The following is a 144,179-nucleotide window of genomic DNA, read 5'->3' on the forward strand; positions in this document are numbered from 1 at the left end:
TTCATTCTCTTGGTACCTTTATTTGAAATGTAAGTTTAGAAGCCGGACCATTTTTGGTGAACAACCTGGGTTGTTCTTGCTATTTGGTGGATAAATTCATCCACCAATGAACAAGTGCTTTCCAGGGTCCTGAACCTAACTAATAGCTTAGATGTTTTTTTTCAAATAAAGATAGCAAAAGATCAAAGATTAGAGCATGCAATTTTAAGCAACTTTCTATCTGAACCATAAAAAGAAAAAATTTGGATTCAGTGTCCCATTTTAAGGGTGTTTTTTTTACACACACACACACCTCATTTTACAACGGTTCAATTTACACAGTTTCAGAATAACAACCTTTTTTTCCAGTCATGTGACTATTGAGAAGCAGTGCCTTTATTAAAATAGCCAATAGGTGGAGATGTCCGCTAGTGTTGCAGCAAAGCCAAGCAAGCTGAAATTAATCGGTTTAACCAGACCTGAGCTATCGAGCAGATCTCAAAGGAACAAGATCTTCCTTTCTATAAATCAGTCCAAATTGGAATGCATACAAATAACTTTTTGCAGAAAATGCAAGTGAAGTCTGTATTGTGTGATTATTTTATTAGGTTTATAATGCTGTTTAGCATTTAAAGTCTTCATTTCAAAGCTTTAAAAATAATGTATTAGGTGTTACTTATGACAATTTTGAGAGGGGCCTGGAACCTATCTCCCTCACTTCCCATTGACTTACATTATAAACTGGGTTTCAATTTACAACCATTCCTTCTGGAACCTAACCCTGGCGTAAACTGAGGGCTACATCCATCCATCCCTCCCTCCTTAAGACAATCAAAGGCAGATTCTGTAACGGGAATAATAGACATTGATAAAAAGATTTGTTTTTAAAATCTTAATTTTTGCTGAAAGGGATAAGCAATTTAAGGGCCATGTATTCAGCTATTTAAAATATTTTGAAAGAATTCTGCATAGTTAAAGGGACAGTCTAGTCCAAAATAAACTTTCATGATTCAGATAGCTTAAAATGACATTCCCTATTTTCCAATTTGTTTATCACCAATTTTGCTTTGTTCTCTTGGTATTCTTAGTTGAAAGCTAAACCTATGAGGTTCATATGTTCATTTCTAAGCCCTTGAATGCCGCCTTTTAGCTCAGGGCATTTTGACAGTTTTTCACCACTAGAGGGTGTTAGTTCATGTGTGTCATATAGATAATACTGTGCTCATGCATGTGGGGTTCCTATGAGCCAGCACTGAATGGCTAAAATGCATGTCTGTTAAAAGAACTGAAATAAAGGGGCAGTTTGCAGAGGCTTAGATACCAGGTAATCAGAGGTAAAAATTGTATTTATATAACCCAACTGTTGGTTATGCAAAACTAGGGAATGGATAATAAAGGGATTATCTATCTTTTAAAAAAAATAAAGTCTGGTGTAGACTTTTTTTTTTTTTGTGTGTGGTTATACCACTCCCTACGATCTCTGCCTAACTTGACCCCTAGATATTTGATGTATTCTACCTCTTTAAACTGATGGAGAGAGTAATTATCTGGCGTTCTATATATTCATAACATTTCCGTGGTGTGTGGTTTTTAAGGTTGAATTAATTCTGTAGCCAGAGAACAAGCTAAATTTAATTAATCAGCTGTAACTATAGAGGAAAATATACGGACATATTGCTTAAATATAAGATCTGCACACAGAGAGAACCAAGTTTTCATTTCCTTGATTTCCAGAGGCTCCAGAGATGTTAAAAAGCAATGGAGATAAGGGGCATCCCTGTCCAGTTCCCTTGTGTAAAGTAATATTATATTGAGACAATTCCCCATTAATCAGTTGTTGGGAATCTAGGTTTGTTGTAGATCAATTGGAGCATTTTAACCAAGTTACCAGAGAATCCAAAGTTTCTAAGAGCTGCCAACAAATGATCCCAGACAATTGCGTCAAAAGCTTTTTCAGCATCAAATGTCACTAGGCCCATATCCTTCTTATACTTACTATTCTGTTCTATATTATTATTATTATAGTAATCTAAAGTTAAGAGTACCTTTCATGTTACAGACTGAATTTCTTCCTGACATAAATCTAGTCTGGATGTATCAATGTAACCATTCCTCCTCCCCCCCCCCCCTTTTTTTTATTTTTTTTATTTTATAAATCTTTCTGCCACTATTGACCTTAACATTTAGTAATTATTATTGAGAGAGAGATTGGTCTATAAGCACCCATCTCTCGTAGATCTTGCCCTTTTTTGTGTATTAACGATATTCTAGAATCTGTCAAGTAGGGGGAGTTTATTTTATTATCATGATAATATAGGTTGAATAACTTGACTAAGGTAATGAACTTCCGTTTACAAAATTCTGCTGTTAAGTTATCAGGCCCAGGTGCCTTTTTTCATCCTTTTTTATGGCCATTTCAATCTCTGCAATAGAAATTAGATTAATAGATTGTAGAACCTCGCTATGGATTATAGGGAGAGTGATTTTCTGCAAAAAAAATTATTTTCTAAGCTATTTATTCTTTTCTGCTGAATATATTTTCTGGTAATAATCCAAAAAGGCCTTTCTAATCTCTATAGGTGATGTTAGTCGTGTTGCCCTCCTTTTATTACTGATATCGAATTATTTTTTTCTGATCTTAATAATTCTTGCCAGATGCTTGGCCAAGATCCCCTGGGGGAAAAAAGACTCTGTTAAAATCTTTTAAAGACAACTTTTCTTTCATAAATGGGTTTTTCTTTCTCTCAGCTTGAAGATACTTATTCCAATTTAACAAATTTGGGTAGCTCAGATACTTATATTTATTTTGAATCTGATTTGCAACTTTTAAATCTTAATCAATCATATATAATTAAATTTTTCCCTCTTAGAACAGCTTTTTCGGCTTCCCAGAATATTTCTATTTTGTGCAGTTAATTGGCGTTATTTCTGTAATACTCACGCCATGTTTCCGTTAACCAATTTGCAAATTGAGCATTTTTACTGACCGTAAATCTGGGGAAATTAAAAAAAAAAAAAAAAAGTGTTTACATTATCTCCCTGTTGTGGAAAATTAAATTTTAAATTTAAGACTAATTATAGCATGATCAGATATTTTTGAACTCCTTAGTGAAATCCTAAGGAAAGCACTTTTTGTTCTATTAGGAAGAGATCTATCCTAGAGAAATTTTTGTGTTTAAAATTCACAGGAAACATTACGTAAATCGGTGTGGTGTATGCACCAAATATCTTAACCTCAGTGTTTTTTGCAAAAATCCAGAAACAAACAAACAAAACTTGGCTTCTCTGAGTTTAAAGAATGTTAGTTTTAAAAACGAATCAATCTCATGGTGTAGTGTTATGTTGAAGTGACCCGCCATTATCAAGTTTTTGACTTGGATAGGTAGCTGATTTTTTTTTTTTTTTTTTTTTTTTAACTGGTAAGGCTATCCTTATGGTACATAAAAGTAACTAATGGAGAAAATGTGCAGAATTAATATATCATTTTTTTTTTCCCCCATCTATTTTCTCCAGGTATGCCATTTAAGTACTAAAACTGGCAAAGTTTAAGCTGTCAACATGAATCTTAGCTCTGATCAGCTTGTGAGTATACAGTGTGTCCAAACTGTAGCTTTGTGCTTTTTGTGTTTATATAAATTTATTATTATTATTATTATTATTATTATTTTCTTTCCCCCCCCATGTTCAAAGCTGCCTGAGGATTATTATCTGGCGGAAGAGGGTTCATTACTGGAGGAAATGGCAGAAGAAGATGAAGAGATTGATCTCTACAATGAGGAGACATTTGGTTTAGGTAGGAGACCTTGTGAGATGCCTTTAATATTTTGATTGACTTGGCTGGATTTGTTGCTTTTCTGAGCTCTTGATAAAAAGCTAGCATTAGATTGCCAGGTCTTAAAGCAAATGAAAGTTAGACCACACTGAAAAGGTATGAAGAGAACAGCAGACTATAGGGCTAGATGAACTGCATCTTAAAGGCGCATGAAACACAAATTTTGATTTTCATGTTTTGGATAGAACATGCAATTTTTAAATTACTATCAAATTCAATTATTTTAATTTACTTTTTTCTTGAAATTCTTTGTTGAAAAGCATACCTAGGTAGGCTCAGGAGAAGCAATTTAGTACTGGGAACTAGCGGCTGATTGGTGGCTGCACATGTTTGCCTCTTGTAATTGTCTCCCTGTGTTCAGCTAGCTCCCAGTAGTGCATTGTTGCTCCTTCAACAAAGGATACCAAGAGAATGAAGCACACCTGATTAAAAATTTGTATTTCATGTACCTTTTTAATGGTTTAGACCCTTGTGACAAGCAGATCAATTTTAGCATGTTTCTTGAAGTGTTTCCAGAGCCAACCACTTTAAAGGGATATAGAGCTCATGCATTATTTTGGGATTCAAACAGAGTATACTATTTATAAAAACAAAAATCAGGGGGAGTGAGCTTGTTTGGGGGTGTTAAATGTAAAAGAAAAACCCTTTAACAACTCAATCTTTCCTCTTCTCTATATAATCCTTATTTACCATGTCGCTCACAAATTTAATATCTTCTCAAAAGGGCAGCACAAGCCGCTATACCCTCAACTTTTCCTTGTTGGGCATCCTGGGTCTTGTTGACCTTTGCACATAGTGGTTTAACTGCGGATAGAAAGAGCCTCTAAGTGCAACCTCTAGGCTCTTACGCAAAACCACTAGTTCTGTCCCCTATTTTATTTATATACACATGCACACTTTATGGCCAAAAGTAAGTTTACATCCTTATTGAGTTAGTGTTTCAGTGACCCCCATTGCTAACAGGTGCATAAATCTCTATAGACCAGATATTATAAAGTGGAAGCTTCTAGGATCAGTAACAGCCCAGCTGTGGGATGCTGATGTGCATATATAGAGTAAAAATCTATCTGTTGTATCACTCACTACAGTTGAGTTCCTCTGGTGCCTCTGGAAGCAAAATTGTCTCAACTGTCAGGAGCTTCATGAAATGGGTTTACATAGCCGAGCAGCTGTAAACAAACCTCACATCAGCATCTGCAGTGTGAAGAGTCAGCTGGAATGGTTTAAAACATGGAGCCAGGAGGAGTGGACATGTGTTCTCTGGGATGTTGCTTCATTTTCTGATAGTATGATCAAGAATTTCAGATTCATAGATGCAAGTAGAACACCTACCTGCCAGAAAGCGTAGTATCTACTGTACAGTTTGGGAAAGGGGGGGATAATTCAAGTGGCCTGCACAGAACCCTGACCTCAACCCCCCCCACCTCTGAAAATTGTGGGTTATGTTAGTCATGCGATGAGGAAAACATATACATATCTTGTAGCTTTTATTTTAGGGGACTTGGGATTTCTGGTATTATTGTTATTGTTATTAATAATAATAATAATATTATTTTCCCCTTTCTAACAACCACTTCCTGTCAAAAAACCTAGTCCAGATGTAAGAATGCTTTCAAAAATAGTGAGACACACACTCTTCTCTCCTTCTTATTTTCCCATCCTCTTAAGATAACTTTTTTTTTTTCTTTTCAATTTCTAGTCTAGCCATTTTATTAAACATAAAACATTATTTTTCATAATTGCCATTTATTCTACAGACAATGCCCAATTTTAACCAATTTAATCTGATTCTTAAAGGAATAATTATATATTTTTTTTTATTTCTTTCATGATTCAGAGCATGCAACTTTCTATTGTACTCCTATTATTTTTTCTTAGTTCTCTTGCTATCACCTTTTTTTTTTTTTTTTTTTTTTTTTAAAGCTAAGGAGCCAGACAATTTTTGGTTTAGAATTTGTTTAATGGTAGGTGCATTTATCCACCAATCCAGCAAGCACAACCCAGGTTGTGATAAAAAAATGGGCCAGCTTTTAAACTTTCATTCTTGCTTTTCAAATAAAGATAGTAAGAGAGAAGAAAAATTGTTAATAGGAGTAAATTAGAGCATGCAATTTTAAGCAACTTTCTATCTGAATCATGAAAGGAACAATTTGGGTTCAGTGTCCCTTTATTTAACTTAGTTTTAAATATTTTTTGCAAAGCTTAATACACTGTGGTTGTAAAAGAGAGGATGGATATGTGGCTCAGCCTTAGTTTGGCTTATAAATATATTCTATATTCTCTCATATTTTTATTTATTTTTTATTTATTTTTTTAAAGATCAAGACTCTGTAGAGGAAAAGAAAAGCATACATGAAGAGGAAAATGAAAATACTGTGTTGAAGTCTGAACGGTTTCAAGAAAATGAGTTGACAGACCCACCACCACCTATAATAATGGAAAGTACTACTGAAAAGTCATCTATAAATGAGGTTAAAATTGTGGTAGAACCTCTTAAATCTGAAACTAAATGTTCTACAACCGCAGAGAGTCATCCTGAAAATGGGGATATGGATGAAGCTGAACTAGGAGACCCAGCAGTAATGCGGGCATTTCACGGAAAGCCTACTCTGGAGGTAAAAAATGCAGGAAAGCCCACATATTTAATTTCTAATGCTGTGAAGCAGGGAATCATAAATTTACAGAGGAGCCTTTTTGCTAAATTTGGATAGGTGGTAGGGGAGAAGGAAAGGCAATTTAAAAGATGGTAAACATCTTGAAATATTATATATAAAAAAAAAAGACATGGACAACTTCATACCCCTCTAATTGTCCTGATTTTAGGGATCTGTCCCGCATTGCCCCATTTAATTCTATTGGGCACATACTCGGAAGCAGCTGGCTTTTCTCTCCCAGAGTCATATACCTGTTAGATTCCTTGTGGAAAAGTAATGGTGTGTGGGAGTAGGAAGGCTGTATACCCTCTGACCTAAGGTAATGATGACCTCTAACACCTGGTAGTGAGGACATCTACCCCTGGTGATAATACTAGTATGCCTTCAGTTTTATACAATGAGCAGTGCTAACACCAAGGTAACGAACAGTGGCAGCCTCAGACTGCCAGCTGATGTGCTTGCCAACTTCAGGACCCCATACAATGAGTTATAGATACCTGCGTGTGTATCTGCCTGTATAAGTTTATATGTAGTGTGTGTATCTGCATATGTAAATGTATGCTATGTAGTGTTACTGTGCATTTTTGTTAACTTTAAAGGCCAGAATATAGAATATTCATGAGGAAAGCATAGAGCAGTTTTAAAGAATCTATTCTTAAATGTCTAAGATAAAAATATTTAGCACTGTCTATGCAAAGGTTAATTAAATACAGAGCTCACATAACTATACCAGTGGTTTGAGCTTGTTTGATTTGCTGCCTAAGAGTATTAAAAGATATGACTTTATTTAGAATTTTATTTATATTACTTTGGTCTTATGATTTTTTTTTTTTATTGTTTTTTTTTTTTTTTAAGCCCTGCTGCTCCGCTCCTGCCCACCAGATTTCAAATTTTTGCTGCAGGGGGGTCCCTATTTTGAAATGTTGGGCGGTATCTTGTTTGCTTTTCAGTTGGCATTCAAAAATCACTCTATCAATTACTTGTTCGATTTGGAGCAACCAATGCATAATTGTTCAAAGAGAAGTTAACTGCGTCTGCTTGCACAATGTGGTGTATTGCAGATTTTACAATCGCTGCTGTAGCCAATTAGAGACAGATGTGGCAGGGGCAGGCTTGTGAGAAATCCACATGGCATGTTTAAGATCCGAAAGATTTTAAAATTAAAGGGACAGTAAAAAAAAAAAGTATCACAGATTTGTTAAATCATGACCTGCTTGATGGTGCTGTTCACTTTTGCTCTACAGCAGTTGAGCAGGTTTTGATTTGCAACAATCCTGTGACCACTTGTATATATTATGTATATAATTAATATATATATATATATATATATATATATATATATATATATATATATATATATATATATATATATATATATATATATATATATATATATATATATATATGCAAAGGTGGAAGAATTGTGGACAAATGTAGTGAATGCTTTCACTTTGAAAGGTGATTATTCATTTTTAATTTTTTTTCTTCATTCTCTTGGTATCTATTTTAAAAAGCAGGAATGTAAACTTAGAAGCCGGCCCAATTTGGTTCAGCACCTGGGTAGCGCTTGTTGATTGGATGGCTACATACACTCACTCACTCTCTCTATGCAGTCAAATGATGCCATATCATCCTGATTGAGAAGTATAAGCCATTTAATCAACTCTATTTTATAGAATATTGGCCTTGTTTGTTTTTATTTATACTTTAGTATACCCTCTACTTCTGGCATTTTTCTAAATTTGGTTAAATGTTATAATTGGTTCCTGAAAAATCCAAGAGGTGTAATCCCTACCCTTAACTTGAGCAAATGTATAAAGTCTGATCATTGTGAGGCAGCAAAACAGCCCTAACTCTCTGCTCCAATGCAAATGAGGGGCATGTGGCCTCTTCATTGAAAGGAGGGAACAAAGTTCAGAGAAATTTAGATTTAAGAAAACTGCTCTACCCTCTGTACAAAAATAAACTTCTGAGACCTTGAATTATAAAGAACACACTACTTTTCCATTAAATAGTCTCCAGAATTGTTGCTTTTATTGTTATATTTTGTAATCTTTATTTTTTATTTTTGAGAAATAACTAAATTGTAAATCTATATTTCCCTAATATTATTTATGGGTGTACACTTTTTTTTTTTTTTTTAAGAGTTTGGACAGCGCTGTAGTTGACAGTGGAATTTGCTCTTCATGGGGTGATTTTGACTCTGAATATGAACTGGTGAGTCTTTTTTTTTTTTTTTTTTTTAATCTAATAATCACCTACCACTTCATGTAAAAAAACATATGTATGCATACATTTTTTGAATTTTTTATATTCCCCTCCTCCTCGGTCCAGACTAGAATGGATTCAGGACTATGGGAATCCTCTCAAAATGCTCAGTCAGCAGCAGGCCAAATACTGGAGGTAAGTGCCAAAACATTGTGTATTTCTCATGTTTGTCTTTTTCTCCACAAAAAGAAACTCTTATGTAAGTGCTTTTATAACTTAAAGGACCAGTCAACACAGTAGATTTACATAAGCAACAAATGCAAAATATAAAGACCATGCAATAGCACTTAGTCTGACCTTCAAAAAATTAGTAGATTTTTTTTTTATTTTTTTTTTCTGACAATTTTAAAAGTTTTATTTTTCCACTCCCCCTGTACAATTTGAAAGCCATCAGCCAATCACAAATGCATACACGTACCATGTGGACAGCCATCAGCCATTTACAAATGCATTATTCTTGCACATGCTCAGTAGGAGCTGGTGACTGAAAAAGTTTAAATATAAAAAGACTGCACATTTAGTTAATGGAAGTAAATTGGAAAGTTGTTTAAAATGGCGTGGTCTATCTGAATAATCAAGAGTGTCCCTTTAGCTTTTAAGCTGAGCATAAATGCTCTTCCTCCATACATAATACATTTTGACTTTGATGTGCTGGATTGTATGCACCTGTTAGCAATGGGTGTGCATGAACTCCCTAATTAGGAGTGAGCGGAACTCTATATGCAGGAATAATGTCTTATTAAAGTCTTGCAAAAGCCTTTTGGTTTCCTGCTCTAGAGAAACAAACTATGAAATATCTCGTCTTACCCTTGATTTTGACCAGGGTCTATGAACAGGACAAAGGTCAGGGTCCAAAGAGAAAGGTAGGAGCATTGTCCAGCAGGTATGTGGCACAGGATTCTAGATAAATGCAGTAGTAAAAACAGGATTCAGGTAAGCTGGTACATCAGGCACAGGATACCCAGTGGGTACTATTGGTGAGGCTACCACAGGATTCCAGGTAAGTGCAGTGGGTACAGTAGAGCTCAGGTAAGATGCTACTGCATAATACAGGAGATTCAGCAGGTTGTCACTGGATTCCAGGTGAGTATAGCAGGTGACTTAACAGGCTTTCATGGGATACCAGGTAGGTGCAGTGGGATTTAGGTAAGTAGCCACTGGTACAGTAGGATACAGGAGACTCAGTAGGCTGTTACAGGTTACCAGACTACATGTCGGCAAAAACAAGGAACAGGAGGACCAGTCACTACGAGGTAGCCACTAGGGTTTGTTCCTGGAATTGGGCATGGTCCCTCTAAATCAGTGTGGCACACAACTGCGTGCACCTAGGGAGAGCAGCAGCCACTGCAGTAGATGGATACCATTGCAGAATCACTCAGGTAAGCTTCTTCGGGTGTAAGATTATTTTATCCTTGGTGCTTGGGTAACCATGTTTAGAGTACTTCTGGGGATAAGCAAATGCAGTTTCTTGCCTAGATGTGCTAATTTTTCTGTTAAATAATTATATATCCTCTCTCTCCTTTCTGTTTGTTTATTTAGTCTCCACCATAACTCAAATGAGTAACAGCTTCATAGCTGAATTTGAAGGGATGGGGACAAATTTGTTCAGGGATCCTAAGATTAGGATGTTTTGAAGATACCTAGAATATCTTTTGTTCATCTGGAATGGCACAGAATCAGAGCTTAAAGGGATACTAAACCCAAATTTCTGATTTCATGATTCAGAAAGAACATGCAACTTAATTTACTCCAATTTAATAAAACAAAATTCTTCGTTCTCTTGCTATCTTTACTTGAAAAAGCACGAATCTAAGCTATGGAGCCAGCCCATTCAGCACCCTGGATAGAGCTTGCTGATTGGTGCATTTAATGCAGTCTGGTTATTTAATAGCTATATTTAGCCGCCAATCAACAAGTGCTGAACCAAATATGGGCCAGCTCCTAAGCTTACGTTCTTGCTTTTCAACTATCAATAGCAAGTGAACAAAAACATTAATAGGAGTAAATTAGAAAGTTGCTTAAAATTGCCTGCTCTAAAGAAAAAAATGGGTTTAGTATCCCTTTAACAAATATTTTGAAGACCTAAACAAAGCTTATCAAAACCTGAAATTTTAAGATCCATTAGAGGGATCTCTTAACCCTTTGAGTGCTAATGACGGCTCTGAGCCGTCAGAGTTTCTCACTCCGGTGCTAATGACTGCTCAGCCGTCATGAGCACTCTCCCACCTTTAGGGAGATCTGGGGGCTCCTAACAGCTCCTACCCCGGCGATTGTTGCCTTCAGAGTGACAGGCATCGCCGGGGCTTCACGTAATGCACGATGACGTCGCACGCAATAACGTGATGACATCACCATACAACTTTATTTATACTTAACAATGTTAAGTATAGGAGGAGGGGGCATGCTGCTTAAAAGCCTGTATCTCTGGCATCTAAGCAGCTACAGAACCCCAAGACCCACTGCTAGAAAGGGTCTGTAAAAACAATAAAAAAAAAGTAAAAAAAATGTTTTTTCAAAAATTAAATATATTTAAAAAAAAAAAACTTAGAAAATATTAGCACCCAGGTGGGAAAGTGCTTAGCACTCAAAGGGTTAAAGGGATACTAAAGCCAAATTTTTTTTTTTTTTTTTTTTTTTTTTTTTTTTTTCCCCCACGATTCGGATAGAGCATGCAATTTTAAGCAGGTTTCTAATTTACTTATATTATCAATTTTTCTTCGTTCTCTTGCTATCTTTAAATGAAAAAGCAGGAATATAAGCTCTGGAACCGGCCCATTTTAGGTTGAGAACCTGGGTTGCGCTTTCTGATTGGATGGCTAAATGCAGGCACCAATCGGCACGCCCTATCCAGGGTACTGAACAAAAAATAGGCAGTCTACAAAGCTTTTATTCCTGCCTTTTCAAATAAGGATAGCAAGTGAATGAAGAAAACTTAATAGGAATAAATTAGAAAGTTGCTTAAAATTGAATGCTCTCTAAATCATGGAAGAAAAAATTTGGGTACAGTGTCCCTTTTAACTCTGTTTTTCAAGTCCACTGATAGAAATTTCTTATTGGAAGCTACAAGCTGCCACCCACCCTCCGTGGTGTGTGGTGTGTGTGTGTGTTTTTTTTTTTTTGTTTTTTTTTTTTAAAAGGGCTCTCTAAATCATTTCTGAGGGTTCTCAGAAATAATACTGACGCTGAAACTACAGATGGAAGAAATGAAGCTATGACAAACTGTTCCTAGGGTAGACCATTAAAGATATTAAACTTTTACTACCACTTGTAGAGCTTTTCATGTTGGTGACACACTTTTTTAGACTTGCATCATTTTGCGACACAGTAATTCAGTTGTACTAGCAAACAGGAGGTTAAATTAACTTGTTTTAAGAGATATACACATACATAAATTATATAATAATAAAATGTATTTACAAGTAACCGTATGTAAGTATGTGCAAGAAGAAGAAAAAAGTTTAACATAACTACCATTTTAATGGGATGAACAGTTTCTGAATATTAGATAAAGACACTCGCATTTTGAAGCTTCTACTTCCTATCCATATATCAGGAGCAGTAATGCACTACTAGGAACTAGCTGCTGACTGGTAACTGCACATGCATGCCTTTTGCCATTGGCTCACCCAGTATGTTCAGCTAGCTCCCAGTAGTGCATTACTGCCTTCAACAAAGGATACCAAAGAGAATGAAGCAAAATTAATAACATAAGTAAATTGGTAAGTTGCTTTAAAATTATATATTTATGAAAGAAAGCTATTGTGGTTCCTTTTCTTTTACAAGATATGATGAATCCATGGATTTCATCCTTGTGGGATTAAACCTCCTGCTAGCAGGAAGTGGCAAAGAGCACCACAGCAGAGCTGTGTATATATATAGCTCCTCCCTTCCCCTCCCCCTCCAGTCATTCTCTTTGCCTGTGTTAGTGATAGGAAGAGGTAAAGTGAGGTGTTAGTTTTAGATTCTTCAATCAAGAAGTTTTTTTTTATTTTAAAATGGTGCCAGTGAGTACTATTTTCCTCAGGGAGAAATCGTCAGTCTATAACTTCCCAAGAAGAGTGGAGACATTTTTTATTTTTCTGCCCTGATGTTGATGATCTTAGCAAATGTTATCTAAGATCCATGCTGGTTCCCACAGAGCAGTTGAAGCTAGTGTAAAGAAACATCGTCAGTGTGGAGAACCGTGTCATGCTACAAGCAGCATTGAGGTATGTTCAGTCATTTGTTTCTGGGGAGACTTGTTGCATCAGAACAGGCTGACATTATTCCCTATCTGGGGAGGGTAAATTAATATGCACTACATGTATAGTAATGGTGTACCTGGAATTCCCTTTATATTAACTGCTAAATGTGGTTAATATTATTTATGATTGTTTAGTATGGGCTGAACGCTGGGAGATGCGGTTGCTGGCTAAAAACATCATGCATTTTTTTAATCTAAGGGTGTATAGTTTTAAGACAGTGAGGCTTGATATTGGTGCGACATAATTATGTAAGGGGGGCACATGGCTTCATGTTTAATATCGACATGTTTGCAACCCATGCGGGTGTCTGTAACGGCTAGTGTTACGCCCACAGGGGCGGGCCTATTTTTGCGCGCTCAGGCGCGCAGTTTCACCCGGATTGCATAGTCGGCAAAGTCCTGGGCTCCGGGGGGGCCTAACTTGTTTTGCCATTCGAAGGGCCTTCAAAGCTTCTCAAGTAGCAGCAGTGTATTCCGTGGGCAGGTAGGCCTAAATAAATAAAGTTTTTGTCATAACTGTTGAATTTCGTTTTACACACCTAAGCAAGCCGGTGCAATTCTATTAGAACATTTTGGGCACATTAAAACAATTTTTATTGCCACAAATGCTGTTTTAAAGATAACAGAACAATTGTTGCGTTTGTATTATTTAAAGGCGCAATCATTTTTTTTTTTTTTTTTTTTTTTTTTTTTTGTGCTAACGTTTTTGGATATAATTGAAGTTAGAGCTCAATATTTTAAGTAAAGAACTACTGTTATTGCTATTGCTAGTCTGTTTAACATGTCTGAACTTGAGGAAACGACTTGTTCTGTGTGTTTAGATGCTATTGTGGAACCCCCTCTTACTTTTTGTCCCTCATGTACTGAAAGGGCCTTACAATGTAAGAAGCAGATTTTGGGTACAGAGAGTATGTCTAAGGATGATTCTCAGTCTGAGGAGAATCAAAGGTTGTGACGCTTGGGGAGAATTTAGCGGCATACCCTAACGCCCACTCAAGCGACGCCGGGTTCTTCAAACGCATCTAATTTACGCTGCAGTTATGTCAACTACCCTTACAGAGGTATTTAAGTTACGAGTGTTATAGGGCAAACGCAGCAGGACAGAAGTCAATACGAATACGGAGTCCTCTGATGCTTTGTTAGCTATTTCCGATGTACTCTCACAGGGATCTGATTTGGGGGTCGGAACTTTCTGATTCGTGAAGTGTTACCTCAGACAGACTTGGACACCATGTCCTTTAGATTTAAGCTTGAACACCTCTGCCTGTTACTTCGGGAGGTTTTAGCAACTCTGGATGACTGACTCTATTGTGGTACCACCAGAGAAATTGTGTAAGATGGACAAATACTTAAAGGTACCTGCTTACACTGATGTCTTTCCGGTTCCTAAGAGAATTTTGGAGATTATTAAGAGGGAATGGGACAGACCGGGTATCCCGTTCTCACCCTCTCCTAATTTTAAGAAAATGTATCCCATATCTGACACCGTTCGGGACTCTTGGCAAACAGTCCCTAAGGTGGAGGGAGCTATTTCTACCCTGGCTAAGCGTACAACTATTCCTATTGAGGACAGTTGTGCTTTCAAAGACCCTATGGATAAGAAATTGGAGGGTCTTCTAAAGAAACTGTTTATTCATCAGGGTTTCCTGTTACAACCGACGGCCTGCATTGTACCAGTTACCACTGCGGCGGCCTTCCGGTTTGATGCATTAGAAGAGTCTCTTAAAACTGAGACTCCTTTAGAGGATATTTTAGATAGACTTAAAGGATTACTTTCTGTTATAATTTTTAAGCTAAACAACCAACATATTAAAGTTAATAAACATTAATTAAAACCTACTGACCTATATTTTCTCCAAAACAAAGTTTCATAACGTTCTAAAAGTTATATCTTTTATTCGCCGATGATGTCACGTTATCCTGCCCACTATTTTCAGCACTGCATGTTCAAAATACTTAAACCAATAACTTTGTGTTTAAAGCGCCATTTTTGAAACCTAGGTATTGTAAACGGATTGGTACAGAGCAAAGGATACCCACGGACTGGGTTTGGAAAACAATTACATTTGCAGGCAAGATTTCTGATATACGGTAGAGAGATGTTAATGAAATGCTATTGATAAAAAGCTTATTTGGGGTGGTTAGTTAGTAACGGGCATAGAAAATATTTACTTACAGTGGCCCTTTAAGGCTCTTAAGCTGGCTAATTCTTTTATTACAGATGCCGCCTTTCAGATTGCCGGATTTGCCATTCTAGCGCGCAGAGCGTTATGGTTAAAATCTTGGTCTGCTGATGTGTCATCTAAGTCAAAGCTTTTGGCTATTCCTTTCAAAGGAAAAACCCTATTCGGGCCTGACTTGAAAGAAATCATTTCTGACATTACTGGAGGTAAGGGTCATCTCCTACCTCAGAATAGAACTGCTAAGCTGAGGGGTAAACAATTATTTTCGTTCCTTTCGGAACTTTAAAGGACTCCCCTCTTCTTCCACCAAACAGGAAGGGAATTTTGCTCACTCCAAGTCCGTCTGGAGACCCAACCATGCTTGGAACAAGGGTAAACAACCCAAAAAGTCTGCTGCTGCTACCAAGACAGCATGAAGGGGCGGCGCCCGATCCGGGACCGGATCTAGTAGGGGGCAGACTTTCTCTTTGCCCAGACTTGGGTAAGCGATGTTCAGGATCCTTGCACACTGGAAATCGTGTCCCAAGGGTATCGGCTGGAATTCAAAAATTCTCTCCCAAGGGGGAGGTTTTTTCTTTCAAGATTGTCTGTATACCAGATAAAGACGTTTACGTTGTGTAAAAGACTTCTCTACCATGGGAGTAATTCGTCCCATTCAAATACTGGGGCAGGGGTTTTACTCAAATCTCTTTGTGGTCCCCAAGAAAGAGGGCACGTTTCGTCCTATTTTAGATCTAAAAAGTCTAAACAAGTTTCTCAGAGTCCCATCCTTCAAGATGGAGACTATTCGAACAATTCTACCATTGATCCAGGAGGGTCATTATGACTACCGTGGACTTGAAGGATGCCTATCTTGATATTCCTATCCACAAGGATCATCACCAGTTCCTAAGGTTTGCCTTCCTGGACAAACCTTTTCAGTTCGTGGCTCTTCCTTTCGGGTTGGCCACAGCACCCAGGATCTTCACGAAGGTTCTAGGGTCCCTTCTGGCGGTTCTCAGGCCGCAGGGCATTGCAGTGGCGCCTTATCTGGATGATATTCTGATCCAGGCTTCTTACCATCTGACAATCTCATACAGACCTGGTGTTGTCCTTTCTGAGGACTCACGGATGGAAGGTGAATCTAGAAAAGAGTTCACTAATTCCACAGACAAAGGTTCCCTTTTTGGGAACTCTGAGACTCTATCCATGAAACATTTCCTGACAGAGTAAAAGATTCTGAATACATGCCGAGCCCTTCAGTCCAATCCTCAGCCATCAGTGGCTCGGTGCATGGAGGTAATTTGGATTGATGGTGGCAGCAATGGACATCATTCCGTTTACTCGCTTTCATCTCAGACCACTGCAACTGTGCATGCTCGGATAGTGGAATGGGTATTATGCAAATTTATCTCCTCTGATAAATCTGGATCAGGAGACCAGAGACTCTCTCTCTTCTTTGGTGGTTGTCGTCAGATCATCTGTCCCAAGGGACGTGTTTCCGCAGACCCTCTTGGGTGATAGTGACAATGGACGCCAATCTACTAGGCTGGGGTGCAGTCTGGAATTCCCTGAAGGCTCAGGGTGTATGGACTCAGAGTCTCTACTTGTGTGTGGACTCAGATGGAGTCTCTACTTCCAATCAATAGTCTGGAATTGAGAGCAATATTCAATGCGCTTCAGGCATGGCCTCAGTTGGCTTCGGCCAAATTTCAGTTTCCAGTCGGACAACATCACGACTGTGGCTTACATCAATCCTCAGGGAGGAACGAGGAGTTCCTTTAGCGATGACAGAAGTATCCAAGATAATTCGATGGGTGGAGGCTCACTCTTATCTGTCGGCAATATACATCCCAGAAGTGGACAACTGGTAAGTGGACTTTTTAAGCTGACAGACATTTCATCCGGGGGAGTCTGAACTCCATCCGGAGGTCTTTGCCACTCTGATTCTCAGATGGGGCAGACCGGAGTTGGATCTGATGGCGTCTCGTCAGAATGCCAATCTTCCAAGGAACGGATCCAGGTCAAGGGATCCTCAGGCCCAACTGATGGATGCCTTGCTCGTTCAACCTAGCTTATGTGTTTCCACCGTTTGCTCTCCTTCCCCGGGTGATTGCTCGGATCAAACAGGAGAGGGCTTCATTAATTCTAATTGCACCTGCGTGGCCTCGCAGGACTTGGTATGCCGATCTAGTGGACATGTCTTCTCTGCACCCGTGGAAACTTCCATTGAGGCAGGACCTTCTCATTCAGGGTCCCTGCTTGGAGATTGAACGCTTGATCTTATCTAAGCGGGGGTTCTCTGATTTGGTCATTGATACTTTGATTCAGGCACGTAAGCCTGTTACTAGAAAGATTTACCATAAGAGATGGCGTAAATATCTTTATTGGTGCGAATCCAAGAACTACTCATGGAGTAGTTAGGATTCCCAGGATTCTGTCTTTTCTCCAAGAAGGATTGGAGAAAGGGTTATCAGCAAGTTCCTTAAAGGGACAAATCTCTGCTTTGGAACATCTGCCAAACGTTTGAAGTAAAATTTTTCAGGCTCTGACCAGAATCAAGCCTGTGTTTAGACCATTTGCTCCACCCTGGAGTTTAAATTTAGTTCTTAATGTTCTTTGAACCCATGCATTCCATAGATATTAAGTTGTTGGCAAACAAAACTTTCCAAGATATCTCTTCTGCTCGTAGAGTTTCTGAGCTTTCAGTTTTTACAATGTGACTCGCCTTATCTTCCATTCTGATAAGGTGGTTTTACGTACCAAACCTGGTTTCCTTCCTAAGGTTGTTTCTAATAAGAATATTATTCAGGAAATTGTTGTTCCTTCATTATGTCCTAATCCTTCTAAGAAGGAGCGTATGTTGCATAACTTGGACGTGGTCTGTGCCCTGAAGTTTTACTTGCAGGCGACTAAAGAATTTCGGCAATCATCTTCATTATTTGTTTTTTTCTGGAAAGCGTAGGGGCCAGAAAGCTACGGCTACCTCTTTCTTTTTGGCTGAAGAGTATCATCTGTCTGGCATATGAGACTGCGGGACAGCAGCCTACTGAAATAATTACGGCTCATTCTACTAGGGCTGTGGCTTCCTCAAAAATGATGCTTCTGTTGAACAGATTTGCAAGGCTGCAACTTGGTAGTCTCTTCACACTTTTTCCAAATTTTCCAAATTTGATACCTTTGCTTCTTTTGAAGCTGTGTTTGGGAGAAAGGTTCTTCAAGCAGTGGTGCCTTCCGTTTAGGTTCCTGTCTTGTCCCTCCCTTTTCATCCGTGTCCTGTAGCTTTGGTATTGTATCCCACAAGTAAGGATGAAATCCATGGAGTCGTCACATCTTGTAAAAGGAAATTTATTCTTACCTGATAAATTTATTTCTTTTACGATAAGACGAGTCCACGGCCCACCCTGTTATTTCTTAGACAGGTATTTATTTTTGAACCAAAGTGTAATGGGTTGAGAGCCCATCCTAGAATACACTATTAGCACTTATGGTAGGCATATGGTAATTTAGTTGAAAGTGAACAATAAACTGTTAGAGAGATCTCACTGGGATTCATAAAACATAGCTTATTATATACACATAAAATCGGAGATAAAATTAAGGGATGTGCAAATTAAAAACAAAAAACTCATAGTAGGGTAATGAGGTACACAAATTATACCACAAATGTGGAAGTAGCAATATGCGAAAATATACTTTTTGTGACTCTGGGATACCTCAGTATTCAATACTCCAGGTTCTAAATGGATATTTGACACCCAATCAGTGTGGCAATTATTTGCTTCTCCAATGCTAGAACCTGAGTAATAACCCTTGGATAAAAGTAGTAATTTGCTAGTATTAGGTTAAAGTATTATTATTATATCTGATAACATGTGAGTTTAGATGAAATGAATCAGCATAATGTGTTCCATTTTAATTAGGTGCTGAGTTTATTAATATAACCCAGTAACAATCTTAAATATATTTGGATGTTTACTTTATGCTCCAGAAGTGGTAAGATATCACTTAAAAGTATAGATGCGTTCACACCTTCTAAATCCAAAAGGGATTGTAAAATATGGTAACAGATTTGAAAGTCAGTGTGTTTGGTGCGTACTCGGGTATCTTATAATCTACCTGTTTGATATTTGCTTGAGATATCCGGTAGTGTTAAATCACATATGATTATTACCAATTTGGAACTTGTATCAACTTCATCAAATAAATTTGTTTATAGTTTCCAAATTTTGATCAATACGTTGTGATTACAATAAACTTTCCCCTGATCAAACACAATGTTTTAACGAGCCTGCTGTTAGCTATTCATGTTAAGAACTACTTCTTGATATGTCATTGGTTGAGCCACCAGAGGGAAGCAAGATCTTATTGTATGTATGTATGTATGTATGTATGTATGCCAGATAAGGTGTATCTGTAGTTGTGCTGCCTCAGTGTGTCTGGTTCGATGCACACTAATTACCAGCAGCTGAATCTTGGTTTCATTTCAACCAAGTGACCAACTAGGTATCTAACATGTGATATGCATAGCAGGGAGGCGGAAAGTTGGCAACTAAAAAAAAAAAGTTTGTGCTGAAGCAGCGGTACACCTACACACTGCCACCGACACACCAATATGTTGCAGCACACAGTCTGGACACTGACTTGCTGTGCAAACAAAAGGAATCTGTCGGAAGTTTTAGCCAAAAATTGGAGCTTGGTTAACTCCAATGCATCATTGCCATCTAAAAACATGTTGCCATCACAGATTGGATATTGCCAGATCTCTGAAATGATTTGCTGCAGATCAGACCTAATATATTGCTATATTCCTAGAGCAAGGTTGGGGGGATCTGAAACCCGCCTGTTACCGGTGTAGTGTTTGTACCACTTGCAATGGTTTACAGATGGGACAATATTGTTCACATCAACGTCTTAAAAACAAGTACAGGATACAACACAGGGTTACTTGTACGACCAGTTTTATACTTAATATTTCTGTTGTAAAGGTGTATCCAGTCCATGGGTTCATCCATTACTTGTGGGATATTTTCATTCCCAACAGGAAGCTGCAAGAGGACACCCACAGCAGAGCTGTCTATATAGCTCCTCCCCTAACTGCCACCCCCAATCATTCTCTTGCAGCTCTCGACAAGAAAGGAAGTATCAAGAGATATGTGGTGACTTAGTGCAGTTTTATCTTCAATCAAGAGTTTATTTTTAAACGGTACCGGCGTTGTACTGATTTACTCTCAGGCAGAAATTGGAAGAAGAATCTGCCTGGAGATTGATGATCTTAGCAGTTTGTAACTAAGGTCCATTCCTGTTCTCTCACATAACTGAAGAGTATGGAAAGAAAACTTCAGTTGGGGGGGCGGTTTGCAGATCACCTGCTTTGAGGTATGTTCAGTATATTTTTTTTCTAGGGAGATAAGGTCTAGAAAATGCTGACAGTGCCTGATATATTTGAGGTAAGCCTGATACAGTGATTTAACAGCGACTGGGATCATGCTTACAAGATAAGGGTAATTTTTATGTTAACTCTCATAGTACTTAGTGTTAAAACGTTTGCATGACTTAACAGAAAAAAATGTTTTTTTTTTCTCTGAGGGTGATAAATCTTTATTTGGGGCCTAGTTTTCCACATGGCTGTTATTTTACTCCTAGGAGTAGTTTTTAAGGCCCTCTGACTTTGAGTGCATGGTGGGGGGCCTATTTTTGCGCACTTTATGTGCAGTTGTTATACAGACTGAGACATCCAGCTTCCCTAAAGGAGTCCTCTGGCATCTAGGACCAATATAGAGGGGTTCTTTCCTGCAAAAATCGTGTTTAAGGGCAGGTAGGAGCCACAGTAAAGCTGTGGCAGTGGGTTTTTGAGCCTAAGGGGTTAATCATCCATTTGCAAGTGGGTGCAATGCTGCTTTAGTCTCTTGTACACACTGTAAAAATTTTGTAGAGTTTACTACTTTTTAACACTGTTTTGCAGTTTATGTGGTAGTTTTTTTTTTTTCTCTTAAAGGCACAGTACCGTTTTTTTGTTTAATTGCTTTTTCACATTTATTAAAGTGTTTTTTCCAAGCTTGTTGGTCTCATTACTAGTTTGTTAAACATGTCTGATATAGAGGAAACTCCTTGTTAATTATGTTTAGAAGCCATGGTTGAACCCCCTCTTAGAATGTGTACTAAATGCTCTGACCTTTCTATAAGTTATAAAGACCATATTATGGCTTTTAAAGATTTATCACCAGAGGTTTCTCAGACTGACAAAAGGGAGATTATGCCATCTAACTCTCCTCATGTGTCAGAACCTATAACTCCCGCTCAAGTGACGCCAAGTACATCTGGCGCGTCCAATGCGTTTACTTTACAGGACATGGCGGCAGTTATGAATCATATTCTCAGAGGTATTGTCCAAACTGCCAGGGCTACAAGGAAAGCGAGACAGCTCTGGGGCTAGAATAAATGCAGAGCTTTCTGACGTTTTAGTATCTGTGTCTGATATACCCTCACAATGTACAGAAGCCGAAGCAGGAGAGCTTCTATCTGTGGGTGACATTTCTGATTCAGGGAAGGCATTACTTCAGTCTAAATTTAAATGCTGTCATTTCAGAGTCAAACTTGAACACCTCCGCGTGTTGCTCAGGGAGGTTTTAGCGACTCTGGATGACTGTGACCCCATTGTAGTCCCAGAGAAATTGTGTAAAATGGACAAATACTTTGCAGTGCCTGTTTACACTGATGTTTTTCCAGTCCCTAAGAGGTTTTCAGAAATTATTACGAAGGAATGGGATAGACCAGGTGTACTGTTCTCTCCCCCTCCTGCTTTTAAAAAGATGTTTCCTATAGATGCCGCTACACGGGACTCGTGGCAGACGGTCCCTAAGGTGGAGGGAGCAGTCTCTACCCTAGCTAAGCGTACAACTATCCCCGTCGAGGACAGTTGTGCTTTCCTAGATCCAATGGATAAAAAACTAGAGGGTTTCCTTAAAAACTTTATACAACAAGGTTTTATTCTTCAGCCTCTTGCATGCATTGCCCCAGTCACTGCTGCAGCGGCTTTCTGGTTCGAGTCTCTTGAAGAGGCTCTTCAGCTGGAGACCCCGTTGGATGATATCCTAGACAGGCTTAGAGCTTTTAAGTTAGCCAATTCATTTATTTCTGATGCCGTTTTTCATTTAACTAAGCTAATGGCTAAGAATTCAGGTTTTGCCATTCAGGCGCTTTGGGCACTATGGCTTAAATCCTGGTCAGCTGACTTTACTTCAAAGTCTAAGCTTCTTAACATCCCCTTCAAAAGGCAGACACTATTCGGGCCTGGATTGAAGGAGATCATTTCTGATATTACTGGAGGAAAAGGCCACGCCCGTCCCCAGGATAGGTCCAACAAATCAAGGAACAAACAGACCAATTTTCATTCCTTTCGAAACTTCAAGAGTGGCGCAACTTCCTCTGCTGCAAAACAAGAAGGAAATTTTGCCCAGTCCAAGCCAGTCTGGAGACCTAATCAGGCTTGGAACAAGGTAAAGCAGGCCAAAAAACCTGCTGCTGCATCTAAGACAGCATGAAGGAGTAGCCCCCTATCCGGGACCGGATCTAGTTGGGGGCAGACTTTCTCTCTTTGCCCAGGCTTGGGCAAGAGACATCCAGGATCCCTGGGCTCTGGAGATTGTTTCCCAGGGTTATCTTCTGGACTTCAAAGCTTCATCTCCAAAGGGGAGATTTCATCTCTCACAATTATCTGCAAACCAGATAAACAGAGGCATTCTTACGTTGTATTCAAGACCTTCTGGTCATGGGAGTGATCCAACCAGTTCCAAGGGAGGAACAGGGGCAGGGATTCTATTCAAATCTGTTCCTAGTTCCCAAAAAAGAGGGAACTTTCAGACGAATCTTGGATCTCAAGATCCTAAACAAATTTCTCAGGGTCCCATCCTTCAAGATGGAGACTATTCGAACCATCCTCCCTATGATCCAGGAGGGTCAATATATGACTACCGTGGATCTAAAGGATGCTTATCTCCACATTCCAATACACAGATCATCATCGGTTTCTCAGGTTTGCCTTCCTAGACAGGCATTACCAGTTTGTGGCTCTTCCCTTCGGGTTAGCCACGGCACCAAAATTCTTTACGAAGGTTCTAGGGTCCTTACTGGCGGTTCTAAGGCCACGAGGCATAGCGGTGGCTCCTTACCTAGACAACATTCTGATACAGGTGTCGACTTTTCAAATCGCCAAGTCCCATACGGACATTTTTCTGGCATTCCTGAGGTCTCACGGGTGGAAGGTGAACGAAGGAAAGAGTTCTCTCTCCCCTCTCACAAGAGTTTCCTTCCTAGGAACGCTGATAGATTCAGTAGAAATGAAAGATTTATCTGACAGAGGTCAGGTTGTCAAAACTTCTAACTTCCTGCCGTGCTCTTTATTCCACTTCTCAGCCGTCAGTGGCTCAGTGTATGGAAGTAATCAGCTTAATGGTAGCGGCAATGGACATAGTTACGTTTGCCCGCCTATATCTCAGACCGCTGCAACTTTGCATGCTCAGTCAGTAGAATGGGGATTGCACAGATTTGTCACCACTGCTACATCTGGATCAGGATACCAGGGATTCTCCTCTCTGGTGGCTATCTCGGGTCCATCTGTCCAGGGGAAGGAGCTTCCGCAGTCCAGAATGGCCTATAGTGACGACAGATGCCAGCCTTCTGGGCTGGGGTGCAGTCTGGAACTCCCTGAAGGCTCAGGGTTCGTGGACTCAGGAGGAAGCCCTCCTTCCGATAAACATTCTGGAACTAAGATATTCAATGCTCTTTAGGCTTGGCCTCAGCTAGCTGCGGTCAGGTTCATCAGATTTCAGTCGGACAATATCACGACTGTAGCCTATATCAACCATCAGGGGGGAACAAGAAGCCCCCTGGCAATGTTGGAGGTTTCAAAGATAATTCTATGGGCAGAGGTTCACTCTTGCCATCTTTCAGCTATCCATCTCCCAGGAGTAGAGAACTGGGAGGCGGATTTTTTAAGTCAGAAGACTTTTCATCCGGGTGAGTGGGAGCTCCATCCGGAGGTATTTGCCCAGTTGATTCAACTATGGCGCAAACCAGAACTGGATCTCATGGCGTCTCGTCAGAACGCCAAGCTTCCTTGTTACGGGTCCAGGTATCCCAAGGCAGCGCCGATAGATACTCTAGCAGCGCCCTGGTCCTTCAGCCTGGCTTATGTGTTTCCACCGTTTCCTCTGCTCCCTCGGCTGATTGCCAAGATCAAGCAGGAGAGAGCTTCGGTGATTTTGATAGCTCCTGCGTGGCCACGCAGGACTTGGTATACAGATCTGGTGGACATGTCATCCTTTCCACCATGGACTCTGCCGCTACGGCAGGACCTTCTACTTCAAGGTCCTTTCAAACATCCAAATCTAAATTCTCTGCGGCTGACTGCTTGGAGATTGAACGCTTGATTCTATCGAAGCGTGGTTTTTCCGAGTCGGTCATCGATACCCTAATTCAGGCTCGAAAGCCTGTCACCAGGAAAATCTATCATAAAATATGGTGTAAATATCTTCATTGGTGTGAATCCAAGGGTTACTCATGGAGTAAAGTCAGGATTCCTAGATTATTATCCTTTCTCAAAGAGGGATTGGAGACAGGATTATCTGCTATTTCCTTTAAAGGGACAGATTTCTGCTCTGCCTATTCTTTTGCACAAACGTCTGGCTGAGGTTCCAGGCGTTTTGTCAGGCTTTAGTTAGAATCAAGCCTGTGTTTAAACCTGTTGCTCCGCCATGGAGTTTAAATTGAGTACTTAAAGTTCTTCAAGGGGTTCCGTTTGAACCTCTGCATTCCATAGATATTAAACTTTAATCTTGCAAAGTTCTGTTTTTAGTAGCTATCCCTCGGCTCTATTCCCCTTAAGATTCCCCTTATCTGATTTTCCATGCAGATAAGGTAGTTTTGCGTACCAAACCTGGGTTTCTTCCTAAGGTAGTATCTAATAAGAATATCAATCAGGAGATTGTTGTTCCTTCATTATGTCCTAATCCTTCCTCAAAGAAGGAACTTCTGTTACACAATCTTGATGTGGTTCGTGCTTTAAAGTTTTATTTACACGCTACAAAGGATTTTCGTCAAACATCTGCTTTGTTTGTTGTCTACTCTGGACAGAGGAGAGGCCAAAAGGCTTCGGCAACTTCTTTCTTTTTGGCTGAGAAGTATAATCCGCTTAGCTTATGAGACTGCTGGCCAGCAGCCTCCTGAAAGAATTACAGCTCATTCCACTAGAGCGGTGGCATCCACATGGGCTTTTAAAAATGAGGCCTCTGTAGAACAGATTTGTAAGGTGGTGACTTGGTCTTCGCTTCATACTTTTTCTAAATTCTACAAATTGTATACTTTTGCTTCTTCGGAGGCTATTTTTGGGAGAAAGGTCTTACAGGCAGTGGTGCCTTCCGTTTAAGCGCCTGCCTTGTCCCTCCCTTCATCCGTGTCCTAAAGCTTTGGTATTGGTATCCCACAAGTAATGCATGAACCTGTGGACTGGATACACCTTTACAAGAGAAAACAAAATTTATGCTTACCTGATAAATTTATTTCTCTTGTGGTGTATCCAGTCCACGGCCTGCCCTGTCATTTTAAGGCAGGTGTTTTTTATTTTTAAACTACAGTCACCACTGCAACCTATAGTTTCTCCTTTTTCTTGCTTGTCTTCGGTCGAATGACTGGGGGTGGCAGTTGGGTGAGGAGCTATATAGACAGCTCTGCTGTGGGTGTCCTCTTGCAGCTTCCTGTTGGGGAGGAGAATATCCCACAAGTAATGGATGAACCCGTGGACTGGATACACCACAAGAGAAATAAATTTATCAGGTAAGCATAAATTTTGTTTTTATACTGTCCTTGTACTTTTGTTCTATGTTGAGAAAATGAATGATAACATTAGAACACAAATGGCGAATCAAAGGATTGCCATCTGTTTAGCAAAGCAAAAAGGTCAGTTGCAACAAGTAGGACACAATGTATCTGATTTACTTTCCTGATTTTAGATCATGTCCCAATCCTACCTAGAGGAAAGGATTCGGACAAGCAACTCCTGTAAAAAGAGACAAAATGGATGTTCACTCTAGAAATCCTGATTCCTAAGGGTATAGTGGCATAGCTCTTTGTAAAATTCCTACAGTATAGTGTATGGTTTTTAGAAGCTTGGTTCTATAGTCATTAGCCTTGGGATTCCATACGAGATAATGGATAACGGAGTCCATACTACAGCTTTATATTTTGTAGTTAAAACATCCAGAAATATCTGAATCCTTATTAGGTTGTATGTACATAATCCATTGTATATAGGCGACTATACATATGAGATGCTGTATACCTACTATTACTATGTCCTATCACTATTTATGTATTGTTAAGAAGGTAGATGGAAGATTAATGTATTCCCTTAGGATATGACTGATTTTTGCAGTGCCAATTAAATGTATTTTGTTTTTATAGAGCGCTTGTGACGCTCCCAGCAGTTTCCATAGCACAATAACGTCATTGGGAGCGCCAAACAACACGACACAGGGGTTATAAGGAGTAGAAGTAAAAGCTTTATGGTTGTCGTGGATGTGGGGTTTTTGGAAGTTTTTTATTTTTTGTCTGTTTGAAGACGGCAACACCCCCAAACATTACACAGATGTGGTGATTTAAACGGAATAAAAATTTTAAAAAGCCCTGGTGAGGGCCTTTTTTTTTCTTTTTGATATACATTGCTTAAAGGAATAGTCTAGACAAAATTAAACTTTCATGATTCAGATATGAGTATGCAATTTTAAGCAAATTTCTAATATATATATATATATATATATATATATATATATATATATATATATATATATATATATATATATATATAATACAAGCGGAATGTCGAAAGAAGTTCAGCGCTACAAACACGTGGAATACAAATACAATGTTACTATGTCTAATTTACTGAATGTCTTTCAGATATGATAGACAATTGTTCTATCTATCCCACTGGTTCTATATGAACCGATTTAAGACAAAGTCCGATGAATATAAAAGTTTAACAATAGTAGTGCAATGATTAGAATTGATAATACTAGGTGGAACTCAAATTACAACAATTGCAACAATGGTGCTGGGGGATAAGTGGTATACCCTTACCAGAGGGTACCTCAATCTTATGAGGTAATGTCAGCGCGTCTGTTTGGATTCTCTCCAGTCAGTCTTGGATTTTCCTCCTGTGTGTGAAAAGATCCAGGTCTTTACATTCGTGCCGACTTGTGTATGGTGCTTTCAAACTAGGAACTTCCTTGTTCTTTATATCACTGGCTTGGTATCTCCTCGTAGTATGGTGGTTCCGTCTGGACCTTGGCTCTCACTTTCGATCGCGTCCTCCGCCCCCTTGCTGTCTTCTGTGTTTATTACTCTTGAACGTGTAAGAGTAATAAACACAGAAGACAGCAAGGGGGCGGAGGACGCGATCGAAAGTGAGAGAGGTTTATTGGATTTGCAACTTTCTACAGGCATTTTAATAGACCTTTTTCTGAAGTCTGTGCCACAAGTGGGCTTTGATAAACTTAGTGTGGCTTTACTTCTGAACCTATTCTTCCGCCAGATGTGTAGAAACTTTTTTGTTTTAAAGTAGATGTTTCTAATGTGGTTATTGCAGATGTTTTGTCTCAGCAAGAGAAGGCTAAATGTTTGCTGCGTCTAGCCATTTGACTATTGCTGAGGGGAATTCTGTTTTGTTTTTGTTTTTTTGGAGACTGTGAATTGCGGTTTTCCTCCTCCTGTTTAAACTGTTCATTTTAACTTTTATGGATTGCATGTTTTATGCTACTAAAGAGGTTGTGATTTTATTTTGGCCCTTACTCCAGTACATTTGGAAGATCTTCAGCCTTATGATTTACCTGCTGCTGGCCATGGAGGTAATGAGAAGACTCAAGCTGATTTGTAGAAGTTTCTGGTGGCCTAACTTATGTGAAGATGTGCATACATTTCCATTGTCCTATTGTACCTGTGCCAGGATGAAGCATTCTTCTTTTGGGACCTCTGCATCCTTTGCCAAATCCATGATAGTCATTAGGCCTGTGTCTTGATGGATTTTATGGCTCATCTTCCCCTGTCTTGATTTTATACTATCTCTTATACTATCTCATAACATTTCTTCTACCTTCTGCCAGTATGACGGCTGCCTTGTTAAGGAAGTATTTAGACTTCATGGTTTGTCCCAGAAAGTTTTTTTTTTTTTTTTTGTCTGACCAGTGTTCCTAGTTAACCTGGAAATAATTTTGCTCTAGTTTATGTATTTCAAGATCTGTCTTCTGGTTATTGCCCCCACCCCGACTAATGGTCAAAGCGAACTAATCAGACTGGGCCTGTTAGCTTCCTACAGCATAATTTTCATACAACTATTATGTTCATCAGTCAAGGATGTAACTTTTTTTTTTCCTTTTTCTTTCCCCTGTTCCTGGTTTGAATCGGTGATTGTCTTTCTTAGCAGGGAATTCTCTGTTGGTTTAAGATGCCTTGCTCTGACCTGTTTTTTGCAGACAGACTTTGATTTTCTCTTCCTGCTTTTGCTTGAGTAGTGTGTGGTTATTTACACTCCATTTCAAGCTTTCTTGTCCCTCTAGAAACTTGCTGCCTTGCTTTTGTGGGTTCTTTCTTCAATATCTGATAAAGCGGAGGGGTTATAGTTTGGAAGATAGCTGTCTGGAACCTATGGCTAATGTGCCTGCTCCTCAATTTCTGTGGCAGTTTCATCTTCAGCATTCTTTTCGTCCTTGTCTTGTTTGGTCTGTACTGCCCCTCAAAGCATGACCTCAGGGTGCAAACTACAATTACATGAGGTGGGTACTGAAGTGCATTAGGAGGCAAACGACTCCTGAGAAGTCTGCTGCTGTGAGGACTCTGGTTGTGCTAAGACTTCAGCTTAGCGCAGCCAGCGGTGCTGTGCAGTCTACTCTGCTTTCTCTTGAACATGTCTTTTATCTGTGCTAGAGATTGTATAAATAGTGCTATCCTTGACAGATGTGACCTTTTTTGTTGTTGTACCTTTTTTGGTGCCACATGTGAATGGAAGGTTTTTGTGTGTTAAAAGGTTATCTGTTTGACCCCCCTTATCCAGTGCTTGGTTATTTTTTTTTATCTTTTTTTAAACAAGAGACTAGCAATATTGATCCTGGCATGAGATTACATGCAAAATGTACTGCTCATATCGAGAGACCTAAAGCTTGGCCCATTTTGGTTCCTGCACCACTTCCCTCTGCCTTTGGTTCCAATCAACAACTGTTATTCATTATAAACACTTTTTTTTTTTTTTTTTTTTCCCCCCCTCTGGCCTAAACATGCTCTTTGTGCCATTAGAGGGAGAGAGTTCGCTCTACTTCTATGTTGTGGTGGGCCACACAAATTGAATAATGGAAGCATCTGAAGCTCTTATAAAACCTTTAATACATGTGTATTATGTAATTTTAACCCCCCCCCCCCCCAAAAAAAAAACAACTAAATTCCCATGAACACAATTTCGTTTTGAAAGCCCTTTTTAAAAGGGTCAAAGATACTAGGCTCTCCAATTTGTTTTTATGTTTTTTAAAGGACTTGAAAAGGGGGCCTTCTGTAATTGCTGCACACCACTGATCTAAAGTTTATAGTCTTTAGCAGCACTGGGAAGAAGAGTGACTCATCTATAGTGTTTAATTTTTTATGCACTGCAGAATGAGACCTTGGGAATAAATGGGAATGCTATAATTAGAGACAGGAACAATCTTAGTCAGTGCTGTTGCATACCAGAAATACAATTTTTACTTTACATAAAACTGCATGGTTGTGATACACTGTGCATCTGTTTGTATTGTGCTGTAATAGATTTCATACATGCACAATACTCTTCTTTCTCCCCCCCCACTAAACAAAAATCTATTTGTAAACAGCATGTCTACTGTTAGTTTGGGTGTGTCCCCCCCCCCCAAATGCATGCAGATATGTCATGCAGTACCATATCAAGCCAGGCAACAGGGAGCTCTGGGCAAGAGATTTACATTCTGCCGTGTAATCTAGAGTGGAAAATACCATCCAGCTCAGAATTATACGCCATGAAAAAGTGGATTGAGTAATACTTATATTGTACAACTTCAGAGTCTCCCAGGCTGGACCACTGAGATTTTTGGCGTCTCCCTTGAGAAAAATCTACCCCCCCCCCCCGGGGTAAGCGGAGATGGCTTTTTGGATCTAATTCCCATTCTTATATTGCTAAAATGGAGGACATATTGTCATATTTACAAGCCTGCCAAATTGAAGTTGAAAGGGCAATATCGCACAGATCTGATAACCTGCTGTGAATTATACAGCCTTCGGAGGTACAAGATGTCGCCTATAAGGTTACTAGACAACACTACTAAGGTTCCATGCATGATAGGCAACACACTAGAGCCTGAAGAGAGGAACATGGAAATGCAGGGGTTTACCTTGGCGGGTCAGGTCTATGGAGATATCTCCACTTCAGCTGGATCCTGCTCAGCTGTTTGAAAGTGAGCCTTACAGGAGGATGCCCATAGTCGGGATCAGGGATGGTGCAGACGGCCTCCCTGTCCAGGGCTGGGGCCTGAAAAGTGATCAGCGAGCGGGAGCTCAAGCTGCAAAGACGATATGCACTATAAGAGGACACTCTTCATTCAAGCTAACTCACACAGTGGCATGTTCTTTCTGATTCTGTTGGCCACCTTTTTGTAAGAGCATAGGGTACAAACAGTTCCCAAGGGATGTTCAAAGATTTTGGCCATATTTTGTTCTGGGACATACCTTACAGAATGTCTGAGTGGGAGTTGGGTAAAAGATTACTTCAACAGCGATGGCATGGGACTTCTGTTTTTGGTGAGGTGCCCATACTGTAGTTCGGACCGCTGTGTTTTTATTTAGAGAACATTCTGTATAGAGACCATCACACCACCTACTAATGATACCCACAGGTTGAACTCTACCACTGAGTTGGCACAAGTGGACTGATCACCATATAACGAGGAACTAGCCCACATAGTTGTGAGGCCTGAAATGTACTCATGTTGAGACTTCTGTCATATAATTATTTAGTCACACACTATATGATCACGTACCCAGTTATATTATCTGTTAGCTTATCTTGTATTATATAGGCTTTAAGCTATTTATAAAATATTTTACCAGGAAGGAGATTTCTCTCGTTTTCAAGTATGTCCTGGGTATTGATAGGTGTGTTAAATTAGATATTGCATGTTTACAAATATAAGTTTACACTGCTATTGAACTAACCCCTCTGCATTTCCTAGAGAGTTGTGATGTTTGACACAGGGTAATAACTGTGGCTTTAAAAATGACAGAGTTAGTGAGATTTGTATTCAAATGCATTATTTATTAGGGTATTTATGTACTGCTATGTAAGATACCATATATAACTACAGCACTGTTGATTTGTTAGTCGCTAACTTTGTAAGTCACTTCATACTACCAAATTACTCTTGGCTTATACCTCCTATATACCCTCATACTTGTTTCCAGCTATTAATTGCCTAGGGGAGTGACCCTCTTCGATTTATCTCCCTAAAGTCCTTCACTAAATCTTTATGGTATAGTCCAGAATTTTTTTTTTAGTTTGCCTATATTGCTAATGGACAAGTTAATTTTGCCAATTACTTATTGACATGTCTGTAGTATATTATACAGAGGTTATGAGACACTGTGACACTTTTAAAAATATTCATCAGATAATGTATATAAATTACAGCCTTGAAAAATACTGGTCTTATTATACTACTTGTCAGATATACTTATCATAATCTAGTCTGAGAGAAGTGTCCATTTATTTTCACTTTAATAACCACTATCCTACCAGTTACTAACTTCAAAACGTACCCTTTACACTCATTGACATAGTTTTATGTGTTTTTAGTTATTTACTCTAGAAAGGGTCCAAAATTGGCCCTATAGATGTATTCCCCAATTCTCAACCCCTTCTATACAGTCCTAGCCAGTGGTCCATGAGTGGCCACCATTTCTGATTGGGGTATCTTTCACTCCTAATTTATTGCATAGTTTTGGGGACTCATGGATACCTACTATAAATTTGTGTTACATATATAAAAATGAGGTCACTAGATTTTTATATATATATATATATATATATATATATTTATTTATTTATTTTTTTTCATTCCCCCCCCCAACTTTTTCTCTTTTTAGTTCGCTACTAATGCAATTTATTGATGATGGACAGGTTACATAAGATGTCTTCATGCTGTCTATTTTATTCAGCTTGTAAAGCCTTTTGCTTAAAGGGACAGACAACACCAGAATCTCTTTAAAAAGAAAGATAATCCCTTTTATTACCCATTCCCCAGTTTTGCATAACTAACACTGTTATAAAAATAAACTTTTTACCTCTGATTACCTTGTATCTAAGCCTCTGAAAACTGCCCCCTTGTTTCAGTTCTTTTGACAGACTTGCATTTCAGCCAATCAATGCTCACTCCAGGGCAACCTCACGTGCATGAGCTCAATGTTATCTGTATGAAACGCATGCACTAATGGTCAAAATGCATTCAGATTAGAGGCAGTCTTCAAGGTCTAAGAAATTAGCATATGAACCTCCTAGGTTTAGCTTTCAACTAAGAATACCAAGAGAACAAAGCAAAATTGGTGAAAAAAGTAAATTGGGAACATAACATTATCAATGACGAGATCCCATATTTCTATCATATATAAACTGCTTAGAGGATCATATCCAACCAAACAACCCTCTTGCATAACTAAATGGGGAAAAAGAACTTAACTTAGATATACCCGAAGCCCAATGGAGCCACATTTTTATGGAAACTAAAGTCATCCCCCTCACTGGTGTTCGCAGAAATGAACTACGTTTTTATCCAGATGGTATCTTACCCCACACAGACTACATAGTATTTATCCTCTTCTTTATGCTGGAGACATTGTGGTGGAACAGGAACCTTCTCCCATATCTGGTGGTTATGCCCCTCCCTACAAACATACTGGAAGGATATCCCCAAATATATCAACGGCATATTAGGGCTCAGTATCACACTCACTCCTAATATCATGTATTAATTGAAACCAGCTATTTCGTTGTATGCTTAAAGGGACACTGTACCCCAAAAAAATTATTTTGTGATTCAGATTGAGCATGAAATTTTAAGCAACTTTCTAATTTGCTCCTATTATCAAATTTTCTTCATTCTCTTGGTATCTTTATTTGAAATGCAAGAATGTAAGTTTAGATGCCGGCCCATTTTTGGTGAACAACCTGGGTTGTCCTTAATGATTGTTGGATAAATTCATCCACCAATAAAAAAGTGCTGCCCGGAGTTCTGAACCCAAAAAGCTTAGATGCCTTTTTCAAATAAGGTTAGCAAGAGAACGAAGAAAAATTGATAATAGGAATAAATTAGAAAGTTGATTAAAATTGCACACTCTATCTGTCCCTTTAACTGCGCCAAGTGCCTTATACCTGGGTTCTGGTGGACCACGCAGGTCCCCACTCTCTCTATATGCATGAAAGTAGACCACATCTTATCCCTAGAAAAAATAGACTACACCTTCTTGGGTAAACAAGACTTTATTGCTGACATCTCATATCTCTGGGAACAAAGGAAACTAATAAAGGTTGTGTTTTTTGTTTGTTTTTTTGGAAAGGGGAAAAGAGGGAAAAATGTGTATTATTGTGCTGATCTTTAATGTTATGGAACAAAATCACTTACACTGTCTCGCTGTATCTCTATTGTTGGGGTTAAAATTGACCCTGTTCTGACGTGCTTAGCATGCTTATTTTGATTTTTTTTTTTTAGTTTAAAAAAAAAAAAAAAAAAAAAAGCTTTATTATAAGAAAACTATTTGCATGTTACAGATTATCTTTGGACAGCAGACTGAAATTTTGGTATAAAAATATCATACAGCCAATGAACATATTAGTGTTATACAAAGTCATCAGTGAAGACCATTGAAATAAGGCCCGCTGGTTTCCCATGTGGTTGGACCATGAAGTCTTAGTAGCCGATAGTAACATACATGCTAATGCATAAAACATCAAATAAACATGGAATCGAATTGACTCAACATTTTGCATAACATTATGAAATAAACATGTAGTAACATTCTGTTACAGTGCCTTCATTGGATATCTAGGGGTGTTAGAAAAAACATATATTCATCCCAGATGAAACGTATTGCCTGGTAGTCAAAGAATTTCTTAAGTTTGGTATAATGATATTGTTCTAACTATAAGGCCAGAGTGACTCTGTCTCTCCAGAACTGTACTGTCGGTAATGTAAGTTTCATCCAGTGAGATGGAATATAGCGTTTGGCTGTATTTACCATGATCGTCGGAAGCTGAAGCCGGAGCGAGCATCTTAAAGGAGGCAAGTGGTTCAACAGAAACGTCAACGGTGTTAGAGGGATGTGGTTATTTAATATCAATTCTATCTCTGTGAATGTCTAACCAGTAACACTGTGCAATTGGGCACGTCCACCATATATGAGAAGCCGTACCCCTCTGCTCACATCCTCCAGCACCTGGTATCATAACTCAGTATCATTTTTCCTAGCTTGTCAGGGGTGTAGTGATACCTACATAGGAGTTTACTGTTCATTTCTGCAGTATGTATAGATGAGGTTGAAGAGCTCGGCTGTTTATAAATTTTATCGCATACCTTGTCTAGTCGTTGGTCATTGAGTTCTGCTTCCCATCTTGTAACATATATGTTGGTGGGTGTCTGGCTTGATGAGAAAGAAGTAACTTATAAGAAAGGGAGAGTTCCCTTATTAGGTAGAGGCATATAACACAATGATTCAAATGGCGTCCGTGTTCTGGAGATATTGTGTTTGTTTGGGTGTGTTTGAAAGTAGTGAGAAAGTCGGTGATGTAGAAGCCAGTCGTTGTGTGTCAAACCTAGGATGTCTATAATGTCTTGGTTTATTTTTAAGTTTGCCATTTTGCAGTACTGCATACCAGGGTTTGGATTGGTGTAATGTACGGGCGCTCTGAGTGATCTGTTGTAGCTGAAGGGGGGGGATTTAGGATGATTGAGAGAGGGTGTCAGGGGGGACTGTGGAGTTGAGATAGATTTGTGTGACTTTAGAATTTTGTCCCATATTTTAAATGTTTCCTGAACTATAAAGGGTCTTTGGAATTTCGTGTGTTCATGTGTATCTCTCAACCAACACTGTACACCCAAATGTTTGTTTCCCCAAAGTGCAAATTCTAATGTTACCCATTCCTTTTGGCCTGCATGTTTGCACCAGTCCATTATTCTAGAAATAAAAGTTTCGTATCTATAGAGCTGGAGGTTTGGAGCCCCCAGTCTGCCTTGGTGTTTATTACAGTATAGGGTTTGAGTGGCTATTCAGGGCCGTCTATAGTTCCAGATGAAGGAATTTATTATCTTTTCGAGTTGGAAGAGTAGATTGTCTGAAATAGGGATTGGTTATGTCTAGAAGAGGTAAAGGATTTTTGGGAGAATCATCATTTTAATAGAGTTAATGCTACCTATCCAGGAGAGGAGTTTATGCCTCCAGGATAGTAAGTTGGAAGTTATGTGCTTTAAGGGGATTAAAATTTAGAGGGACTATCTTGTTCAGATGTGGGGAGATATACACACCCAGATATTTAAGTGATACAGGTTGATGTTTGAAGTGATTCTCTTTAAGGGCTAACAATTCCCTGTGTGGCGTTTTTTCTTAATAAATTCCGATTTTGAATAATTAAAAAATGTGGCAGTTCGCCATACTCCTCTAGTATGGACATAAGGGACAGGACAGAGGTCTCTCTAGATCGGTTATTGTAAGGACAACATCGTCGGCATATAAGGAAGTTTTGTGTTATATTTGATCTATCACTATTCCTTTGACATTTGGTGAGCATCTAAAGTTTGTTCATCCTGGCAATGGAAGTCCTAGAGACAAAGTAGGAGACAAAGGGCATCCCTGCCAGGTGCCATTATTATGCTTAGCATGTTTATAGGTTGTCTTTCTTTAATAATTTGTGCCACCAATGCTGTTCTGTTTTGCCTCAAAGAAGATTGCAAATGTAATTGTATTTTCTGTACATCTGTTTATTTTGAAAACTGAATAAAAACAGTTGACTTTAAAAAAAGTAAATTGGAAAATATGTTTAAAATTACTTTTCCTATTTAAAGGGACAGTCTACCTTAGAATTGTTATTGTTTTAAAAGATAATCACTTTATTACCCGTTCCCCAGTTTTGCATAAACAGTTATATTAATATACTTTTTACCTCTGTGATTACTTTGTATCTAGGAACATTCTTCCAGCCCCCTGAAACCTTCTTCCAGCCCCCTGATCACATAACTGTGACTGTTTATTATCTATTGTCTTAAAGTTAGCATTGTGTTGTGCTAGATCTTAAATACCCCCTGTGCCTGAACACAGTGTTATCTATATGGCCCACGTGTACTTTCTGTCTTTGTGTTGAAAAGAAATTTAAAAAGCCTGTGATAAGAGGCAGCCCTCAAAGACTTAGAAATTAGCATATGAGCCTACCTATGTTTAGTTTAAACTAAGAATACCAAGAGAAAAATGCAAATTTGATGATAAAAGTAAATTGGAAAGTTGATTAAAATTAAAAGTCCTATCTGAATAATGAAGGTTTAATTAATACTAGACTGTCCCTTTAAATCATTATTTATTTGTTTTTGGACTTGACTGTCTCTTAAGAGTCATCCAACATAGTGGGATTTAAACAATTTTTTGCTTCTAGAAATACTGCAGAACTTGTGACTTTCCTGTCTTAATGTATGGATATTGATACTGTGCAGACTGTATCTTTCATACCATTGTCTATTAATGCTTTGTGCTCTGTCTACCCTTTTCCATGTTGACCTCAATAAAAACTCTAAAAAAATAAAAATAAATTAAAAGCCATAAATTGCAGACTGTCTGCCAGTACCTAAGATGGTGGCAGGAGGGGTCAGGTAGGAGGGTAACAAACCCTTCAATACTGGTCATTTCAGAAGTGTGATGTGCAGCTGCAATTGGTGGCATGCATGTCATTTTCCTAAACAAAAGCGATATTTGTGTTATGGTGGCACGAAGTATGTATGTTCTCTGTATTTTGGTGGAATTTTTTTTCTCTGAAATTCCCAGTAGCTAAGTGGTGGTGTATGTGTATGTATATATTAGAGCTGCAACAACTAATCGTCATAATCGATTATGGAACTAGTTGTCAACGAATCTCATAATCGATTAGTTGGTCTGTGCACAACACCAGCTGATTCACTCCAATGAACTCCTGCATATGGTATTGTGTTTTATGGTTATGTCCTCAGCCTAAAGGACGTCTACAGACGTCTAATTTTCCCTTTTTCAGGACAGTATACGTTTACAACTACCCCTGGCTTATGTGCAACCCAGATATAATAGTCGTCATTTGGATTGTTTATTTTAAATCTGGTGATTTGGAACTATGCTTTTCATGATATAGTGCCAAGCTTGTTGTTTACACCTTGCCCCTAGATTGATGGAAGTTATTTAAATTGATGTGCACTATTATCTGTTTGCAGAATTATTAGCGTATTGCTGATTATATGTACTGTATAAATAAATGTGTAAGGCTTTGTCCTGTTATTGATATACAGTCCTTAGCGCTTTTGGTTTTATTTTTTATATTTTTTTATATATTTTTACCAGAGTCAACCTTTATAAGTATATATTATTTTTAGAGCGGACTAGATATTTCCCCTAACCATATAGCTGGTTATTTACCATTGCATATAGATATTCAAGATATTTTTATGTTAGAATGAAGTCAAGGGTTACTTCATTGAGAGGCCCCTTTGCCAAGGTAGAAAACACTTAGCTTTGGTGAAGAGCTAACAAAGATAAATATCCCACTTTGGTGAAATTGGCAAAACCCTACTTAAACACCTCAACAGCCTTTTCTCTGCTGCAGGAATTGGAAATATAGCTGCAAACAGAGAACCAGACTTAGCCAGAAGCATGTGGACATGTTGAGATTTTTGCATTTCAATGCAAAGTTTCTGAAAGAGTGAATAACAGAATGTTATTAACAGTGACAGTCTTAACTCTTTCTAGTTCTACCTCATTTCAAACAATTTGTGGTTTTGTTTAATTATAAAACTGTGCTCTGCAGCTTAAAAATTGAAGAAACAGTTGTGTTAATGTAAAGTTTTAGTGTGAAGTTTAGAAAACTATTATTGATTCTCTTTTTATCCGATTAATCGAAAAAATAATCGGCCGATTAATAGATTATGAAAATAATCGTTAGTTGCAGCCCATATATATATATCATTTTTTTTTTAACCCCTTTCCATGGGGATTGCGTTAATAGTGTGGTCTCACCACCAGCGACAAGACGGAGCTATTTCTGGTGACCAGAGGGAGGGTATAATAGCGTTGGTCTTGGCGCGTGCTGTTGTAAACCAGAAAAACCTTAACGACTGACTAGTTACGTCATCAAGTACTTTGCGATCTTCAATTTTTATTTTTTACAGTGGTAGTCACGAAGGGTGCCCACAATCCAAAGTTACAAGCACTTGATCACGCAAGTATTTTACCAAGTTTATTCTATATATATTTTTTGTTTTTTTACAGGACCAAGCCATTCTGCGAGTAATGGAAAAAGCACCTTACATACCACCAGCCAATTTAGAATTCCTAGGATCTCCTATGCAAAGGGGATTTATGTGCTCACCAAGACTCAAAGGCCAGGAAATGGGTTGTCTTTCACCCAAGTCATTCCGGCAACGCTTCACAAAGCCAGTAATTGTTAAAATTGCTTGTATTTTTTTTTGTATGTTTGTATCTTTTTAAGATGTGAGTGTGTGTTTAACAAAATGGTGTTAATGTTTTGTCCTGCTGTTATATATTTTTTTTTTTTTTCTTTTACAAGATATGACGAGTCCACGGATTTCATCCTTACTTGTGGGATATTAACCTCCTGCTAGCAGGAAGTGGCAAAGAGCACCACAGCAGAGCTGTATATATAGCTCCTCCCTTCCCTCCACCCCCAGTCATTCTCTTTGTCTGTGTTAGTAATGGGAAGAGGTAAAGTGAGGTGCTAGTTTATATTCTTCAATCAAGAATTTTTTTTCAATGGTACCTATGTGTGCTATTTTTATTCTGGGCAGCTTCTGGAGACCAATTGTGTGGGAACTAGTGGGGTTTTTACCCTCACTGCGCCTCCCTTTTGGTGCTGCCTGGAGATGGTCTTAGTGAACTTGCCTAAGTCCTTTATTATACACAGGACCTCTGGAGGGGACAGCGGACCTCTGCACACTGTGTAGTTTCATGCTGTTACTCAGCATGGAGGTAGGTGCGGTTTTATTTCTGGAGCTTGCAGCAGATACTCAGAACTAACTGTACACTATAAGGTATTGCTGAGAAGGTCTTATTAAAATGTTTGCCATTCACAGTATGTATACCTTTCTTACACAAAATTGACATACATTATGCTTCCCAGACATGCTAGAACATTTTAGGCAGGCACTGGGACATTGAGTTTCTATTTAATAGACGCTTCTCAGACAGGCTTAACTTTGGGCCAGAAGCACTGGGACATTTTTTATTCCTGTCTTTTTAAATAAAAATGATAATGGGAGTAAGAGTGGGCTTTGCCTTTATTACATAATATGGCTGACGCTGGGGAGGTAGGACTTGTGCGGTACTATATTAACTGTGGTTAACTGTGGTTTTAGACTATTCTTCCCGGGTTCCAGTTAGTTAACGCCCACGATGGCCGGGGCTTCACTTGCATGCTTTTTTTAAGCGCTATTACATTTTTAGTCAGGTCCGGTGATTGTTTCCTGTGCTAGCTGCTCCTGAGTGCACTCTTTACAAGCGCTACAGGCAGTTGAGAGAGAGAGAGGAACGTCTGCAGAAAGGAGGTTTTTTTAGCCCAGGCAACTGTTGTATGGGGACAGGTAGGATCCGCAGCGGAGCTGTGGCAGGGTGACAAAGTTTATTTTTTCTCTCTAAGGTTTAATAAAGTTTGGCTAAATTAAAATGGAATCATTATTGAAAGATATATATTTTTTTTATTTAAGCACAGTACACAGATTTTGTTATTTAAAGGAACAGTATCCTTTCTTATTTTACACTACTAGAGGAGACCTGAGTATTGTTGGTAACTTGCATCTGTTACTATGGAAGACATGGAGCAAAGTACATGTCACATGTGTTTGGATGCCATTGTGGAACCACCTGTCACACTATGAAGATTGTGTTTAGAGAGCTGTGCAATGTGAAGATAAATTGTTTTGCAATAAGGATATGTCTAAAGAGGATTCTCTAGACAATGAGATTCAGGGTTTACCGCAATCTTCTCCCCAAGCGTCACAGCCTTTAATGCCCGCTCAAGCTGCGCCACCTGCAATGGCGTCTACTTCTTTCACCTTGCAGGATATGGCTACAGTAATGTCATCTACCCTCACTGAGGATTTGTCTAAATTGCCGGTGTTGCAAGGCAAACGTAGCAGGGCAGAAACACAGGGGGTCCCTGTAGCTTCTGATGCCTTAATGGCTATTTCAGATTTACCCTCCCAATCCTCTGAATTGGAGGGTAAGGAGATTCTGTCTGAGGGAGAACTGTCTGATTCAGGTAGTGCATTGCCCCAAACAGATTCGGACATTATGTCTTTTAGATTTAAGCTGGAGCACCTCTGACTGTTGCTTCGGGAGGTTTTAGTGACTCTGGACGATTGTGACTCAATTGTGGTCCCGCCAGAAAAATTGTGTAAGATGGACAGATACCTGGAAGTCCCTACTTACTCAGATACCTTTCCGGTTCCTAAGAGAATTTCGGAGATTGTCTCCAAGGAATGGGAGAGGCTGGGTATCCTGTTCTCCCCTTCCTCTATGTTCAAGAAAATGTACCCTATACCTAACACCGTGAAGGACTTTTGGCAAACAGTTCCTTAGGTGGAGGGAGCTATTTCTACACTAAGCGTACAACTATTCCTATTGAAGACAGTTGTGCTTTAAAGGACCCTATGGATAAAAAGTTAGAGGGTCTGCTGAAGAAGCTAATTGTTCATCAAGGTTTTCTCTTACAACCGACGACTGGTATTGTACCAGTTACAACTGCGGCTGCCTTTTGGTTTGATGCCTTGGAAGAATCTCTGAAGATGGAGACTACTTTAGAGGAAATAATGGATAGGATTAAGGCCCTAAAATTGGCCAATTCCTTAGTCACTGACGCCGCTTTTCAGATTGCTAAATTAGCGGCTAAGAAAGCAGGTTTTGCCATTCTAGCGCGCAGAGCCTTGTGGTTAAAGTCTTGGTCTGCGGACGTGTCCTCTAAAACCAAGCTTTTATCTATTACTTTCAAGGGGAAGACTCTCTTCGGTCCTGACTTGAAGGAAATTATTTCTGACATTGCAGGAGGTAAGGGCCATCTTACCTCAAGATAAAGCATCTAAGCAGAGGGGTAGACAGAGTAATTTTCATTCCTTTCGAAACCCCTCCTCCTCTTCCACTAAAAAGGAAGGGAACTTTGCTCAAACAAAGTCCGTCTGGAGAACCAACCAGGCTTGGAACAAGGGTAAACAACCCAAGAAGCCTGCTGCTGCTACCAAAACAGCATGAAGGGGCAGCCCCCGATCTGGGACTGATCTAGTAAGGGGCAGACTTTCTCTCTTTGCCCAGGCTTGGGTAAGATGTTCAGGATCCTTGGACACTGGAGATCGTGTCCCAAGGGTATCAGCTGGAATTCAAGAGTTCTCTTCCCAAGGGGGAGGTTTCTTCTGTCACGATTGTCTGCAGACCAGACAAAAAGAGAGGCGTTCTTATGTTGTGTAAAAGACCTCTCTACTATGGGAGTAATTCATCCAGTTCCAAGACTGGAACTGGGACAGGGGTTTTACTCAAATCTTTTTGTGGTCCCCAAAAAATGAGGACATTTTTTGACCCATTTTAGATCTAAAAAGTCTAGACAAGTTTCTCAGAGTCCCATCCTTCAAAATGGAGACTATTCAAACAATTCTGCCATTGATCCAGGAGGGTCAATATAGGACTACCGTGGACTTGAAGGATCCATACCTACATATTCCTATCCACAAGGATTATCATCAGTTCCTAAGGTTTGCCTTCCTGGACAAACATTTTCAGTTTGTGGCTCTTCCCTTCAGGTTGGCCACAGCACCCAGGATCTTCATGAAGGTTTTAGGGTCCCTTCTGGCGGTTCTCAGGCCGCGGGGTATTGCAGTGGTGCCTTATCTGGATGATATTCTGATCCAGGTGTCTAACATCTGACAAAGTCATACAGACATGGTTCTGTCCTTTCTGAGGACTCACGGGTGGAAGGTGAATCTAGAAGAGTTAATTCCCTTCCTGGGAACTATAATAGATTCCATATCCATGAAAATTTTCTTGACAGAGGTCAGAAACTTAAAGATTCTGAATATATGCCGAGCCCTTCAGTCCAATCCTCGGGCCATCAGTGGCCCAGTGCATGGAGGTAATTGGATTGATGGTGGCAGCAATGGACATCATTCCGTTTGCTCGTTTTCATCTCAGACCACTGCAGCTGAGCATGCTCAGACAGTGGAATGGAGATTATGCAAATTTGGCTCCCCAGATCTGGATAAGGAGACAAGAGACTCTCTTCTTTGGTGGCTGTCTCAGGATCATCTGTCCCAAGGGACGTGCTTCAGCAGACCCTCATGGGTGATAGTGATGACGGACGCCAGCCTTCTAGGTTGGGGTGCGGTCGAATTCCCTGAAGGCTCAGGGTGTGTGGACTCAGTCGGAGTCACTACTTCCAATCAATATTCTGGAATTGAGAGCAATATTCAATGTGTTTCAGGCGTGGCCTCAGTTGGCTTCGGCCAAATTCATTTGCTTTCAGTCGGACAACATCACGACTGTGGCTTACATCAATCAGGGAGGGACAAGGAGTTCCTTAGCGATAACAGAAGTATCCAAGATAATTTGATGGGCGGAGGCCCACTCTTATCTGTCGGCAATCTACATCCCAGGAGTGGACAACTGGGAAGCGGACTTTTTAAGCAGACTGACTTTTTAAGCAGACAGACTTTTCATCTGGGGGAGTGGGAGCTCCATCCGGAGGTATTTGCCACTCTGATCCTCAGATGGGCAGACCGGAGTTGGATCTGATGGCATCTCGTCAGAATGCCAAGCTTCTAAGATACGGATCCAGGTCAAGGGATCCTCAGGCCGAACTGATAGATGCCTTGGCAGTGCCTTGGTTGTTCAACCTAGCTTATGTGTTTCCACCGTTTGCTCTCCTGCCCGGGTGATTGCTCAGATCAAACAGGAGAGGGCTTCAGTAATTCTAATCGCGCCTGCATGGCCTCGCAGGACTTTGTATGCCTATCTAGTGGACATGTCCTCTCTGCTGCTGTGGAAGCTTCCATTGAGGCAGGAACTTCTCATTCAGGGACCCTTCCAACACCCAAATCTAGTTTCTCTGCAACTGAATGCTTGGAGATTGAAAGCTTGATTTTATCTAAGCGGGGGTTCTCTGATTCGGTCATTGATACTTTGATTCAGGCACGTAAGCCTGTCACTAGAAAGATTTATCATAAGCTATGGCGTAAATTTTTTTTGTTTTTGTTTTTTTTTTGGTGTGAATCCGATAGCTACTCATGGAGTAGAGTTAGGATTCCCAGGATTCTGTCTTTTCTCCAAGAAGGATTGGAGAAAGGGTTATCAGCAAGTTCCTTTAAAGGGACAAATCTCTACTTTGTCAATTTTATTACACAAACGTTTGGCAGATGTTCCAGACGTTCAGTCTTTTTGTCAGGCTCTAACCAGAATTAAGCCTGTTTAGACCAATTGCTCCACCCTGGAGTTTGAATTTAATTCTTAATGTTCTTCAAGGGGTTCCGTTTGAACCCATGCATTCCATAGATATTAAGTGGTTATCTTGGAAAGTTTTTTATTTTTTTTTATTTTTGGTTGCTATTTCTTCTGCTCATAGAGTTTCGGAGCTTTCAGTGTTACAATGTGATTCGCCTTATCTTCCATTCTGATAAGGTGGTTTTACGTACCAAACCTGGTTTCCTTCCTAAAGTTGTTTCAAATAAGAATATTAATCAGGAAATTGTTGTTCCTTCATTATGTCCTAACCCTTCTTCTAAGAAGGAGCGTATGTTGCATAACTTGGACGTGGTCCGTGCCCTGAAGTTTTACTTGCAGGTGACTAAAAAATTTCGTCAATTTGCTTCTTCTGAGGCTGGTTTTGGGAGAGAGGTTCTTCAAGCAGTGGTGCATTCCGTTTAGGTCTGTCTTGTCCCTCCCTTTCATCCGTGTCCTGTAGCTTTGGTATTGTATCCCACAAGTAAGGATGAAATCCGTGGACTCGTCATATGTTGTAGAAGAAAAGTAAACTTATGCTTACCTGATAAATGTATTTCTTCTACGATATGACGAGTCCACGGCCCACCCTGTCATTTTTAAGACGGGTGTATATATATTCTATTTTAGTTAAACTTCAGTCACCTCTGCACCTTTTGGCTTTTCCTTTCTCTTCCTAACTTCGGTCGAATGACTGTAGGTGGAGGGAAGGGAGGAGATATAAATCCGTGGACTCGTCATATCGTAGAAGAAATACATTTATCAGGTAAGCATAAATTTCTTTTTTTTTTTTTTTTATAACTTCAAAAGAAAAATGAAAGCAACTATCTCTTTCAGCAATCGCCTGTAACTCCTCGCTCCATAAGGCCATCCTTTCCATTTACACCTCCCAGAAGGACTCCCTCAATCTTTTCACCAAACCAGGTAATGTGATTCAAAATACATATTAAGAAGAAAACAAATATGCAGGTAGTGAGCATTGCTTTTATTTATATGCGCAGTAACCTCATGCAAGAGTTTCTACAGAGTGTTCTGTGGGAAAGCTTCCCACAATATTACATGTTCATATCCGGATTTTAAGCGCACATGTTTTCAGGGCTGGAAATCTTTGTTTAGAAATTGGAGTAGGTGGATTTGCAAAAATATAAAGGAGACATTTGCTAACAAAATCCGGATATGAACATTTAATGGTGTTGGAAGCTTCCCCACAGAAGACTTGTATGGGGGTTACTGCTAACAAATTGCCCATTGGAGGGACCCCCTTGATGCTTCATTGGATTTTACAGGATTGAGTCCTTCTTTTTTTTTTTTTTTTTTTTTTTTTTTTTGTGATCTGATCATTTAATGCTTTAAAGGGACAGTTTAAAAAGTTAGATAATCCCTTTATTACCCATTCCCCAATTTTGCAAAACCAACAGTTATAATATACTTTTTACCTCTGATTACCTTGTATCTATGCCTCTGAAAACTGCCCCCTTATTTCAGTTCTTTTGACAGACTTGCATTTTTAGTCAATCAGTGCTGACTCCTAGGAGCCTCACGTGCCTGAGCTCAATGTTATCTATATGAAACACATGAACTAACGCCCTCTAGTGGTGAAAAACTGTCAAAATAATTTCAGATTAGAGGCAATCTTCAAGGTCTAAGAAATTAGCACATGAACCTCCTAGATTTAGCTTTCAATTAAGAATACAAAGAGAACAAAGCAAATTGGTAATAAAAGTAAATTGGAAAGTTGTTTTAAAATTGCATGCCCTATTGAAATCATGAGTTTTTTTTTTTTGTTTTTTTTTTTTTTTTAACTTTACTGTCCCTTTAAACTTAAAGACTTCAATTGTGCAGGTTTTTGGATTGTTTAACCTGCACAATCTACAAGTAAACTTTCTTAAAGTATTAAAATGTTTCTTGGGGGGGGGGGGGAGAAGCTAGGATTGTATTTTTGTTACAGCCAGATATGCAATTTCAGCATGATGCAAAAAATTGAGAGATTTATTATTCATTTTTTTTTTTTTTTTTTTTTTTAAATCACTTGTCTATTTTCTTACAAAGTCTCCAGGTTTTATGTCTCAGACTCCTTTTCGGCCAATGTCTCCTAATGTCAGCACTCCAGTTCGGCCTATGACACCAAAAATGGTCAGGATGCACTTTGGTCCAATGTCTCCTAGTCCAAGCGTATCCCCATTCTTCAGTCCAATGGGAAGCACAATGCAGAGATTTAGGTAATTTTGACTCTAAAATTGGTTAATTCATACAAAATTATTACTTTTGTGCAATAACTTCTAGGTGAAAAAACATGTTTTTGGAAGGGTGTGGTAGTTTTTTAATACATTTTTGTCTATCAATGGGTACGTACACATATATATATATATATATATATATATATATATATATATATATATATATATATATATATATATATATATATATATATATATATATATATACACACACTTTTTTTTTTTTTTAAATGTAAACTGCTGCAATATAAATATGCAATATAAATATTTGTCAGACCAGTAAATAAGTCAAGTAATTTTACAAAAACGATTAACACATACATTTTTCTTTGACCTTAAAGGAGATTTCTACAATTTAATTGACACAGTTCATGCATGCATTTATTTATTTTTTCACAATCCCTAGGTTTCCAGGGCATGTGACTCAGTTACATCCTCAACATCGGAGGATCCTTAGCCAACGGCAGCGAACACAGAGGTGTGTGTGATCTTATAATTCACACAGATAAGAACACTACAAGACCTAGTTTTATTTAATTATTTTTGAATTTTTCCCTCTCCCTAAGCTCAAATCGGAAAAAGTGGGATTCTAGACCTGATCCGTATGCTAGTTTAATGTCTCAGAAAGAAAAAGAATGGGTAATTAAAGTACAGATGATCCAATTACAAAGTGAGAATCCACATTTGGATGACTATTATTACCAGGTGAGTTGCATCATGTTACCACTTATACTTTGTGCATTCGGATCGTCCGTGAAGGTGGTAGCCACTTGCAGCATTTGGCTCCTTACTGAGATTGATTCCTTTTATATTAAAGTGCTACACACTAAGATCTGTGCACATCTTAGGGTCTGATATTCAAAACTAAGATATTCTAAGAACTTGTGGTTTAAAAAAAAAAAAAATTAAACTAATTTTATCTTGAGAAATGTTTATGTATTTTATTCCAATGTTCTTCACATAGCAGAATATGTTCTATGTATTCATAAATACAAATTTCTACATATATCTGGTATTTTGTGCAATATGTATCTTTACCCTCTAGTCTCTAAGCTACACCTGAGACCTCATAATTTTATTTTATTTTTTTATTATTATTTTAATAGATTGCTTCATATTTGTGCATGCAATACGTTTGAGGTGGGCTGTGGTTTTGTTCCCCTCACACTGTGCCTATTGTATGTTATCTAGGAATACTATGAGAAGCTAGAACGAAAACTTGCTGAGGAAGAACTTTTGGGAGAACGCAAAAAACGTGAGCCCACTAAACTAGTTACTCCTTACATACAAAAGGCAGAGACTTATGAATCAGGTACAGTATGAAACTTTTGAACTATTTTGCTATTGACAACAATATTCTCATACATGTTCAGAGTGCATTAAAAGATTTTAGTTACAGTAAATTTTAATTTTTTAATTTTCTAAATGTCTCCCAATTGCCCCCAAAATAGTGTATTAATCTTTATTAAAAATATTATCATTTTATATTTTTTAATAAGGTAACTGCATAAGGCAGTTATAAGGGGCTAAAGTTGGTGGGTGTCGGGTGTTTGCAATGTAAACTTTTCAGTGCTTATGGTTCTATGCCGCTTATGGCGGGAATCAGAACGAGGCTCCCATTGAGAGCAATGTTAATGCAAGGTCATGTTTGCATTGCACCGGACTAGTAATGCCAGCGCACATTTGCATGCGCTGGTATTACAAAGTGGAGCTCAAATATCGCTTTAGTGAAATGTATTTTACACTTATGAGGAGAGAAAAAAGGTTCCATTACTCTTCTGAAAACAATGGTAGTTTCTTTTCCCCTTTCTGTAATGCAGCAAGGAGAATGATACTGTGCCTGAGAATAGATATCAATACCAGATTATGTTCAGAAGCATTTCTTTACAAAACGTATGATTTTATTTTTTAGAACAGATTTCCTCTGCTTTCATTTTATTTAGATAATTTAAGGCTTACTGTTATGAATTCTAGGGTTACAAAAAGGACATAATATTCCTATGTGAGTGATTGTCAAAGTAGTGACTTTTTGGCTTTATCTGTTGTGAGGGTTTTTTTTTTAGGTTTGCCCTTCTGGTCTAAAAGTTTGCAGGTTCCTCAGACTGGTGGTGGTTGTTGGTTTTGAATGTTTTTTTCAGTTAGCTTGCTTCCTCATGATGAAGGCTCTTCAGGTTTGTATGCTTTGACAGTGATGCAGGGGTCTTTCTATGCTATATCAAGGATTCATCTAGATTTCAGATCAAGCCAGTCTCTGTCTTGGTAGCTGAATCAGCAAGTATTTCAGGAGAGGGGGCCGTCTGGAGATTAGTTCTTCAGTTGGCCTTTGTTGGAAAGGTAGTCTTATCTCCGCTTTCAATTAAACTATGTTTCAGCAGTAGCATTTGCCAATCAAGGGGGAACTCTCACTTCCATAGCCATGAGGGACATATCGGGAATTTTTTCCTAGGCAGCTTTCAGTTGCTTAATTTTTGTTTTATATTTCTGGAGTGAACTGGGAAACAGTTTTTCTTAGTGGTTAGTCATTGCATCAAGGAGAGTGGTCTCTTCATCTGGATATTTTCTATCAAATAGTGGATCTTTGGGGTCTCCTAGAGAGAGATCTGATGGCCTCTTAATTTGTTCTCTCTTTCCAAGTGGATGCTCCAAGTATTTTCTTGGTCTTTTTGTCTGACGTGTGGTTTTTGGGGTGTGTGTGTGTGGTGGTTTTTTATTTTATTTTTTTGTACCTCCTGGTTTTTCATCTAGAGTGGTTGACTAATCAGACTAGAGGGAATGTCTGATCGTTACTCTGGCTTTGTCTCACAGATCTAGTTAAGATATCCAGTTGCCCTCTTGCTCTTAATGTCTGTTAGTTTTTTTTTCCATACAGGTCTCAACTATTAACTTTGAGATGGAACAAAAATAGTGCCTAAGCAGAGAGGGATGTCTGATTCAGTTATTGAGACTGTTACACGTTAGTGAGCTTGTATCCAGGAAGTTTAGGTTTGGAGGACCTTTATTTCTTCGTGTAAGGGTACATGTTTGTTTTTTTTCCCCTTGCATTCTTTTAAGAATTCCTAAGGGTTTTTGCATGATTTTTTGGGTAAGGGTTTATCCGCCAGTTCTTTTGAAGGGTCGGATTTCTTTTTTTTTTTTTGTGTTTGTTCTTTTCCCTCTGGAAGATTGAATAAAGCTATGAATATATGAAAGATTAGCAGGCATTGGCTTGATTAAAGTCTAATGCTAAACCAATTCTTTTGGCCCTCCCTGGTAATGATTACAAGTGAGAACCCTTCCCCTGAGGGGCGTGGACAGAACTGCCCACTCCACTGGTTACTTGTATAAAGGTACCTCCTTTAAACCCTGTCCCCTCCTAGTTCTGTCCAGCCATCATGTGGACAGGACTGGGAGACCCTCTCCACATGTATGCACTTACCTGGGTTTATCTGGGTGATTGAAGTCAGCTGCTGTTTGTTCCCCTAGGTTCCTCCCAAAACTCAATTATTTCTTTGTGCACTTTACTGATTTTTTTTTTTTTTTTTTTTTTTTTAAGTCTTTAGTTTTTTTTGTTTGGTTTTTATCCCTAACATTTGTAGTTTGTTTTTATATATAATAATAATTTCATACTTGTAGTTTGCAAAAAAAAGCCAGGGTCATATTTTAAATTCTGTCCTGGCGGTGTCTTTACTGTTAAGCAACCTCTTGCATTTACTGTGTGCGTGTGGTGTGTTTGTTTTTGGTTTTTTTCCTTCCCCTTTGTAGATCTTCAGGTAAAAAAAAAAAAAAAAAAAAAAAAAAAAAAAAAATCAGCTATGTACTAGTTCTTACTTTATATCATTCCATGGTTACTACAAATCTGGTAAGAGTCTTAAGGCTCAGGTTTTTTTTTTTTTTTAGGTTTTTTTTTTTTACCCTGATCATGTCTCAAAAGTTAACTTATTTTTCATTTTGCAACTTATTTGGTTTAAAATAAGGAATGTTTTTTGTTAAAATACAAGACCTTTCCTAATAAATGTTAAGTACTTATGATATGAACAAAATATAACATCCTGTTCTTTTAGAATTCAAGATATATTAATTCTGCCTTTCTTTTCAGGGAGAGACAACATTTGGGTATTCTATAATAGATAACAGCCTGGTTATGTATTATGTTTCAGTCATTTTTCTGTATAGACTTATTGTCCTGTCATACAAGCCGAATGTGTGTGGGGTGTTATTATTATTTTATTATTTTTGTTATGGCAAGCAAGGGTGTCACTTAAAGTGAAAGTAAAGTTACTATTATCACGATCCAGGATATAATTAATCTACCAAATTAAATAGGACTTACCTTCTACGTCCTCCTGCACCCCCGCCCACTACCAACCTCACTGCTCAGATTATTGCTGATCACTTCAAAAATAAAATTGACACAATTAGGAAAGAGATATGCACCTCACACCCAGCAATCCTACCCACCCCTTCTATTAACAAAACTTTGCTACTTCCCCCCCCTGTAACAGAGGAAGAAGTCTCTGTACTCCTATCCTTGGCTCATCTCACAACCTGCCCACTTGACCCTATTCCTTCACAACTTCCTCTCTCTTTCTCTCTTTCTATCTTTTTCTCTCTTTCTATCTTTTTCTCTCTTTTTCTCCCTTTCTCTCTTTTTCTCCCTTTCTCTCTCTTTTTCTCTCTTTTTCTCTCTTTCTCTTTTTCTCTTTCTCTTTTTCTCTTTTTCTCTCTTTTTCCTTCACTAACCCCTACCCTAACTCATCTCTTTAACCCATCTCTCACCGCTGGCACATTTCCGCATGCATCAATCCTAGAAAAGCCCTCGCTTGACCCCTCAACTCCCTTCTATCGACCGGTCTCCTTCCCTTTGCTTCAAAATTATTGGAACGACTGGTCTACAATCGGCTAACTCAATTTCTCACAACTAACTCTTTACTTAATCCACTGCAATCTGGATTCCACCCTAACTCAACAGAAACTGCTCTTGCTAAAGTAACAAATGACCTGTTATCAGCTAAAGCAAAATGCCACTACTCCTTACTATTTCTTCTTGACCCATCTGCTGCTTTTGACACAGTTGACCATCCTCTCCTCCTAAAAATACTACATTCATTTGGCTTCCGAGACACAGCCCTCTCCTGGCTTGCCTCATATCTCTCAAACTGCTCGTTTTCAGGTTCCTTTGACAACATATCCTATGCCTCTTTCAGTTGGACTACCACAAGGCTCTGTCTTGGGTCCCTTGCTTTTCTCTCTATACATCCTTACTTTGGTACTGGAATCCAAAAGGAGGCTATAAGTTTCCCCTTATATGCTGATACCCAAATCTATCTTTCCTCTCCTGATATCTCTCCCTCTTTACTTAACCAGATTTCCAACTGCCTCTCTGCAATTTTACTCTTGGATGTCTTCACACTACCTCCAACTCAATCTGTCCAAAACTGAGCTGCTTTTTATTCCCCCCCCCCCCCCCTCTTTGAGACATCCAACACCTGACATTTCTCTGACAGTTAAACTCTATCCTCAAACCTCACCCCAGGTTCGCTGTCTTGGGGTCACACTAGACTCAAAGCTCACATTCAACCCACATATTTTTATCCTGCCATTCACACCTACGCAACATTTCCAGAATTCATCCCTTCCTTACTCAAAAAAAATGACAAATACTTATTCATTCCCTCATTTTGTTACGCATTGATTACTGAAACCTACTCCTAAATGGCCTTCCAAAACACCGTCTCTCCTCCCTCCAATCTATTATGAATGCTTCAGCTAGACTCATCCACCTAAGTCGCCGATCTACATCAGCGACTCCGCTCTGCCAGTCTCTGCACTGGCTCCCCATACACTCCAGAATACAGTTTAATGTATTAACCTTAACTTACAAAGCACTAAACAGTCCAACTCCCAACTATATTTCCTCTTATCGTGAAATATTCCCCATCCCGTCCTCTTCAATCAACCTCTGACCTACGTCTCTTCACTCCTGTTATCTCTACGTCCCACTCCCGCCTCAAAGACTTTGCATGTGGTGCTCCTGTCCTCTGGAACTCTCTACCTCGCTCCATAAGACTGTCTCCAACCTTGTATAGCATCAGACGCTTCTTGAAAACCCCCCTATTCAGAGAGGCTTACCATATCTCCTCCATCCCTCATCCGAACCAAACTAATACATGAACTGCTTGACTCACTACTGCAACTACAACTGATGTAACAAGCTACCCCAACCTTATGTCTCTGCACCCTAAACCTGTAGACACTAAGCTCTCCGGAGCAGGGCCCTCTTCCCCCTGTACCAGATTTGTTTAGTTTTATGTTTTGTATTTTTACCAAAATGTCATTGTATACCCCTATCATTGTACCCAGTGCTACGGAATTTGGTGGCGCTATACATTGTTGATGATAGGCGGCCATCGGTACACATCACCTGCCTACTTTAGCCTTTGCGCATGTGCAAATTGTTCTCTCGCTCATCTCTGCATCCACGTGCACTCACGATTAGCGCATGAATATTGGCAAGATCCAGGAATCCCCATAAGACACAGAATCGTGCTTGCGCAGAAGACATTGAGATTGGCGATTGACGCGTGTGCTGTTTCACGAAGCCTCGTGAACGCTCTCTGATCTGATGTAGAAAGCGGGTGGGTCCGCTCTATACGTCAAGCACAAGAAAAGAAGGAAGTAATATCTGGGAGGAGTCAGACATCGCAACGGTAGGGAGATATCAATATAGACATTTAAAAAAAAAAGAAAAAAAAAGTTCAGGATTACGTTAGGGTAAGCTTAACTAAAGTCTTGCAAAGTAATAAAACTTAACTTTCACTTTGTTTGAATTTCCTTTTAATGAACCACTGATATGGTAGAATTGCATAATTAACCTGCACAATTCAAAGACTGCAAAGACTGCAACAGCACTTAATCTGAATTTTAAATAAGCAGTAAGACTGTGCAAAATTTGATAATGGAAGTTATATTTGAAAGGTGTCTTAAATCTGCATACTTTTATCTGAATCGTGAAAGTTTAATTTGACTTAAGGGTAATTTTAAGTAGGTTTTTCTTTTGATTATTCTTAATTCAGACTAAGGGTAAGAGGAGATTTTTTTTTTTTATGTTTAGTAAACTATTTTATTTTGCTTGGAGCAAACTTTCATTCAGATTAGGACATCTGGAAAAAAAATGTTTTTGCTTTGGTACATTGCCACTTCCTGCAAAATATTTGAAATTGGATGTTCTATTTCAGTTCTTAGAAGGTTTTTGGGCAAATTGGCGGTTGTGTCCCCCCCCCCCCCCCACAATTTTTTTTTAAGATACTTGGCTTTTATCTCTTTGCTTTGTTCAATTAGACTAACAAGGTCTTGTCTTATGTTCTGAATTTGAACCTGTTCACTCTTGTTTGAGTCAGATTGGATCCTTCTATAGAAGAGGAACAAGAGGTCAGTCCTGAAGAAGAGCTCTCCATTATTTATGTGGGCTCAATGCAATCTTCTGTTAGAAACGGGTATTTCCAATGGGATGTTAATTCCACAATTTGCTTTTCCAGGAGATTGTGGATGTGGACATTCTGGAAATAAATCTATAGTCTCAATCAAGTTCCACAATATTTCTATCCCTTCCCAGATATTCATGCCCTGGGAGTGATGCTATGTGTTTTCACGATTCCCCCTCATTCCTCACTTTCTGGAAAAAGGAAAGTAACATTTTCAATGATCCTGTTTATTCATTTTTATTTTTTTCCCCCAGTCATTGGTTCCTTTTTTAGTTCAAGCTGCAAATTAAACAACTTTTGTTTTACACTGCCAGTGTCTCAAGATATATTTATTTTTTTTCCCCCTAAGGACCTTTTTGTTGCATACTGTTTGTCAGTTTACAGCAGATGAAAATTTTCATCTCCAGTAACTCAGACATTTCTGAAAGCTAGAAAGAAAACCACATTTTTTTTTTTTTCCTTGGATGAATCAACTATGCCTCCACTATAAATATTCCTGTTATTTAATTTCTTAGATGTTAGTTTTTCTGATAGGTATTAGCGCTCCAACTCTGAAAATTTTTAGTCTTTTCAAATTCAAACCATATCTGGGAAAATCGGCACAATATCTGATATCTTTCACACTTTGGCCCATATTCATCCAGGCAAGAAAACTACAGTTCCATATTGAGTTCTTATTTTAGTTTTGGAAGCCTTTATAGATATTCATTGTGAGTTTCTAGTGTTAAAGGAGGTGTGTTTTTTTTTTTTTTTGTCCAGGGGGAGCGGGTTCTCACTTGTAAGCATTACCCAGGGATATGGGCCAAGATATAGAAATTTGATTATTTTTTGGGGTGTTCTAGTTTTTCTCCATATTGAATTCTTATCTTGGTTTTGCAGGCTTCTCCTTTCTGAGCCTATGCATCAGGTTTTATTTCTTTTGCCTCTTTACTCTGGTAGAAAGAACCTGTGTTGCGCTTTTTTTTTTCTTCCTATCTCTTGCTTGGCTATACGTTAGACCACTAGTTTTAAAACCTGTCCTCCAGAGCACAGGTGAAATTTGCTGATTAGTAAACATTGTAATTTTACCTGCACTCACCCAAGGTAAACCTGAAAATCTGTCCTGTTAGGTCAGGGGAGGGGTTTATAGAGCTCTTGGGGTTTAGTAATTATTGCTGCTTTCTAGTGGCAGGGAAGAGTAGTCTTCAGGAGTAATGGATCATGGACTCTTGCCATCATGAAAGAAATGTATTTATCAGGTAAGTATAAATTATGTTTTTTTCTCAAATCGCGTCAACAATTGGCTCTCTGAGGGCTGCATTTTTCTAAGCTTTAGCGCTTTTGCAATATAACCTACCCCAGGAGGAAAATCCATATCAATTAGTTGTCAAGGTAGAAAAACGTGGAGAGATGAGGAAATTCCATCAAAATGTTCTCCCATACAGAATACCATTTCCTTAACGACCAAGGACGTGTCAGTCATTAGCTGACACTTTTTGTAGGATGTGCCTAAGGACATGCCTGACGTCGTCTGGGGTTTCAAGTGCTTCAAGGTGCTTTCAGGGTATTGCAGGCATCACACTGCAATACACTTTTTTTTTTTTTTTTTTTTTTTTTATTTATTTATTTTGTTACTTTTTTTCTTACCCCCTCTTTGCCGATTGTTGGTGTGTTGATTGTTAGCCAGAGCAGGAAGGCGGGTGGGCAGCCAATCGATGGTTATGCTCCGTATCCTGTTAGTCCAGAGTGCGTGCAGTGGGGCGGGAGCGCTAAATTAAATTGTGGGAAGGGGGAATCAATTTTGGGTAAGGGAGAGGGGGAGAGTATTGAGGGGGGCAGCTACACTACAGAAAATTGGGGGATTTGTGTGTGTGTGTGTGTGTGTGTGTGTGTGTGTATATGTGTATCTAATCTATCTGTACCCAGTTTATTTAAAAAAAAAAAAAAAAAAAAAGCCTTTTAGATGGCGGCAACTAGGTAGAAGGGGGAGTGTTAGAGCTGGGTGGGGATCAGGGAGGTTGGGGGCTAAGGGAGATCCAACACTGCAGAATAACTAAAACAAAAAAGCCTTTTTATAGTACTGGCAGACGTTCTGCCAGTAATTAAGATGGTGGTGACAATTGTGAGGTGGGGAGGGAAGAGAGCTGTTTGAGCGGGGTCAGGGAGTGGGATTTGTCTAGTGGGAGGCTGAGCTCTACACTAAAGCTAAAATTAACCCTACAAGCTACCTAATTAACCCCTTCACTGCTGGGCATAATACACGTGTGGTGCACAGCGGCATTTAGCAGCCTTCTAATTGCCAAAAAGCAATGCCAAAGCCATATGTCTGCTATTTCTGAACAAAGGGGATCCCAGAGAAGCATTTACAACCTTTTGTGCCATAATTGCACAAGCTGTTTGTAAATAATTTCAGTAAGAAACCTAAAGTTAGTGAAAAAGTTAACTTTTTTTTTTTTTTTGTATTTGATCGCATTTGGCGGTGAAATGGTGGCATGAAATATATCAAAATGGGTCTAGATCAATACTTTGGGTTGACAAAATGTAGAAACTATTTAGCATGGGTGTTTTTTGGTGGTTGTAGATGTGTAACAGATTTTGAGGGTCAAAGTTAGAAAAAGTGTGTTTTTTTTTTTTTTTCCCATTTTTATTCCTCATATTTTATACTTTTTTTTTTTTTTTTTTTTTTTTTTTATAGTAAATTATAATATGATGAAAATAACAGTATCTTTAGAAAGTCCATTTAATGGCATGAAAACGGTATATGTGTGGGTACAGTAAATGAGTAAGAGGAAAATTACAGCTAAACACATTCTCGTGGTACCCTTATAAAGAATATGCACATATCCTACAGCAGTGGGAGCTAGTTGCCGATGGTGCCTGCACAGATTTGGCCAACTAGATGTGTTGTATTGACTGCCAGTAGTGCAAATATGCTGTTCCTTCAGCAAAGAATGAAGCAATTTAGTTAAAAGAAGTAACTTGAAAACGTGTTTAAACTGTATGTTCTATTCAAATCATGATAGAACTTTTGGGGTTTCCTGTCCCTTTTCTCTTGTCAAGTGTATTCAGTCCACGGATCATCCATTACTTATGGGATATATTCCCTTCCCAACAGGAAGTTGCAAGAGGATCACCCAAAGCAGAGCTGCTATATAGCTCCTCCCCTCACATGTCATATCCAGTCATTCTCTTGCAACTCTCAACATAGTAGGAAGGTGTGAGAGGAGTGTGGAGTTTTTATACTTAATTATTTCTTCAATCACAATCAAAAGTTTGTTATTTTAAATGGCACCGGAGTGTGCTGTTTTTCTCTCAGGCAGTATTTAGAAGAAGAATCTGCCTGCATTTTCTATGATCTTAGCAGAAGTAACTAAGATCCACTAGCTGTTCTCGCACATTCTGAGGAGTGGGGTAACTTCAGAAAGGGAATAGCATGCGGGGTCCCCTGCAGATGAGGTATGTGCAGTAAAATATTTTTCTAAGGAATGGAATTGACTAAGAAAATACTGCTGATACCGATGTAATGTAAGTACAGCCTTAAATGCAGTAGTAGCGACTGGTATCAGGCTGATGAATGTATGTGCAGTAAGTAATTTTCTAAGGAATGGAATTTGACTAAGAAAATACTGTTAATACTGAAGTAATGTATGAGCCTTAACTGCAGTAGAAGCGACTGGTAGCAGGCTTGTTAATAACACTACATAACTTTTAAAATGTATGTTTAAAACGTTTACTGGCATGTTATTCGTTTTTGTGAGGTACTTTGGTGATAAATCTTTTGGGGCATGATTTTTTCCACATGGCTGACGTATATTTCTGCATAGAAACGGCTAACTGAGGTTTCCCACTGTTGTAATATGAGTGGGAGGGGCCTATTTTAGCGCTTTTTTGTGAAGTAAAAATTCAGTCAGTCTTCCTGCTTCTTCCTCCTTGATCCAGGACGTCTCTAGAGAGCTCAGGGGTCTTCAAAATTCATTTTGAGGGAGGTAATCAGTCACAGCAGACCTGTGACAGTGTGTTTGACTGTGATAAAAACGTTTATAATTATTATTAAATTGTTATCCGTTTTGGGTATTAAGGGGTTAGTCATCCATTTGCTAGTGGGTGCAATACTTTGCTAACTTAATACATTTACTGTGAAAATTTGGTTGCTATAACTGATTTGGTTCATTGTTATTTCAACTGTGACAGTTTTTTTTTTTTTGTGCTTCTTAAAGGCGCAGTAGCGTTTTTTATATTGCTTGTAAACTTATTTGAAAGTATTTTCCAAGCTTGCTAGTCTCATTGCTAGTCTGTTTAAACATGTCTGACACAGATGAATCTGTTTGTTCATTATGTTTGAAGGCCAGTGTGGAGCCCCATAGAAATATGTGTACTAAGTGTATTGATGAATGGGTATCTTGAAAAAGCCCGGAACGCTGGTGAAACGCGTAGAAAACTGTGATAGAAAGTTGTATTGCAAGGAATCCCTTTGCCAACCCAGACTGTGGAACCCATTCCAAAAGGTACATTATCATACTGGTCGGAGCTAAAGAAACCAGTCACCTGTCTGTAACCTGCGTACAAGGAGTACTAAGTGCAGGAAGACTAACGGACCTCACACAGATCTACACCTGCGTACACCTGAGTACTAAGAGCAGGTAAAGAAGCCATCGGTTTATAGGAGAGCTTGCGCAAGTTGAAGAAAGCCGAATCGCTGCACCGCTACGTTTACCCAAACTTAAAAGACCGGTAAGCCTAGAGACTTCAACCACATTCAAAAAGAGGTAAGACCACCTATGAAGCGGGGTTAACACATGAAGAAGGAGGTAAGACCACTTATATAGCGGGTCAGATATACCTCATAAAGTGCCATTTAAATTTACTGCAAATAACACACAAGCAAGATTGTCGCCCTGCTAAACATACTGGATTTTTTACATCTATTTGGGAACTTTGCCACTCTATTCATTTGAACTTTGGTATTTTATCAATTGAACTTGGATATTATATGAACTGTTTGAAACAATTGTGTTACTAAGAGAATCTTTCCAACAATTTAACAAATCCTTTTGTTTCAATATACAGACCACACTTCTAAGTAATATTTGTGGACATCGTTACTTTACTAGGAAAGACTCAAAATTATCTGGGCTCTCTCATTAATATTTTATTATATTAATATCTGTTTTTACTTTGTGAGTCATTAGCGAAATATTTTATTTATATAGATATACAGCTGTGTATTTTATATTTTTTAGTTTTTTCTCATCATATGATTGTAATATAATAAACTTTTGAATGTACTAAAATGCATTTGAAATTTATGTGAATAGAACACATGTATTCTTCCTAAATACAAATTCCAGTAACGGTTATTTTAAAAATAAATGTATACTTATTTCTATGGATATTTAATTTTCTATTTGATTTAGGTAAAGTATATACATATAAAACATATTCAATAGGTAATACATATATTTCCTCTCATAGTTTTTAATACTATTTAGCTTTTAGTAGCGCCACTCTCAACTACAAATTACTAAGTGTATTGATGTCACTTTGAATAAAAGTCAGTCTTTATCTGTAAAGAAATTATCACCAGACAACGAGGGGGAAGTTATGCCGACTAACTCTCCTCACGTGTCAGTACCTTCGCCTCCCGCTCAGGAGGCGCGTGATATTGTGGCGCCAAGTACATCAGAGAGGCCCATACAAATCACTTTGCAAGACATGGCTACTGTTATGACAGAGGTATTATCTAAATTGCCAGAATTAAGAGGCAAGCGCGATAGCTCTGGGTTAAGGACAGAGCGCGCTGATGATGTGAGAGCCATGTCCGATACTGCGTCACAATTTGCAGAACATGAGGACGGAGAGCTTCATTCTGTGGGTGACGGATCTGATCCAGGGAGACCGGATTCAGAGATTTCTAATTTTAAATTTAAGCTTGAGAACCTCCGTTTATTGCTAGGGTTTCTACTTTAGCTAAACGTACCACTATCCCGGTGGAGGATAGTTGTGCTTTTTCGGATTCAATGGATAAAAAATTAGAAGGTTACCTTAAGAAAATGTTTGTTCAACAAGGTTTTATCTTACAGCCCCTTGCATGCATTGCGCCTGTCACTGCTGCTGCGGCATTCTGGTTTGAGTCTCTGGAAGAGGCCATTCGCACAGCTCCATTGGATGAGATTATGGACAAGCTTAAAGCACTTAAGCTAGCTAATGCATTTGTTTCTGATGCCGTTGTACATTTAACCAAACTAACGGCTAAGAACTCCGGATTCGCCATCCAGGCGCGCAGAGCGCTATGGCTTAAATCCTGGTCAGCTGACGTGACATCTAAATTGCTTAATATTCCTTTCAAAGGGCAGACCTTATTCGGGCCCGGCTTGAAAGAAATTATTGCTGACATTACTGGAGGTAAGGGTCATACTCTTCCTCAGGACAGGGCCAAATCAAAGGCCAAACAGTCTAATTTTCGTGCCTTTCGTAACTTCAAGGCAGGAGCAGCATCAACTTCCTCCGCTCCAAAACAGGAAGGAACTGTTGCTCGTTACAGACAGGGCTGGAAAGCTAACCAGTCCTGGAACAAGGGCAAGCAGGCCAGAAAACCTACTTCTTCCCCTAAGACAGCATGAAGAGAGGGCCCCCTATCCGGAAACGGATCTAGTGGGGGGCAGACTTTCTCTCTTCGCCCAGGCTTGGGCAAGAGATGTCCAGGATCCCTGGGCGTTGGAGATCATATCTCAGGGTTATCTTCTGGACTTCAAAGCTTCTCCTCCACAAGGGAGATTTCATCTTTAAAGATTATCAGCAAACCAAATAAAGAAAGAGGCATTTCTACGCTGTGTACAAGACCTCCTAGTAATGGGGGTGATCCACCCAGTTCCGCGGACGGAACAAGGGCAAGGTTTTTACTCAAATCTGTTTGTGGTTCCCAAGAAAGAGGGAACCTTCAGACCAATCTTGGACTTAAAAATCCTAAACAAATTCCTAAGAGTTCCATCATTCAAAATGGAAACTATTCGAACCATCCTACCCATGATCCAAGAGGGTCAATACATGACCACAGTAGACTTAAAGGATGCCTACCTTCATATACCGATTCACAAAGATCATTATCGGTACCTAAGATTTGCCTTTCTAGACAGGCATTACCAGTTTGTAGCTCTTCCCTTCGGGTTAGCTATGGCCCCGAGAATTTTTACAAAGGTTCTGGGCTCACTTCTGGCGGTGCTAAGACCGCGAGGCATAGCGGTGGCTCCGTACCTAGATGACATTCTGATACAAGCATCAAGTTTTCAAATTGCCAAGTCTCATACAGATTAAAACAAAAGATTTTTTGCGCTCTTATGCCGACAGCAAAAAGTATCAAATTCTGATAGAGAGTATATACAATCCAAGTAACATGAATCTGTTATCAAAAAAGGACTAGACCACAGTACCTTGTAAAGGAGAAATTAGTTTGAGGATAAATTCTTGCAGCTGGTATCTTGCAGATTCTTTCTTTAATTGTAGAATGCTATCCAAAGCGGTTCCTCTGGAAAAGAGTTAAAATCCAATCTTTGTGCCTTTGTAGTGCAGCCTTGTTCCAGCCAGCAATTCACCGGTCTTGGCTCAGAGGTAGAAACATAAAACAAAGAAGAAAAAACAGGCGCACAAGGCACGATTCAAGTGTAAACGTTTAATAACAAAGTGACACATGCACAATAATGATTGCACTTACTAGATAAAAATAAATGATATGCATTAAAACACTCCTTGGGTCTGCAGCTCCTGTAACAGTGGCATAGATGGTCCTTCGCCTTTCAGCTCTTAGTCAAACAACATCAGGTTTTGGTAATCCGGATCCTTAACCTGAGCGTGTAACCGGCTTCTGTGTACAGATTGTTCTGCTTCCCAAATAGAGCGATAGTTTGTAGTGACTGGCCTGACGCGTTTCCCCCGACTTCGGCCAGGCTTTTTCAAAGGCTTCGGAACCAGGAGTTCCCTAGCGATGTTAGAAGTCTCAAAGATAATTCGCTGGGCAGAGTCTCACTCTTGCCACCTGTCAGCGATCTACATCCCAGGCGTGGAGAACTGGGAGGCAGACTTTCTAAGTCGCCAGACTTTTCATCCGGGGGAGTGGGAACTTCATCCGGAGGTCTTCGCTCAACTGATTCATCGTTGGGGCAAACCAGAACTGGATCTCATGGCGTCTCGCCAGAACGCCAAGCTTCCTTGTTATGGATCCAGGTCCAGGGGAGGACCCGGGAGCGGCGCTGATAGATGCTCTGGCAGCCCCTTGGGTTTTCAACATGGCTTATGTGTTTCCACCATTTCCGCTGCTACCTCGACTGATTGCCAAGTTCAAACAGGAGAGAGCATCGGTGATTCTGATAGCGCCTGCGTGGCCACGCAGGACCTGGTATGCAGACCTAGTGGGCATGTCGTCCTGTCCACCATGGTCTCTGCCTCTGAGGCAGGACCTTCTAATACAAGGTCCTTTCAACCATCCAAATCTAATTTCTCTGAGGCTGACTGCATGGAGATTGAACGCTTGATCCTATCAAAGCATGGCTTCTCTGAGTCAGTTATTGATACCTTAATACAGGCACGGAAGCCTGTTACCAGAAAAATTTACCATAAGATATGGCGTAAATATTTATATTGGTGCTAATCCAAGAGTTACTCATGGAGTAAGGTTAGGATTCCTAGGATATTGTCCTTTCTACAAGAGGGTTTAGAAAAGGGCTTATCTGCTAGTTCGTTAAAGGGACAGATTTCTGCTCTGTCTATTCTCTTACACAAACGTCTGGCAGAAGTTCCAGACGTCCAGGCTTTTTGTCAGGCTTTGGCTAGGATTAAGCCTGTGTTTAAGACTGTTGCTCCTCCGTGGAGCTTAAACTTGGTTCTTAAAGTTCTTCAAGGGGTTCCGTTTGAACCCCTTCATTCCATTGATATTAAGCTTTTATCTTGGAAAGTTCTGTTTTTGATGGCTATTTCCTCGGCTCGAAGAGTCTCTGAGTTATCTGCCTTACATTTTGATTCTCCTTATCTGATTTTCCATTCAGACAAGGTAGTTCTGCGTACTAAACCTGGGTTTTTACCTAAGGTAGTTTCTAACAGGAATATCAATCAGGAGATTGTTGTTCCATCATTATGTCCTAATCCTTCTTCAAAGAAGGAACGTCTTTTGCATAATCTGGACGTAGTCCGTGCCCTGAAGTTCTATTTACAGGCAACTAAAGATTTTCGTCAAACTTCTTCCCTGTTTGTCGTGTACTCTGGACAGAGGAGAGGTCAAAAAGCTTCGGCAACCTCTCTCTCTTTTTGGCTTCGTAGCATAATACGTTTAGCCTATGAGACTGCTGGACAGCAGCCCCCTGAAAGAATTGCAGCTCATTCCACTAGAGCTGTGGCTTCCACCTGGGCCTTTAAGAATGAGGCCTCTGTTGAACAGATTTGCAAGGCTGCAACTTGGTCTTCGCTTAACACTTTTTCAAAATTTTACAAATTTGACACTTTTGCTTCTTCGGAGGCTGTTTTTGGGAGACAGGTTCTACAGGCAGTGGTTCCTTCTGTTTAATGTTCCTGCCTTGTCCCTCCCATCATCCGTGTACTTTAGCTTTGGTATTGGTATCCCACAAGTAATGGATGATCCGTGGACTGAACACACTTAACAAGAGAAAACATAATTTATGCTTACCTGATAAATTTATTTCTCTTGTAGTGTATTCAGTCCACGGCCCGCCCTGTCTTTTTTAAGGCAGATCTAAATTTTAATTAAAACTCCAGTCACCACTGCTCCCTATGGTTTCTCCTTTCTTGTCTTGTTTCGGTCGAATGATTGGATATGACATGTGAGGGGAGGAGCTATATAGCAGCTCTGCTTTGGGTGATCCTCTTGCAACTTCCTGTTGGGAAGGGAATATATCCCATAAGTAATGGATGATCCGTGGACTGAATACACTACAAGAGAAATAAATTTATCAGGTAAGCATAAATTATGTTTTTAATGATCAGGTTACCAGAAGAGGATAATGTTTATCTTTTGGTTTTCCCACATTGGGCTCCTAAATGGTAGACTTATGCATGATCGAAAAATTTGTTTCGGATCGATTGGAATTTGGAAAAATTCAAATTAATTCGTTTCGGATTCAAATAAATTTGTCTGGGTTCGGTTTGGAAATTCGGAATTTTGGTATGTGTTAGGTGGGATATGCTGTGTATTAGACTAGTATTATGTACTGTATATTAGGTGTAACCCATAGCAGAGTGATATAACCTAATATACTGTACAATACTAGTGTAATCCATGGCCATCTGAATCTACCGAATAAATCCGAACTAATTCGGATTTATTTGGTAGATTCAGCACTATTTCAATTCGGAAATTCGGATCGATCCGAATTTCCGAATCTATCCAAAATGAATCGCACATATCTACTAAATGGTCTACTTGAAGCAAACTGTTCCATCTGTACCCACAATTGTAACTTTATAAACCAATCTACTAACCTTTGTAAAAAATATAGCAATCCTACATTTATGGAGGTTTATCTATTAGATCGAACATGTTTCTTGTCGCAGATAAAATTGTATATGTGACTTTGGAGGAGCTTTATAAAGTGAGATGAAACTGGTATAGGTAGGAGCTTGCATTTTATATAAAGAACCTGAAGGTAAAACATTAATCGCAATACTGTTCTCGCTGTGGTGTGTGTGTGTGGGGGGGTTGTGTCCTTGGTCGTTAAGGAAATGTATTCTGTATGGGAGACCATTTTGATGGAATTTCCCCGTCTCTAAGTTTTTCTCCCTTGACAACGCTAATTGATATGGATTTTCCTCCTTGAGTAGGTTATATTGGATCTGCAACAAACAATATTTTTAGGTTAGGGTTCATAGTTTAAATTCAAACAAATCATTTATAGAAGCAGTTAAATAGCTAAACATTTTAAATTTTATCGGCTTGCCATCTAAGAGCCAGATTATATGTGGCGCGATATTGAATGCTCTTGCTCAAGAGTTAATTCCACCAGAAGTAAGGTTTTTGCGTGTTGGGTAGCGCTCATAAGCTATTGGCAAATTATTCGGTCACGTGCTAACCTGACACGCAAAAAAGCCAATTTTGCATGTTTTCATCTACTTAACTGCAAAGGGCTCGTATGTATGAAATGTATGTGCAATATTTTTATTAAATGGTGTTATGAGTGTAACTGTATTTTTAATGTATTTTTTATTTTGCAAAACTGTTTACCACAGCTCTGAGGACACACTAACCTGACTAGCGTTGACTTCAATTGCGCTGAAGCGATCGGGTTTACTTTCAGCTTGTAAAATTAGCAAAAAACCTGACACACAAACACCCACGATAAACCCCTTTTTTGCTTGTGCATAACTGTTGGCACTCAACTCTGGGACTTAACGGGCATACTGGTTTGATTTTATTAATTGCATCCATTTTAATATTTCATATTCTGAAAAAATGTTTGCTAAAATTGGGTACTGATTGAAATTCACAAATAAATGTAGGGCTCTAGGGTTAGCAGCAGATTCAGGGCATGTAACAAAACAATACATAATCTGCATGTAATTTATGATCTTTATTCCCTATATCTTCTATATTTTGATAAAGTATAAAACAAATCTATATATATTTTTTTTTTTTTTTTTTTTTAGTGGTTCACTTTGAAGGTTCACTTGGACAAGTGGCTGTTTCAACTTGTTATTGCCCACGAAGAGCGATCGATGCAGTTTATTATGCCATCCCAGATGAAGTAAGGTTTGAAAAAGTAGCAAAATTTTGTGGTTTATAATGCATTGCAAATGTATGTTATGAACAGACTATCCTAATAGGTCACCTGATAGTAATAATATTTCTTTCTTTCATGTAATTGGCAAGAGTCCATGAGCTAGTGACGTATGGGATATACAATCCTACCAGGAGGGGCAAAGTTTCCCAAACCTCAAAATGCCTATAAATACACCCCTCACCACACCCACAATTCAGTTTTACAAACTTTGCCTCTCATGGAGGTGGTGAAGTAAGTTTGTGCTAGATTCTTCGTTGATATGCGCTTCGCAGCAGGCTGGAACCCGATTTTCCTCTCAGAGTGCAGTGAATGTCAGAGGGATGTGAAGAGAGTATTGCCTATTTGAATACCATGGTCTCCTTCTACGGGATCTATTTCATAGGTTCTCTGTTATCGGTCGTAGAGATTCATCTCTTACCTCCCTATTCAGATCGACGATATACTCTTATATACCATTACCTCTACTGATTCTCGTTTCAGTACTGGTTTGGCTGTCTACTATATGTAGATGAGTGTCTTAGGGTAAGTAAGTCTTATTTTATTATGACACTCTAAGATATGGTTGGGCACTTTATATGTAAAGTTTTAAATATATGTGTTTAAACTTATATTTGCCTTGATTCAGGATAATCAGTATTCCTTATTTCAGACAGTCAGTTTCATTATTTGGGATAATGCATATGAAATATTTTTTCTTACCTTAAAGAATTTTTATCAATTGACTTTTTTTCCCTGTGGGCTGTTAGGCTCGCGGGGGCTGAAAATGTTTCAATTTATTGCGTCATTTTTGGCGCAAATTTTTTTTTGTCATTTCCGGCGCCCTAATTGACATCGGAAGTTTGCGTATGGTTGCGTCATATTTGACGTTCAGACATTTTTTGCGCCAAAATTGTGGGCGTAGTTTTTTCGGCGTCACAGGATGTGGCGTCATACTTGGCATTGTACTTGGCGCCAAAAATGTGGCATTTTTGGCGTCAAAAAATGTGGGCGTCATTCTTGTCTCCACTTTTTTTTTTTTTTTTCATTATAAATTATATAATAAACTATTTTCCGTACATGTTATGAATGCACCTTAAATCTAACACACAGAGTAAATTTACTTGACAGTTGAATATATTATAATATACAGTTTGCTTGTTGTACTAGAAACTCTCTATGTGGCAGCTGAGGCCACTTTTGGACCTCTTAACTGAATATGGAGATAGAGAGAGTTAACATGCACACTAGGAGACTACTCTTGAGTCTCAAAGTAAAACCTCTATTTTCTATTTATAGAAGCATACACAAATGACTTATAATATTATAACTGGTTTGAAGGATTCCCCATGTTAAAGTGAACCAGCCACTCAAGGGCCGCAAGATGCTGCGTGAGACTAGAAGGGGGAGTATGGGGACCAAAAATAAAGGGGCCACATGTGGACCCATTAATTAGCCAACATAGAAGGGAAGGAACCATCTTAGGGGCATTGAAACGTATCCAAATGAAACAAAGATTTGGCTGCAATATCTCTAACAGGTACATAAGAAGAACATACAATATGGGCACAAATAATCTTCTAGATCTACTATGTGGAAAATTCTCATTGCATATACAAAAGTACTGTAATATTTCTAAAGTCCATTAACCAAAAAAGATAACTAAGTGGTGAAGTAGTGCAGCACAGTATATAATCTTGCTTACGTGTAGTTGTCTACTGGTACTGCTACTATGAGGGTAAAGTAACTTTAGGGGTACTGATCATCAAGACTAAAAGGTGCCACCCCGGCCGCTGATGGCACCTCCAGCCAGAAAGAGAATAAATTAGGGATTACAGCGACCATACTGAAGGTACAATCATAAAGATTGGTTATCAAGAGTAAGAGGGGATAAAATTAGGCAATAAAAACAAATGTAGAGAATTGTAATGCTCTAGTGCTGTACTGTACCATTCCTTCTGGGTTACAGAGGTGTGTGACTAGATGAGGATAGCAATTAACTAGACTATGACTATTGTGAGTTAGAAGTGCAACTAATTCACACAAAGGAGATATTTTGGCTAAGTGTTATAATAAGCAGCCTGCGTTGCGAATATAGGGTAGTCCATTGAGCTGCAAAACATATAGTTATATATTCTGAATTTTCCAAGCAGCCATTAAGATTACTGTAAATTTAGTAACAGGGTTGTAACAGTATAAAATGTCTATAATCTGACAAGTTTAACTTAGGCTAAGTGGAGGCAAAGCTCAAACTGGACGATAACTATTATGGATGCACCAAATAACACCTGACTGTGTGGGAACTTACTCCGATAGCAAATGTATTTCAATTAAAACAAAGTAGAAGATATCTTACAATATGGGCATAAGATAACACACCAGCCTGCTAACTATATACACAGTGGTGTTGGATGACACTGGCAGTCATTGGAATCACTAAATATAAATATAACCAGGTGTGTTATTATAACATAGGATATTAACTTCCTACATCTGACTTACCCTAGACTAAATGTGGTCAAGGCATTAACTATACTGTGCCTGTTGCAGATTATCAGTATTACCTCTAACTGCGTGCAAACTCACTCCATCCAGAGAAGCATATCACGTTTAACTGTTAGAAACATTAGTATATACTCCCAACCAGCCATTAGGGTTACTGTATTTAAGCATGAAAAGGGTAAATATAGTAGCATAACACATCTACTGCCCATAACAAGTGTTAACTAAGATTAAACAGTGAACTGGGCTATTTAACACATAACAATCTACTGAGGAAGGCAGACAAAAATATACAATAACATATAGGAAGGTTTCAGACAAGAAGTCCCCATGAGTACCACATCGTATAGAACTATTACAGTGTATTTGTGCTACCGGTAATGTCACTGCAAAATAAAAGCAACTTGCAATACCATATACAGAGAGCTTGTCTAGTAGTGGTGACCTGCTATAGTATTAGAGGGACTCCTCCGGATATAAGCCCCTCAGTAGTCTCAAAAGTGAGATTCATCAGCAGGGCTGCAGAGCTTCAGTCCCCCTTATCCCACTCCCTGACGGGTGTCATGTAAAGGGCTCCGCTTGCTATAGAGTCCTGTGCGCAAGGAGTAAATGTTCCATGTACCTATCGCTTGTAAGTGTCCCACTGCAGGGTTGCCCAGCCTAGCCTGGATAGTTGAGAGCTCTCTGCCTCTCCTCCCTCCAGCTCCGGTTACTACAATAGGTGTTCGGCTAGCAGGTAACAGGCTGCGGTAAACACACTGTGTGATTAAAGTTAACAGTCTCTCCAGCCTTTGTTACCATTATGTGCGGATGGACAGAGGTTAGTAAGCTGGGGCTATCGAACCCGCGGGTCTCTCTCCGCTTCTCAAAGTCCTGTGAAGGGCTCACCGCAGTGAAGGGCAATGAGTACCGGGGGCGCACAGCCCGTGTGTTTACTGCTTGTGAGTCTATTGGAACAGTCAGGGAGTTTCTATATATTTCACTTACCGCTCTGGACCTGATTATGGGCGGGCAGTTAGGAGATAGCAGATTAGGTCTATCCATTAGTGTGGAATTAGAGCGGGTCTGAATCTGGTTCTCAACATCTTCTATCTGTATCTGATATGCGGATCTAATAAGCCGTCCACTGTAAGGTTGAACCTCCATGGTTGCTATGCCCTGCTGCTGGGTGATTTTGTTTCCGCAGGAACTGATGTTATCCTCTTTCCTTGACCCAAGATTTCTCTCACCGTCTGTACTCAGGGGGGCCCCCGTAAATGCCATTCCGGTAAAGAGTCTGCAGATTTCAGCCTCCAAGCTCCGGTAGTATTCTCTTATGAGCTGCGTCACATCTCTTTCCCATTTGTTTAGGGCCTCCATTTTCTTCTCCGATTCTCTACCCTTTATTAACCGGTTCGTGCGCAGCTCCGTTTCCCCAATCGATCTACTTGTATAAAGGATAACCTGAGAGATGGTTCCCTTTGTAGGAAAGTGGACAGTCGAATTCTGACTGCTATACCCCAGGTTACTGGGGGGGGGTGTCGAGGTCCTGCCTCAAGGCCGCCGCCTAGGAACTCAATGGGCCAGATCTGGGTCCTAAAGATCATGAACTCTGCAAAAGTAGTGTAGGTCAATGCTGCTTTCCTCCATCTAATCAAAGATGAGGTAAATGGTAGTATATTATGCAGATTTACTGCGTTAATCGGCGGATTGAGCAGATCCCCTTAGGAACAACAGATATTGCGACCGTTCATGGCCGCTGCCTAGCCACGCCCCCGTCTCCACCTTTTTTTCACATTATTTCAGTCTCATTTTTTCATTGCTTCTGGTTGCTAGAGGCTTGTTCATTTGGCATTTTTTCCCATTCCTGCAACTGTCATTTAAGGAATTTGATATTTTTGCTTTCTATGTTGTTTTTTCTATTACATATTGCAAGATGTCTCAACATGACCCTGGATCAGAATCTACTTCTGGAAAGACGCTGCATGATGCTGGTTCTACCAAAGCTAAGTGCATCTGTTGTAAACTTTTGGTAACTGTTCCTCCGGCTGTTTGTGATAACTGTCATGATAAACTTTCTAATGCAGATTGTATTTCCATTAGTAATAATCCATTACCTGTTGTTGCTCCTTAAACATCTAATGTTCAGGATGTCCCTGTTAATGTAAAATAATTTGTTTCTAAATCTATTAGGAAGGCCCTGTCTGTTATTCCTCCTTCCAGTAAGCGTAAAAGGTCTTATAAAACTTCTCATATTTCAGATGAATTTCTGATGAAGTGACCGTCATCATTCTGACTTATCTATTTCTGATGAGGATCTATCTGGTTCAGAAGATTCTGCCTCAGATATTGACACTGATAAATCTTCATATTTATTTAAGATGGAGTTTATTCGTTCTTTACTTAAAGAAGTGTTAGTTGCATTAGATATGGAGGAGTCTAGTCCTCTTGATACTAAATCTACAAAGCGTTTAAATTCGGTTTTCAAACCTCATGTACTTATTCCTGAAGTTTTTCCAGTTCCTGATGCTATTTTAGAAGTAATTTCTAGGAAATGGAATAGTCTGGGTACTTCATTTACTCCTTCTCAAAGGTTTAAGAAAGTGTACCCTGTGCCATCTGATAGATTAGAATTTTGGGATAAAATCCCTAAAGTTGATGGGGCTATTTCTACTCTTGCTAAACGTACTACTATTCCTACGGCGGATAGTACTTCCTTTTAAGGATCCTTTAGACAGGAAGATTGAATCCTTTCTAAGGAGAGCTTATTTATGTTCAGGTAATCTTCTTAGACCTGCTATTTCTTTGGCTGATGTTGCTGCAGCTTCCACTTTCTGGTTGGAGGCTTTAGCGCAACAAGTGTCAGACCATAATGCTTATAGCATTGTTAAACTTCTTCAACATGCTAATAACTTTATCTGTGATGCCATTTTTGATATCATTAGAATTGATGTCAGATATGTCTTTAGCTATCTTAGCTAGAAGAGCTTTATGGCTTAAATCTTGGAATGCAGATATGACTTCTAAGTCAACTTTGCTTTCTCTTTCTTTCCAAGGTAACAAATTATTTGGTTCACAGTTTTATTCTATTATTTCAACTGTTACTGGGGGGAAAGGAACCTTTTTGCCTCAGGACAAAAAATCTAAAGGTAAATACAGGGCTATTAATAGTTTTCGTTCCTTTCGTCAGAATAAAGAACAGAAGCCTGACCCTTCCCCTAAAGGAACGGTTTCCATTTGGAAACCTTTTCCAGTCTGGAATAAATCCAAGCCTTTTAGAAAGTCAAAACCAGCTCCTAAATCCGCATGAAGGTGCGGCCCTCATTCCAGCACAGCTGGTAGGGGGCAGGTTACGATTTTTCAAAGATATTTGGATCAATTCGATTCACAGTCTTTGGATTCAGAACATTGTTTCTCAAGGATACAGAATAGGTTTCAAGATGTGAGAAGATTTTTTTTTTTTCTCTCTCGCTTTCCTGGAAACCCAGTGAAGGCTCAGACATTTCTGAAATGTGTTTCAGATCTAGAGTTGGCTGGGGTAATTGTACCTGTTCCAGTTCTGGAACGGGGTCTGGGGTTTTACTCAAATCTATTCATTGTACCAAAGAAGGAGAATCCCTTCAGACCAGTTCTGGATCTAAAAATATTGAATCATTATGTAAGAATACCAACATTCAAAATGGTGACTATAAGGACTATTCTGCCTTTTGTTCAGCAAGGGCATTATATGTCCACATTAGACTTACAGGATGCATATCTTCATATTCCAAATCATCCAGATCACTATCAGTTTCTGAGATTCTCTTTTCTAGACAAGCATTACCAGTTTGTTGCCCTTCTGTTTGGCCTGGCAACAGCTCCAAGGATCTTTTAAGAGGTTCTCAGTGCCCTTCTCTCTGTCATCAGAGAACAGGGTATTGCGGTATTTCCTTATTTGGACGATATCTTGGTACTTGCTCAGTCTTTACATTCTGCAGAATCTCATACGAATCAACTTGTGTTGTTTCTTCAAAGACATGGTTGGAGGATCAATTTACCAAAGAGTTCTTTGATTCCTCAGACAAAGGTAACCTTTTTGGGCTTTCAAATAGATTCAGTGTCCATGACTTTTTCTCTAACAGAAAAGAGAAGTCTGAAGTTGGTTTCAGCTTGTCAAAACCTTCAGTCTCAGTCATTCCCTTCGGTAGCTTTTTGCATGGAAATTCTAGGCCTCATGACTGCTGCATCGGACGCGATCCCCTTTGCTCGTTTTCACATGAGACCCCTTAAGCTTTGTATGCTGAACCAGTGGTGCAGGGATTATACAAAGATATCACAATTAATATCCTTAAATCCCAATGTTCGATCTTCTCTGACTTGGTGGTTGGATCACCATCGTTTAATTCAAGGGGCCTCTTTTTTTCGTCCAACCTGGACTGTGATCTCTACAGATGCGAGTCTTTCAGGTTGGGGAGCTGTATGGGGATCTCTGACAGCGCAGGGGGTTTGGGAATCTCAGGAGGCGAGATTACCAATCAACATTTTGGAACTCCGTGCGATTTTCAGAGCCCTTCAGTTCTGGCCTCTTCTGAAGAGGGAATTGTTTATTTGTTTTCAGATGGACAATGTCACAACCGTGGCGTATGTCAATCATCAAGGTGGGACTCACAGTCCTCAAGCTATGACAGAAGTATCTTGGATACTTGTATGGGCGGAATCCAGCTCCTGTCTAATCTCTGCGGTTCACATCCCAGGTGTAGACAATTGGGAAGCGGATTATCTCAGTCGCCAGACGTTACATCCGGGCGAATGGTCTCTTCACCCAGAGGTATTTCTTCAGATTGTTCAAATCTGGGGACTTCCAGAATTAGATCTGATGGCCTCTCGTCTAAACAAGAAACTTCCCAGGTATCTGTCCAGATCCAGGGATCCTCAGGCAGAAGCAGTGGACGCATTGTCGCTTCCTTGGAATTATCATCCTGCCTATATCTTTCCGCCTCTAGTTCTTCTTCCAAGAGTGATTTCCAAAATTCGAATGGAACGTTCTTTTGTACTGCTGGTGGCTCCAGCATGGCCTCGCAGGTTTTGGTATGCGGATCTCATTCGGATGGCCAGTTGCCAACCTTGGACACTTCCGTTAAGACCAGACCTATCTCAAGGCCCATTTTTCCATCAGGATCTCAAATCATTAAATTTGAAGGTATGGAAATTGAACGCTTGATTCTTAGTCAAAGAGGTTTCTCTGACTCAGTAATTAATACTATGTTACAGGCTCGTAAATCTGTGTCTAGGAAGATTTATTATCGAGTCTGGAAGGCTTACATTTCTTGGTGTTCTTCTCATAAATTCTCCTGGCATTCTATTAGAATTTTACAGTTTCTTCAGGATGGTTTGGATAAAGGTTTATCTGCAAGTTCTTTGAAAGGACAGATCTCTGCTCTTTCTGTTCTTTTTCACAGAAAGATTGCTAATCTTCCTGATATTCATTGTTTTGTACAGGCTTTGGTTCGTATCAAACCTGTCAAGTCAATCTCTCCTCCTTGGAGTCTTAATTTGGTTCTGAGGGCTTTACAGGCTCCTCAGTTTGAACCTATGCATTCTCTGGATATTAAATTACTTTCTTGGAAAGTTTTGTTCCTTTTGGCCATCTCTTCTGCTAGAAGAGTTTCTGAGTTATCTGCTCTTTCTTGTGAATCTCCTTTTCTGATTTTTCATCAGGATAAGGCAGTGTTGCGGACTTCTTTTCAATTTTTACCTAAGGTTGTGAATTCTAACAACATTAGTAGAGAAATTGTTGTCCCTTCATTGTGCCCTGATCCTAAGAATTCGAAGGAGAGATCTTTACATTCTTTGGATGTAGTAAGAGCTTTGAAATATTATGTTGAAGCTACTAAAGATTTTAGAAAGACTTCTAGTCTATTTGTTATCTTTTCTGGTTCCAGAAAAGGTCAGAAAGCTTCTGCCATTTCTTTGGCGTCTTGGTTAAAGTCTTTGATTCATCATACTTATGTGGAGTCGGGTAAGTCCCCGCCTCAAAGGATTACGGCTCATTCTACTAGGTCAGTTTCTACTTCCTGGGCTTTTAGGAATGAAGCTTCTGTTGATCAGATTTGCAAAGCAGCAACTTGGTCTTTGCATACTTTTACTAAATTCTACCATTTTGATGTTTTCTCTTCTTCTGAAGCAGTTTTTGATAGAAAAGTACTTCAGGCAGCTGTTTCAGTTTGGTTCTTCTGCTTATAATTTCAGTTTTTTTCATTATTAAGATTAAAACTTTTGATTTGGGTTGAGGATTATTTTTTTCAGCAGAATTGGCTGTCTTTATTTTATCCCTCCCTCTCTAGTGACTCTTGCGTGGAAGTTCCACATCTTGGGTATCTTCTATCCCATACGTCACTAGTTCATGGACTCTTGCTAATTACATGAAAGAAAACCTAATTTATGTAAGAACTTACCTGATGAATTCATTTCTTTCATATTAGCAAGAGTCCATGAGACCCACCCTTTTTGTGGTGGTTATGATTTTTTTGTATAAAGCACAATTATTCCAAATTCCTTATTTTTGATGCTTTCGCTCTTTTCTTATCACCCCACTTCTTGTCTATTCATTAAACTGAATTGTGGTTTGGGAAACTTTGCCCCTCCTGGTAGGAATGTATATCCCATACGTCACTAGCTCATGGACTCTTGCTAATATGAAAGAAATTAATTTATCAGGTAAGTTCTTACATAAATTATATTTTTAACACTGCCTCTCAGTAGTACACCTATTTCAAAATCTTTTTAAAATTGTAACTTTAATTGGTTTTTATGTAACGACAACTTTTTTTTTTTTTTTTAGTTCAATCCTATAAATGAAAAAATATTTTCTTTACCATTTTCCTCCACCACAGGATATTAAAGCTATTGGGCACCAGCGGTTGAGGATTCTTAAACGCATTGAGAAGGTCAGTAATGTTCTAAGGAGGTATGTTTATAATTTATTCTCTGTCAGATGTTGATAAACCTGTCTTCTTGTGTAGGTGCTTATGTGGCCTTGTGTAGGTGCTTAATAGACCTAATAATTGGAGCCTCATTGCACTAGTGCTTTTTTTCAGACTTCCCCTCACTTCCTCATCCCTGTCTGCAACATTGTGTTCCTCTATGTAACAGTATATATGTGTGTGTATATAGTTTTATATACTATTTTTAACTTTGATTCCTAAACCACAAAAGTTTGAAAATTAAAACAAATTTTGCATCACTTGCAGAAGCTTTTTTGTTTATGTAATTCACAAATTTTTGTACTTTTCAGTTGTTCTTAATGCTGTTAGAGGTTGAAGAACTAGAACGAAAGATCCCACATTTGCCAGAAGAGCAGCATGTCCGCTTCAAGCAGAAACAGAACTATAAAGTGCAAAGACTCTATGAAGCCCTAAATGTCCGACCATGTAATGATAATGAGTATGTTGTAAAAACCTACCTGTATTTAGATAAGCTTTCTTTTCTAGAACTGCTGTTTTTTAAAATAGAGAAACTGATTGTAGTATGACCATAGCAAAATGATTTGTGTGTTTTGTTGCTTTACCAAAATATAACTGTAAATTTTGGATCTATACAAAGTGCTTTTCTTTTCTACAGGTGGTGAGTCTATGATCCATTAATCCTGGGAATTACTCTGCTCTACCACTAGGAGGAGGCAATGATTCCCAAACCCCAATAAAACTCCTCCCACATACATCCAGTCTTTATTTGCCTCCACTGGAGGTGGTTGAAGAATAAAGAATTACATTTTATTTTTCAGAGGGGTTTTTAGTCTTGATATCTAGTTCCCCTCAGTACAGGGATCTATATGCGGTATGGCTTGTGATTTTTTTTTTTTTTTTTGGGAGGAGAGAGTATTATTATAGGGGGTTGTAGCAAGGTCAGGGCAGGATATTGTGGAAAAAAACAGGGGAATAATGAAAAGGATTCGGTCCCAGGAGTATGTATGTATATAAACACACATACACATTTATACACATATTTTTTCACCAGCAAATAAGCAGCAGACAGCCAAAACAGTACTGAAACATCAGCAGAGGTTAACCCCTTCCCGCCCTTATGACGTTCTATGCCGTCCTAACCGCACTGGGCTTTAGTGCCCTTAGGACACTATAGATCATCATAGCCGTTTGGCTGTACTGAAGACAAAAGGTGCTTCCTGAATGGGATCGCAAGCTGGAGGTGGTGCCCAGCATCATAGGCAATCCCCCTCCCGACATTAGCCCATCATTGAAATCATGCAACCGCTTAAACTATCCGGTAATTTATTTATTTTTTACATTGGAACTTTGTTCTGATGTAGAATGAAGACAAATAAGTCCAGGCAGGAGGCAAAAAAGGGAGGCAAAAGACAAAGTCCCTGCGACCGAGTATGGAAGGTTTATGGGGGGGGGGGGGCTAATGATGACCGGTAGTTCAGTTTAGACACGCCCACTATTAGGAGGGTGGGCTTTTCTGAGGCGGCAAGATAGTGTTGCAAACATCTGGTTTCTCCTTCTGTGCAGTCCGGTATAGAGGGGTTTGTTGTGGCTCTGCTAGCAAGGAACTTGTCTTCTGGTAGCCTGTTTGAGCAGCTCTGGGTCCAGATCATTGAAATCTCTTTCAGTTTTCCAGCAGGACAGGTAGGCACCTGTGGATCCTCTACAACTCTCCAACCTTATTCAAAAACACCTCCCCCACATATCCTCTGCGGTAACTAATCTGCTGTCTGCTTTTCCCATGCTGCAGGGAAAGTGCAAGAGGAAATGTAAAGAATCAGTGAGTAAGGTTTCTGACAGTTGTGGCTATTCCGAATGTTCCCTCCCAGAAGTCTGAGCAGGAAGATACTTCGGTAGCATCTGAGGGTGAAATCTCAGACTCAGACGGTGTAATTCCTTCTTCTGATGCTGAAGTTGTATCCTTCAGGTTTAAGCTAGAACACCTCTGTTTGTTACTTAAGGTTTTGGCCACCTTAGACGACTCCGACACGACTGTTTTAGTCAATCCTAAGAAGTCTAGTAAGTTAAACAAATACTTTGATATACCTTCCGTGGTGGAGGATTTTCCTGTACCAGACCGGGCTACAGAGATTATTGCTCGGGAATGGGAGAGACCTGGTATCCCCTTTTCTCCATCCCCAATTTTTAAGATGTTTCCAATAGCTGACTCTATCAAGGAGTGTTGGCAGATGGTGTCAAAGGTGGAAGGGGCAATTTCCACTTTGGCTAAGAGAGACACTATCCCCATAGAGGATAGCTGTTCTAAGGATCCTATGGATAAGAAGTTAGAAGGGTTGCTTTAAAAGATGTATGTATTGCTACTGTCACCAGTGCAGCAGCATACTGGTTTGATGCATTGTCTGATTCTATTTAGACAGATACCCCCCTTGAAGAGATCCAGGATAGGATCAAGGCCTTAAAGTTGGCCAATTCCTTTATTATTGATGCTTCTTTTCAAGTTAAGTTGGGAGCAATGATTTCTGGTTTTGCTGTACTTGGCCGCAGAGCCTTATGGTTTAAGTCCTGATCTGCGGATGTAACGTCTAAGCTTTTGGCGATTTACCTACAAGGGTAAGACCTTGTTTGGGCCGGCTTGGCTGAAATTAATTTAGACATTACGGGAGGAAAGGGTAATTTCCTCCCTGAGGAATAAGCAGAAAGGACGTCATGTTTGTTCCTTTCAAAACTTAAGGGTAAGCCTTCCTCTCCCTATGCCAAGCAGGAACAGTCTAAGTCTTCCTGGAAGTCCAACCAGTCTTGGAACAAGGGAAAGCAGTCTAAGAAGCCTGTTAATGACTCAGTCAGCATGAAGGGTCTGCCCCTGATCCGGGATCTTGTGGGGGTAGAGTTATTTATTTATTTTTCTTCACTCTGGTCTGCATTCGGGATGTTCCGGATCCCTGGGCGGTGGACATTGTGTCCCAGGGATACAAACTAGAGTTCAAGACCTTTTCCTCCCAGGGGCAGGTTTCTTCTCTCAAGAATATTTGTAGACCAGATAAAGAGGCGTTCTTACACTGTGTCCGGGACCTTTCCATCCTGGGAGTTATAGTTCCAGTTCCCAAGAAAGAGGTAACTTTCAGACCAATTCTAGTCCTCAAGAGTCTAAACAGCTGCTGCCTATCTGCAATCCACATTACAGGAGTGGACAATTGGGAAGCAGATTTTCTGAGCAGACAGACCTTTCACCCAGGGGAGTGGGAACTCCCTTTAGATATTAAGATGTTATCTTGGAAAGGTGTTTTTTTGTTTTTTTGTTTCTACGAGCAAAGGAAATTGCAACAAGAGTCTCTGCACTCTCAGCGTTGCAGTGTGAATCCTCTTACCTTATTTTTCATTCGGATAAGGTAGTTCTGCGTACTAAGTTGGGTTTCCTTCCTAAAGTGGTTTCGTATAGGAACAATCAAGAAATCGTTGTTCCTTCCCTGTGTCCTAACCCGTTTTCTCATAAAGAGTGTTTACTGCACAACCTAGATGTCATTCATGTGTTGAAATACTATTTACAGGTGACTAAGGATTTTCGCCAGTCTTCTGCCTTGTTTGTCGCTTTCTCTGGGAAAGGCAAGGCTCAGAAAGGAGTCAAATTTATTTGGCCTATGAAACTGTTGGACAGCAGCCTCCTGAGAGAATCACAGCTCATTCCACAAGGGCTGTTTCCTCCTCCTGGCCATTCAAAAATGTGTGGAACAGATTTGCAAGGCTGCAGCTTGGTCCTCTATACACCTTTTCAAAATTCTAGAATTTTTTTTTACTTTTGCCTTGGCTGAGGCTTCTTTTGGGAGAAAGGTTCTTCAAGCAGTGGTGCCTTCTGTTTAGGTTCCCTGTCTTGTCCCTCCCTTATCTGTGTCCTCTAGCTTGGGTATTGATTCCCAGTAGTAATTACTGATGATCCGTGTCATTAGAAATGAAACAAAATTTATGCTTACCTGATCAATTTATTTCTTGACACGGTGAGTCCATGGCCCATCCCGTATTTTTTTCAGTTTTTTTTTTTTTTTTTTTTTTTTTTTTTGTGTAAACCTCAGGCACCCTCTGCACCTTGTGTTGATTCCTTTCTCTTTTTTCTTTGGTCGATAGACTGGGGGTTGTGAGAAAGGAAGTGATACTTAACAGCTCTGTTGTGGTGCTCTTTGCCTCCTCCTGGCCAGGAGTGATATTCCCAGTAGTAATTACTGATGATCCGTGGACTCGCCTGTCAAATTGATCAGGTTAGCATAATATTTTATTTTTTTTTAGCCCTCTTTGCTATTACTCGTTGACTCAACAGCTTGGGTTTTAGTTCCCAGTATTAATCGATTGTGGACTCTCACCACCTCTTTAAAAAGCAAACCCATGAGGCCCCACCCTTATGTCTTATATGGTTAATTTTATTTTTTTTAGCAAATCTTTTCTGCACCTTTTTAATGGCTTATTCCTTTTTCTTACCTTACATTGGCTACATGTTAGACTGATGTACATGTGAGGTGGGATTTTTTTTTCTTTGAGCTCTTGGGGTTTGGGAATCTTTGCCTCCTCCTAGTGGTAGAGAAAAGTAATTCCCAGGAGTATGGATCCTGGTCTCTCACCACCATGAAATAAATTCATTTATCAGGTAAGCATAAATTTATGTTTATGGAGTTGTTTTTTTTGTTGCCATTTTTATATACAATGCAGCACATCCTCTTTAACCTATAGTCCAACCTTACCTCCCTTTTTTTTTACCTTCAGTTTTAAGATTCTTTATTTGAAGATGATGCCAAAATAGCGATACATTTGTGATCCATAATGTAGCGCTTAACATTGGAGATTAAGAGGGATCTGGGGGGGGCGTGTCCGGGCGGCGGCCATTCTAGGTTGTTTTAACAAGAGCTCCTCATTGTACATCCACTACTGAGCTGTTTTTTGAGCTATACAAACCGATTGAGGTAACAAATCAACATCTGCTGGGTAGAGGAAAGAATTCTGTTCAGTTTGATATCCATGGAGCTAGATTTATGATAAGTCTAACCCCGGTGGCATAGTGCTGCGACTTTAAGCTTTTTACTCCCCCACGAACCAAGCAACGTAGCTTTTATCAGTTTCCTAGCTGCTGCAGAAGAGGGATTGCTTATTATGGAGGGATCAGACAATTTATTACGAGCTTTACTGCTACAATTGGAATATAAAGTGGAAAGTTGTATGCTCGACCTCATAGTAACTGCACGGAGCATAGGACAGAATACACAGGCAACCTTTTGGCCTACTTCAGACATGCATATGGCTCCACTGCAGGGACTACTGATATCTTGCCTGAAACTGCACATATGGGGCGGTCATCTATCAGTATCTGCCCCGATGAGAGTGAGGAGCCTTCTCATGTTTCCAGCCTAACCTCCGAGGTTATCAGACTGCGGAATTCTAACTCCTCAATGCCTGCATCGCAATTCAATATGGAGATGTCTGCGCTGCTTTTAAATGTGACGACGGATCGGGGGAGAGTGGCCGACTCCCGCGGCCCGAGCTCAGCAAGATATGGCATCTCACATGAGGGGAAACTGCAGGTGACTATGCGGTTGAGTTTGGGGACTCCTTTTCATCCTACAACGGATACAGAGGAATAGGCCCTTCTTCAGAGAAGTCATGATGGTGACAGCAGCACAATTCTATAGAAGAGGCATAGGTTGAACCCTGATGCGACTTTGGATTATAAATGGGGATTTGACAAATCTTCCCCTTCACAGGATCCAGTTATATAGGGGAGTTGAGGTGGCTGCCCAAGTAGTATCGCAAACTTTTGGATTCCTTTTTATAAGGGTCATTTATCCCTGATATTAATAGAACACTTTCTAAATGTGTATTTCTAAGGACTCATATGACTAGATGTTATTTCTTTTTTCATTTGTGATAGTTTAAGGTTCAAATGGCTGAGGTGGCTTACTTAGTATGTCAACAAAGTATATCAACAAAGTGATACACATCCTAATTACCCACAAGCTCAAACCAGGCTCTCTTTTTGGGGATATTTCATTTGAGTTGCTCACTTATATCTGTTGGTCCTCAACTTAGCCTGATAATTTTCGATGAGTATATGGTTTTAGTGACACTAGATGATGTTGGCTCCATTTCACTTGTTGGAGATATGACGTTACCATGCCACTATCTTTCAAATGGAAATTCTATTGTTTGTAATCGTATATTTGCAATATACCATAGATATTGGTGGGGAACAACCTAGTTTGTCGTTGGATGTATTATGTCTGTTTAGTCACTAGTTGTCTCACAACAAGTCTACAATGCCCACCTCTTGTTAAGGCAGATCAGTGTTCATATTCTGATGCTCCAATTTACCAACATATAGTCATGAGGTCATGTTATCACATGAAGTAAATGTATAGGTGCCTACATGATGTAGCGATCGTCTACTTATACACTTTAATTTGCGCTTACAAGAGGGCGCACTTGCTCCATACGATTCTTATTGCAGCACTAGATACAGTTTAATTTAATTCAAAATGTTTATACTTCGTTTTTATATTATGGTATCGGAAGGTTTGTGTAATTATTTTTGTATTTACCCAGTTCGGTGAATTTCTATGCGGTATTAATCCGCTATTTTGGTATTAACTTTATTTTATATTTATTTCATAAGTGCTACTAGTACAATTTCATATACAGTACCCCTTAGGGGGAAAAATGTTTCATCCAACCAAGATAAGTTTTCTATGTATGCCAGATCAAAATATCATGCTAATAGGCAGTAACTTTTGATAAAAAGGTACTTCAGTAACACGTTACAAAAAATAAAAATATAAGGTATCAATGCAATCTCTGTAATGTATATGGTTGAGACAGGTTAATAATGCAGTATGTTATGTCAGATATAAGAATGTTGTCATGATCTACTTTTGTTCTTAGACATGTCTATTTTGGTGTAACTTATATGCATGTTTCTATGTGGTTAATGGATAAAAAAAAAAGAGGGATCTGGAAAAGAAACCATGGAGCTCCTCCTCAGCTGTGGGTAAAAAGCAGCAAATACCATGCCAAAGTAGATATTTCATTATTAATAGGTTAGTAGTTTTTTTTTTTTTTCTTAATCATCCTCTTGAAATAGTTCTTGGTTACTTTAGGGGTTAAAAATAGTTATTGGCATGTTTTGTTTTTTTCTTCAAACTGTCTCCTATTCAGGCCCCTTCAATCTTGTCCTCTGTTGAGATATGGGAATAATTATTCCAGTTCAATGCAAGAACAGGGAGTGGGATTTTAATCAAATCTCCAAGTTTTATAGAATGAAGAAACCTTTAGACCAATTGTGGATCTTGAACATACAGAACAATTCTACCTTAATCAAGGTCAGTTTGTCCATATTAGATTAAATGATGCTTAACTTCCTAATCCAATTTACTCAAAACATCTGAGATTTACTTTTCTGAAGAAATGGTATCAGTTTGTTTGTTCTTCCATAATGGTCTAGCTACTTCTCCAGCCTACCTCCACACTACACTTAATGCACCCAATCCTGTCTGATCTCATAAGCTTAGCAGGGCCAGGCCTGGTCAGTACCTGAAAAAAGAATATCAAGGTTCTGGGTAACCTTTTGCCTATAACGGAGAGCTCAGGGTATTGCAGTGTTTTCACCATAAATTCTTTAACTGAATGATATATCTTGGTACTAGCTCAGTTTTTTTTTCTTCAAAGAAGCTTTATTTGAAGACAAGGGTTATACATCAATAAGCAATACAATATGATAAAACTGACAGTATAAACATAGATTGGTACAAGTTGTTTGAATCTCAACCTTTTCTTATAGTTATATCTTTACACAATCGCTGGAGGCTGAGATATCAGAGATAATCCTCTGAGCACAGCAACTACCTGTCTCTTATCCTGAATTGTGTTTTATTAGTCCATCATTTCTGAACTTGTCTCTTCATTCAGTGGTAGTGGCTGCATGAAAATTCCAGTAATGAAGTCAAGTTATAAATTTACAATTTATACATTAAGCATTTATTGAGTGGCATAACAGTTTGTACCCAGCGTAAATTTTACAGAGCTGGGTATATTATAATACCTGATGTTGTCGTCCGTACTGGTGTATGGGTGAAAAAGAAGAAAAAAGAAAGAAGAAGAAAAGAAAAAAAAAAAAGTGGGAGAGGGTGGGGAGGAGGGATAGGGGGAGGGGAAGGCAGACTAAGTCCACCAAGGGAGATAAGGCAGTGGATATCACTCCTACGCGCTGGGGAATTACAGTCCCCTACCCTCCCACGTTAGTACCATCATTTCATGCGTAGCTAGTTTGCCAGTTTTTAGAAAGTGATAGAGTTCAAGTCTTAGCAGGTCCCCCACTCTTGCCTTCCACTCTTGGGTACTAGGTATCAGCGGACTCTTCCAGTGGGGGATGAGCGCTTTTGCTCCATTTAGCATCATAATGAATAGGAGGTATTTGTCTTCCCCCCCCTATCTTAGGTAGCTCATGGTACATTAAATATTGGTTTTGGGGGGGTTATGATATTCAAGATTTTGCTCATTAGTCCCAGCACCTCCTCCCAGAAAGATCGTATAAGCGGGCATGTCCACCAAACGTGGAGAAGAGATCCCTCGTCTCCACAACCCCTCCAGCACCCCCCTCCTGAGTGAGGGTAGATTTTGCGTAGTCTTAGAGGTGTTAGATACCACCTACTTAAGAACTTGTAATGCATCTCTTGCATTCTAGCCGATATCGAGGCCTTCTTGGCTCTCATAAAAGTTTTGGACCACTCTTTTGGCGATATCTCCATTCCCAGTTCCGCTTGCCAGGCAGCTGAGTACGTTGGGATCATTGATCCCCTTTTGTTAATAAGGTTTTATATATTTGCGAGATGAGCTGTGTCGGTGTGTGTGGTAAAGTACACAGTACCTCAAAGAGGGTCTTATTTCTGGACAATGCTCCTCGTTCTTTATGGGAATCGAGGTAATGAGTCATTTGTGACTAGCTCAGTCTTTTAACATAATTTCACATTAAACCACTATTGTTGTTTCTTCAAACAAATTCCTTGTCCATGAATTGTTCTCTAACGGAGTAAAGATGAATAACACTGAACCTTCAGACGATTTCACTCCCTTCAGTGGCTCTGTGAATAGAAGTACTAGGTCTCATAATTATAATTTCAGATACTATTTTTATTTGCTCAATTGGCAAGGTTGCTAATCAATATTATAGAACTCTGTGCAGCTTTCAAGACCCTTCAAGTTTGACCCCTTGAAATGGAGTTAAGACTCCCTTATTAACAGACAGAAAATGTCACAGTAGTAACTTCTGTCAACCACCAGGGGGAACCCACAGTTGCCTATCCTTGATGGAGGTGTTTCGGATTCTCTTTTGGGCAGAAGTCATTAGTCCTAACATACAGAGGATGTGTTCTGTGGATCTTTGGGGCCTACCAGAAATCAATCGAGGAGGCCCTCAGATCTAACATCAAACTTTTCAGGTACTTTGAAGTCCAGGTAACCTCAAACAGAGGTAGTGGATGCTCTAGTAGTTCATTGATCATTTTTAACCGCATCTGTTTTTTCCTCTGGTTCCTTTTAAAAGTGTTTTTCAAGATATCACTAGAATTGTCATTTGTGATTGCCCCAGTGTAGCCTTACATGATTTGGCATGCGTATCAAACTCTATGTCCAGTTATCCACCAAGACCTCTTCCTCTGCGATCAGACCTTTTTGTCTCAAGGTCCTTTTTGTTTTTATTCAGATCTTTAGTTTCTTAAACTTCTTGTCATGGAAATTGAACGCTTAGGTCTGAGACAGAGGCTTCTCAGAAAACTTGTCTCTAGGAAAATTTACAAGGATTTATAAATCACAATTTTTCTGATTATTCTTTTCGAAGCCCTCAAATTCTTCAGGTTTTTACAGGATGTTTAGATGTTTTATCTTCCAATTACCTCACAGAGTGGAGATCTGCTCTATCATTTTAATTTAACAGAAGATTACCAGTCTTCCTGATGTTCCTTGTTTTTGTTCAGACTCTGGTCCGAATTAAACCTTTATCAAGCCTATTTCTCTTTCTAGGAGTCTTAACCTAGTGTTAAAGGGTTTTGCTGGGTCTTCCTTTTTAGCCTATGCATATATTGGTCACTTCTTTCTTGGAAAGTATTGTTTTACTTAGCCTTCCCTTCTGCTAGAAGTGTTTCTGTATTGTCTGCTCTCTTGTGAGTCTCCTTAAATGATTTCTTCAGGATAAGCCTAATTTGCAGACTACATCTACATTTTTGCCTAAAGTTGTTGTTGTTGTTGTTTTCTCACACAATTTATGGAGGTTGTTGTTGTTTCCTCTTTGTGTCCTGATCCTAAGAATAGTTCTAAAAGATTTTTGGATGTTGGAGCATTGAAATATTATGTTAATGCTACGAAGGATTTCAGACAAACTTCTAGTCTGTCTGTACTTTTCTGGCCCTAGAAAGGGTCAGAAGGCCTCTATTTCTTTTGCCTCTTGGTTGAAACTTTTGTTTTTACATGACTTATTTGAGGCAGGTCAACCTTCACCACAGTGGATTATGGCTCATTCTATTGATCAGTTGCCACTTCTAGGGCTTTTTAAAAATGAGGCTTAATTTGATCAAATTTGCCACTCAGTCTTCTCTGCATACCGTTACTTAATTTTACCATTTTGAGATTTTTGCTTTCAAGGGAAGCGGCCTATGGTAGAAAGGCGCTTTAGGCAGTTGTCTGTTTACTGATTATGCGAGCATGGTTTCTCAACGCAAAAAAAGCTGTTTTTTTTTTTCCAATCCCTCCCTTTATGGTTACATGTGGACTTCCACAGCTTGGGTATTCCCATTCCTTTCATGGTGGCGATGGTCCATGAGCCCCTACTCTTTTCTTGGGGTTGATTTGTTTTAAGCATATTTCTTTTTCCCTGCTCCTTTTTTTACTCTTATTCCTTCTCTTCTTTTTTTTTTTTTTCTTTTTTTTATCTCACTACTTGGCTATATGTTAGACTAAGGTATGTAGGAGAGGTTTTATAGGGCTCTTGTGGTTTGGGGAAACTGCCTCCTCCTAGTGGTAGGAATGTAATTCCCATATGTAATGGATTGTAGACTCTCGCCATGATGACAGAAATGAATTTATCAGGCAAGTATAAATGGTTTTTAATCAGGTTTAGAGGTCATTCAGATAATTTAGGTAAATATTAAAACGGATCAATAATATTTAGTCAAACAGACTAGAAAGCTAACTAATGAAAGCTATAGAAACTTTAACCAACCCCTTCATGGTGGGGGAAAAGTGTTGCAGATAAGAACAAAGTTCTGATGGAAAAGGAAATAATGCGGTCATGGGACTTCAACACCGGGAGCCCCAGTTGGATTTTTCCTTTGCATGGAATGTCTTTACAGCATCTAGGAGTTGGTCTAAAACAGAGCACTCCTTTTCTAATTCTTCCCCCCCCCCCCCATGCACACTAGTGTTCTGTGTGTGTGTGCGCAAAATATCCAGCCTCCTCAATTTTAAAACTTCCCCAGTGTTAGGTCCAGGTGCTTTTCAGCACAACTGTACTAAACAAAAAGGGAATTTAACACAGAATGTAGTATAAGTGTTTATTATGAACTTATTGCAATAACCTAAATCAGTAATCCGTTTATTTGAAACCCAAAGATAAGTAATGCATTATAGTTTTAACACACTTGCTTGATAAAGTATTTATATCAGTGTACAAGGGTAGGCAGTAGTATCAGACATATACATCATCAATGGGGAAACCACACAGCAGTGTTTCACATGTGCTCTCTCTAAGGTTTTGCCCAGAGACTCTCCTTCAATCCCAACCAGCTCCTCTAAGCAAATCTAATAATTTTAAAACTGTTCGATTCAATAATATGAAGACATTCCTACTTCACTAACATGATTGCTACAAAATAGTATGATTGACATAAGTTTTTCTCATAACGAGGAAAGATTCTCACACCAGTGCTTCCATTGGCATGTGCCCCCCTCTAGATAACACACTATGAGAAAATTAACCCCTTAAGGACCAAGGACGTACAGGGTACGTCATACAAAAAATGTCAGTGACCAAGTACGTCCTCACGGGTTTCAATCGGTGGAATCTGCGCGTGCACATGCACCAAATCTTAAGATTTCAATAAAACCTTATTTTTATGTACATTGATGGTGGGGCTCTCTGGGATGCTAGGCAAGGGATCTGGGAGGGGGTGGGAGTTAGGATATTGAGGGGGGGCAGCTACACTACATACAAAATAAAAAAACACATTTTTGGGGGGTAAACTGGGTACTGGCAGGCAGCTGCCAGTACCCAAGATGGCAGCAAATAGGTAGAGGGGGGAGGGTTAGAGAGATGTATGGGGGGGGATCAGGGAGGTTGGAGGCTAAGAGGGGATCCAACACTGCAGAATAAATTTGGGGGGGGGAAAGCTTTTTTTAGTACTGGCAGACTTTCTGCCAGTACTTAAGATGGGGATGACAATTGTAAGTTGGGGGAGGGAAGAGAGCTGTTTGACGGGGAGTCAGGGGGTGGGATGTCTCATGTGGGAGGCTGATCTCTACACTAAAGCTAAAATTAAAACTACAAGCTACCTAATTAACCCCTTCACTACTGGGCATAATAAAAGTGTGGTGCCCAGCAGCATTTAGCAGCCTTCTAATTACCAAAAAGCAATGCCAAAGCCATATGTCACAAAAGCTAAAATTAAAACTACAAGCTACCTAATTAACCCCTTTTACAACCATTTGTGCCATAATTGCACAAGCTGTTTGTAAATAATTTCAGTGAGAAACCTAAAGTTTGTGAAAGTGAACTATTTCTTCTTTTTTTTTTTTTTTTTTTTTTTTTTTTTTTTTATTTGATTGCATTTGGCGGTGAAATAATGGCATGAAATATACCAAAATGGGCCTAGATCAATACTTTGGGTTGTCTACTAAAAAAAATATACATGTCAAGAGATATTCAGGGGTTCCTGACAGGTTCCAATGTAACGATTGCTATTTCCAAGACATTTGTTTTCAAAATTAGCGAAGTGCTACTTGTACTTATTGCCCTATAACTTGCAAAAAAAGCAAAGAACATGTAAAAATTGGCTGTTTCTAAACTCAGGACAAAATTTAGAAATTATTTAGCATGGTTGTTTTTTGGTGGTTGTAGATGTGTAAGATTTTGGGGGTCAAATTTAGAAAAAGTGGTGTATTTTAAAAAAAAAAAAAAAATTCCATCCTATTTTATAAAAAAAAAAAATTATAGTAAATTATGAGATATGATGAAAATAATGGTATCTTTAGAAAGTCCATTTAATGGCGAGAAAAGCGGTATATAATGTGTGGATACAGTAAATGAGTAAGAGGAAAACTACAGCTAAACAAAAATGTAAAAATAGCCTTGGTCCCAAACGGTCAGAAAATGGGGAAAAGTGCTGTGGTCACTAAGGTGTTAAAGATATATGAAACCTACATTTTTTTTTTTTTCTCTTGTAAGGTGTATCCAGTCCACGGATTCATACATTACTTGTGGGATATTCTCCTTCCCAACAGGAAGCTGCAAGAGGATCACCCACAGCAGAGCTGTCTATATAGCTCCTCCCCTAACTGCCACCTCCAGTCATTCTCTTGCAGCTCTCGACAAGAAAGGAAGTATCAAGAGAGATGTGGTGAAATAGTGTAGTTTATCTTCAATCAAAAGTTTATTTTAAACGGTACCGGCGTTGGACTGTTTTTACCTCAGGCAGAAATTAGAAGAAGAGTTTTGCCTGAGGTTTTTGATCTTAGCAGGTTGTAACTAAGGTCCACTGCTGTTCTCACACATAACTGAAGAGTATGGGGAAACTTCAGCTGGGAGAGCGGCCTGCAGAATTGACTGCTCTGAGGTATGTGCAGTATATTTTTTTCTAGAGAGATAAGGTCTAGAAAATGCTGACAGTGCCTGATATATTTAAGGTAAGCCTGATTGCAGTGATTGGCATCATGCTTGCAGTAAAGGGTAATATTCATGTTACTTGCTCTTATGGCTTAGTAGGTAAAACATTTGCATAATATATAAAGAACGTTTTTTACTGAGGGTGATAAATCTTTATTTGGGGCCTAGTTTTCCACATGGCTGACTAGATTTCTCCTAGGAGTAGTTATTTATGGCCCTTTCACTTTGAGTGCATGGTGGGAGGGGCCTATTTTCGCGCTCAAATTGCGCAGTTGTTTTTTACATTCTGAGACATCCAGCTTCCCTGAAGGAGTCCCCTGTCATATTGGACCTCTGTAAAGGGTTTTTGTGCCTACAAAAGTCGTTTTATGGGAAGGTAGGAGCCACAGTAGAGCTGTGGCAGTTTGCTTGTGACTGTTACAACTGTTTTACCTTTTTTTTGCTTCGTTTTTGAGCCTGAGGGGTTAATCATCCATTTGCAAGTGGGTGCAATGCTATTTTAGTCTGTTATACACACTGTAAAAATTTCATAGTTAACTGCTTTTTTTCACTGTTTTGCAGTTTTTGTGTTTGTTTTTTTCCCTTAAAGGCACAGTACCGTTTTTATATTCTGCTTTTTCACATTAAAGTGTTTTCCAAGCTTGCTGGTCTCATTACTAGTCTGTTAAACATGTCTGACATAGAGGAAACTCCTTGTTCATTATGTTTAGAAGCCATTGTGGAACCCCCTCTTAGAATGTGTACCAAATGCACTGATCTTACTATAAGTTATAAAGACCATATTCTGGCTTTAAAAGATTTATCACCAGAGGAAATTGACAAGGGGGAAGTTATGCCGACTAACTCTCCCCACGTGTCAGAGCCTATAACTCCCGCTCAAGGGACGCCAAGTACATCTAGCGCGCCCATTGCGTATACCTTACAAGACATGGCGGCAGTTATGAATCATACCCTTACAGAGGTATTGTCCAAACTGCCAGGGTTACAAGGAAAGCGAGACAGCTCTGGGGCTAGAACAAATACAGAGCTCTCTGATGCTTTAGTAGCTATGTCTGATATACCCTCACAATGTGCAGAAGCCGAAGCAGGAGAGCTTCTATCTGTAGGTGATTTTTCTGACTCAGGGAAGACACTTCAACCTGATTCTGATATGTCTACATTTAAATTTAAGCTTGAACACCTCTGCATGTTGCTCAGGGAGGTTTTAGCAACTCTGGATGACTGTGACGCCATTGTAGTCCCAGAGAAATTGGATAAATACTATGCAGTGCCTGTTTACACTGATGTTTTTCCAATACCTAAGAGGTTTTCAGAAATGATTACTAAGGAATGGGATAGACCAGGTGTACCGTTCTTTCCCCCTCCTGTTTTTAAAAAGATGTTTCCTATAGATGCCGCTACACAGGACTTGTGGCAAACGGTCCCTAAGGTGGAAGGAGCAGTCTCTACCCTAGCGAAGCGTACAACTATCCCTGTCGAGGACAGTTGTGCTTTTCTAGATCCAATGGACAAAAAATTAGAGGGTTACCTTAAGAATTTTTATTCAACAAGGTTTTATTCTCCAGCCCCTTGCATGCATTGCCCCTGTCACTGCTGCTGCGGCCTTCTGGTTTGAGTCTCTAGAAGAGGCTCTACAGGTAGAAACCCCATTGGATGATATCCTTGACAAGCTTAAAGCTCTTAAGCTAGCCAATTCATTTGTTTCTGACGCCGTTGTTCATTTAACCAAGCTAACGGCTAATAACTCAGGTTTTGCTATTCAGGCGTGTAGGGCGCTATGGCTTAAATCCTGGTCAGCTGACGTTACTTCAAAGTCTAAGCTTCTTATTCCCTTCAATATGGACTGAAGGAGATAATTTCTGATATTACTGGAGGAAAAGGTCACGCCCTTCCTCAGGATAGGTCCAACAAATTAAGGACCAAACATTTTCATTCCTTTCGAAATTTCAAGAGTGGCGCAGCTTCAACTTCCTCTAATACAAAACGAGAGGGAAATTTTGCCCAGTCCAAGCCGGTCTGGAGACCTAACCAGGCTTGGAACAAAGGAAAGCCGGCCAAGAAACCTTCTGCTGCCTCTAAGACAGCATGAAAGATCAGCCCCCGATCCGGAAACGGATCTAGTAGGGGGCAGACTTTCTCTCTTCGCCCAGGCTTGGGCAAGAGATGTCCAGGATCCCTGGGCGTTGGAAATTGTGTCCCAGGGATATCTTCTGGACTTCAAAGCTTCTTCCCCAAAAGGGAGATTTCATCTCTCACAATTATCTGCAAACCAGATAAAGAGAGGCATTCTTACATTGTGTTCAAGACCTCCTAGTTATGGGAGTGATCCACCCAGTTCCAAAGGAGGAACAGGGGCAATGCTTCTATTCAAATCTGTTTGTAATTCCCAAGAAAGAGGGAACCTTCAGACCAATCTTAGATCTCAAGATCCTAAACAAATTTCTCAGGGTCCCATCCTTCAAGATGGAGACTATTCGAACCATCCTTCCTATGATCCAGGAGGGTCAATATGACTACCGTGGATTTAAAGGATGCTTATCTATACATTCGGATACACGGAGATCATCATCGGTTTCTCAGGTTCGCCTTCCTAGACAGGCATTACCAGTTTGTGGCTCTTCCCTTTGGGTTAGCTACGGCACCAAGAATCTTTACGAAGGTTCTAGGGTCACTCCTATCGGTCCTAAGGCCGCGGGGTATAGCAGTAGCCCCTTACCTAGATGACATTCTGATACAGGCGTCGAATTTTCAAATTGCCAGGTCCCATACGGACATTGTGCTGGCATTCCTGAGGTCTGATGGGTGGAAAGTGAACGAAGAAAAGAGTTCTCTATCCCCTCTCACAAGAGTCTCCTTCCTAGGAACTCGGGTAAATCTTAATTTCTACAGGATCTATCAGACAGAGGCCAGGTTGTCAAAGCTTCTAAATTCCTGCTGTGTTCTTTATTCTACTTCTCGCCCTTAAGTGGCTCAGTGTATGGAAGTAATCGGCTTAAAGATAGCGGCAATGGACATGGTGCCGTTTGCTCGCCTACATCTCAGACCGCTGCAACTCTGCATGCTCAGTCAGTGGAATGGGGATTACACAGATTTGTCCCCTCTACTAAATCTGGATCAAGAGACCAGAGATTCTCTTCTCTGGTGGCTGTCTCGGTGTCAGGATTTTAGCATATGGTTGTATACCTTTAAGTTTCCTATCCAATAGTTTCATCACGCCCCCTATAAAACACCTGGTCACACCTAAAGCCTTGCTTAGTATTTTGTGAACTTCCTGTAGTCACACCTTCACCTAAGCTGGAGCTAAACTTCGTTTTTCTCTCAAACCACAGTCTGCCTTACTTTGGAATTTCATAGTCTATTTGTGTGTGCAAAAGGATTTATTATTCTGCCATTCTTTTTTATAGACTGTCATCTCTCCTGCAAAGGAAACAGCAAGCGTATCTGTTACGCATAACATCAGAGGAGACAAATAACACCCAGTCCTATATCTTCTGAACAGAATTCTGTGGAATCTACTTATCAAGGTAATCTACTGCTGTTCCGCTACATTAAACAACTTAATTCTATTTAGATTCACTCTGCAGCTCTCACCTTCGGCATCTGCTGTGTGCAGACTGACGTCACACGCTGAACTCTCTAACTCCTGCGGTCTCACTGCTTAATCACCTCCCCCTCAGCAACAGAGTCTCAAGGAGCTGCTGTGTGCACCGGACTGTTAACTCCTTCAGTGTTAAGTAAGTTGCTTCTTTCAAACTATTCTGGAATCTATTTAAAGCTACAACTGAAATATAGACTGCATGTTTCATTTAAACAGAAGCAATTGATTTAAATCCACTTCAGTACGCTACTACCATTACTGACTGTTTGCTAAAAGCTTCCTAATAGAAAGTATTGCATTCCATTTGTTTCTCATCCTGCTTGCTAATTACTAACCTGCTAAAGAGTCTTCAATTATACCTATCTAACACTGCTGTATCTGAAGCTTGCTTTAACTTAAGAATTCCAGTTGAATTTGCTACTGTCTGTTAAAATAACAGTTCAGAGTAAACCTAAGTAACATCTTATCTAATAAATACACTAATTCAAAGGTGGCACTTTTAATAGAGTTCACTTAAAAGATTGGTGTGACAATTCAAATATATTAGACTAAGATTTCCTCCACTCTAACTACACCATAAACCTAAGAAATATTAGGTTTATTACATAATACTAAGCCTTAAAAAGTAATAGGAAGTTATTAGTATGGATCCTGCTGAACTACCACAAATTGTGTATAATTTAAATCAGAAAGTTGATCAGATGGGGCAAGCAATTTTGGATTTGCAGGTGGAGAACCAGGTGTTAAGAGAATTGATTAAGGACACTAAGAATCAAAGATTTCAAGCACCAGAACCCCAGGTATGTCTTCCCGAAGTGTTTTCAGGTGAAAGAAGGAATTACAGGCAATTCAAAAATGCCTGTTATTTACTGTATAACTTAAAGCCACTTACTTACCCTACTGACAGGGTGAAGGTACTCACTACTGTCTCATTTTTAAAAGCTGAACCAAGAAAATGGGCAGATCAATTGTTTGAATCTAATTCTCCACTACTAAATTCTTTGACAGATTTTTTTGAAGCTTTAGATGAGTTATATCAGGAGACTGATGTGCAACTGACCGCTGAACAAAGAATGAGAAGTCTAAAGCAAGGTAAGAAACCGGTTGAAGATTATACAGCAGAATTTAAGTTATATGCATCTGACTCCTCATGGAGTATGATATCTCTCAGGAACCAATATAGATTGGGACTGTCAGAAAGCATTAAGGATGAGCTCGCTCGAATTGAATTGCCATCTAATTTAGAAGCTCTGATAAAATTAGCCACACAAATAGACAGAAGATTGCGAGAAAGGAAGGCAGAACGCGTACAAATTGATTCAACAACACGGGCCCAAGCCTCTGGCTATTCTGCAGCGTCTACATCCTCTACGAACCACACAACACCTATGGAGATAGGAGTCCTTAGAGGACCACTCACCCCTGAGGAGCGTTTGAGAAGAAGATCTAAACAGTTGTGTATGTACTGCGCCAATCCGAATCACACAGTTTCTGATTGCCCCACCTTACGCAGGAATAAACAAAAAAGTAAGTGTATTTTCTTACATAATGCACGTTACTCAAATAAATCATCTACTTACTGCAATCTTTCTCTCCTACTACAGTGGGACCTTAGAAGACTGGAAACAGAAGCCATCATAGATTCTGGAGCCTTCGGCAACTTTATTGATTCAACACTTGTAACCAACAATAAAATACCTTCTGTTAAGAAAGAAATACCAGTGTCTCTTAAAGTTATTGATGGTTCATCACTTACTGTGGGTCCCATCACACATCATACCGTACCACTACTTGTCACCACTGACATGGGTCATACTGAATATATCACATTCGATATTATTCCATCTCCACATTTCCCTATAATTTTAGGTATACATTGGTTACAATTACATAACCCTAAGATAGATTGGACCTCCTTCGCTATCTCACTTCAATCTTCTTATTGTACTAATACTTGTTACCCACAACATGAAACAGTACTATCACTCATAGAAGAAGTCCCTATTCCTGAACAATATGAAGATTTTAAGGAGGTCTTTAGTAAAACTGAAGCAGAAGCCTTACCACCCCACAGGGTATATGACTGCCCTATAGAACTTATCCCTGGATCAACTCTTCCAGTGGGACACCTTTACCCTTTGAGCCAGGCAGAACTTGATCATTTGAAGCAATATCTACAGGAAAACCTGAAAAAAGGGTTTATTCGCCCTTCATCGTCACCCACTGCTGCTGGAATGTTCTTTGTGACAAATAAAGACGCCAGTTTGAGACCGATAATCGACTACAGAGAGTTGAACAAACGCACAGTTAAAAACCGCTATCCACTTCCCCTCATCCCAGAATTAATCGAACGTCTCACTAAGGCTACAATATTCACCAAACTTGATCTGCGTGGCGCATACAACCTAATCCGTATTAGGGAAGGTGATGAATGGCTTACTGCCTTCCGAACCAGATACGGATTATTCGAATATCTTGTAATGCCATTCGGCCTTTGTAATGCGCCCGCAGCATTCCAACACTTCATAAACGACATATTTCGTGACCTACTGGACATCTGCGTCGTGGTATATCTTGACGACATACTGATATATTCCAGTTCTCTCTCTCAACACATAAAGCATGTACGCTGGGTATTGGCTAGATTGAAGGTTCACAAATTGTATGCAAAATTGGAGAAATGTTCGTTTCATCAAACCTCAATATCTTTTCTGGGGTACACAATTTCCCCTTCAGGGATACAAATGCAAATGGAGAAGGTTGATGCAGTAAGAGATTGGCCAGTACCAACAAACAAAAAGGAACTACAGAGGTTTCTTGGCTTCACTAACTATTATCGAAAATTTATCAAAAACTTTTCTGCTATTGTAAAACCACTTACACAACTCACAGGTGCATCTGTACCTTTCCACTGGACACAAAGTCATCTTGAAGTTTTTCAACAACTGAAAGAATGTTTCATATCCGCCCCTATACTACGATTTCCAAACATCAACCTACAATTTGTGTTAGAAGTAGACTCTTCTGATTATGCAATTGGAGCAGTGTTATCTCAACGTACATCTCAAGATGAACCATTGCATCCAGTTTCTTTCTTTTCCAAAATCATGTCCCCTGCAGAGATGAACTACACAATCGGAGACAAGGAATTGTTGGCTATTAGAAGATCCCTTGAATTTTGGAGGCATTTACTAGAAGGTGCTCATCATCCTATCATAATTTTTACAGATCACAAAAATCTACAATACCTCCAAAATAACAAGACCTTGTCCGCACGACAAGTAAGATGGAGCCTTTACTTTTCCAGGTTTGATTTTCAGATCATCTATCGACCTGCTCATAAAAACGGTAAAGCAGATGCCCTCTCCAGACATATGTCAAACAAATCAGAACCATCGATACCTAATACTATCATCCCAGCAGAAAAATTCATTGGGATTACCTCAGACTTCCTTACAGAAGTAAAGAATTCTTCTTCAAATCAAGCTCCACTTACAAACAAAGATACAACTTTAATAGATGGCGTCTACTATTTCAACAAACGTATTTTTCTTCCAACAGAACTACGACAAAAGGTACTTGTTGAGCATCATGATTCACCCTTGGCAGGACATCCAGGAGTTAAAAGAACATTAGAACTACTTTCCAGGAATTTCTGGTGGCCACAGATGAAAAACACAGTCACAGAATACATTAAAAGTTGTGTTACATGTCAGATATCAAAGACTGACAGAGCTTCACCTTACGGATTACTAATCTCTTTACCAGTATCGAACCAACCTTGGCAACAAATTGGTGTTGATTTTATAGTAGATTTACCTCCCTCAAAAAACCAAACCACTATAATGGTTGTTATAGATACATTCACTAAAATGGCTCATTTTTTGCCATACCATAAACTACCCACATCTTCCGAAACTGCCACACTCTTCCTGGACAACATATTGAAATTACATGGGTTACCTACAGTGATCATCTCCGATAGAGGTACTCAGTTTACCTCCCGTTTTTGGAAGGATCTCTGTAAAACTCTGAATATCCAACACCATTACACTACCTCCTTTCACCCACAAGCAAACGGACAGACTGAGAGGGTAAATCAGTGGTTAGATGAGTATCTCCGATGCTTCTGCTCCTATCAACAAAGTGATTGGGTGAAATTCTTACCTTACGCAGAATACGCTTATAATAATCTAACTAGTTCATCAACTAAACTAACCCCATTTTACGCTAATTATGGGTTCCATCCTAGATTCACTTCCATCTCTTCTAACCCATCCAACTCCCCACTAGTAGACGACTTAAAAAATACCATCTTGGATAATTTCAACTTTATTAAGGATAACATTCAGAAAGCTCAAGCCTCTCAAAAAAGCTACTACGATTTGAGACATAGAAAACCACCTGACTATAAAGTTGGGGACCAAGTGTGGTTATCAACAAAGAATTTGAAATTCCATTTTCCCAGTAAGAAGCTTGTTCAAAAATTTTGTGGTCCTTTTCCAATAACGAAAGTGGTAAACAACAATGCAGTTACCCTACAGTTGCCCTCCTCCATGTCAATCCACCCTACCTTCCATGTCTCCTTGTTAAAACCTTATTTGCCAACCAGATCTTCTGTTCCTCTGATACCCACAGCTATGACACCCTCGGATACTGACGTTTTTGAGGTTCAACGGATCATGGATTCTCGATACTCTAGAGGGGTTCTCCAATACCTTGTGCGATGGAAGAACTTCACTGAAGAAGAAGATAGTTGGGAACCTTCTACCAATTTATCGGCACCACGTCTGGTGTCTTTATTTCACCGACGATACCCAGACCGTCCTAGACCCCAAGCTGAGGATCAGCTTGCTTGAGGAGGGGGTCATGTCAGGATTTTAGCATATGGTTGTATACCTTTAAGTTTCCTATCCAATAGTTTCATCACGCCCCCTATAAAACACCTGGTCACACCTAAAGCCTTGCTTAGTATTTTGTGAACTTCCTGTAGTCACACCTTCACCTAAGCTGGAGCTAAACTTCGTTTTTCTCTCAAACCACAGTCTGCCTTACTTTGGAATTTCATAGTCTATTTGTGTGTGCAAAAGGATTTATTATTCTGCCATTCTTTTTTATAGACTGTCATCTCTCCTGCAAAGGAAACAGCAAGCGTATCTGTTACGCATAACATCAGAGGAGACAAATAACACCCAGTCCTATATCTTCTGAACAGAATTCTGTGGAATCTACTTATCAAGGTAATCTACTGCTGTTCCGCTACATTAAACAACTTAATTCTATTTAGATTCACTCTGCAGCTCTCACCTTCGGCATCTGCTGTGTGCAGACTGACGTCACACGCTGAACTCTCTAACTCCTGCGGTCTCACTGCTTAATCACCTCCCCCTCAGCAACAGAGTCTCAAGGAGCTGCTGTGTGCACCGGACTGTTAACTCCTTCAGTGTTAAGTAAGTTGCTTCTTTCAAACTATTCTGGAATCTATTTAAAGCTACAACTGAAATATAGACTGCATGTTTCATTTAAACAGAAGCAATTGATTTAAATCCACTTCAGTACGCTACTACCATTACTGACTGTTTGCTAAAAGCTTCCTAATAGAAAGTATTGCATTCCATTTGTTTCTCATCCTGCTTGCTAATTACTAACCTGCTAAAGAGTCTTCAATTATACCTATCTAACACTGCTGTATCTGAAGCTTGCTTTAACTTAAGAATTCCAGTTGAATTTGCTACTGTCTGTTAAAATAACAGTTCAGAGTAAACCTAAGTAACATCTTATCTAATAAATACACTAATTCAAAGGTGGCACTTTTAATAGAGTTCACTTAAAAGATTGGTGTGACAATTCAAATATATTAGACTAAGATTTCCTCCACTCTAACTACACCATAAACCTAAGAAATATTAGGTTTATTACACTCGGGTCCATCTGTCCAAGGGTATGACCTTCCGCAGGCCAGATTGGACAATAGTAATGACAGATGCCGGCCTTCTGGGCTGGGGTGCAGTCTGGAACTCCCTGAAGGCTCAGGGCTTGTGGACTCAGGAGGAGGCACTCCTTCCGATAAACATTCTGGAACTAAGTGCGATATTCAATGCTCTTCAGGCTTGGCCTCCGCTTGCTGCAGTCAGGTTCATCAGATTTCAGTCGGAAAATATAGATTAATGGCTCGGTATAGGATGCATATATTTAGCATCCTAAATATATGCATCCTATACCAAGCCATTAATCTATTTTTGGCTCAAGTTTTTTTCTGAATCTCCGATTCTTGCATAAGCACCCCAGCCTATATCTACATTTGAACCTACAGTAGATATACATAGGCACTCCCCTTGTACTTGTGTAGTGCGGTTGCAAACCTTGTGTTTTCCTGAGTAGTTCCCTAGCAATGTTGGAGGTTTCAAAAATAATTCTATGGGCAGAGGTTCACTCTTGCCATCTATCAGCAATCCATATCCCAGGAGTAGAGAACTGGGAGGTGGATTTTCTAAGTCAACAGACTTTTCATCCGGGGGAGTGGGAACTCGATCCGGAGGTGTTTGCACAGTTGATTCAACTTTGGGGCAAACCAGAACTGGATCTCATGGCGTCTCGTCAGAACGCCAAGCTTCCTTGTTACGGATCCAGGTCCAGGGATCCCAAGGCAGCGCTGATAGATGCTCTAGCAGCGCCTTGGTCTTTCAACCTGGCTTATGTGTTTCCACCGTTTCCTCTGCTCCCTCATCTGATTGCCAAGATCAAGCAGGAGAGAGCTTCTGTGATTTTGATAGCACCTGCGTGGCCACGCAGGACTTGGTATGCAGATCTGGTGGACATGTCATCCTTTCAACCATGGACTCTGCCGCTGAGGCAGGACCTTCTACTTCAGGGTCCTTACAACCATCCAAATCTAATTTCTCTGCGGCTGACTGCTTGGAGATTGAACGCTTGATTTTATCAAAACGTGGTTTCTCCGAGTCGGTCATTGATACCTTAATTCAGGCTTGAAAGCCTGTCACCAGGATAATCTATCATAAGATATGGTGTAAATATCTTCATTGGTGTGAATCCAAGGGTTACTCATGGATTAAAGTCAGGATTCCCAGGATATTATCTTTTCTCCAAGAAGGATTGGAGAAGGGATTGTCAGCTAGTTCCTTAAAGGGACAGATTTCTGCTCTGTCCTTTTGCACAAGCGTCTGGCGGATGTTCCAGACGTTCAGGCGTTTTGTCAGGCTTTAGTAAGAATCAAGCCTGTGTTTAAACCTGTTGCTCCGCCATGCAGGCCCATTTATCAAGCTCCGTATGGAGCTTGAAGGGCCGTGTTTCTGGCGAGTCTTCAGACTCGCCAGAAACACAAGTTATGAAGCAGCGGTCTAAAGACCGCTGCTTCATAACCCTGTCCGCCTGCTCTGAGCAGGCGGACAGGAACCGCCGGAAATCAACCCGATCGAATACGATCGGGTTGATTGACAGCTCCCTGCTGGCGGCCGATTGGCCGCGAGTCAGCAGGGGGCGGCGTTGCACCAGCAGCTCTTGTGAGCTGCTGGTGCAATGTTAAATGTGGAGAGCGTATTGCTCTCCGCATTTAGCGAGGTCTTGCGGACCTGATCCGCAGTGTCGGATCAGGTCCGCAAGCCCTTTGATAAATGGGCCCCAAGGAGTTTAAATTGAGTTCTTTCAGTTCAAGGGGTTCCGTTTGAACCTCTGCATTCCATAGATATCAAGCTTTTTTCTTGGAAAGTTCTATTTTTGGTAGCTATCTCTTCGGCTCGAAGAGTTTCAGAGTTATCTGCTTTACAGTGTGATTCCCCTTATCTGATCTTCCATGCAGATAAGGTAGTTTTGCGTACCAAACCTGGGTTTCTTCCTAAGGAGATTGTTGTTCCGTCACTGTGTCCTAATCCTTCTTCAAAGAAGGAACGTCTATTACATAATCTTGACGTGGTTCGTGCTTTAAAGGATTTTCGTCAAACATCGGCATTGTTTGTTGTCTACTCTGGACAGAGAAGAGGCCAAAAGGCTTCAGCAACTTCTTTCTTTTTGGTTAAGAAGTATAATCCACTTAGCTTATGAGACTGCTGGCCAGCGGCCTCCTGAAAGAATTACAGCTCATTCCACTAGAGTGGTGGCTTTCACATGGGCTTTTAATGGTCTTCGCTTCATACTTTTTCTAAATTCTACAAATTTGATACTTTTGCTTCTTCGGAGGCTATTTTTGAGAGACAGGTCTTACAGGCAGTGGTGCCTTCCGTTTATGCGCCTGCCTTGTCCCTCCCTTCATCCGTGTCCTATAGCTTTGGTATTGGTATCCCACAAGTAATGGATGAATCCGTGGACTGGATACACCTTACAAGAGAAAACAAAATTTATGCTTACCTGATAAATTTATTTCTCTTGTGGTGTATCCAGTCCACGGCCCGCCCTGTCACTTTAAGGCAGGTGTTTTTTATTTTTAAACTACAGTCACCACTGCACCCTATAGTTTCTCCTTTCTCTTGCTTGTCTTCGGTCAAATGACTGGAGGTGGCAGGAAGGGGAGGAGCTATATAGACAGCTCTGCTGTGGGTGATCCTCTTGTAGCTTCCTGTTGGGAAGGAGAATATCCCACAAGTAATGGATGAATCCGTGGACTGGATACACCACAAGAGAAATACATTTATCAGGTAAGCATAAATTTTTTTCTTTTATTTTTTTTTTCTTTCATGATTCAGAGTGATATACAAGTGTAATATGTCTTATATACTCTTAAAGGCATATATGTGTTCTCTAATAAGCAAAGTTGTAATCTAAACTAATATGTTAACTGTTTAATTATTTGTGCATGGGATCCTGAAAAGGTTCCAAACCCTTAAACCCAGCATCCGGTGTTCTGATGAACAAACTGAATCTGGATAACTTGCTAAACCATAGTAACTTCTCGCGCTCTTAAAGACCTTTTTATAATGTGGTGTTTTTGCTTGTATATTTTTAAAATAGGGAAACGGATAATCAGTATTTGCAGCTGTTAAAAGTGGGGAAAGGCAAAAAGTTAACAGCTCGGCTCCTTCCATTTCTGCAGCATGAGCAGGCAGAGGAGATACTTCGTGTCATTGTTCAACACTTGGCTTTTCTCATAAAGAATGATGCTGTTGAAGAGGTAACACATTTTAAAACCTAAATCGTATGTAGGGCTTGCAGCTTTAAGTTTGTATATAAAAGTATATATTTTTTTTTATTTATTTTTATTCTCCTCAAGTCTCTTTCAGTTCTCTATAGTCCTGTGACTGTAATAATTAATAGACTGTCATTTACTGAGCTAATTGAAATTCTTCAAGAACTCACAAGACCACTGCTGGAGACTTGTGATTCGCCTCTTACTATGGCCTTTCAGAATCAGGTACTTTGCAACTTAAAATCTCATATGTTTGCATTATTATATGTATAAAGCCTTCATTCTTTTTCAAAGTGTAAGAAAATGCTTGTGCACCACACACGTTTGTATAGTTGAAGACATTGTGAAGCCCTGATCGTGCCATCAATCCTCTGCGATTTTATAGATCAATGTACAGACTTCTTTTGTCCTCTAGAATTAAGCTTATAACACATGGGATGGGTATGTATGTTCCAAGTCAATCACACTTCTGTGAAATCAGACTGTCCACTTAAGAAGCAACACTGAGTGACAATCCATTTCACTTGCTGTTGTGCAAATGGGATAGACAACAGGTGGAAATTATAGGCAATTGGCAAGACACCCCCAATAAAGGAGTGGTTCTGAAGGTGGTGACCACAGTCCACTTCTCAGTTCCTATGCTTTCTGGCTGATGTGTTGGTCACTTTTGAATGCTGGCGGTGCTTTCACTCTAGTAGTAGTAGTAGTATGAGACAGAGTCTACAACCCACACAAGTGGCTCAGGTAGTGCATCTCATCCAGGATGGCACATCAATGCGAGCTGTGGCAAGAAGGATTGCTGTGTGTCAGCGTAGTGTCCAGAGCATGGAGGCGCTACCAGGAGACAGGCCAGTACATCAGGAGACGTGGAGGAGGCCGTAGGAGGGCAAAAACCCAGCAGCAGGACCGCTACCTCTGCCTTTGTGCAAGGAGGAACAGTAGGAGCACTGCCAGAGCCCTGAAAAATGACTTCCAGCAGGCCACAAATGTGCATGTGTCTGCTCAAACGGTCAGAAACAGACTCCATGAGGGTGGTATGAGGGCCCGACGTCCACAGGTGAGGGTTGTGCTTACAACCCAACACTGTGCAGGACGTTTTGGCATTTGCCAGAGAACACCAAGATTGGCAAATTCTTCACTGGCGCCCTGTGCTCTTCACAGATGAAAGCAGGTTCACACTGAGCACATGTGACAGAGTCTGGAGATGCCATGGAGAATGTTCTGCTGCCTGCAACATCCTCAAGCATGACCGGTTTGGCAGTGGGTCAGTAATGGTGTGGGGTGGCATTTCTTTGGGGGGCCGCACAGCCCTCCATGTGATTGTCATTAGGTACTGAGATCCTCAGACCCTTTGAGAGACCATATGCTTGTGCGGTTGGCCCTGGGTTCCTCCTAATGCAAGACAATGCTAGACTTCATGTAGCTGAAGTGTGTCAGCAGTTCCTGCAAGACGAAGGCATTGATGTTATGGATTGGCCCGCCCGTTCCCCAGACCGGAATCCAAGTGAGCACATTTGGGACATCATGTCTCGCTCCATCCACCAACGTCACTTTGCACTACAGACTGTTCAGGAGTTGGCAGATGCTTTAGTCCAGGTCTAGGAGGAGATCCCTCAGGAGACCATCCGCCACCTCATCAGGAGCATGCGAGCATGCACAGGCGTTGTAGGGAGGTCATACAGGCACGTGGAGGCCACACACTACTGAGCCTCATTTTGACTTGTTTTAAGGACATTACATCAAAGTTGGATCAGCCTGTAGTGTGTTTTTCCACTTTTGAGTGTGACTCCAAATTCAGAACTCCATGGGTTGAAACATTTGATTTCAATTTTTTTTTAATTTTTGGGTGATATTTTGTTGTCAGCACATTCAACTATGTAAAGAACAAAGTATTTCATTAGAATATTTAATTCATTCAGATCTAGGATGTGTTATTTTAGTGTTTCCTTTATATTTTTGCAGCTGTATGTATGTATGTATGTCCTTGCTGTGTTACAACAATTTATTCTTGCACTATTGCTTGAATAAATTATGTGTTTAAAAGCGGTTTAATACCTGCTAAGAGATTAAAGTCAGCTCCAGATCACCAATGCACTACTGTGAAGTAGGTGAACACATCTGGTGAGCCTATGACAAGAGACATGTGTGGCCCCGAATTGCCAGCTAGCTCTCAGTATTGCATTGATGCTCCTGAGCCTACCAAGGTGCTCTCTTAGCATCCTTTGTTGAAAAACATAAAGTAAACTTGATAGAGGAGAAGTAATCTCTTAAAACTTGTAATGGTTCAGAAAAAGCAATTTTTTTTTTCTACTTTCATGCCCTTTTAACTTTTTAAGATCAAAAACGTTCTGCAAAATGTTTTAGCACACACTCTACATTTTGACTATATGCCAATACATGACCACTCTTCATCTTCCATTAGCGTCACATTTTCAAGCTGTCGAATACATAGTTTACTCTAAAACTGATGGACACCTTCCTGGGCTTCAGATCTGTATTTTAGGACCCCTAAGGGCCGGATATAAATTTATGGCTGCACACTTTCCGAAACTGTCAAGCGGCACAGGGCCTGATTTAGGTATGGCTTTCGGGCATCCTCTATCTGCTGTTCTCCCCTCCAGATGCCTGAGTTGGAGCCATCTTGTTTGTCCACCACCAGAATAATACAAAACGCATTTAGTTCTATTTTATTTATTTTGGCACAAATTCTTAGTTTTGACTTTACCCAGAGGCCGCAAAAACTAGTAAAGATGGCTGCATGTGGCCCAGTTGAACATTTCTACTTTAACACCTTACTTTTAGTGTCCTTTAAAGGGACAGTAAAATAAAAATTTCATGATTTAGATGGAAGTAAATTGGAAATAGGTTTAAAAATTGCACATTCTATTACATTTTGTTTTGCTCTCTTGGTATCTTGTTAAAAAATCATATTCACATATCATTAGCAGCAGCAATAGTGCATCTGATTGATGGCTATACACATTGGTCTTATTGGCTCACCATGTGGGTTCAGCTAGCTCCCAGTAGTGCATTGCTGCTCTTTCAACAAAGGATTCTAAGAGACTGAAACAAAGTTGATGATGGAAGTAATTTGGAACATTGTTTTAACAATCTGTTCCATCTGAATCGCACAAAAATACATTTTAGGTTTCATGTCCCTCAACAAAAATATTAGCTTTTCCAATTCAGTGTTTCGCAACGTAACTTCTATTTTTTTTTTATTTTAGCCGGACCTGAAACACTTTAATTTATCATCGTTGATGTTTATTAATGCATTTGTTTTGTGTAGAAACTTTTTTATATTATATTAGCTTTCACTAGTAGCAGTTATAGCTGCATACGTACATATGCTGCTTTGTGCCAGCATTCAAATTCCACACAGTGCTGAAAATGCTACTAGAAGCATTGTTGCTAAATGCACATTTATTGCACGAGTGCCTTTCAGTTTTTACCTACTGTATGTACTTTGTTTTTTTAAAATTGTGGGTTTTCAACATTAACAAGAAGTTCATACTCAAGTTATCAAACTAGTCATTATTTGAACACTAGAAGCACATATCTGGCCACAGCAGAGGAGTTGAAGGTTATGTAAAATGGTATGTCCCTGAACTGCAAAACTATGAAAATGTTGCTATGCTTAGTCCAGTAACGAGTCTGTTTTGGTTCTTCTAATGTTTAGCGAAAAAACAATTGCAGCAAGCATAGTGACTATATTAAGATTACACTTGAAGAGCATGTTCCTTCACTGCACAGCTGCAAAACGTATCCTAATAATATGTATTCTGTCCTTTTTTTTAAGGTAACGGCCTACACTGTCATTATCCATAGCAAATGTAATCTGCTTATATTTAAAGTAACAAAACTGAGATGTGGTTATAATTTGTAAATACAATCTGTATTGCCTCTTTAAGAAAATAAATAGCTGTTTTTGAGGTTTAAATATTAAAAGTGAACAATATTTAGTGCATTGAAAAGTTATTTTTTTTCTTCTTTTTTTCTCTCCTATGCAGTTTGGAATATCTCTTCTGTATTCTTTATTGAGCCAAGGAGAACGCCTGCTCTCATCTGACACCCCAATGGAACCATCAATTGGAGACTTTGAAAAATGGTAGAGGTTATACTTTATCTTTGGGGGGGGGGGGGATGCATGTGGTACAAATATGTGCTTTGGTGTGTCTTGCCTGTATACAATATTTTTCTGTTTGAAACCTATAATCATAAGACTTAATGTTTTGTCTTGAAGCATCACACAGAACACAAGTACATGGGTCTGCCTTTTTTCAAAATGTTTGCAGTTTAGGTTTATGTTCTATGTGTAAGGAAATCTGTTGTATTCATAGTATCTGCTGCAGTGTTATAGGGAAGATGCACAAGTTATGGACTGGAAAAAAAACTGCTTAAAATCTGTCTTTTGAAATTATTATTATTATTATTATTATTATTATTTATTTATTTTTAGCTAGACACCGCTAGTTCACATGTGCCAAATAAATAAAATTGTTCTCACTCCTGTGGAGTTACCTAGGAGTCAGTCAGCACTGATTGGCTAAAATACAAGTCTGTCAAAAGAACTGAAAAAAGGGGGCAGTCTGCAGAGGGTTAGATACAAGGTAATCACAGAGGTAAAAAGTGTTTTTAAAGGGACAGTTTTAATCAGAATTTAAAAAAAAAAAGATAATCCCTTTTATTACTTATTCCCCAGTTTTGCATAACCAACAGTTATATTAATACACTTTTTACCTCTGTGATTACCTTGTATCTAAGCCTCTACAGGCTGCCTCCTTATTTCAGTTCTTTTGACAGACTTGTTATCTAGTAGTCAGCAGTGCTGACTACTAGATAACTCCACGTTGCGTGCGCACAATCATATTTATATGAAACACATGAATTAACGCCCTCTAGTTGTGAAAAACTGTCAATGTATTTAGATAAGAGGCGGCCTTCAAGGGCTTTAGAAATCGGCATGTGAACCTCCTAGGTTTAGCTTTCAACTAAGAGGACAAAGCAAAATTGGTGATAAACGTGAATTGGAAAGTTGTTTAAAATTACATTCTCTATCTGAACCATGAGAGTTTATTTTTGACTAGACTCTCTATTAATTAATATAACTGAGTTGGTTATGTAAAACTGGGTAATGAAGGGATTATCCTTTGTAAGCAATACAAATTTTGGAGTAGACTTGCCCTTTTTAGGTCTAGTACATTGGTGAGTGCTGTCTGGTAGCCACTTCTGAAGAGCAGTGAGCTTTTAGTAGCCTATTTTTTTGCAAACGGACCAAACCCATATGTGTATGGCATCTGCAAGAGACAGTCCTAGGACTATAAGGCCACCTCATCAGATTGCACTGGTTAGCTAATGTTGTTTTTCTTTGAAAGGGACTGTGGAAAAATTAGCTTGACACAGTGTAAAGTGTTGCTAATTGCTGGTTACTGGCTCACCAGCCTCCCAACAAAACACATGAGGATACCCTTTTAACAAATGATACCAGGAGGACAAATAAAGTAAATCTGAAAGCTGTTACAATAGTATGCTCTATCTGAATCCTGAAATAAAATATGGAGTCTTTCATATCCTTTCAGTGATCTTTTGAAAAACCAAACCATGTATACAGTAACGTAATCCTGTAAAACCTGGGATATGCTTTTTAACATTACAAAATGAGAGCTTTAGTTAAGGAGCATTAAACACTAAAACTTAATTTACCTCCTAATTATGGGTGCTGCCATTTTTTTTTAACCTAGGTTTCACCGCAGATCTGAAGGAATGTGGTGATTTAGTGTTTTTAAAGGGATGTTCCGGGCAAAATTTAAATGCACATAGATGATTTAAAGCATATTTGCAATATACATGTATTGGGGGGGGGAAAAAGTCTTCTAGTGAAACTTATAACTGCTTTGTTAGCATTTTTCTCTGCACGTGCATGTGAAGCATAGCTAGATATCCTCACTGCACCAGCATTTTAAATACTGCAGCTGCTTAGAGCGCCAGTGGGGCTTGTATCATGTCAGCAATTAACAAATTGAGTCATTACCAGCTGGTACAAGTACCTTAGGCTCTATGAGCAAGTGCTGTGTTTAAAATGCTGGTGCACAGTGCATACTTAAATGCACATTTGAAACAACTATGGGCTCCATGTACAAAGCAGCGAAAGCTGCTCCGGAGCCTTTGCGGGGCAGGTTCGCATATGCGAGCCTGCTTCCTGCAATGTAAGAAGCAGCAGTCATTAGACCGCTGCTTCCTACACCCTACGCCACCTCTTAGGTGGCGAAGCAAAATCACCGAGAGCACGCTCGCTCTCGGGGATTGACAGCCCCTTCAGTCGCGTGATTGAAGGGGCGGGCATTACACACTCCGATGAGTGTGTAATGATACATACGGGCAAACGGATCAACATATCCGCTGCCCGTGTGTAGCGGAGGCGGGCGGACAGCTTCGCGAGTTAAGAAGCTGTCCGCCCGCTGTTTAGTACATGGCGCCCTATATCTTGTATTAAAAGCTAATAAATGTATATTACAAAATGCTTCTATTCAAAACTGAAATGCACCCATGTGGATTCTAATTTTGTCTGCAATGTCCCTTTTGGGTAAATCTGAGTACAAATACCTTTTTTAGGACCTTTCTTCTGCATGATCCTGCATGCACCCCAGTTTAAACAATGAGTCACCTGTGCTTTCAGGTGATTGTGGACCTGGTAGAATGCTGAAATAGGCAGAGTCTGAACACTGCTACAAGGCTTTGTATGGCATAAACTTTCATTTCAAAATGATTAGAGTAAGCATGAAACAAAATCCTTTCTCTCTAGCATGATCTGTTTTCGCTTTAATTCTTTGAACTGTAGGAAGGGGTTGCGTGATTTCGAAGGCTTCCGAGCTTTCAATACTTTAATAGTACATGAATATTTTTGTAACCACTTTTATTGTGAAGTTATTGACTTATTGAACTACATTTTTCTAGATTTAAAGGGAAGAATTGTTTTTATGTTTTTTCACATAGGACTGACACAGTGTTCCTGGTTGCAAAGGAGCTCTCTCATGTTTCAAAGTCTTCCATGGTCGAACCCCTTTTCTTGCCCAGTAATTTGATCTCTTTATTCTGTCGTTACCTGGACAAACAGACCATTCACAGACTTGAGGACCAAATGGAGTAAGTGTGTTAACAAGCCAAAAATATATAATAAATCTGCCAGCATGTACGCTAAATGGCTATCTCATAACGCATATTTGTTTTACAACAAATGTTCTAAAAGGAAACCTGCACTTTTTTTTTTACTTGGATCGTAAACTATTTTTGTCTTCAACAATGTAAAGAAATGTGAAACAAAAAAGGCAAATATGTCAGACTCCTGTCTATTGACACTAGTGATGTCCAGTTCATGAACGAATCGTTCAGTCTGGTGAACTGATTCATACAGTTCAGTGAAAAGAACCAGTTCAAATGAACTGATTCGTTTTCAAACAGTTCATTTCCTGAGTCTGCAGCAGCACTAGTAATACGATCCTAGAGTGAGTTCTGCTTATGCTAACTCCTCCTTTGCAATGAATCACACGGCAGAATCTCACTCTAGGATCATATTACCAGTGCTGTTGAATCGGTGTACTGTTGGCTAACTCGTTTGCAATGAATCAGTCTGTTAACAGTTAACTGTTTGCAAACGAGTTAGCTAACAGTACACTGATTCAAATATCAGGTCACACTTACAGCAGTTCTCAACAGACCCCTGCATTTACCCCCTAACTGCAACTTACATTAACCCATTCAGCATCCCATGTTTATATATATATATATATATATATATATATATATATATATATATATATATATATATATATATATATATATATATATATATATATATATATATATATATATATAATTTTGTTGTTCTTCCTCTATATCTAAGCTAACTTTTACTTAGCAACAGCTACAAATTATATATATATATATATATATATATATATATATATATATATATATATATATATATATATATATTTTGTAGCTGTTGCTAAGTAAAAGTTAGCTTCGATATAGAGCTTGTAGTCCCAGTACACAGGAGTCGGACTGTCTATCACACAACTCACACAGTCAGTGACTCATGATTCAGGAATGAATCGGCACTGCAGGAAACGAATCTGCGGCTCTACAGTTCACCTACTGAACATGAGGTAGAGCCTCTACCTCATGTTCAGTAGGTGAACTGGTGAATCGGTTCATGAACCGGTTCAGTTAATCGAACCGTCTGAAATGAACCGATTCACTCAGAAGAACCGAACTTCCCATCACTAATTGACACATGTACCCAATAAGGGCACCGATTACCTATGCACCGATTACCTATCCACTGTCTTTAATATCAGAAGTAAAGCTTTTTTTTTTTAAAATCAACTTTAATGTAACAAACAACCTATAGACAATCATTCTGAAACAAAACATTTTGCAGCTTTCTTGTTCTTCTTAATGTGCACTCACAGTGGTTACCTTATAAATGACAATCGGCATAAACCATTGTGAGTGCACATTAAGAAGAACAAGAAAGCTGCAAAATGTTTTGTTTTCAGAATGATTGTCTATAGGTTGTTTGTTACATTAAAGTTGATTAAAAAAAAAAGCTTTGCGTGGAGGTCACATGTTTCCTGTCTAGAGTGGAGCTCCAGTTAGCAGCTAGACTCCTTTGATCAGCGTAATGTTACTTTTGCTAACCACTCCCACCTACTTTACCTGATTTCCCAAACTTTTATACACTGTTGAAAAGCAGAGTGCAGACTTGGTTTATTTATTAATTGTAGAATATTTTTTTAAAGTGAAGCCTATCCAATATAACTAGTTTTCTATGAACCGTATACATGTCCTTGATTTATCCAGGTACTAAACGAGTGTTGTATTTTAGGTGTCCTGCAGCTCCCCCCTACACAGCTGTACCTTCATAAAATGCTGAATTTTTTCAAGAGGAGAGATCCAGCCTCTGCTTCGCTCACCACAAGTTTTAAGGCTGAGTGGAGCTTGAATTTTTGAACTGAAATATTTAATCCTGTTTTAAAGGAAATTTTGGTTGCTTTGTTTAGTCAGACATGACTTTCAAACGTCAAGGACTGCATGTTGAAGGTTTGAACAGCTGTACAACACTTTTCCTTTTTGTTTGAAATGTTAGAAAAAAAAATGATGTAAAAAAATGGGGGGAGATGAATGTAATTTATATTTTTGTTTGTGTGAATTTTTTCACAGCAATCACAAAATGTAATGTACAGCACTTGCAAAAAATAAATCGAAACTTCCATGTAGTGGTGTGTGTTTTTTTTGTGTGTATCAGAATAACGTACACCGCTGCATCCATAATCCAAAATATAGCCTTAAAATCCAGAGTTAATTGTTTGTGCCTTAGGTTCAAGGTTCTCAGTGAGAGAATATTTTGTCTTGTGACATTCCACTAACCTTCAGCAAATTGGACATAACAGATTTTTTTCAAAATCCATAAAAAAAAATAAAAAAAACCTTTAAAGGGACACTGAACCCAAGATGTTCTTTTGTGATTCAGATAGAGCAGGCAATTTTAAGCAACTTTCTAATTTACTCCTATTAATTTGTCTTCATTCTCTTGCTATCTTTATTTGAAAAAGCATCTAAGCTAAGGAGCCAGACAATTTTTGGTTTAGGACACTGGACAACACTTGTTTATTGGTAGGTGAATGTATCCACCAATCAGCAAGAACAACCCAGGTTGTTCACCAAAAATGGGCCGGCATCTAAACTTACATTCTATCTTTTCAAATAAAGATACCAAGAGAATGAAGAAACTTTGATAATAGGAGTAAATTAGAAAAGTGCTTAAAATTGCATGCTCTATCTGAATCGCGAAAGAAACATTTGGGTTCAGTGTCCCTTTTAAGATAAATTTTATGATTTTAACAGCTCAATTTTCTGAAACTATGTCCAGTGTCACTGTTTTTGTGTTAACGTTTTTCTCTGCAAATTCATGTGAAGCATAGCAAGATATCCTCAGCACACCAGCATTTTAATACTGCAGCTACTCAGAGCGCCAGTGGGGCTTGTAGCAGATTTGAATCCTTTTATGGTGGTACAAACAGGCTCTGTGAGCAAGTACAGTGTTTAAAATGCTGGTGCATGGTGTATACCTTGAATTCACTTGTTTTAAAACAACTATAGCTTTTATTAGAAGGTTTTTTTGTTTTTGTTTTTTTTTTGCATGTATATTACTAAAATGCTTCTATTCAAAACTGAACTACAGCCAAAATTGGAATCCACATGGATGCAATGTCCTTGGGATAGTCTAGTCAAAATTAAGCTTTCATGATTTTAGATAGAAAGTAGTTTCAAATTGCAAGCTCTAATTTACTCCTATTAATTTTGCTTCATTCTATTGCTATATTTATTTACAAAAACTCTAATGTAAGCTTAGGAGCTGGCCCATTTTTGGTTCAGCTTAATGTAGCCACCAATCAGCAAATGCTACCCCAGGGTGCTGAACCAAAAATGGGCTGGCTCCTAGGCTTACATTCCAGCTTTTTCAAATAAGATACCAAGAGAACGAAGAAACATTGATAATAGGAGTAAATTAGAAAATGTTGGTTTCATATAGAAATAGAATATCCAAGTATGAATAATGGTGAGCAAGTACTAGAACCAGCTGGGTACAAAACAGAGCAAGGTAGTTTTGTAGTTGTATCATTAGAAGAATGAAATTGCTACATATGATACAGGAAAGTTAAAAGATGTATTCTTTAGATGGCGTTTCATTGATAGCTAGAACCTCTCCACGACAAAATGGAGTCTTGCAGACTAATGTCGCTTGTGTTCATGGACGTCTAGTGCATGCACATAATTTACTTTTAAAATCTTTCACTTTGTGCCATCGCTTGTTCTTTGGTTTCCTACTTCTCGTTTTGACTGCGCTCTTAATGGCAATATTGTATTTTAAAAACCTTTCATATGCGAGATCATCAGTGAAGAACCCTTTTTCTACAGAGCTTTTAGTAAAGTTGACTTTTATTTCAGCAATAGCTGGGTGACAAGATTGTGGTGGGTTGGGTTCTGGTGAGAGCTAGAGTTAGGAATAGACCCTTGGAGGCTTGGATGCCATATTAAGCTTCAACACACAGATATTTGTTACACGTGTTTGTATACTATTAAATCCAGCTGTGAAACAACCCAAATGCCACATACCACTGCCATTTTCAGCATCTGTTAGTATTTTTTTGCTCATCCCTATTAGCAACGGCTTTTGCGGAAGCTTTAGTTCTACCTTCAATGGGTGGCGTTGGTTAGAATCGTATTTTTAAAGTAAAAAGGTATAATACCAAGTGTATTGCAAAAATGCTTCTGTTTAGATATAGGGTACAGGAACATTTAAGCACATCAGTGCATTTCAATTTTTACAGTATTGGTAATGCAAATCCAGAAAAGTTCTATTTACCACATACCTTACATGTTTCATGGATATTTTGAGATATATTCTATAGTACTTTAAAGCATATATTTTAAGAATACACGAGGCACTTCCAAAAAAAGAAGCAATATGCAGTTAAGATTTGATTTATTTGTAAAGCTATATGAAGGGGACAACAATATTTTAAGCTCACATGAGTAACCTGCAAACACAAATTTTAAAGGAACACTAAATACATTTCTTTCTAATGACACGGTGAGTCCACGGATCATCTCTAATTACTATTGGGAATATCACTCCTGGCCAGCAGGAGGAGGCAAAGAGCACCACAGCAAAGCTGTTAAGTATCGCCAACCCCAGTCATTCTCTTTGCCTACGTTAAAAGCAAGGTGGTGGTAAAGTTTAGGTGTCTGGAAAAAAGAGTCTTTAATCAAGATTTTATTATTTTACAGCAGTGCAAGTTTGTTCTGCTCTTTCTTGGGGTTTAGTCGTAGCCCATGTCAGTCTCTTCAGTAGAGCAGTGGTGGCTTTTAAGCAATTGGGAACTTGTGGGGTGTAATCCTCACTGCGCCTCCCAAGTATTTAATGCTGCCCTAGCTTGAGAGCTTGAGTAAGATTACTCAGTCTTTGCCTTTTTTTTTTTTTTTTCCACAGGTCCATGTGAGGGAGAATGCCTCTCAAACCTAGTTAGCTGCCCTGCTGCCATGCAGATTACATTGATCTAAGTGCTAATTTTGTTTTTCTAAGCAAGTATAAAGACAAATATGGGACACCAGATGCATTAATATTATTGTGGGTGAATAGGATAATGTGAGGCAGTGTGTGCAGGCACTGGGGACGAGAGGGGAGCATAGGCTCAGTTTGTTTATTGTTCCGCTCAGGGTGTTAATGTTTTTACTTGCTCTCGGCGGCTTTACTTTCAGAGTATAGATTACTGCCGGCCAGGAGGTTTAGCTTGATACACCCACGATGGGCGGGGCTTTCTGAAGTGGCAAAGGTTTTTTTTTTTTTTGCACGCTTTTTTTCTTTCACTTCCTGAGTGCCGGAGGGGTGATGTACTTTATTGCGGCTCTGCAGTTTGCAATGAAACGGTTGCCGGATACAGGTGGGAGCAGCTCTAGATTGAGTCTGGATTTTATCTAACTGTAGACTCCGGCAACCAGCTGGAAATGTAGGCACCTCAGCAGAGCTAGCTGAGGTGTAGAGGCTGTCTGAGGTGCTCTAGAACTGCCGTTTTTGCATTAAAAAATTAGTTATTTTTAAAATTTAAAGGGACAGTAAACGTGTTTTTTTTTTTTTTTGTTTTTTTGTTTTTTTTGTTTTTTTGCAATAATTTAAAAATGAAAGTATTTTAATTCTTATTTGTTCAAATATTGGGTAAAGATGGACTAAGAGGCCCTGCAAAATGTTACCTATACTTCCACGAATCCCTTTTTGTTCCTCATGTATTGAGAGAACATTGCATTACAGGGATAGACAATGGTAGCTCAGGATGAAAAAGTCTAAGACAGATGCTGTTCAGGGGTCTCCTGTTCAAGATATGCCGCAGCTTTCTCCTCAAGTGTCCAAAACTTTATCGTCCACACATGCAGTGCCCTGCGTTTTCTCCCACACTCCGGTTGGAGTTACGTTGCAAGACATTGCTACCCACATCTTCTGCAGTAACTGATGCGCTCAATGCTTTTCCCATGCTGCAGAGAAAGCGCAAGAGGAAATTTTAAGGAATCCGTGAGTAAGGTTTCTGACAGTTGTGGCTATTCCGAATGTTCCTTCCCAGAAGTCTGAGGAGGAAGAAACTTCGGTGGCGTCTGAGGGTGAAATCTCAGACTCAGTGTATTTCCTGCTGCTGATGCAGAGGTCGTATCTTTCAGATTCAAGCTGGAACACCTCCGTTTGTTACTTAAGGAGGTTTTGGCTACCTTGGATGACTCCGACACTACTGTCATAGTCAATCCTAAGAAATCTAGTAAGCTAAACAAGTACTTTGATATACCTTCCATGGTGGTTTTCCCTGTACCAGACCGAGCTACAGAGATTATTGCTAGGGGATGGGAGAGACCTGGTATCCCCTTTTCTCCATCCTCAATTTTTAAGAAAATGTTTCCAATAGCTGACTCTATCAAGGAGTCTTGGCAGACGGTCCCCAAGGTGGAAGGGGCAATTTCCACTTTGGCCAAGATAACTACTATTCCCATAGAGGATAGCTGTTCCTTTAAGGATAAGAAGTTGGAGGGGTTACTTAAAAGATGTATGTACCCCAGGGTTTACAATGGCAACCTGCGGTGTGTATTGCTACCATCACCAAGTTGCGGCATACTGGTTTGATAACAATAAACAGAATAGGGAGCGCTAAAACAGCTAGGTAAATGAGTAACCGGTAAAAATATAAAAGTTATTACTTTATTCAACAACTATGAACACACTATATAATTAATGTGTGTGATAGAGCAAAATTATTAAGTACTGATAAACCGTCTCTACAAAAGAGTGATAAAATAAAAGTAGTACAGAATACAAAAGAATTGTGGCCACAATCTTAAATACAAATAAAAGGCAATGTTAAAAAAACAAATGTGAAAGACTGATACAAACGTTATACGTAAAAAGTTCAGGCTGTTTATCGTTTCAGCTTTTTATTCCATAGGAATGAAAATGGACAAATTGTAATGTCAATCAAAAGTTCCTGTAGCAAAATAAATAGTCTGGTATTGTCTCCAACTGATATATAAATAGTCAATATCAGATTATCCCCACTTCACCTCTTACCGGACCTCTGTATGATCTACAGCCTTGCTTGTTTGATACAGACCGATGCTATCGGCGCCAAGTTCTTGTTACTCTGAGGACTCCAGCTTCTGTTCGCAACTCAATCCACTCATGTGACTGTCTCCTTCCTCCATGACTGGCTGTCGTACGGGTAACCAGAACCAAGGTTTGTAGGGGTTCCTGCTTCGATATCCTCGATAGGAAGAAAGTACAGTGCACTGTAACTAGTCAAATCCACATAGATATGTCTCAATTACGCGTTTCGGCGCTAATCCTTGCGCCTTTATCAAAAAGCTTCATACTAGTGGACTTGGAAGTTGTGTGTTTATCGATTCAGAAGAAAACTCCTCCTCTTCATTAGGATAAGAAAGCTGTACAATAAGGAGTTCAAAGATAGACCAGCAACTCAACACCTGGAGAAATCCTAATGAAGAGTTTTTTTTTTTCTGAATCAATAAAAACACGACTTCCCCAAGTCCACTAGTATGAAGCTTTTTGATAAAGGCTCAAGGATTAGCACCGAAACGCGTAATTAAGAGACATCTATGTGGATTTGACTAGTTACAGTGCACTGTACTTTCTTCCTATCGAGGATATTGAAGCAGGAACCCCCTACAAACCTCGGTTCTGGTTACCCGTATGACGGCTAATTGCGGAGGAAGGAGACAGTCACGTGAGTGGATTGACTTGCGAACAGACGCTTAAGTCCTCAGAGTAACAAAAACTTGGCGCCGATAGCATCGGTCTGTATTAAACAAGCAAGGCTGTAGATCATACGAAGGTCCGGTAAGAGGTGAAGCGGGGATAATCCGATATTGACTATTTATATATAAGTTGGAGAGAATACCGGACGATTTATTTTGCTACAGAAACTTTTGATTGACATTACAATTTGTCCATTTTCATTCCTATAGTAGAAGGAAAGCTGAAACGATAAACAGCCTGAACTTTTTACGTATAACGTTTGTTTGTATCAGTCTCTCATCTGTTTTTTAACATTGCCTTTTATTAACATTTGTCTTTTATTTGTATTTTAGATTGTGGCCACAATCCTTTTGTATTCTGTACCACTTTTATTTTATCACTGTTTTAGAGACGGTATATCTGTACTTAAAAAGTTTTGCGCTATCAAACACATTAATTATATAGTGTGTTCATTGTTGTTGAATAAAGTAATAACTTTTATATTTTTACCTGTTACTCATTTACCTAGCTGTTTTAGCGCTCCCTATTGTTAATTATCTTAAATGATCTGAGTTTTGGGAGATCTCAGATTTTCTAGGGTAGCATATAGGTAATATAGTGGTGTTGTGGAACTACTTCTCTTTTACTTTGCGGCATACTGGTTTGATGCGTTGTCTGATTCTATTCAAACAGATACTCCCCTTGAAGAGATCCAAGATAGGATCAAGGCTCTTAAGCTGGGAGCAAAGATTTCTGGTTTTGCCGTACTGGCCCGCAGAGCCTTATGGTTGAAGTCCTGGTCTGAGGATGTATCGTCTAAGCTTTTTGCAATTCCTTACAAGGGTAAGACCTTGTTTGGGCCGGGCCTGCCAGAAATTATTTCAGACATTACGGGAGGAATAGGCAGAAAGGACGTATGAAGTTTTGAAAGGAACAAAAATTACTCTAAGGTAAGCCTTCCTCTGCTAAGCAGGACCAGTCCAAACCTTCCTGGAGGACCAACCAGTCTTGTAACAAAGGGAAGTAATCTAAGAAGCCTGTTAATGACTCAAAGTCAGCATGAAGGGTCTGCCCCTGATCCGGGACCAGATCGTGTGGGGGCAGACTTTCCATCTTCGCTCAGGCCTGGGTTCGGGATGTTCCGGATCCCTGGGCGGTGGATATAGTGTCCCAGGGATACAAACTAGAGTTCAAGAACTTTCCTCCCAGGGGCATGTTTCTGCTCTCAAGATTACCTGTAGACCAGATAAAGAGGCGTTCTTACACTGTGTCTGGGACCTCTCCGTCCTGGGAGTGAGAGTTGCTGTTCCAATGCAGGAGCAGGGTCTGGGATTTTACTCCAATCTGTTTGTGGTTCCCAAGAATTCAGGAACTTTCAGACCAATTCTAGACCTCAAGAGTCTAAACAAGTTCCTCAGAGTCCCGTCCTTCAATATGGAAACTATTCATGCCATTCTTCCCTTGGTTCAAGAGGGTCAATTCATGACAACAGTAGATTTAAAGGATGCGTACCTGCATGTTCCCATCCACAGGGATCTTTACAAGTTTTGGAGGTTCGCATTTCTAGACAAACATTACCAGTTTGTGGCTATTCCATTCGGCCTTGCCACAGTTCCCAGAATTTTTTCAAAGGTCCTGGGATCCCTGTTGGCGGTGCTCCGGTTACGGACATCATTCCGCTTGCCTGGTTCCATCTCAGACCTCTGCAATTATGTATGCTCAGGCAATGGAACAGGGATTATGCGGATCTGTCTCCGTGAATTTGTCTGGATCAGGCGACAGACTCTCTTCCTTGCTGGTTGTCTGTCTCAGGATCATCTCTCCCAGGGAACCTGCTTTCGCAGACCCACCTGAGTGATTGTGACAACGGATGCCAGCCTGCTGGGATGGAGAGCAGTCTGGGGCTCACTAAAGGCTCAGGGGACATAGACTCGGGAGGAGTCTGTTCTTCCCATAAACCTCCTAGAGCTGAGGGCAATCTTCAATTCTCTTTTGGCCTGGCTTCAGTTAGCTTCAGCCTGGTTTATCAGGTTCCAGTCAGACAACATAACTTCAGTGGCTTATATCAATCATCAGGGAGGAACTCAGAGTTCCTTGGCCATGACAGAGGTAGCCAAAATTATTCAGTGGACGGAGACCCACAACTGCTGTCTGTGATCCACATTCCAGGAGTGGACAATTTGGGAAGCGGATTTTCTGAGCAGACAGACCTTTCACCCGGGGGAGTGGGAACTCCATCCGGAGGTGTTTTCCAACTTGATTCTCAAATGGGGGACTGCTGGAGCTGGATCTCATGGCATCTCGTCAGAATGCTAAGCTCCCGAGGTATGGGTCGTGGTCAAGGGATCCTCAGGCTGTACTGATAGATGCTCTGGCGGTTCCTTGGAATTTCAGTCTAGCATACCTATTGCCTCCGTTTGCTCTCCTTCCACGGGTCATTGCTCGAATCAAACAGGAGAGGGCGTCTGTGATCCTCATTGCACTGGCGTGGCCTCGCAGGATCTGGTATGCGGACCTAGTGGAGATGTCTTCTCTTCCACCTTGGAGACTTCCACTGAGGAAGGACCTTTTACTTCAAGGGCCCTTCCTTCATCCAAATCTTGTTGACTGCTTGGAGATTGAACGCTTAATTCTATCTAAGCGCTGCTTTTCGGAGTCAGTTATTGAGACCTTGATTCAGGCTCGTAAACCTGTAACTAGAAAGATTTACCATAAGATATGGCGTAAATATCTATATTGGTGTGAATCCAGAGGCTACTCTTGGAGTAGAGTTCAGATTCTTTGAAATCTGGCTTTTCTCTAAGAGGGTCTGGAGAAGGGTTTATCTGCAAGTACTTTGAAGAGTCAAATATCTGCCTTGTCTATTTTGTTGCATAGATGTCTGACGGATGTACCAGACGTAGATACAAAAAGATACAATATACAGTGCTAGATGGAAAATAACACTTAAATGTAACAAGAACTGATACTCTCCTTTTAGATAAGACCGCAGCCTTCTTACAGTCTCTCCTCTTGTGACTGTTTTATACAAGTGGAAAAATGGCAAATAGATGGTGCTGGTCTGTACAGTGATGTTTCTCTATATGGCGAGAAAAAAAGGGCTTGAGGTGTGTGTAGGATCCAATTAATATAAGTGCAGTATACTCACTCCATAAGTAGTGGGAGTTCAGCTGCGATGTAATGTGTCTCCAGAGTGATGTAGTTCCCCAGAATAGTTTCAGAATCTCTTAAGAACCTGTTAATAGGTCTGCAAGTAAATGAAGACTCAAAATGACCAAAGGTGTCCAGTAAATCAAGAAAAAACTAAATAGTAACTTACTCCATAAATAGGAGAATCCGGCTTGTCTCAGCAAAGACGAATATCAACAGTCTTCCAACTTTGATAAAAAGATATTTATTTAAGCTCAACGCGTTTCAGCTTTTAGCAAATCTTTCTCAAGAGCAATATAAAATCAATAAAAGCAAGTAGCTGTGTATCAGCTACTTGCTTTTATTGCTTTTATATTGCTCTTGAGAAAGACTTGCTAAAAGTTGAAACGCGTTGAGCTTAAATAAATATCTTTTTATCAAAGTTGGAAGACTGTTGATATTCGTCTTTGCTGAGACAAGCCGGATTCTCCTATTTATGGAGTAAGTTACTATTTTGTTTTTTCTTGCTTTACTGGACACCTTTGGTCATTTTGAGTCTTCATTTGCTTGCAAACCTATTAACAGGTTCTTGAGAGATTCTGAAACTATTCTGGGGAACTACATCACTCTGGAGACACATTACATTGCAGCTGAACTCCCACTACTTATGGAGTGAGTATACTGCACTTATATTAATTGGATGTACCAGACGTGCAATCTTTCTGTCAGGCCTTGGTCAGAATCAGGCCTGTGTTTAAACCTGTTACTCTTCCCTGGAGTCTTAACCTTGTTCTTAAAGTTCTTCAGCAGGCTCCGTTTGAGCCTATGTATTCCTTAGATATTAAGATGTTATCTTGGAAAGTTTTTGTTTCTTGTTGCAATTTCTTCTGCTCGTAGAGTGTCAGAGCTCTCGGCGTTGCAGTGTGAATCCCCTTACCTTATTTTTCATTCGAATAAGGTAGTTTTGCGTACTAAGTTAGGGTTCGTCCCTAATGTGGTTTCAGATAGGAACATTGATCAAGAAATAGTTGTTCTTTCTTTGTGTCCTAACCCTTCTCATAAAGAGCGTCTGCTGCACAACCTAGATGTGGTGCGTGCGTTTAAGTACTATTTACAGGCGACAAAGGATTTTCGCCAGTCTTCTGCTGTTTGTTTTCTCTGGGAAACGTAAGGGTTTAGAAAGCTACAGCTACTTCTTTCTTTGTGACTGAGGAGTATAATTCGTTTGGCCTATGAAACTGCTGGACAGCAGCCTCCTGAGAAAGTCACGGCTCATTCTACGAGGGCTTTTTCCTCTTCCTGGGCATTAAAAAATGAAGCTTCTGTAGAACAGATTTGCAAGGCTGCAACTTGGTCCTCTCTACACACTTTTTCAAAATTCTATAAATTTGATACTTTTGCCTTGGCTGAGGCTTCTTTTGTGAGAAAGGTTCTTCAAGCAGTGGTGCCTTCAGTTTAGGTTACCTGTCTTATCCCTCCCTTATCATCTGTGTCCTCTAGCTTGGGCATTGATTACCAATAGTAATTAAAGATGATCCGTGGACTCACCATGTCATTAGAAAGAAAACTAAATTTATGCTTACCTGATAAATGTATTTATTTCTTGACACAGTGAGTCCACGGCCCGCCCTGTTTATTTAGACAGGTTTTTGTGTTGTAAACCTCAGGCACCTCTGCACCTTGTGTTGCTTCCTTTCTTTCTTTTTCCTTCGGTCAAATGACTGGGGTTGGAGGGAAGGGAGATATTTAACAGCTTTGCTGTGGTGCTCTTTGCCGCATCCTGCTGGCCAGGGGTGATATTCCCAATAGTAATTAGATATGATTTGTGGACTCACCGTGTCAAGAAATAAATAAATTTATCAGGTAAGCATTTCGTTTTTATTTCATAAAGGTGGTTAGAGTCCACATCCCATTACTCCTGGACACTAGTATCAGAGCCCTTAAAATGTTTCCCACCTTACTGGAAACTAGTCTTGTCTTTGCCTCTGCAGAAGAAAGGGTAAGCATGGAGCTGCTCCATGATTGGTCCTCGGACCGATTTTGTGGCTTATTGCCCCTCAGCATGCTGCTTTTTGAGGGAGGAATGTCTATGGAGTATGGGATAGTAGCACCCTATGGTAGTTAGTCACAGGTATTGCAGGGACCTTTCACTAGCCTTCTCCCGCTGGGCTGTCGGTATAACTACTACTGCTATACTAAGTACTGGAAGCAGTTTTCTTCTGAGTTTGGTGTATCAAATGGTATGGGTGCTGGTTTGGTAAGAATGTTTTATGCTTTTTTTTGGGCACTCATTAGCCCATTGACTATTTATTGGTATTTTTATGTTTAGTACATTATAGCCTGTCGTCCTTTTTCACAATATTTTTTATTTAGTACACATAACATAAGCCTTATTCCCATATATATTTTTTTTAATTTATTTTTAAATAAGCTTATGTTTTTGCACGCATCTGGATCGCACATGTCTGTTTTTAATTTGCACGCGTCAGCCGATCAGAATAGTGCACATCAGTTTTTGATTTGCATGTGTTGGCCGGTCGAGAGAGCATGTTGTTTTTTTTTGTGTGTGTGTGTATATATACGTAAAAATAGGAAACGGCACTCACAGTTAAGAGAACACGGAGAAGGCTTACCCTACCTATCTGCTTATCCACATAAGAAAGACTCTCTCCAGCTGTGACGAATTAGGAGACATTTATTTTTCACACAGGGTCCACCAACATACAGCGACATTTCGGGACAACTAGAGCATGACATTTTAAGCAACTTTCTAATTTACTCCTATTATCAAATTGTCTTCATTCTCTTGGTATCTTTATTTGAAATGCAAGAATGTAAGTTTAGATGCCAGCCCATTTTTGGTGAACAACCTGGGTTGTTCTTGCTGATTGGTGGATAAATTCATCCACCAATAAAAAAGTGCTTTCCAGAGTCTGAAACAAAACAAAAGCTTAGATGCATTCTTTTTCAAATAAAGATAGCGGAAGAACAAATAAAATTGATAATAGAGCATAAAATTTTAACCAACTTTCTAATTTACTCCTATCTGAATCATGAAAGAAAAAATTTGGGTTCAGTGTCCCTTTTAATCATCTCAAATCAGCAGTGAAGATCGATGTCGATGTACTCACATTTGACGAAGCACACTATAGTGCAAATGGAATGGACCGAGGCTTCTGAGCTGCTCGGCTGACTCTATGGCAAAGGTTACACAGCAGGCTGTAGTGACATGTTCTCTCCGTGGTGATTCACTCACTATACCCTCCATTGGAGGCTCAACAAGCAGGTACCAATGTTTGATGCAAGATAAATTGACTCTAATAAGTCAACAGGATAGCGGTAATATATATAAAAAATGCTTTAATTAAAATACTTTAAAATGTCTGACAGTGACGCGTTTCTCTGCGTGCAACGCCGTTTCCTCAGACTATTTGTTAAAAACTACCGCTGACCTTTTTAAACCTATCTCGACCAATCAATGAGTTTCTCAGTGTTTACCACACCTCCTCTATGACATCACACAATCGTATCGCATAAACTATGTTACCATTAGATAGATACACAAAATGTATACATTGAGTAGTATAATACATATATGTTACATATGTTCCCAGAGACGCAACTATAGACTTAGTCCTGTAGACTTATTAGAGTCAATTTATCTTGCACCAAACATTGGTACCTGCTTGTTGAACCTCCATTGGACTGTATAGGGAGTGAATCACCACGGAGAGAACACGTCACCACAGCCTGCTGTGTAACCTTGGCAATAGAGTCAGCCGAGCGGCTCAGAAGCCTTGGTCTGTTCCATTTGCACTAATAGTGTGCTTCGTCAAATGTGAGTACATCGACATAGATCTTCACTGCTGATTTGAGATTGTGTTGTTGTTGCTGCACTTAGAGGTGCCTCTGTATTTTGTTCCCACTTTCAGGGGAACTTCCAGGATTTCTGACGAGCTTTTTCAGAGAGCAGCCGTTAAGCTTCTTCTGTACCACTATTCATGATCTTCTTGGAACATTTGAAGAGACTGTACACCACCTATATCGTTTGGGATTGGTATTTACTGTATATATTACGGACTCCTATACTATATTGATTGGGATTGGTATTTACCGTATATACTACGAACTTCATATAGTTACTATTCATACTGCACTATTTATGTGGAATTATTCACCTTGTAAACCTCTGTTCCTAGCGGTTACTTCCAGTGTCGGTATCTGTATCAGAGCGTGGCGTGTGACGTCACCGGTCAGGTTGGGGGTGTGTGAGGCTTGTGCTCCAATCTGCTCCCGTTGCTTGTTCTGCTGGGTATCAACTCCATCCAGAAAATAACGTAAGCAGCACTCTTGTAGTAGGCTCTAGTGCACCAGGTGAGGTAAATAAGATCCCAAAAAAGGACTCCTTGTAGTCCCGTAGCAATGTATTCAAAAAAAGATAAAGACGTTATGTTTTACTTTTTGATGAAGAGATCTATCTTTTTTTGATTATCATAACATAGAAATACTGTGCACTAGAGGAGCGCCCCCTTAGTATTAGAGTTATCAGCTCATTACTCTTTACGCTTTTATTATTCCCTTTTAATCATGCCTGACAAAGTGTCTAAAAGACAGTGTTTAAAGGGACAGTCAAGTCCAAAAAAAACTTTAATGTTTCAAATAGGGCATGCCATTTTAAACAACTTTCCAATTTACTTTTATCACTAATTTTGCTTTGTTCTCTTGGTATTCTTAGTTGAAAGCTAAACCTAGGAGGTTCATATGCTAATTTCTTAGACCTTGAAGGCTGCCTCTAATCTAAATGCATTTTGATAGTTTTTCACCACTAGAGGGCATTTAGTTCACATGTTTCATATAGATAACATTGAGCTCATGCACGTGAATTTACCATGAAGACAGCTCTGATTGGCTAAAATGCAAGTCTGTCAAAAGAACTGAAATAAGGGGGCAGTCTGCTGAGGCTTAGATACAAGGTAATTACAGAGGTAAAACGTGTATAATTATAACTGTATTGGTTATGCAAAACTGGGGAATTGGTAATTAAGGGATTATCTATCTTTTAAAATTCAGGTGTTGACTGTCCCTGTAAATAGCCATTTTAGGCGCCAAACAATTGTACTGTGTAAATATATACTGCTACCTAGTGGTTACATTTGTAAATCATTTCAAATAACATTTTTAGAAAACAGCATTTGTCTTCGAAATAATTCAATTGTGCAACTCCCCCTTCTAGTGGTTCAATTTGTGTCCAGGAGCCTATACATAGACTATTTATTATAACAAACAATCCATACATAAGAACGTTAAAAAAATACATTTACAACATCAAACTTAAAAAATTATTTTACATTAATTATTTAGATTATTTTTGTGTCAGAAATTGGTTATTCTATAAAGCACAGACATTACTAATACTTTATTAGCTATATTAATTTACTCCATTTTAAATTCATGATTTATTTTATTGGTAGATTAAATTCCTTAAATATATTTTAGGTTGCTGTTTTCAATTTTATTTATTCTTTTCATTCTATTCAATTTTAACTGAATCTGAATATAGAAACAAGAGACAAAGGCAAACTTTTTTGATTTGTGTTAGGTGGGCATTCGTGATAGCCGATGTTGTTTTTTTCCGATTGATTGCTGGCTTACACACATGTTCATGTAAGTCAGGTGCACTCAGGAAGTCGGCGTGTCTGCTATTCAGTGCAAGTTGCTTGCTTAGTTTTCAAGCTCTGTATGAGCCAGGTAGCCCTTTTAATCCTTAATTAAGATTTGAGAAGATGTTTCCTTTACCAGCTTCTAACATTGAGCTTTGGGAAACTATTCCTGAGGTGGATGGGGCTATTTCTTGTCTGGCTAAGTGTACTACTATTTCTTTGGAGGATAGTACTACTTTTAAAGACCCCAATAGATAGGAAGGCTTTTCAGCAAGCTGGTTAAGTTTTTTTTAGGCCAGCAATTAGTATTGCTTGTGTTGCTGCAGCCTCTACTCTTTGGTGTGATATTCTTTCAGATTAGTTTTCTGATTAATCTGCTAATGAGCATCTTGTGAACTTATTAGACCTTTTTAAAGTCAGCTAATGCTTCTATTTGTGATGCTATTGTTATTATCCAGATTAATGCCAAAAATATGGCATTAGCCGTTCTCACCAGGAGGGTCTTATGGTTAAAATCAAGGTCAGCAGACATGGTTTCTAAATCCAGGATTTCATCTCTTCCTTTTCAGGGGAATAATTCATTTGGATCTGGTTTAGATGATATTATTTATACTGTTATAGGGAGTAAAGGAGATTTTTTTTCTTAATACAAAAAGTCTGGGGTAAGTTCAAGGCTTCTAATCATTTTCATTCCTTTTCTCAGTCTAGGAACCAAAAGATTTCCTTGAGTACTCAAAAAATTGAACCTTTTTTCTTTCTAATCTGGGTGCCTAGTTCAAATTGGAACAGATCTAAGCAATCCAAAAAACCCACTTCCTCCATTAAGTTGCAGCCCCAGATCCAGATTTTATGGTAGGGTGCAGATTTTCAGGAGCCTTGATTTGTCTGTTCAAGATCACTGGGATCTAAGAATAATATCTCAGGGATACGAATAAGTTTCAGATTGAGGCCTCCCAGGGGAAGATTTCTTCTGTCTCATGTCTCAAAGAATCCTTTGAATCCAGTTTCGGAATAGTGTTTGGGATGTTATTACAGTTATTACAAACCTCTTCATTGTTCCAAAACTGGTCTATAGGTCAATTCCTTTTTTTTAATTTAAAGATTCTGAACAGGTTTCTCAGGGTTCCTACCTATTTAAAGATGCATACTATAACTGACTATTCTGCCTCTTGTGCTGCAAGGGTAGTTTGTTGGCTATAAGATTTAAAGGATGCTTATCTTCATGTTCCTATTCACAAGGATCATTCTCAGTTTCTGAGGTTTGCTTTCCTGGACAAGTACTTTGTTTGTTGCTCTTCCATTTGGTCTAGCTACTGTTCCCAATTTCTTTCATGTAATTAGCAAGAGTCCATGAGCTAGTGACGTATGGGATATACATTCCTACCAGGAGGGGCAAAGTTTCCCAAACCTTAAAATGCCTATAAATACACCCCTCACCACACCCACAATTCAGTTTTACAAACTTTGCCTCCGATGGAGGTGGTGAAGTAAGTTTGTGCTAGATTCTACGTTGATATGCGCTCCGCAGCAAGTTGGAGCCCGGTTTTCCTCTCAGCGTGCAGTGAATGTCAGAGGGATGTGAGGAGAGTATTGCCTATTTGAATGCAGTGATCTCCTTCTACGGGGTCTATTTCATAGGTTCTCTGTTATCGGTCGTAGAGATTCATCTCTTACCTCCCTTTTCAGATCGACGATATACTCTTATATATACCATTACCTCTGCTGATTCTCGTTTCAGTACTGGTTTGGCTTTCTACAAACATGTAGATGAGTGTCCTGGGGTAAGTAAATCTTATTTTCTGTGACACTCTAAGCTATGGTTGGGCACTTTGTTTATAAAGTTCTAAATATATGTATTCAAACATTTATTTGCCTTGACTCAGAATGTTCAACTTTCCTTATTTTTCAGACAGTCAGTTTCATATTTGGGATAATGCATTTGAATTAATCATTTTTTCTTACCTTCAAAATTTGACTCTTTTTTCCCTGTGGGCTGTTAGGCTCGCAGGGGCTGAAAATGCTTCATTTTATTGCGTCATTCTTGGCGCGGACTTTTTTGGCGCAAAAATTATTTTCCGTTTCCGGCGTCATACGTGTCGCCGGAAGTTGCGTCATTTTTTTGACGTTATTTTGCGCCAAAAATGTCGGCGTTCCGGATGTGGCTTCATTTTTGGCACCAAAAGCATTTCGGCGCCAAATAATGTGGGCGTCTTGTTTGGCGCTAAAAAAATATGGGCGTCGCTTTTGTCTCCACATTATTTAAGTCTCATTATTTATTGCTTCTGGTTGCTAGAAGCTTGTTCACTGGCATTTTTTTCCCATTCCTGAAACTGTCATTTAAGGATTTTGATCAATTTGCTTTATATGTTGTTTTTTCTATTACATATTGCAAGATGTTCCACGTTGCAACTGAGTCAGAAGTTACTTCAGGAAAATCACTGCCCGGGGCTGGAGCTACCAAGCTAAGTGTATCTGCTATAAATTTTTGGTTTCTCCAGCTGTTGTTTGTATTGCATGTCATGACAAACTTATTAATGCAGATAAAATTTCCTTTAGTACTGTTATATTACCTGTTGCTGTTCCGTCAACATTTAATTTTCAGAGTGTTCCTGATAAACATAAGAGATTTTATTTTTTAAATCCATTTAGAAGGCTATGTCTGTTATTTCTCCTTCTAGTTTACATAAAAGTCTTTTAAAAACTTCTCTTTTTTCAGATGAATTTTTAAATGAACATCATCGTTCTGATACTGATAATGGTTCTTCTGGTTCAGAAGTTTCTGTCTCAGAGGTTGATGCTGTTAAATCTTTGTATTTGTTCAAGATGGAATTTATTCGTTCTTTATTTAAAGAAGTATTAATTGCTTTAGATATAGAGCATTCTGGTCCTCTTGATACTAAATCTAAACGTTTAAATAGGGTTTTTAAATCTCCTGTATTTATTCCAGAAGTGTTTAATCTCCCTGATGCTTTTTCTAAAGTAATTTCCAGGGAATGGAATAATTTGGGTAATTCTTTTACTCCTTCTAAACGTTTAAGCAATTATATTCTGTGCCATCTGACAGATTAGAGTTTTTTGGGACAAAATCCCTAAGGTTGGGGCTGTCTCTATTCCTGCTAAAATGTACTACTATTCTTACGGCAGATAGTACTAAATTTAAGGATCCTTTAGATAAGAAAATTGAATCCTTTCTAAGAAAAGTTTACTTATGTTTAGGTAATCTTCTTAGACCTGCTATATTTTTACCGGATGTTGCTGCAGCTTCATCTTTTTGGTTAGAAGTTTTAGCGCAACAAGTAAGAGATCATAATTTTATAGCATTATTTTTATTCTATAACATGCTAATAATTTTATTGGTGATACCATCTTTTGATATCATTTGAGTTGATGTCAGGTATATGTCTCTAGCTATTTTAGCTAGAAAAGCTTTATGGATTTAACTTGGAATGCTGATATGTCTTCTAAGTTAACTTTGTTTTTCCCTTTCTTTCCAGGGTAATCATCATTTTTTCGTTCTGTTTCTCATAATAAGGAACAAAAGCCTGATCCTTCATCCTCAGGAGCGGTATCAGTTTGGAAACTATTTCCAGTTTGGAATATATCCAAGCCTTATAGAAACCTATAGTCAGCTCCTAAGTACCCATGAAGGTGCGGCCCTTTTTCCAGTTCAGCTGGTATGGGGCAGATTACGTTTTCTTCAAAGGAGTTTGGATCAATTCCGTTCTCAATCTCTGGTTTCAGAACATTGTTTCAGAAAGGTACAGAATTGGCTTCAGTTAAGGCCTCCTGCTAAGAGATTTTTTTCTTTCCCGTGTCCCAGTTAACACAGCAAGGCTCAGCATTTCTGAAATGTGTTTCAGATCTAGAGTTGGCTGGAGTAATTATGCCAGTTCCAGTTCTGGAACAGGGGCTAGGGTTTTATTTTATCTCTTCATTGTACCAAAGAAGGTCAATTCCTTCAGACCAGTTCCGGATCTATCAATATTGAATCGTTATGTATACCAACATTCAAGATGGTTACTGTAGGACTATTCTGCCTTTTGTTTAGCAAGGGCATTTTATGTCTACAATAGATTTGCAGGATGTGTATCTGCATATTCCGATTCATTCAGATCACTTTTAGTGTCTGAGATTCTCTTTTTAGACAAGCATTACCAGTTTTGTGGCTCTACCGTTTGGCCTAGCCTCAGTTCCAAGAATTTTTTTCAAAGATTCTCGGTGCCCTTCTTTCTGTATTCAGAGAACAGGGTTTTGGTATTTCCTTATTTGGACGATTATCTTGGTATTTGCTCAGTCTTCTCATTCGAAGAATCTCATGCGATTCGACTTGTGTTGTTTCTTCAAGATCATGGTTGGAGGATCAATTTACCAAAAAGTTAATTGATTCCTCAGTCAAGGGTAACCTTTCTGGGTTTCCAGATAGATTCAGTGTCCATGACTCTGTCTTTAACAGACAAGAGACGTCTAAAATTGTTTTCAGCTTGTCGAAACCTTCAGTCACAATCATTCCCTTCGGTAACCTTATGCATGGAAATTCTAGGTCTTATGACTGCTGCATTGGACGCAATCCCCTTTGCTTGTTTTTCACATGCGACCTCTTCAGCTCTGTATGCTGAATCAATGGTGCAAGGATTACACAAAGATATCTCAATTTATATCTTTAAAACCGATTGTTCGACACTCTCTAACGTGGTGGACAGATCACCATCGTTTAATTCAGGGGGCTTCTTTTGTGCTTCCGACCTGGACTGTAATTTCAACAGATACAAGTCTCACAGGTTGGGGAGCTGTGTGGGGATCTCTGTCGGCACAAGGAGTTTGGGAATCTCAGGAGGTGAGATTACCGATAAATATTTTGGAACTCCGTGCAATTTTCAGAGCTCTTCAGTTTTGGCCTCTTCTGTAGAGAGAATCGTTCATTTGTTTTCAGACAGACAATGTCACAACTGTGGCATACATCAATCATCAAGGAGCGACTCAGTCCTCTGGCTATGAAAGAAGTATCTCAAATTTTTTGGTTTGGGCGGACTCCAGCTCCTGTCTAATCTCTGCGGTTCATATCCCAGGTGTAGACAATTGGGAAGCGGATTATCTCAGTCGCCAAACGTTGCATCCGGGCGAATGGTCTCTTCACCCAGAGGTATTTCTTCAGGTTGTTCAAATGTGGGAACTTCCAGAAATAGATCTGATGGCGTCTCATCTAAACAAGAAACTTCCCAGATATCTGTCCAGATCCCGGGATCCTTAGGCGGAGGCAGTGGATGCATTATCACTTCCTTGGAAGTATCATCCTGCCTATATCTTTCCGCCTCTAGTTCTTCTTCCAAGAGTAATCTCCAAGATTCTGAAGGAATGCTCGTTTGTTCTGCTGGTAGCTCCGGCATGGCCTTACAGGTTTGGTATGCGGATCTTGTCCGGATGGCCTCTTGCCAACCGTGGACTCTTCCGTTAGACCAGACTTTCTGTCACAAGGTCCTTTTTTCCATCAGGATCTGAAATCCTTAAATTTAAAGGTATGGCGATTGAACGCTTGATTCTTGGTCAAAGAGGTTTCTCTGACTCTGTGATTAATACTATGTTACAGGCTCGTAAATCTGTATCTAGAGAGATATATTATAGAGTCTGGAAGACTTATATTTTTTGGTGTCTTTCTCATAATTTTTCTTGGCATTTTTTTAGAATACCGAGAATTTTACAGTTTCTTCAGGATGGTTTAGATAAGGGTTTGTCTGCAAGTTCCTTGAAAGGACAAATCTCTGCTCTTTCTGTTCTTTTTCACAGAAAGATTGCTATTCTTCCTGATATTTATTGTTTTGTACAAGCTTTGGTTCGTATAAAACCTGTCATTAAGTCAATTTCTCCTCCTTGGAGTTTGAATTTGGTTCTGGGAGCTCTTCAAGCTCCTCCCTTTGAACCTATGCATTCATTGGTCATTAAATTACTTTCTTGAAATGTTTTGTTCCTTTTGGCCATCTCTTCTGCCAGAAGAGTTTCTGAATTATCTGCTCTTTCTTGTGAGTCTCCTTTTCTGATTTTTCATCAGGATAAGGCGGTGTTGCGAACTTCTTTTGAATTTTTACCTAAAGTTGTGAATTCCAACAACATTAGTAGAGAAATTGTGGTTCCTTCATTATGTCCTAATCCTAAGAATTCTAAGGAGAAATCATTGCATTCTTTGGATGTTGTTAGAGCTTTGAAATATTATGTTGAAGCTACTAAGTCTTTCCGCAAGACTTCTAGTCTATTTGTTATCTTTTCCGGTTCTAGAAAAGGCCAGAAAGCTTCTGCCATTTCTTTGGCATCTTGGTTGAAATCTTTAATTCATCTTGCCTATGTTGAGTCGGGTAAAACTCCGCCTCAGAGGATTACAGCTCATTCTACCAGGTCAGTTTCTACTTCCTGGGCGTTTAGGAATGAAGCTTAGGTTGATCAGATTTGCAAAGCTGCAACTTGGTCCTTGCATATTTTTACTAAATTCTACCATTTTGATGTATTTTCTTCTTCTGAAGCAGTTTTTGGTAGAAAAGTACTTCAGGCAGCGGTTTCAGTCTAAATCTTCTGCTTATGTTTTTTATTAAACTTTATTTTGGGTGTGGATTATTTTCAGCAGGAATTGGCTGTCTTTATTTTATCCCTCCCTCTCTAGTGACTCTTGTGTGGAAAGATCCACATCTTGGGTAATCATTATCCCATACGTCACTAGCTCATGGACTCTTGCTAATTACATGAAAGAAAACATAATTTATGTAAGAACTTACCTGATAAATTCATTTCTTTCATATTAGCAAGAGTCCATGAGGCCCACCCTTTTTGTGGTGGTTATGATTTTTTTGTATAAAGCACAATTATTCCAATTCCTTATTTTATATGCTTTCGCACTTTTTTATCACCCCACTTCTTGGCTATTCGTTAAACTGAATTGTGGGTGTGGTGAGGGGTGTATTTATAGGCATTTTAAGGTTTGGGAAACTTTGCCCCTCCTGGTAGGAATGTATATCCCATACGTCACTAGCTCATGGACTCTTGCTAATATGAAAGAAATGAATTTATCAGGTAAGTTCTTACATAAATTATGTTATTTTCAAAGGTTCTGTTAACTCTTATCAGGGTCTCTCCATATTTCCTTACCTAGATGATATTTTGGTTCAAGCTGCGTCTTTTCATTTAGCAGCATCTCTCACCAACATACTTTTTTGTTGTTTCTTCAACAGCATAGTTGGAAAGCCAATTTTCCAAAAATGTATCTTACTCCTTAGCCCAGAGTTCAAATCTTCAGTCTGTTCTTTTTCCGTCTGAAGCTCGTTGTATGGAGGTAATAGGTCTGATGATGGCAGCATCGAATGCTATTCAGATTAGTCTGTTTCAGATGAGACCCCTCCAGTGTTGTATGATTAGTCAATGGTGTATGAATCATACTCTCTCAGATGATTCCTCTGGATTTAAAAGCAAGGCATTCCCTGTCTTGGTGGATGGATCATCAGTCCATCATTCAAGGAGCTTCCTTTTGTCTATCCTATTTGGACTGTGATCAAGACAGATAAGTCTTTTCAGGTTGGGTTGCAGTCTGGGGGTCTCAGAGCTCAGGAAGAGAAGTTATCAATAAATGTTCTGGAACTTTGTGCTATTTTCAGGACTCTTCAGAGTTGGCCCCTGCTGAGAAAAAGACTCATCTGTGTTTTCAATCAATATCACAGCAGTGGCATATGTCAATCCCCAAGGGCAAACTCAGTCTCCATGTAATGAAAAAAGTATCTTCAATCATCTTATCTTGGGCAGAGAACAATTGCTGTTTGATCTCTGCAGTTCATATTCCAGAGGTGAGCAATTGGGAAGAGGATTTTCTCAGTATAAGAATATATGTAACCAACCTGCCTCCATTTTGTATCTATTCAGCATTTCTGAAATAACACTGAACTATTGTTTGTTTTTTCTCAACTTATTTTGTTTTTGTTGTCAACCTTAGTCTGCTGACATTTGTTCTTGTGGAATAACCATTTTTATCTCGTTGCTAACCGTAACCATGTGTCAGGGATTTTTCCCTGATTTGTTTGCCATATGCTGCTGGCAGCCATTTTACTCACCTCTTACTGAATCTGGTACAGAGTGTGTGATGCTGCTCATTTCCTGCAAGCCCTCTTATGGCCAGACTGGTGTACATCATCCGTGTGAGACAGGTTGCAGTCTCAGAATTGTGATGTCATCACTTATTATTTAAAGGGCCTCTGCTCAGTATGCTTTGCCCTTGCGTTGTCTCAGACCTGTTTGTGAGTTCCTGTGTATTACCTGGCTGTCTGACGTCTCTCCTGGTTCCTGATCCCTGGCTTGTTCCTGACTCTGCTGTTCTCCTTGTTCCGGACTCCGGCTCGTCTTACTACTTGCTTTGGCTCCTGACTCGGCTCATCTGACTACCAGCTCTGGCTTTGACTCCTGGCTTATTTGACTTGTGGACTTTTTATTATTTTTTGTTATTAATAAAGGTGTGATTATATTTGCACTTCTCGTCTCAGTCTGATTCCTGGCACCCTGACACCATGCACCTGCTAGTATCAACATGGTCTCACCACATTTCTTCTTATGAATGTCTTTTTCTTGCCTTAAAATAAACAATTTCATGTCAGAGTATGTTGCAATAAGGGGGCGTGTATGAAGCCCCTCTGTCAATTTACAATGTATGTGATGTATACTATATAACCGCAGCACTGTTTATAATAAACAGAGCAGACTTAGACTATATTCTGTGTTTGTGTGTCTGATTTTGCTCTCCAATGCCTTGTATGATGGATTATTCAGTTCCAGCCTGGTGAATACTGACTAGTGATAAGTGGTATCCAGGCTTTGAGAGGACCTCTAACACTCAGTCATAAATCGTTGCACCAAGGGGAGTGTTCTCTTCATCTGGAAGTTTTAAATCAGATTGTGGATCTGTGGGAGCTTCCAGAGATCTGATGTCTTTTCAGTTAAATATTAAGCTTTACAGATATTATGCAAGGTCCAGGGATCTACAGACTGAGTTGATCTGGCTTTTATCTTTCCTTCTCTGGTTCTTCTGCCAAGGGTAATTGCCTGAATCAGGCAGGAGAGGTCATCAGTAATTTTTATTGATTCAGCTTGGCCTTGCAGAACTTGGTTTATAGATCTAGTACAGATGTCAAGTTGTTCTCTGTGACCTCTTCCTCACAACCTTCTCTCTCAAAGTTTGTTTTTCATTAGGATCTCAAATCTAAACTTGATGGCATGGAGATTGAATGCTTAGTTTTTAAACACAGGTTTTTCTGATTTTGTGATTGAAACATTGACTCAGGGTTGTAAACCTGTGACAAGGAAGATTTTTCATAAGGTTTGGGAGGCCTTCATTTCTTGATATGGGGGTCTTGTTTTCTTCTTGGCATTCTTGTAGAATTACCAGAATTCTGCATTTTCTTCAAAGAACTAGCAGATAAATACTTATCCAGACCATCCTGAAAGGTTGGATTTTGTCTGTCGTATTTCACAAAACTATTGTTAAGCTTCCAGATATTCAGAATTTTGTTCAGGTGTTAGGATCAAGCCAGTAATTGAAGCTGATTTCTCCTCCTTGGAACCTTATTCATGAGTTTGAAGGGAAGAACCTGCAAGACTCTTAAAACCAAAACAATTCGGATATTCAGCTTTAGTCTTGGAATTTTTTTTGTTTTGTTGTTTCTTTTGGCTATTTCTTCTGCCTGTTCGTTCTTGTGATCCTTCTTTTCATGTTTTTCATTAGGATTAGGCAGTTTTGAGGACTAAGGTTTATATTTTTATATATAAAAACTTTTTTTGCCTAAAAGGGTTTCTTCTGACAATATTAATCGAGAGATTGTTGTTCCTTCTTTATTAGAGGTTTCTTCATAATTTAAATGTTAGAGCTTTAAAATAATATTTACAGGCTACAAAGGATTTTAGAGTGTCTTCTAGTTTGTTCAGTAGCTTTCTAATCCTTTCTGGAGCCAGAAAAATGTTTTGTTGGCTTCTTGGTTAAAGTTTTTGATTCATAAGACATACTTGGAGGAAGGTCAATCTCCTCCCACACCAGTGTTTCCCAAACCCAGTTGTCAGGACCCTTAACAGGCCACATATTCATTATATATTATCTAGAGCACATGTGAAATAATCAGTTTACCCATCAGCTGATCAGTTCACCTGTGCTCTAGTTAAGATATAATAAATGTGGCCTGTTAAGGGTCCTGAGGACTGGAGTTGGGAAACGCTGTCCTAAATGGATTACTGCGCTTACTTCCAGATCAGTTGCTAAATCATGGGCTTTTAAGAATGAGGTTTCTGTTGACCAAACGGTTTGGAGAACCCAAAGATCTGCATTAAGAGACGCCCAATTTTAGAAATAATGGGCGAGTCTGCCTGCAAACAGGAGGTGGGAAGGTGGGTCTCCCTGCAAACAGGAGAGGGGCTCACATTGGCCTGGGTTGGGAGGAGCTGGAGGGACTCGTGCAGCTCCTCGTCTGGATCTGTATGGGAACATGACTCTTTTGAGGCCCATGATTTGGCATTGGCTTAAAGGGACACTGAACCCAAAATTATCAATTTGTCTTCGTTCTTGCTATCTTTACTTGAAAAAGAAGGCATCTAAGTTTTTGGTTCAGAACTCTGGACAGCACTTCTACTGGTGGATGAATTTACCCAGGTTGTTCATCAAAAATGGGCCGGCATCTAAACTTACATTCTTGCATTTCAAATAAAGATACCAAGAGAATGAAGAAAATTTGATAATACAAGTAAATTAGAAAGTTGCTTAAAATGTCATGCTCTATCTGAATCACAAAAGAAAAAATTTGGGTTCAGTGTCCCTTTAAGTTTTGGCGGCCGGTCAGACTACTTATGAATCTGCTGGCCCTGGTAAAAAATGTCTAGGTTGAAAAACTTGTCAATAGACGTGAAAGTTGATACTCTGGGGCCGAATTATCAAGGTCCGAATGGAGCTAAAGACCGCTGCTCTGTAACTTGTCCACTGCCTCTGAGGCTGCGGTCTTCAATCCGCCCGATCCTATACAATTGGGCTGATTGACACGCCCTGCTAGTGGCCGATTGGCCACGAATCTGCAGGGGTGGCATTGCACAAGCAGTTTACTAGAACTGCTTGTGCAATAATACATTTATTTATCGATGTGCGGCGGACATGATATGCTACATCGTATCATGTCCGTCCGCACTTTAGTAAATCGGACCCATAATGGTGAAAAAAAGAGTCTCTACAAATAAGAGACTGCCACTTCGGTAGCTAGAACAGCTAGTTTGGAATCAATGAGCAGTAGCGCAGCTCTACGCCTCTCGCTAAAGACAGCAGCATTAGCATTGCCCAGCAAATAAAAGGCTCTTAAAGCCCAGTTTCTGACCATGGAAGGATCCAAGGAGGAGCTGAAAAGGAGAGCCTCATCTGCAATAAGTAAAAATTTGGGCCAACGATGTCCAGGAGCTTGTCCTGGGCACCACAGAGAGATCTTTCATAGAATCGTTACCTTTCCTGGTCAAAAAGGTAACTAGTTTAGGGTCAAACTCTGGGATGGTAGACTCTCTGCCGGGGAGGGAAGGTCTACGGCATTTAGCCCTGAGTGCGGGTCTATATTCTTGACCTAGAGGTTGGCGAAGGTGCTTCTGGAGAAACCTGAATGGAAGAGACCACTCCGAGGAGCGAGGGTGTTTAATATGCTTAGGGTTAAAAATAGGATTATGCACGGGATCCAGTAGATCTTCATCCACCTCCTCATCTGCGTAGGACCACCCCCAGAAGGGCCTTGAAAAGGGGCATTTGGAAAATCTCCATTGGAAGGATTGCCTGAATCCCAATCAGGGTCTGGGTAATAGTCCTGATCAAGTTCCTCCAAATAAAAATGGCAGAGTCTGTGTTCAGACGTCCCTGGTTAATATCCTCAGGGTTAAGGATTTGTCTACCCCAATTTACCTCTGGGGATGAGGTTCTATCGCCCATATTAGTTCTGTCCGGGGGAAGGGCCATCAGTTTACGTGTTGTTCCTTACCCTTAGAAGGGTGGTGAGATTGGGAATGCCACTGCTTTTTGCGGGGTTGAGGGGAATCTTCCTCAGAATCAGGAAAATCCTCAGGTGCAATAGGATTAGAAACAAAAGAAGGTGGTAGTATTTTAATAATATAAAAACAACACGCTAGTATATACACACTTACTAGACGTGCGAAACAAACAAGCCCCAAATCACAAGTCTTTGTGTGGCGAGAGGTGGTCAGCATCTAAATAGTGAGCGTCCGTATTCAGGATATGCCTAAGAGTTCAATGTTCAGCTCCCGGCACACGTGATCTCACCAGGCTCCTACGGATGCTTGTGTTAGACAGAAAACAACACGTTGTACGTTACGGCTTTTTCAAGAGTATGTTAGTCCTCCTCAAAAGATAGGGTGCAAACACATGGTATTGATAGACCACAAAAGAGGAGGACTTGGGAGCCGCGACTCAGATGGAATTTAGTCTGTGAAAAGAATAAAACGATGATTAAATGCTGCTGTTATTAAAAACTGATAAAGTAAAAACTGGTGAAATAAAAAAAAAAATGAATGTACAATAAAAAAAATTACTGTAATATGCAATATGAGGCTATGATTACGGCAACCTGCCGAAACGCGTAAGTCCGTGTGCTGCGCTCTCTCTCACTATCAAGTGGCAAGGCTGTCACATATTTAACTTTGAAATTTTAAAGAAATTTTTCAATACAGATATTTTTTACGGAGTGTGGTACTATTACTCTTCTTTTTGAAATATGCAATATGAGTACACAAATTATAGCAATTCATGAAAAAGGTCAAATTCATTTAAAACCACTAAAAACAGATAGCTTGTCAAAACTTCTATACATACACACACTCATATTTTAAAACTCTAATGATTGTATAAAGAAACATAGCAGGTTAAGTTTAATATAAATGATGGAAATGGTTAATTGATGTTTATACTCTACATGGGGAATTCCTAAAGCATTATATATCTTATACCTAAGAAGACGTGCCCAAACTGATTTTTTTTGTCAACAAATAGTTATAAAAAAAGCCTGTACATCTAGGTCAATATTTAGCCCTAAAGGGGTAAGGCTTTTCAATCTATAAATCCACTCTGTCTCTTTTTGTCTCAAATGGAAGAGCCTTATATTAACCCCTGGAGGTACCCAATCTATAATCTGAATTTGGAGACCCTTTGGATCACTGCCATGTATCACTGTGAATTGTAAAGACACACTATGTTTCTCAAAGCCTCCTTTAATATTATAATGGTGCTCACTAAACCTTTTTCTGGTCTTTCTTTTTGTACGACCAATATAGATCAGATTGCATTTACACAACATTAAATAAACTGTATACATTGTTTCACAATTGCACCTGTGTCTCATACTAAATTGATCCATTAAAGTTAAAAAAAAAAGAAAAAAAAGTATCTCCTTTTTTAACATATTGACACATACTGCATTTATGTTTTTTTCACTTATAGGTTCCCCTGGGAGCCGACAACCAATTACATAGACCCCCATTGGTCATAGTTTTACCAGGTTCATTTCTACGTAGCTTGCATGGTGCCAAAACATTTTTAGATTTTTATTTATTTTAAAAGTGATTAAAGGTTATCACCAATTTCTTTACTCAAAATGGGGTCTGATTTCAAAATCCCCCAATGTTTATTAAGGATTGTTTAAAATCAGACCACATTTTGCGTAAAGAAAAAGGTTTAGTGAACACCTTTATAATATTAAAGAAGACTTTGAGAAACATTGTTTACACTTCACAGCGATACATGGCAGTGATCCAAGGGGTCTCCAAATTCAGATTATAGATTGGGTACCTCCAGGGGTTAATATTAGGTTCCTCCATTTGAGACAAAAAGAGTGAATTTATAGATTGAAAAGCCTTACCCCTTTAGGCCTAAATATTGACCTAGATATACAGGCTTTTTTATAACTATTTGTTGACAAAAAAATCAGTTTGGGCACGTCTTCTTAGGTATAAGATGTATAATGCTTTAGGAATTCCCCATGTAGTGTATAAACATCAATTAACCATTTTCATCATTTATATTAAACTTGACCTGCTATGTTTCTTTATACAATCATTAGAGTTTTAAAATATGAGTGTATATGTATAGAAGTTTTGACAAGCTGTTTTTAGTGGATTTAAATGAATTGGCCTTTTTTAATTGCTATAATTTTTGTACTCATTGCAAATTGATTTTTTTTATTGTACATTAATGTATTTTTTATATTTCACCAGTTTTTATTTTATCAGTTTTTAATAACAGCAGTATTTAATCATCGTATTCTTTTCACGGACTAAATTCCATCTGAGTCGCGGCTCCCAAGTCAGCCTCTTTTGTGATCTACCAATACCATGTGTTTGCACCCTATAGACATCTTTTGAGGAGGACTAACATACTCTTGAAAAAGCCGGGGCTTGTTTGTTTCGCACGTCTAGTAAGTGTGTATATACTAGCGTGTTGTTTTTATATTATTAAAATACTACCTTTAATCGAGGATTGCGATGTATCCCTTTTCTTTTGTAGCTACCTGTCTGTCTGCCTGCCTGTGGAGGAGGAACCCACGGACTTGTGCACAGCAGCATTCCTTGGCTTCATTCAGTGGTATAATTTACTTTTGAAGGATTTTTTCCATTTCAAGGAACTTGTTGTATGTAATTAATTAGCGCTGCTTAATTTAGTTTTTTTAATCTGGAATAGGTTAAGGGGAGGGGCAGATGTGGAGGGTTGAACCAACAAATTATTGAATTCTAAAACCTCCTCTTTGGAGTATGAGGATTTATCAGTAGATTCTATATTTTCACCTGGAAAGAAATATTAGGAAATAATTAAAACATGTATACATATTTTCTACTTTTATTATTCTAATGTTAGAATCTACATATGTGCGATAACACAATTCACTTACACCTAGATTTAGAGTTCTGCGGTAGCCGTCAAAAGCAGCGTTAAGGGGTGCTAATGCTGCTTTTGGCCGCCCGCAGGTATTTAGAGTCGTGTAGGTAAAGGTGTACCGCTCACTTTCAAGCCGCAACTTTTCCATACTGCAGATCCTCTTACACCATCCTATCTTTTCAATGGGATCTTCCTAACGCTGGTATTTACAGACAAGACTCCTAACGCCAAAAAAAGTGAGTAGTTAAGAGCTTTATGGGCTAACGCCGGTTTATAAAGCTCTTAACTACTGTGCTCTAAAGTACACTAACACCCATAAACTACCTATGTACCCCTAAACCGAGGTCCCCCCACATCGCCGCCACTATAATAATTGTTTTAAAATTTTTTAACCCCTAATCTGCCGACCACACACCGCCGCCACTTACATTATCCCTATGAACCCCTAATCTGCTGCCCCTAACATCGCCGACACCTACATAATATTTATTAACCCCTAATCTGCCCCGCCCCAACGTCGCCGCTATCTAACTACACTTATTAACCCCTAATCTGCCGACCGGAACTCTCCGCCACTATAATAAATGTATTAACCCCTAAACCGCCGCACTCCCGCCTCACAAACACTATAATAAATTGTATTAACCCCTAATCTGCCCTCCCTAACATCGCCGCCACCTAACTTCAAGTATTAATTCCTAATCTGCCGACCGGACCTCGCCGCTACTCTAATAAATGTATTAACCCCTAAAGATAAGTCTAACCCTAACCCTAACACCCCCCTAAGTTAAATATAATTTTAATCTAACAAAATAAATAAAATCTTATTAACTAAAGTATTCCTATTTAAAAATAAATACTTACCTGTAAAATAAACCTTAATATAGCTACAATATAACGAATAATTATATTGTAGCAATTTTAGGATTTATATTTATTTTACAGGCAACTTTGTATTTATTTTAACTTGGTACAATAGCTATTAAATAGTTAATAACTATTTAATAGTTACCTAGTTAAAATAATTACAAAATTACCTGTAAAATAAATCCTAACCTAAGTTACAATTAAACCTAACACTACACTATCAATAAATTAATTAAATAAATTACCTACAATTACATACAATTAAATAAACTAAACTAAATTACAAAAACAAACAAACACTAAATTACAAAAAAAAAAAAAAAGATTACAAGAAGATTAGGCTAATTACACCTACTCTAAGCCCCCTAATAAAATAAAAAAGCCCCCCAAAATAATAAAGGTCCCTACCCTATTCTAAATTAAAAAGTAACCATCTCTTTTACCAGCCCTTAAAAGGGCTTTTTGCGGGGCATGCCCCAAAGTAATCAGCTCTTTTGCCTGTAAAAAAAAAACACAATACAACTTCCCAACATTACAACCCACCACCCACATACCCCTACTCTAACCCAAACCCCCCTTAAATAAACCTAACACTACCCCCCTGAAGATCTCCCTACCTTGAGTCGTGTTCACCCAGCTGGGCCAAAGTCTTCATCCGATGGGGCAGAAGAGGACATCCAGACCGGCAGAAGTCTTCATCCTATCCGGGCAGAAGAGGACATCCGGACCGGCAGACATCTTCATCCAAGCGGCATCTTCTATCTTCATCCATCCGACGAGGAGCGGCTCCATCTTCAAGACCTCCGGCGTGGAACATCCTTCTTCCCCAACGACTAGATGACGAATGACGGTTCCTTTAAATGACGTCATCCAAGATGGCGTCCCTCGAATTCTGATTGGCTGATAGGATTCTATCGGCCAATCGGAATTAAGGTAGGAAAAATCTGATTGGCTGATTGAATCAGCCAATCAGATTCAAGTTCAATCCAATTGGCTGATCCAATCAGCCAATCAGATTGAGCTTGCATTCTATTGGCTGTTCCGATCAGCCAATAGAATGCGAGCTCAATCTGATTGGCTGATTTAATCAGCCAATCAGATTTTTCCTACCTTAATTCTGATTGTCTGATAGAATCCTATCAGCCAATCGGAATTTGAGGGACGCCATCTTGGATGATGTCATTTAAAGGAACCTTCACTCGGCGAGTAGGCGTCAGTGAAGAAGGATGGATCCGCCTCGGCTGGAAGAAGATGGCTCCGCTCTGGATGGATGAAGATAGAAGATCCCGCTTGGATGAAGATGGCTGCTGGTCCGGATGTCCTCTTCTGCCCAGATAGGATGAAGACTTCTGCCGGTCTGGATGTCCTCTTCTGCCCCATCGGATGAAGACTTTGGCCCGGCTGGGTGAAGACGACTCAAGGTAGGGAGATCTTCAGGGGGGTAGTGTTAGGTTTATTAACGGGGGCTTGGGTTAGAGTAGGGGTATGTGGGTGGTGGGTTTTAATGTTGGGGGGGTTGTATTTTTATTTACAGGCAAAAGAGCTGATTACTTTGGGGCATGCCCCGCAAAAAGCCCTTTTAAGGGCTGGTAAAAGAGCTATTTACTTTTTAATTTAGAATAGGGTAGGGACCTTTATTATTTTGGGGGGCTTTTTTATTTTATTAGGGGGCTTAGAGTAGGTGTAATTAGCCTAATATTCTTGTAATCTTTTTTTATTTTTTGCAATTTTTTTTGTTTTTTTGTAATTTAGTTTATTTAATTGTATGTAATTGTAGGTAATTTATTTAATTAATTTATTGATAGTGTAGTGTTAGGTTTAATTGTAACTTAGGTTAGGATTTATTTTACAGGTAACTTTGTAATTATTTTAACTAGGTAGCTATTAAATAGTAAATTACTATTTAACCCTTTAAGGATACAGCTTTCAGTTTGCTCAATTGTTTTATGACGGAAAAATTCCGTCATATGTCCTTAAGAGGTTAATAGCTATTGTACCAAGTTAAAATAAATACAAAGTTGCCTGTAAAATAAATATAAATCCTAAAATAGCTACAATATAATTATTCGTTATATTGTAGCTATATTAGGGTTTATTTTGCAGGTAAGTATTTAGTTTTAAATAGGAATACTTTAGTTAATAAGATTTAAATCATTTTGTTAGATTAAAATTATATTTAATTTAGGGGGTGTTAGGGTTAGACTTAGCTTTACGGGTTAATACATTTATTAGAGTAGCGGCGAGGTCCGGTCGGCAGATTAGGGGTTAATACTTGAAGTTAGGTGGCGGCGATGTTAGGGAGGGCAGATTAGGGGTTAATACTATTTATTATAGGGTTTGCGAGGCAGGAGTGCGGCGGTTTAGGGGTTAATACATTTATTATAGTGGCGGCGAGGTCCGGTCGGCAGATTAGGGGTTAATAAATGTAGGTAGGTGGTGGCAACGTTGGGGGCTGCAGATTAGGGGTTAATAAATATAATATAGGGGTTGGTGGTGTTAGGGGCAGCAGATTAGGGGTACATAGGTATAATGTAGGTTGCGGCGGTGTACGGAGCGGCAGATTAGGGGTTAATAATATAATGCAGGTGTCAGCGATAGCAGGGGCGGCAGATTAGGGGTTAATAAGTGTAAGGTTAGGGGTGTTTAGACTCGGGGTTCATGTTAGGGTGTTAGGTGCAGACTTAGAGAGTGTTTCCCCATAGGAAACAATGGGGCTGCGTTGGGAGCTTAATGCTGCTTTTTTGCAGGTGTATCCCAAACTGCCCCATTGTTTCCTATGGGGGAATCGTGCACAAGCACGTTTTGTCAGCTTACCGCTATCGTAAGCAACGCTGGTATTGAGGGTTGAAGTGGCGGTAAATTATGCTCAACGCAGCCCCTCAGACAACTCTAATTACCAGCGTTGTCTTAAGGGTGCGTTGGGAAAAAAAAGCTGCGTTAGCTACGCGGGTCTTTACCGACAAAACTCTAAATCTAGGCGTATGTTATGTAAATTGAATCTACAAAACAAAAATATTAAACTAAAGTGGGAAATCCTATAACTTTGGTATTTCTCTCTAAGTTTTTAATAATTTCTAAAAGGGGATTGAACCTAGGTCCCTGGGTGTCCAAGAGCATAGTAAAATCTACTAAGCCACCAAAGCTTGCTAGCTTGTAAGTAAAATATATAAGGTAGGTAAGATTATCAGTAGATCACTCAAAAAAAACTAAGTTTACAATAGTATATTTAATTATCTAATTTTATTGATTTCTTTCATTGCTAGATGTAGCAGCTTGCGCACCCTGTCGTTTGAAATCTCACGGTCTGCTAAAGGGATTTCGAGGGAGGC

General features: G+C 39.4%; 1 protein-coding gene across 1 annotated transcript; it reads left to right on the forward strand.

Annotated features, from left to right (window-relative positions):
• The first annotated feature begins 3,537 nt into the window (after nucleotides 1-3,537).
• On the forward strand, nucleotides 3,538-110,359 carry PATL2 (PAT1 homolog 2). The gene is made up of 19 exons (XM_053705958.1): nucleotides 3,538-3,561; nucleotides 3,670-3,772; nucleotides 6,131-6,426; nucleotides 8,611-8,682; nucleotides 8,800-8,868; nucleotides 38,728-38,895; nucleotides 44,788-44,874; nucleotides 46,000-46,169; nucleotides 46,594-46,665; nucleotides 46,754-46,892; nucleotides 47,379-47,499; nucleotides 65,270-65,367; nucleotides 74,733-74,786; nucleotides 75,134-75,282; nucleotides 101,258-101,417; nucleotides 101,517-101,657; nucleotides 105,443-105,540; nucleotides 108,426-108,575; nucleotides 110,320-110,359. Exons 1-19 carry the CDS (start codon nucleotides 3,538-3,540, stop codon nucleotides 110,357-110,359), a joined length of 2,211 nt encoding a protein of 736 aa, XP_053561933.1.
• Nucleotides 110,360-144,179: the final 33,820 nt, after the last annotated feature.

This window comes from Bombina bombina, chromosome 3, assembly GCF_027579735.1.
Source record: "Bombina bombina isolate aBomBom1 chromosome 3, aBomBom1.pri, whole genome shotgun sequence".
In the NCBI taxonomy this organism is placed as follows: Eukaryota; Metazoa; Chordata; class Amphibia; order Anura; family Bombinatoridae; genus Bombina; species Bombina bombina.

What these genes read in the sequence shown, in the direction of transcription:
- PATL2 (XM_053705958.1), top strand. Translation starts at nt 3,538, where the DNA reads ATGAATCTTAGCTCTGATCAGCTT. An exon ending in CAATCTTTTCACCAAACCAG is followed by an intron (nt 44,875 to 45,999) that starts GTAATGTGATTC and finishes TTTCTTACAAAG; the next exon opens with TCTCCAGGTTTTATGTCTCA. An exon ending in CTATGGCCTTTCAGAATCAG is followed by an intron (nt 101,658 to 105,442) that starts GTACTTTGCAAC and finishes TCTCCTATGCAG; the next exon opens with TTTGGAATATCTCTTCTGTA.